The 120945-nt window shown below is 41.4% G+C and overlaps 2 protein-coding genes across 6 annotated transcripts; one reads left to right on the forward strand and one right to left on the reverse strand.

Annotated features, from left to right (window-relative positions):
- The first annotated feature begins 11404 nt into the window (after positions 1–11404).
- akt3a (v-akt murine thymoma viral oncogene homolog 3a) lies at positions 11405–69779 on the forward strand. 4 transcript variants are annotated; one of them, XR_005447199.1, is made up of 15 exons: positions 11620–11887; positions 16512–16946; positions 40147–40272; positions 44847–44958; positions 50010–50154; positions 50980–51111; positions 51354–51419; positions 52328–52396; positions 54501–54623; positions 55381–55509; positions 60853–61067; positions 62646–62733; positions 63720–63822; positions 64843–66358; positions 66955–69779. XR_005447199.1 is itself a non-coding variant. In XM_038737012.1 (15 exons), exons 5-15 carry the CDS (start codon positions 44858–44860, stop codon positions 64926–64928), a joined length of 1257 nt encoding a protein of 418 aa, XP_038592940.1. In that variant the 5' UTR covers positions 11620–11887; positions 16512–16946; positions 18329–18440; positions 40147–40272; positions 44847–44857; the 3' UTR covers positions 64929–69779. The 4 variants fall into 4 exon arrangements, 3 of the variants coding, with proteins under 3 accessions (XP_038592939.1, XP_038592940.1, XP_038592938.1); XM_038737012.1 differs by adding an exon at positions 18329–18440 and having other exon boundaries at positions 64843–69779; XM_038737011.1 differs by lacking the exon at positions 11620–11887 and adding an exon at positions 11405–11544 and having other exon boundaries at positions 64843–69779.
- A 109-nt stretch (positions 69780–69888) lies between these two features.
- On the reverse strand, positions 69889–115569 carry sdccag8 (SHH signaling and ciliogenesis regulator sdccag8). 2 transcript variants are annotated; one of them, XM_038737009.1, is made up of 18 exons: positions 115393–115569; positions 112866–113027; positions 112627–112712; positions 112401–112505; positions 112190–112315; positions 111915–112010; positions 111418–111482; positions 111063–111263; positions 110620–110758; positions 110299–110451; positions 109969–110103; positions 108551–108667; positions 107794–107936; positions 92790–92917; positions 88191–88299; positions 85799–85930; positions 70505–70631; positions 69889–70079 (listed from the first exon to the last, which is right to left on the reverse strand). In XM_038737009.1, exons 1-18 carry the CDS (start codon positions 115457–115459, stop codon positions 70041–70043), a joined length of 2130 nt encoding a protein of 709 aa, XP_038592937.1. In that variant the 5' UTR covers positions 115460–115569; the 3' UTR covers positions 69889–70040. The 2 variants fall into 2 exon arrangements, with proteins under 2 accessions (XP_038592937.1, XP_038592936.1); XM_038737008.1 differs by having other exon boundaries at positions 112401–112514; positions 115393–115568.
- Positions 115570–120945: the final 5376 nt, after the last annotated feature.

Below are 120945 nucleotides of genomic sequence, written 5' to 3' on the forward strand. Positions count from 1 at the left end.
TATTTATGCTTCAGTGATATCCTAAAATCAGTTTAATCTTATTTGGAAAACACTTTTTGTCAACAAACTCCATCATCAAAACAGATTTGCCTTCTAAATCATTTCACAGGGGTTAAATGTTTATTACTGAAAGGCATCAGATGTCACTGATATGACTGAGCTGGTTTAAAATGGCACATGTTTATTATAAAAGAAAAGAAAAAACATGTAACTAAGTAGCTGTGAATTGATTGCAGCTTCCCCATGTTAGTCTGCAAAACAACCTTCTATCAAACACGCCATACGACACGTTTGGGAAATGCAAATTGCTGAGAGAAAAACGTGACTGAGAGACATCTCCTCCCATGACACATGTCTTTGTCACATCTGTTTCTGTCTTCCTGCACACAGAAGTTACACAGCAGTTTGTTCTGAGAAGGAGAAGACGACTCCTCCTGTGCCTCCCCAAGGAGTGAGTTGCCTCGGGAAAATCACATTTACACATAAAGTGTTAATGTGTCTCTGTGAGCAAGTGTGTGTCCATGTGTGTGTGTGTGTGTGTGTGTGTGTGTGTGAAGACAAGAGAAATGGAGACAGAGAGCGAGTGTCTTACAAAGGAAGTAAAGGAGATGCAGACCAGAAATAGGAAGTGGCAGGATTGGAAACTGAGGGCCCTCAGGGGCCATCAGAGGGTTTGGAAGTGGGTGGATGTGGGAGGGGGGTTACTGCTGCTCTATCCTCTGGCTGTACTCAAACTGTGTGTGTTTATGCTGTTGATCTCACCCAGTTGTTGGAAAGCCAAACACAGTCTGTGCACCCAGATGTTGACAGATGTGCTGTGTACAACCTAACTTCCTCTGAAACTCACACACAGAGCGAAACACATGCACAAACCGCAACACATATCCTTCCTGTACCCCCTCTCCAGAGACAATCTTGCTGGCTTGCATGAGATGTTCAACAAATACTACAATAATTCCTGAAAACCCACCTCAGCCCCAGTGGTGTGCTGCTGCGCTCTTGAGAGGCTTGCTGTCCACTGTGCCGTTCCAGATGTTAAATAAAGATGATAAATAACTAAAGTACACAGAACTGGCCTCATCCAGATGTGTTTACTTCACTCAGAGAAAGACGGAGAGATAGAAAGACAGACAGACTAACAGCTGGAGGCCTTAGTACAAGTATAATTAATGCAGCTCTCTCTAGTGGCCTGGAGTGGTTCTTGCACACATGGTAGGAGACTGGGATGTTTTGGAGTGGTGGGGCATGTAGTTGTCATCTGTCACAGGTTAAGCTGGTACGGATGTTTTAGGGTTTCAGCTGTTGTTTTTGATCCTGTTCTGTCCTATCTAATCCCATCTTGCCCTGTCCTATTCTACCCTATTTGCCTTATCCTATTTTTCCTATCCTGTCCTGTCCTGTCCTATCCTACCATATTTGTCCTATCCTATTCCAGTTCTGTCCCTATTTGTCATAACTTGTCATATCCCATATAACCTACCTTGTCCTGCCCTGTCCTATCCTACCCTATTTTTCCTATCCCATCTTATTTTGCCCTGTCCTATCCTACCCTATTTGTCACATTCTGTCCTGTCACATCTGGCCATGCCCTATCCTACCCCATCCTATCCTATCCTAGACTAATATTCTTCTATATAGACAATGTCCTATATAATGACTTCTCTGTTCTAACTAATGTTGGAAAATGAAAACACGACGTATCAAACAGCACATGCCTTAAAAAAGACCAAAACAATGCAATGAAAAGAAGCAATCATAATAGTTTATATCACATACACAAATACTATAAACACATTTTTTTAAACTTTTATACTTTTAAATTTGCCTTTAGTTATTATAGACAGTAGTTAAATGCTTAAATCCCTTGCAAACTTCAAATCTTAAGTATCCCTCTATAACATTAACTATTTCTGATTAAATATTCAGCAATCAAAGTTTGATTTTAATATTGCTAAATACTGATTTAAACATTTATTCCCACTGAGGCCTGCCTACTTTAAACCAGTCAGACAATAAACTGAAAATACAGACTGAATGGCTGTCAGCAAAGGGATATTTTATTTTCCACAACATATGAAATAAATATATTGTGAATGTAGCTTATAAGGAGCATCTAAAAAATCAGGTGTTTTCTCTCTCAGACGGATCTTGAGAAGGTCATACAAGCTTGATCATCTCGGTTCGATTATTGTGATTCCTTGTATGTTAGGCTGCTTGGCTTTTAACAAATACTAGAAGTCAAGGTCAAATCACTCCTGTTTTAGCTTCTTCACTGGTTACCGGTCAGTTTTAGAATTGATTTTCAGATTTTACTGATTACGTAAAGCACTTCACGGTTTTGCTCCCAGTATTGCTAATTTGCTGTACCCCTGTGAGAGAGATAATCTGTTTATTATCATTATTATATTATTGTTGGAAAAGTGCTACATAAATAAAGGTTATTATCATTATTAATAATCAATTTTTAAGCATATGTGTTCAGCCATATGTCAAGGTCACACATCAGCAATGGCAGCCCTCCTCTGGAACAAAAACAGATCAAAGTTGTCTCCCGCTCTCTCTGTCATCCTCCCACTGCTTCACTGACTCCACCACTGAGCAGAATCTACACTGATGGCACCCAGTGCTCTTTCAGCATGCAGCTGGAAGAGCAGTGAGAGAGGAAGTGTGTGTGAGTGCTTGAGACAGAAAATTCACATGCATGTTCATGTCACGCAGTCCAGAACCTGTTTGCGTCACTGAAAAAAGGATGGGATCTACTGCCTCATGTAGGTAACATCTGTCTTTAAGACCCACATACTCAATATTCACTCAAATCTCTCTCTCTCTCATAGCTGACAGTAATGCATGGCTGATCATACAACACAATATAACACAGTTTGTTCATGCTCCCTGTAAACAAATTTAACCTCAGCCTACAAACTGCTGTCTCATCTTCAGCCACTGCGAAGAACTCATGACGTTAGGAAACGCCAGAACAAACCTGAAGAGTAAGTCATGAGCCTTTGCTTGGTGGCTCAGCTCTGTCTTTATCACCATGGTGCAAAATGACTCCTACATTACTGCAGCAGCTGCCACTAAGCAGCGGTCAATCACATAATTGCTTTTACCCTCACTCATAAATAATCTAGCTGTCACATGCCATCACAGATATTGGAAAATACAACTTGCCGATGCAGACGTTGCACATGAACATCTGCTCAGGCCATCCTTGTGAGTCAGAAATCATTTTGATATACATGTTTCCAAGCTGAGATGTTTAACTGAACTGTGACCTCTTTATCATTAACATGTTAGCAGAAGCAGTTTATTACTGACTGGATGGATTTTGTTTGCAAAGGATTAACACTGTTTTATCTCCATGTTTCAGAGTCTGAAGTAATTGGATTCAGTGGTTTCATAATTATGAAGTGAAAACTATAATAGGAGTTTTAGCGAGCAAAAAGGTATAAGACCAAAATGTATAAAGCTAAACCAGGATGGAATGAACATGTTGAAGAGCTTCATGCTGAGGCTAGAAGGGCTTTCAAAGCTTGGGGTTTGACGGTCCCCTATTTGAATATAAGAAACAGACAAATGCAAACTTTAAATATGCCCTATGTTTCATTAAGAGGAATAAAAATATAATGAGCTCTGACTCACTTGCTAGGAAACCGAAAAGCAATAGTCCAAATGAATTCTGGAAAGAAATCAATAGAATGAATAACTGTAAAACATGTTTACCAATGGATGTTGATGGTGTTAGCAGTCCAGAGGAAATTACTCAGTTGTGGCAGAAACATTATTATGAGCTGTTCAACTGTGTTAAAAGTAACTCCTTTGCAGTGGACAATATTGATAATGAGGAAGATGTGACTGTATCCCCACAAGAAGTTTATGATGCAATTATGTTGCTAAAAGATAATAAGGCATGTGGTATAAATAAGATTTCTGCCGAACATTTAAAATTTGCAAGTAGAAAAGTCTGTCCTCTGCTTGCCATTTGTTTTACTGGGTTTCTAGTTCATGCTATTTTACCTGATTCAATTTTATCTGTTATGTTAGTGCCAATTATTAAAGACAAAGCTGGCAAAATAAACAGAATGGATAATTACCGGCCTATAGCTCTGGCAAGCACTTTATCCAAGGTCTTGGAGAGGACCTTACTAAATAAGCTGGAACAGCTTGTCCTGACCTTTGACAACCAGTTTGGTTTTAAACCTAAACACGGCACAGATATGTGTATTTTTGCCTTGAAGGAAATTTTAGATTTGTATAACAAGCACAATTCCACAATTTTTATGTGTTTTATTGATGCCTCTAAAGCCTTTGATCGCGTTAATCATGAAAAACAATTTTTAAAGTTACAAAATAGAGGAGTTCCCAAATCTTTAGTGAGAATTCTGGCTTTTTGGTATGCTCATCAATCAATGTATGTGAAATGGGGAAATTCTATGTCAGCCCCATTCAGTGTATGCAATGGAGTTAGACAGGGAAGTATTTTGTCTCCCTTTCTTTTTAATGTCTACATGGATGATTTATCAAAGCTATTAAACAGCTGTGGAACAGGTTGTATGGTTGGTAACACGATCATCAACCACTTGATGTACGCAGACAATTTGGTGATTCTTTGTCCTTACAGTGCTGGTCTTCAACAGTTACTGAGGGATTGCTCTCAACATGGCTCAGACTTTGACATTAAGTATAATGCAAAGAAGAGTAATATTATGATTGTTAGGAGTAGAGAGGACAGGAAACTGACATTCCCTCACTTTTCTCTGTCTGGTACTGTCCTTAGAGTCTGTGATGAGGCTAAATATTTGGGACATTTTCTGACGACCAGTCTGATGATAGGGACATTTACAGACAGCGTCGTATGATGTATGCACAGGCTAATATGTTGATTCGCAAATTTAGTATGTGCTCAGTATCTGTTAAGACTACCCTTTTTAGAGCATATTGTACCCCTATGTATACTGCCCATTTGTGGAGGTGCTACAGAAAGAGCAGTATGCAGAAGCTCAATGTAGCATATAATGATGGTTTGAGGCTGATGCTTAAGGTGCCACGATGGAGCAGTGCAAGCCAAATGTTCGTCAGTGTTGGTGTGCCCACCTGCTCTGCTGTGCTGCGCAATCTCACGTACAGATGTATGTGTAGATTATCAGACTCTGCAAACAGTATCATTTTAGCACTGACCAACCCAGCACTAAGTTCAGTTAGGTTATTTTCCAGAATGTGGAATCATTGGCATTTTAGCCTATATGTAAATAGGCCTAGGTAATATTGTGGACTATGTGTTTTTAATATTGTGGATTGTATGTTTTTTTCCTTTGTCTTATTGTATGTCTTTTGGACTGGGTGTGTGTCCTTAATAATAATAAAAAGCTTGTAAAAATAGGCAGGGTAAGATGCTGCATGAATGAAATGCAATGCAGTAACAGATTTATGAAAATAAATACCAGACAGTGATTCAATCTAACAGCGGAAAATCTTTTACAGTTGTTTTTACAGTTTTACACCAAAACATCTGACGGAAAAGAAAGATTAAATTTGCCATCGGAAGATGAAAAGCACATGGATGACAAGCGATGTTGATGTGACAATTTCAGACTGAGCTTACAAAGAAGTCCATCCATCCATCCATCCATCGTCAACCGCTTATCCTGCGTACAGGGTCGAGGGGGGCTGGAGCTGTTTAAAAGTACTTACATTGGTCTATTGTCACTGTCTTTTGGCAATATAAATTCTTGTTTATGGTTGTGAACATCGATTGTAGATTACAGATTATCACTTTAATGAAGAGGTTACTGCCGCATTATTGCTCCTCTTGTAAAGTTAATCAAAATCTGTTCCCACTCCTCTGGCCTGAAGCGCTTAATTTTTGGCCAGAGCAGCTGCACACTGCAGAGCAACCTGAGAAACCAGACTGCTCTAACCTGGGGTGGGAGGCATGTGTGTAAAGTGGGGCTGGGAATAGAGAACAATACGAGTGTGTGTTTTAGACATGGGTGATGGAGGGTTGGGGGGCAGGGTGTTTATATGTGTATGTGAATATGTGAACATATGTATGGATACAAGCACATAAACAGGCTATTAAACAAACACACATAGGCACATACGCACCACACAAAAATCCTAACACACAAACTAATCACGTCAAAGTCTAAATTACAGAAGTTATAGTTACGGAACTAACTCATTTTCAGGCTTCCCTACAGCACACACACTCAGGGTGCTGAAGTGCATTGGTATTGGTTTCTGTTCTGAGCTATCATCATCACATAATAGGGAAGGACACAATAATAGAATTACTTTGTAATCGAGTACAAAGCCCTGCAATGACTGAGACCCTTTCGAAGCTACTGTTGAAGAGAGGTGCGTCAGAGAGGTGTAGATTAAATACAATTGAAATCTGTGAAGGTGTGGTTTGTGGAGTTGCACTAGGCGTTCCTTTTATTACGTCCACCAGCTATTTTACCGCATTATAAACTAGGTCGTCATCTAAAAAGTGAGTAATAGATGCATGTAATTTTTAATTATTTTCAGGACAATGTTACACTGTAACATAAAATAGGTGACGGCATTATTAAACTCTTATTTTTTTTTTTGATGATGTTTCGAACAATGAAATGATGCCACAGATGAGTTTATAGGCTGGAGGCTGCTTTAAAGATATATAAATTTTATCTGGTCATCTGTTACTGCGCAGACTACATTTTACACCTGAGTGCAAAATAGGTGACCCAGAACAGAGCAGAGCCATGCTGGACCATACTGGCTCCCAAGCTGTCCTGCTGTACAGCACACCTTCAACACCGTGGCTGCAGCTGCTCTGTCCTGTCTCGTGTGTGTGCATATGCGTATGTGCGTGTGTGCCTGTTCTTGTGTGTATGTATCCCCTGCACAGGGTCTGTCTGACCGCAGCTGTCCCTACCTCTATGCAGGTCTCGGGGGCAAGGCTGACCTCTCTCTCCTGAAGCCACTTCAAAGAGACCAGGGATGGGCTGAAGAGGTACAGGGTGCCGGGCAGGCCAGCACGGCTGCTGCTTCCCTGGGCTTTGGGAGCTGGGGAGTTGGGACTGGAGTTTAGGTAGGGGGGATGGAGGGGTGGAGCGGCGTTGGGTGTGTTGCAGGAGGGAGTCACAAACATTGGGAGGGGGTTATGTGTGGCAGGAGGGCAGAGACAGGAGGAATGGGAATGGGGGTAGAGATGTTGTTATAGTCGAAAGCTGGAAGTTTAGATTCGTGTGTGTGTTTGCTGTTTAACCTGGACAGACCTTCTGTACTCTGGTGTCACGTCAGAGTGTCAGGGGTGTCTGTGCATGTGTGTGTGATTCACTCGGATGCGCACCATCTCACCCACAGGGAGTCAGGGCTCCAGCTTAGTGAGAACCAATGGCAGAGTGGTCTGGATGGTCCCGATGGAAAAGACGCATTATGTCGAAATCATGTAGTCTAGTTTAAAAGCCTTGAATTAATAATTAATAATAAATGTATTTCTGAAGTTTATAATTTCCAAAAAACGAGATGGGGATGAAACGAGATTGTCAGAAGAGCAAGTTCAATTCCATTGTAATTTTTAAAGCTCTGTTTTGTGGTGTTGTCTTTGGATTGCCATTAATTTGGTACAGATATTCGTCCACTTCAGGGTCAATTCCAATAACTTAACTTTTCATCTAGTGCCATCAAAAGGACAAATTTTCCAACATTTTTCTTTATACCTGTGAAACATATGACATTCCCATCGGCCTCAGGTGTACTTTGTTGATTGTTGATTAGCAAATGTTAGCTTGCCAACACACTAAACTAAGATGGTGAATATTATACCCTGTAATTATGTTAGCACTGTCATTGTAAGCTTGTTAGCATTGTGATGGAGAAGGTGTTGGGGTTACATTACTGTTTACCTTGCTGGGCACAACCTCACATAGACGCTTTGTCTGTTTTGTCCACCCGCTGGATGTACACTCACATCCTTAGTATTACTTAATATACAATATTCTTACATGTACTCTACCACACATTTCACATCACCTATGATGTACTGTTTAGAACTTTTCTCTCTCGCTCACTCTCTTACGAACACATGTACCATTTATACACACACATGAAAACATGCCTGAAGTTCACAAACATACATCATGTGGTGCACTTGTGTGTGAAATCACGGACTGACGAGCAAAACATACCAAGAGGATCCCACCTTAAAATGTTGTTCTTTTACAGCTGATCTGACTGACTGGACAGACTCACTCTTCCACTGCAAAGATATATGCATAATGATGCCTCCAGGGAATCCAGAAAATACACTAGTGCACTGATTATAAGGTCACTGTTTATCAAAGTTCCTTTGAAATAGAGGTCATGTAGAGAATAACATATCTGTGTCAATACACTGAAATGAAACTAAAGTATTTATATGTTGGTTCATACAGCACACATCCTATGAAATATGTGTGTTCATATGCTGTATTAAGTCCTAGTTGCATTTTATTCTCTCTGTCATTTTGAACTTTTACTGCCATGTGATAGTATTACAATATTACAGTCCATGCTCTTCAAATCTACATTTAGCTTTTTAAAAATGATTTGAAAGATGCTTTTAAAAAACCTTACTTACTAAAACCTACTTAAAACATTATCACTTTTTAGTCAGTGGCTGCATTTCCCCACAGAATATTATTAATATGTTGGTCAGTGTTGGTCTGTCTGTTTTTTAGGACTGGATGGATTGCCATGAAATGTTGTACAGACGTTGGTCAGACATGGTGCCAAGATGATCGATCCTAATTATTTTTGTGATCCTCTGACTTCTCCTCCAGTCGTTCAGAGTTTTCACTAATCCTGTGAAATATTGGAATATAGGCTACATGATGGATTTCGTACACAAGTTCATGTTTCACAGACAACATATCCTAATGATTCTGATTATTGTCTGCTTTTTCCACTAGCTCTTCCATGAGGTTGTGGTTTTAACTGAAATGCCTAAACAACTGTTGGATCGGATTGTCATGAAATGTGGTGCAGCGATTCGTCCTCCTCAGAATTAAATGTAAAAACTTAATTTTATATCTAGTGCCATCATCAGAACAAAATACAAATTTGTCAAATACTTTTACCTGCAGAACTAATGACATCCACCTCAGCTGTACTGTGTTTAGTGCTATTCAGCAAATGTTAGCATGCTAACATGGAAAACTAAGATTTCTACATTAAGTTATCTTAAGTGCATATGCTTCAAACCATAATAATATAAACCTTATGTTGGTAATTTCTCCTGTCATGTTTTGAGAGTGCAGTTGAAGTTGATGACTGACTCTAAGTTGTTTGTTGTTGTTGTGTGTGTGTGTGTGTGTGTGTGTGTGTGTGTCACATGGACACGTCTGGCCACAGCAATGGCAACAGAAGGGCTCCCCTGTGTTGCATTATTTCTTTTCAAGCTGTCTCTTTACCCCCACCTCCATGACCCCCACCTCCATTGCCTCCCCTGCACACACACACACACACACACACACACACACACAAACACACACCACACACACCTTCCCTGGCTGCTGGTTTCCTCCCAAACTCCCCCTCTGCACACAGGGCTGTGAGCAAAAGGCCAGCTGATGGCAATATGTGTATGTGTGTTAAGAGAGGCCAGAACAGTACACACATATATTATCTCACATGCTAGCTCCACCTGTGTCTGCACTCTGTACCCAGCCATAGTCCCATACCTATATGCTCTGCCACTGCTGCCCAGCTCCACACGACACACCATCTGGGGAGACAGAGAGGAGAAAAGAGAGAACAGATGAGGGAGGGTGTCGTGCCAGAATGTCAACAAATTAGGATTCTAATTTTAAATTTACTCTGATGCATCATCCTCAAAGTACTATATAAAATTGCAGCTGACCCCGCTGGCTTGAAACAACCTGCACAAGAATTCTAAAAATGCATTGTATCAACAATCAAAGCCTTAAATGTCAACTGACCATTTTGGTTTACACTTGACTGATCAGCTGTTGAGTAGAGACTGTTACACAGTTCAGTTTCTATACTGCTTCACACACAGGTAAAATATAAAAATTTGTAAAAGCTTATTGTAAAGAGTGCTGCATCACATCCAATTAACTAATTAATTATCTAATTAAAAATAATTTATTCCAATTTTAGCATATGAAATACATGTTTTTTTGGCTACAAATCAGACTAAAAGTAAGTTTACTAGTCATGGTGTGTTCAGTAGGGGAGAGTGGGGTGAGTTGAGCCAGTTTTTACTTGAGGTGTCATTAAAGTGAGGACATGACAGTAAGGTCTTCATCTAAAATATGTACTTATAATTTAGGATGTGGTGCATCCCTGGGAATAATCAATTTGGATCTAAAATAAACTGTTTTCACAATATGGCTTTCCAAAAAAAAGTGGACTCTTGGCTCAAATTGCCCATATACAGTCTATGAAATTGCCCCATATGAGGGGTAAGTTGAGCCAAGGGAGAGGATAAGTGGAGCCACATTGGGGTTGGTGACTTCAATGGCATTTTATCATGCAAACTCAAACACCAGGTCCCAACATTCAGTTGCATTTAGATAGTGACACATTGCAACTATGTCTCTTAGTTGATTCATATCAATGTATCGCTTTAAAGCCATCCTGTTTATCCTTATGTCTTGTGCCACCTGATGAATGGACTTCACATTTTTGTACCTCTCCCACTACTCTGTCCAAATCCACAAGAGGAGTTGTGAAGCCTGCCTGTGTTGCATTTATAGAAGTATGACATGATGGTTTCTGGTCTAAAATGCATAATGTCACATTATTTCGGTGATGCATAAAAATGCAATGTAAAATTACAGTAAAATAGCTGGCTCAACACTGACTCATCCAGGTCTTTTGGCTCAAATTATCCCATCCCTGCCATTTTAACAAAATTCTGTCATCCAGCAGTTTAAGGGTAACGTCATGCTAACAGCATAGCCTCATATTGTAACTTCCTAAAGCACTAACACATGCGTACGATTTTCTCAAACCTGTCTGTAATTGTTCAGACACAAGAATCAGGAATCCTTGAACATAAAAAAAAAATCACTTTGAACGGCAAAAAGCTGTTTGATCCTAAATGTGCCAACTCTTACTTAGGGTGTGGAGATTAAAAGACGTTGGCATTTATCGGACCACAAATAGCTGAAGATATTGGCAATTGTCTTTTTTAAAGATGAATCATAGACTCAGGACTACAATGGAAAAAAGCCATTTGGCTTTATTGTGTTTCTTATTCCATCACCGCCGTCCACAAACCTCCACTGAATGACCCATCACTGTTTTAGTGTAACTACAGGAACAGACCACAGACTGTACAAAAGAACCAGACCCAGTTAAGGCCTCTTCTCGTTTGATAAACAGTGGGTCTTAGCACCATGCTTAGCACCGGCTGAGTCTCGCGATGGTTGGCTTATTAGCCGGCAGAGACACACGGGATGTTGGAAAGGGATGATGAGAGAGCTCCACAGTGGAGGAGAACTAGACGCCGAGCTGAAACCGTTAAAACCTAAAACGGGAGAACGAGGCGAAACGGTAGGATGTGTGTGTGTGAGTGTACGCACGCCTGTGCGCGAGAGCAGGGGGTTACCGTTTCTCTGGGTGACGTCACGAGCTTTCCTGAAAGTCAAAACAACCGTTGGCTGCGGTAACCGTCGTGGCTTGTGGGAAATCCGTTAGATACGTTATGTTTGCTGTAAACGATTATTTCTTCCCCGACTCGTCACGTTGACAGCGACCGTTGATTAGCGGTTTAGCTTGGCTTGCAGTCCAGCATAGCTTTACGACTTACTCACTCAGAAGAAGGGAGGAAAGAAAATAACCAGGGCGGTTTATGAACAGCAGGTGCACGGGAATACCAGAACACCTGCCGCTACAGGTAATACTGTTAGTTACTAGCCAATGAGCATGACTGCTAAACCTGCTAAAGCTAGCTAAATAATGTGTGTTTATGTTGTGATAACGTTAGCAAAGTGGGGGCGGTCCCGTGTTTGTCGGGAATGATGCTTACAGCTGACGACTTGTGTTGAGAAGTAGCATAATCTGCGTCCCTGTCTCGAACATGCATAACGTCGTTCACCGGAAAAAGTAGTGTTTTAGTAGTGTTTTTTTTAGGTTTAACATGCATGCCTTTTTCTGCTGTGCTGCATGCAACATGCGTCAGTTTCACAGACGTTTTGCACCGTGACGTAGATGATGCAGTGCTGTGTGTCCTCATTCGTGGTCTTCACAGGAGCAATGTTTCAGCCTGACAAACAACATTACATTACAACATCACTAAAATTATGTCCTTAATGTTCGAGGCAACTGAATATCATGTTAATTTTCATAGCTGCAGTAGGGAGTGACATGCAAACTAGGCCTGGCTTAAATGGTATGATTTAAGAGGGTATCTCACATAACATTCATGGCAGAGAATGATATATTTGATTGTACTAATGGGGATCGTGTTTATGGTGCTGCTGCTGCATCAATGTCAAGACTCCGGGACAGCTGGTTGTTGCACTTCAGTACCCTATTTTTTTGGAGCCTGACTAAAATATGTCCATACCACTAGAATACAATATAGAGCAGAGCTTTTCAGTGTGGTAGCAGGGCCTCCCAGGGGGGCACAAAACTGTTTTAGGGGAGGCTCAGTGAATGGAAGTGAAAAAAGGAGATCACATAGACCAGCCGAAATGTGTGTGATTTGGTTAAAGAGATAGTTCAGAGATATAGTAGTTTTTGGGGAAGTTTACTGTCTTTCCCAGAATCAGACACTAATAAATGTCTTAGGACAGGCTATCTTGGCTCATAGAGTGTCTATGGGATCAAATAACATGATAATGATCCCGTAGGTGTCCAGGAATTGAATAAAACTAAGCAAGGGGGGTTTGGGGCTGTCTTTTTCCAAGCTTTATCTGACTTTGATAACCCCTAGGAAAGTACCCCTGGGAGTATTGAAAACTGTTTACTGTTAACAGCATTGAATGTGTGGTTTTGTAATGTTGTTTACATGTTTGATCAGATTATTACCTTATCCCATTTGTAAAATGAAAAAGGTTTGTAGAAAAAAAAGTTTATATTTTTTTAAAGTAAGGTATCCAAGAAAAGTAGCAAATGTTTTTCAGTGAAAGTACTTGACTTTTTATAATCTAGGTTGACTAACTGATTCATTGACCAACCATTTCACCTCTACTCTTACACCTTGTCTTGTTGACAGACTGGTAGTGAAAGCAACATGTGAACAGCACAGTTCCTGTTTTCCATCAGCAACTGTACTACTGCGTGGTCACCTGCATTTTGGCAGTGCTGACAGCCCAGTACGCAATCACTGAATTTAGGTGCATAAAAAGGAAAAGAATGGACTTGAATGCTAACATGGTTGAAACACATACTGTGTTTTAACACTTGAGGTCCTGCCAAAGGCTGTCTTGAACTTCAGGAAGACGATTGTGGACTCACTGCTGCTGATGTCAGTCAGGGTTTGTATGAGGCCACAGTTTAGGGTGAGGAGGGGTGAAGTGAGGTGTGATTAGGTGTGCTGTTCTGACAGGAGGCCGGCAGGAACACAGACGTATCTGCAAATGTGTCCTGCTCTTGTACATGATATGTATTAAAGAGCCACACCAATAATTTTGCATGATTTAGCTCATTCTATAAAGTGTGAAACTTTATAATGCATACCATAGGTTTATAGATTGATTCTCAACCTGCTAGGTTTCAGTTCATGATGGTAGTACTATATAAAATCTGCATGCAAAGACTTGATACAGGAAATGCAACACAGTGAATACTTCTGCTCTCTTTACTGTATGTCAAAGTTATATAATATGCACTAATGCAGTTCCAGGCAGTGTATTGTTTTGAAGCAGTAATGTTTTGAATGCAAGAGTCTGTGGGCATGGAGGATATCAATCAAAACATTCAGCAATCTTACCTTTGAGAATGGTTGAGAAAGGTGTGGTCCTTTTTTAAGATAAGGTTTTGCTCCTCTTTACTACTGTAACATTAGCTGAGACCAAAAAAGTTGAGCAGTGTAACAAAAGCTTGTGTTAAATGTAAATATAGCAAAGTTCTGGTCATGTTTAATGGGTGTCAGAGCTGTGTTTGGATTGTATTAGTTTTTCCAGTTGCAATCCTTTATTGCCTTGCAGTGTTGCTTGACACATTCAGACTGATTAATGGTGGAGTAGCTGACTGTCTGGTTTTTGCCTGCAGTTTCTATCTCTCTGTCTCTGTCTGTTTCTCTGTCTGTCTCAATTTCTGTCTCCATTTCCTGTCACCCCCCACCCCCCACCCCCCATATCGTCTTTTCCTTGTCATGTTTTTGTCCTCGTTGTTGCCCCTGGAATGAAATATCATGAAATAAATCTTGTCTGGCGGGTGCTTCCCCTGGCATGATTGGTTCATCATTGCACTAGGTATCCACAAGCACCCTGGTGAAAGGGGGCTGCCACGGTCTGGACATTCAGCTCCTCTCGTCTCCTCTCGTCTCCTTTCGCCATGCTTGTCCAGATTAAAGTTAAAGCTAACCGAAGCTTAATTGAATTACACTGTAGTCCTAAAGCTTAATCCAGAATTGTGCAGTGCCTATAAAAAGGTTTGATCACCTTGGATGTTACAACTAGGGCTTTTTAAAAATTATTTTCTAATTCAGTTTTGTTATCAATACAGAAACAATACTTTTTTTTTTTTAACCTTATACCTTAGTTTATGAAATATAAATGTGGTTTCTACAAGCCTAAGATCTCAATTATTAGTTGTGGTCCAACCACAAGCTGTAGCTGTATAAGAAATCTTACCTAAATGTAATAGTTTGAAACTGGTAACATGATAAGCAATATTATGAGTCTGATCAGACGTTTGGAGGCAGGTTTCGATAGTTTAGCAGACATTTCAGAGACATTGTGGTCAGATTACCCAGCCCTTATAATTACATTCTCTGTAATTCAGTGTGGTAAAATAACTGGGTGCAACTAACAGTTATTTTCATTTAATATTGATTTATTTTTGTCATTAATCATTTGGTCTAAAAATGAGCCTATTTCAAATTATCTAAATCTTAGATAAACAGCAAATACTCTTTTTAAGTTTTTTTTTTATTTTTTATTAATGACGTAAAGCTAAGGTACAGCTAGCAGAGAGTGAGAAGATATTCATAGAATTTGACATAAAGATGTGTATTGAATTAGAATAGCATACAGCAGCTTTAAACAACTAATTGTTGATGATTAATTTCATATTCAGGCGTTGCTGCCCGAGGTAGTTGTATGGTTAAAAAGACTACAGCACAGTAGAAACACCATCAGTGGTCTTTGTTCCATTTGGTGTTAATTCTAATATAGTTGTAGTCTTTAACTTCACTGAAATCCAATATTTTCCACTGACTATTTGTTGGCAGTTCTGACTTATTCAACTTGATGAACATCTCCTCAATTTGGGCTTACTAAAACCTTTGTACTGTCTACCTATTTCTTATTAGTCATTAGTAATAAAGACAATTGTTTTGGCAACTAAGTGAAGGTGAAACTTTAATTTGAGGAAACTAAAAAAGGGGAAACTAATTGAAAGCCTTAACTGAGCATTGTAGCAGCCCTCCAGACCAAGAAGTACTAACTTGGGTTTGTTCGTCTGGTCTCAGATTGGTCACTATTCTGCTGCCTCAACATAAAAAAAACTCTGTGTCACCTTCTGGGGTGTGTGCATTAGTGCGTCTGTGGGTTTGTTCCAGCCTTGGTTATGACGCTGCGGTCCCTCCAAGTGTCGGCAGCAGTGCAGACACTAGCTGAGCTGAATACTGATTTGAAGCTAGGTGGCTATGACTGCTAGCCTAGCCGCCGTAGTGCTGATCTCCATTCAAGCTGAACAGGGCAGTGTTGTTACGCGTTGTGTAATACAGTGTAGTAGGGAGCATTTGAGGTGAACGCGGCAGCTATGCAGAGAGAGAGAGGGGAGGGAGAGCGGGAGTGAGACGACAGAGAGGCGCAGAGATTTGGGCAGAGAGAAAGAGAGTGTGAGAGCATCCCTAACTGCCGTTGTAGCTATTTATAGCCAAATCCTACTCCATAGTCCTGAGATGCTCTTCCACCTCCTACATATAGACAGACAATTCAGTCTACAAACACACATGTTGGAAAAAATACTTTGACATGCAGAAATTCAGCGAGAAAGGTAGACTGTCTTTTGCACACAGCACATCCTGCTCACCAGAACAAAAAGGATCTCTGAATGAATGAGAGGTATAGCTCAGGGATATTTGTTTGGCAATCAAGGTCAGTTCAGTTGCTTCATCAAGAGCTCTGCAATAATTCTTCCTGTTTATCAGTGAGAGTGTTAGCGACAGAAAGAGGAACTGGGTGGAGGGAGATTGGAGGGAGCGTTTCTCCTCACAATAACTAGTTGTTTGTCTTGTCAGATTGTATGAAAGGGATTTGGAGGGGAAGAAGGGAGAGAGGGAGCAGCAGAGGAGGAGAAAAATAAATCTTTTTATTTCTTTTTTTTCTCCTTTCACTTCCTTCCAGGCTGAGTCACTGCTGGTGAGGAGGAAGGTCTGGAGAGGGAACGAGAGAGGAAAAGGAGGAGGTGGAGGAGGAGGGGGAGAAGAAGACGAAGAAGGGAGGGAGGCAGGGAGATAAGCCACAACAGGAAGCAAAACGACACACACGCTTACACACACACACACACGGTGTTTGTGTGTGTGTGCGTCTGAGAGGGAGACTGCGCGAACGAGAGGGTGAACGGGAAAGGAAGGGAGGGAGAGTGACGCGGAGGCTGGGAGAGCCGGCCCCCCCCTCTCCTCCTCCTCTCCTCCTCTCCCTCTCTTTCTCTCCTCTCCTCCTCTCCTCCCCTCCTCCCGCTCTCTCTCTGTGGAGCAGGCGTGTAGCGGCATCAGACTCGGCGTGAAGGAACCATGAGCGATGTCACCATCGTTAGAGAGGGATGGCTCCAGAAACGGGGTAAGTAAATCCAGTACCTCTCTTCTTCTACTACTCCCCTCCTCACTACCCCCTATTTTCTCTCCTCTTCTTCTCTGCCTCTTGTCTAGACTGAGGGCCTGGCCGTGCCTGTCCACATGTGCCAGTGGGAAGATATGAGTGTGTGTGTGTGTGTGTGTGATCACATGGATGTCTGATCTAGTGTGCGAATGTATATGCGTGTTTCCCCCGCAGGAATGTGTCTCTTTATTTTAAGCTTGGCTAGCAGTTTGTTTGCTAAGCCTCTATGAGCTTCAGTCAGGTTGTGTCCTAAAACAAGTGTGTGTATGGGTATGTGCATGTATTTGTATGCATAAGTGTGTGTGTGTGTGTGTGTGTGTGTGCGTAGTTAATAACATCTACCAGGCCCATAGTTACACTGCTGGTGCGTAGTGTGTCTACTAGTCTGTGAAATCAAGTTAGTCCTGCCTCTCTGAGATATTATTTAACGTAGCTGTGTCTTAACTTCTTGTGAATTGTGAATGGTGTCACAGAGTCAGATGACCCTAGGTTGGCAGGGGTGGAGTCGAGTGGGTCACTGACAACACATACTAATTGCAACAAACTGAATGATAAACAGATTGTAAAAGTTGAAGAGCATGTAGCAATGATGGTACTTCCCTGTTTTTCAGACATTCACGGAACTTATGTTCAGTAAGTGGTTGCTGCAACAGGTGAAAAGTCATTTTTAGCAGGGCCAAACTGAACCAGAAACAGTCCAAAAGTGATATACAGTGGCTATGTGATGACAACAGCATACTGTAAGGCACTTTAGGGCTTTGTATTATTTTTTTAACATACTGAACATTGCCCCCAAAACCAGGATTTTATGTGTGTGTTTTAGGAAGTCAGCCTCAGGGATTGAACAAGGGGGATTTCCAGACTTTTAGGCCAATGAGTATCATCCCCCTGACTATGTGATGGTGTCTAGGAATGTGTAACACAAACTGTTGAACAGGAAGTGACATGGATACATAACAGACAGCAGGCTTCTGGGTAATGTAGGCTATTGCTATGGCACAGCAGGAGAACATGTTGGACAACAGAGTGCTCCTTACTACATGGAGTGCATGCACTCTCTCACTGTGTCACAGACACATACACAAATACAGTACACGCTGAAGTCGAGGAGAGGATCTTTTTCTATGTGTGCCAGCACGCCAGTGTGATCCTCAGACAGTCGTCTGTGCATATTAAGAGGAACACATCGCCCCCAGTCACGACGCAGCGCTACCAGTGTTCGTCAGTGTGTGAGGGAGATAGAGATAGAGGTTGTAGGGGGGGTGTTTGTTTGTGTCAGGAATATGAATGTTTGTCTGCATCATATGCTAAATCATTGTCTGTTTGTGTGTGTGTGTGGAGAGGATCAGGGTCGGGGTGCTGACTCACTGTCCAGGTCGTGATACAGCAAAGACTGCAGTCTTAGTCATTTGAAAGCTTTTTACTGAAGCGAAACAGCGAGAGAGATCGAGAAAGGTAGTGAAACCTCTATACACACACACACACACACACACACATACAACCTTTTGTGTTAATAAGATTGCAGTTAGTTGTGTTTTGACTGTCTGGAAGGCCCTGTACTTCTAGTCTTCTACCAAATAATGCACATTGTTTGTTTTGAATTGAGCGACATGAAGCTGGTTACACAAAAAGAAAAACTAGAAGAGTGAATGAGTGGAAGATGATAAAGAAAGACTGGTGAAATAGATGGAAGACAGCAGTGAAAAAGAGTGTACGAAAGAGAGATGTTCATGTGCCTCTTCGATGTGTCTAAGCTTCTATTTTAATCAACCACTTGTATTAACTTAAATGAGTGTCAGAGGAGTACCTAAATAACTGAGTTATTGTGTATTGTTTGCCTTTTAAACCACTTCTTTCATTTCAGTGATGGTGCAATATATTATCCCCATACTTGTTTGTGTGTGCAGGTACGTGCTTGTTCGAACAGGTTGTGTTTTTGGCAATCTCGTAATTAATCCTTTTACAACAGATGCCAATATGGTGCTATTTTGTTGCCAAAAAAGAAGTAATTTAATAATAATTAGATAATTAGGATTATAGGAAATTCAGATTTTTCCAGTTCTACTAGTCAGGCAAATATCTTGGTCATCATTTTGTAGACAACTCAGTCCACGGCAGAGATTTATATTGACTTTGTCGTTAATTTTGAAAATTTAAATACAGATGGAAAACATAGAAACAAAAACCTTAAAAACCTTTAAAAAAAAAAAACACGTCTAACTAAGAGCCTGCTTGAATAGCAGAGTCTTCAGTTGCTTTTTAAAAGAATCAACAGAATTCACACAACGTAGAAAGGAAGGCAAAGCGTTCCACAGCCTAGGTGCCACTGCTTGGAATGAACGATCCCCTCTGGTTATAAAATGAGTGTAGGGAGCCACCAATAACCTCTGACCTGATGACCTCAAACTACGGGGTTGGAGTATGAAGCTGTATCAACTCAGAGATGTAGGGAGGAACTTGACCGTGCAGGGATCTAAAAGTAAGAACCAGGATTTTAAACTGAATTCTATACTGGGCTGGTAACCAGTGAAGTGCTGCTAAAACAGGTGTGATGTGTGCTCTTTTGTTAATGTGAGTTAAAAGCCTTTCAGCAGAGTTCTGAACAGCCTGGAGATGGTAAAGCTCCTTCTTGCTCAAACAAGTAAAAAGACTGTTACAGTGATCTAAACGAGAGGAAATAAAAAGCATAAATGATCCTCTCCAGCTCACCCTTTGACACCAGTGTTCTTAATTTGGATATATTCCTTAGACTTTAGAGTGGTACTCTAAGGACATTGCTGAATCAAAAACAACACCTAAGCTCCTGAGGCTCGGCTGGACAGATGAGCCTAAGTCAACAATATTCTGTTTAATCCGAGGGATTCTACTTTCAGGGGCGATAATCAGTGTTTCTGTTTTCTCTGTGTTCAGAAACAGGAAGTTGTCACATAACCATTGTTTAATACTGGTCAAGCAGTTAGTTAAAGAAGACAATTTATGGAACTCAGTTTCCTTGAACGAGCAGTACAGTTGAATATTATCCACATACAGATGGTAAGATATGTCACTGAACGGACTAATTATCTGTCCCAGAGGAAATGTATACAAAAGGAACAGGATGGGTCCCAAGACAGAACCCTGAGGTACCCCACAAGGCAGTCCTGCAGTTTTAGACATGATCTGATTTACATAAACACTAAAGCTTCTACAAGAAAGGTAAGATGAAAACCATTTTAAAACTGATCCAGACATCCCAACCAGATCATGGAGTCTATTTATCATAATATTATGATACAGTATCAAAAGCAGATGAAAGGTCCAAGAGAACCAAAACTGTGTATTCCTTCCTTAATGTTATAAAATGAAATGAATGACTGAGGGAAAAAAAGTGTTCATTCATAGATATTGGTGATGACTCCTTGCTCATGCACAATCATGGGGATGCTCGCCTCCCTGCATGTTTTATGAAGGGACTGTGTGTATCTTTGAGTATCTAGTTTTTGTTTGACAAGCCACTAAACATTAGAATACTTGGTCAAACATGACTGATATGTATAGCACAATGCCACACACTAGCACACTGACTCTGATCAACTTACACATCAGTCAGTAGATGCTGATTCCTGTTAGTGGTGTAAGCATGTCCAACAGCACCAGCTTCAAGAATATGTAAGACTATTAATAGGGAACGTTTATACAGAATGGAAAGAAGAAAGGAAGGAAGGAATGAAGGCTTTTCTTCACCTAGCTTTAGGGTGTTTCCCTTACCCTCTAACCTTAACCGCTAACCCCCTAATCCTTCATTTCTTTATTCCTTCCATCATTTTGTCAATGAATCAGTCCAACTTAAAATACAAAGCAAAAATAGAGTAGTAAAATGCATGTATGTATCAAAAAATCTCTACCTGTTGTATATGAACAGTTTGCTCATCACTACCAGCTAATCATTATCTTGTAACACATGCAGAGACAAACCTCAGGAACATCACGTCTGCAAAGTACAGTACAGTATGTCCTCAGATGACCAAGACTTTCACTTGCTCACTACCATGGCAATGATTTCCTTCCTCCTTTCATTAAATCAGAGTGGAGAGTGCTTTCGGCTGCATCACTTATTTATCTTTGGAAATAATTAACAGTAGATAAATAACAGAATCTGTCACAGTGTGTGATAAGGCAAAAAACTTGCAAGTAAACCTAAATAACCAATGTTTGCAAAGATGTTCTGTTCTTAATGGTAAAGACAGACAGGTGTGTAGCCTTGGAAGGACATTGAGTTGGGATGAAAATCAGATGTCATGACTAAAGTTACAAGGCTGTTTTATTGCACCCTAAACATTTGAATCTGAATTGAACTCCACTGAATTTCCACTCAGGCCAGGAGTTTACCTTCTGTCAGACCATGAGAGGCCACAGAGGTCACAGTCAGCCCCTGTAGTCGAGGATACTGTTACCTCCACGAGCATCAGCCCACACAGCAGTCAGCACAAACAGATGGCCAAGAGGGAGGAGAAACTGAAGAGTGAGAGAGACAAGGAGAACCCAACCGTCTTTTCTTTGACATTTTCTGTCCCCAAGAAGCAAAGCTACTAATCAGATGAGATGTGGCTTTGTCAAAAGTGTAGTGAGTCTTGTCATAGACTTGTTTTAGAAATAATCTAAGATCAGTGATTCTTTGTCTCCCTGGAGGGTTTAAGCACATGTAAGATAAATACCATCAAGTCAAGAGAATGTTGTACATACTCTTCCTTTTACAGTTGGGTTTTAAATTAATTACAACTGTCATGCAACTTAAAAACTGTGAAAATGCAACTTAAAAACTGTAAGCTATTTAGAAAAGAAAAATATTACCAAGCTTATGTGAAGTCACAAGGCTTTGATGATGGTCCTTAAATTCTGCAATTGCACTTATTGACATAGTAAGTGCAATTATTTCTTTCTTGAACATCAGAGAAATTACAATAAAGTCTTCTATGATCATTATTTTAATTTTAATCCAGCAGTTTTAGCCCTTTAGCTCATGGGGCTATAATCAAATGTGAGTCTGCTATGCCCATACCCTGTAACATTCTAGTAATTTCACTAGATAAACATATTTTATCAAACACAGTGATCTAATAATTTTAATCAGCATGCCAGTAATATTTTTCTTTTTCTGGCTATTCAATAGTTTTGGAGGCTGCAGTGGAAATTTATATTGATTTATTTGGTTGCATTATAGGTAAAAATTCAGAGGGCTTATGGAGGTTATGGAAACATTCATACTGACATGATTTTATATTGGACATTAAATTACATTGCTGCATCCCACACATTGAATGAAATATTTGTTCTGCATGTTCTTGCTGTGTATCTTTAGGTCTGTTCCTCTCTTGCTCACCATATCTTAATAAAACGCATCTATAAAATGCAGAATTATGATCACAGTATAAGCCCCTTCACCGTGGAGACAGTCAGGAAACAGCTCTATTAGATATTCACTGTTTCCCTTTATGAAAATCCATTTCTGTTTCCCGAGCTTTCACATAATGCATCTTTACATGATCGTATGATAGACATCAAGCTGAAATGTGAAGCTACACTCTTCTCTGTATCTCTAGAACTTAATCACTTTGCGAACTGTATGTGCTGTACTATGTACATTAGGCTGCTGTGGGGTTCGTTGGGTGCAGTGCAGTGAGGCAACCATCTTGGCTCACTGAGTTCAGTGAGTTCAATGTTGCTGGAGGCTGGCTGGCTGGCTGGCTGGATCAGGTGGCAGTGCCAGATCTCTGATATCAATCACCAGCCGCCGCCGCCGCTGCTGCTGCTGCTGCCGCCGCTGTCTGCTGTGTCGCCCTTCTCCTCTTCTCCTTCTCTTCTGTCTTCCCTCTGCTGTAGAGCCTGTCAACACAACTCACCCCCTTTATTGCAATTCACACTCTCTTTCTCAGTCTATCCACGTATCTCCTTCCATCTCCCTGTATTCCTCTTTCTATTCCCTCTGTTTCTCAAATGTATGCATACACAGGGCAGTAGCAGACAGGCAGACAGTGCAGGCTTTGTTATGAATGGCATCCTCTTGCACATCCGGAGGAAGTGTACGCTCCAGTGTGGCTTTACAAACTGTCTCCATTGTCCTAAGAATGACTCACTCTACACTGCAGAGAATGGCAGTCAGCCAGACAGTCAGACAGACCAACAGCACAGCGCAAACAGACAGACTAGTCTGCAGAGCTTACAGACAAACAGCACAGGAAAGACAGGCAGAGAGACAGATAGTTTGTGACAGATACAGCCAGCATAGAACAGAGGCGGACAACTTGCCAATACAGAAGAGACCTGCAACTTGTGGGGACAGACACCGACTGAAGGACAGATGGGGAACCTACACACACAGGCAGCAGAGAGTGTGTCACCTTTGCATTCAGTCGGAATATGATATTTTTGTTTTGCAAAGTTATTGTGTAGAACATTGAGAGAATAAACCTTGAAATTAAATTCAACTCCAAGTTGAAGCTGCACCAGGCAAGAATGTTGTATTAAAAATCCACTTGTCATATCTGACACAATCAGTAATTTAGGCTACAACAGAGAAGAATGTCCTCTTCAGGTGTTGTGTAGTTAGTGGTAGCAAATCTGGTCCATGCACTGGAGGATGTGATGAACACAACTTAAGAGGACAAAACCACAATATCAAACTGCATTATAACGGTGTTGTTGCATATGGTTGTCAAGTTACACATTGCCAATACAGGAGCTGCTTGCTGTTTTGAATGTTCTAACTTTAAACTCACAGTTAAGCTCAGAAACATACAATACAATGTGCAATGTTTTAACTAAATTGTCCAAAGCTGTATAACTCGGCAAAGGCAGTCAGTCAATAAGATGAGTTGTATGTGAAAAAAAGCATCCTTGTAAAGGCCATCAAATAGAGAGATGGATTAATGGATGGGTGAGTGAATGAAATAATGTAGAGTGAGGCAGTCTAGGGTAAATGAATGAATGGTTCAATGAATGGAGTGCTGATCACTGCAGAGGAAGAACTTGGATAGAGGAAGAGAGACAGGGTGAAGGGAGGAGAGGTTGAGTAATGGGATTAGTTTGTAGCTCAGGATCATTGAAATGCTCACCTCAAACGTTTGATCTCAATGGAAGCATGCATTCACACTATACACATTACTAGATTATTATTATCATTGCTATTATTAAATTACATCCATTATCACCCCACGGTACAAAGCAAAATGTCAAAATCTTACATTTTAAAATTCAGTTTCAAATATTTTAAGTCATTGAAACATTCATCACACCTGTTTACTTGATTAGTAATAATTTTGGTGCCAAGGAGAGTCAGGACCTAACTGTCATCTACTGGCATGACAGCATAGTCAAATGTTGTTTGTTGAAGGGCCTCTATGAATTGCTGTGACTCGTGGCTTTTTTGCCAACTTCAATTTCCTCATCAACTAGTTTCTTTCCACCGCTGTTCCAAAGGCAACTATTAGATATTTCTTTTGTGTTTCATGGCGGTCCATTGGCTGCAGCAGCTCTGTCCTTGCCTGCAATTTGAGTTTAAGCTGAAACCAGATTCTATGTTTAAATGTGCTAACAGAGAGATTAGACCAGAGAGGTGGTATGTAGTCTAACATCTTGAGGAATTGTGGGCTGGTTGGAGTAGGCTTCTGGCTGATTAGAGGAGGCAGGTTAGAGTGGGGGTTGGTTTGGCTGATTGAGGCCAACAGATTAGTGCCTAGTGGCTAACGGCTAGTGTAAGTGTTGGCTGGCAGGAGAAAGACCCCAGAGTGTGACCATTTGATCTCATATTGCCACTTAATTTTTGTCTTTGGCCATCCAAGTCTATAAAATATTGATCTATAACTTTTAGTATTGAAAAATAATTTTCAAATGCAACAAAAGAATACAGTGTGTTTCTGAGAAATGCTGTACTATAGTATCAATTATAAAATGTACACTAATGTGGCTCCTTATTAAATAATAAACCAACACAGTCTGATCGTATGTTTCAGAAATTCCTTTCAGTTGCCAGATGGTTGCTTCCCAATGTTGACAGAATGATTGAGCCATTGCAGTAAGTGTTTGTAATTGACGTGATAATCATCCTGCATAAGATTTACTGTATGTGTGCTGAAAATGTGATTTTTAGTTTAGCTCAGGCTCAGTTTGCATAACGTTTTGACACAGATTTATGTGGTGATGCTGTTACTCTGTGGTACATCCTGTGATACTGATTGTTTGTTAAACTTGTTTAGCTCTCATTTACCTGAGCGGATGATTGTACAGCCGGTTACAGTGTTTTTGTCCTTCTCTTTTTTTTTTTTTGGTTTCTAATAGGGGCAATCACACCACCTATAATGGTGAACAGTGGTCTACATCTGGTTGCCAAGGGCAACTGGACAACCATTGTTGCTCTGAAACATCAGTCACATCCTTGATGCGTTTTATCCTCTCCACTCAGCTACTGTAGCACACAACTCTGTGTTTGTTCATTTGCATCCCTTCCAGAGAGCAGCCTCTGCTGGAGAAGCTTACGTGGAGACCATGAAAGCAGCATTTGTTTTTACTGCAGGCACTTACCAAAGTCTAATGGCTACCAGTTTAATTTTCTACACATTCCTATCTTAGTCCAATTGATACAGGCTACGTTGTAGGGCTGGGTGATATGGACCAAAAAGTCATATCCCGGTACTATTAGGCTGATTAGGCTGACTACGCCGAGTCCGGCGGCCGCAGTTGCTTTTCCCCGACTGCAAGTTGGAACCACACTATTGCCTGGTCTCACGGTATTTTTCTTTGCAAATTCCACGAGATCAGTCATTGATCTCAGCTCACAGTAAGCTGTTGCAGGTAGAATGTGTCCTACTTGAAGGCACCGTTTTTATACCCCGCCCCTGCAGTCACCTCAACGCATGTTGAGTTGACGATGTAGCCTATCAAAACAAATTCAACGTGGTAACTAACAAATGACATCTGACTGATGTGTTCACTGTCGCTTGTCTAACCTGGTCCACGCTTCTAAAATATTGCGATAATGTCGCGATTTGTAACATAATAACTCTGTGTTGCTCTGAAAAATGCTACAATGTGGCGCCAAACCTAGGCGGACTGCCGAGGTAAAGTATATGTGTGGGAAACACTGACTTAAAAAGGTGGTATTATGCTTTTTGGCTTTTTCCCTCTCCTTTATTGAGTTATATATCTTTTTTGTGCCTGTAACAGGTTTGCAAAGTGAAAAAGCCCAAAGTCCAGTCCAAAGGGAGTTCCCATCTCCCACAGAAAGCACTTCTCTGAACTGCTTGAAAACAGCTCGTCTGTAGTCCAGCCCTTCGCTTCCTTTACTTGTGACATCACAATGAAAACGCGTATTAAAGCTTGCCAAGCAGCTAGCGGGGGTCAGGCACGCCCTCAAACCAAGCTAGTCTGAGCGGAGGCCCTTTGGCTCAACTCGTACCTGCTTCCAGGTACTTTTTTTTTGTATCACCTCACCTCCATCGAGGTTCCAAGCGAGCTGAGGGAAACTAAAATGTAACGTGAAAACACAACAGACTGCTGATTGGTAAGAGAGAATATTCACTATTCACTGCATCATCATTGCTGCACCAGACAGAGGCCAGCAACAGAAAGTTTTATATTTTACAGTTTTTGTATGGAATTTCAGCACTAAATCCACTTCTGAGAAGTTTTGAGGTGAGAAATCAGCTGTGTAGATTTCGAATATTGACAGTTTTACGAGAAGTGATGGCGGAAAAAAAATGTGCTTGAATAATGTCGGAGTTGAGGAGCTCCGCAAGTGGCTGCGGGGGAAGCCTGTGCCAACCCGCGTGAGGAGCGTGTGAGGCCGGCCAGCCGCCCGCTCACAGAGTCCTCTGCTCCCGCCGTCACACAGACCGCTGCAGCAACAACAGCAGAGGAAAACACAGCTGGAAGCTTTTCAAACCGCTTATCTGTCTTTACATTCTGAGGAATGTTGAAACATTTTAACCGTAGACTGTATATATTTTATAAGCTGTGTGGATCGCTGGTGTGTGTGTCGCATTGAACATTATGTCGCGGCAGTTGTGTGTGGCGTCGCTATGGCGACAAGCTATGTACTATCTCTGGGTACTATCTGCAATGGAAAACGGAGCAGGGCCGAGTAGAGTCGAGTCTACGCTATGGTAGCATTTTTCGGCAAGGCAGCAGAGATCGTCAGAACACCGGCAACAGTTCAGCGTAGTCCTAATGGTAAGATGTGGAACAATGACCAATGACCTTACCTGGGAACTGCGCATGTGCAACTCCCAACAAAGATTTTGTAAGTAAATAAGATGCATCACTCTGTAGCTCAGGAGCGGAGCGTACAACACATAGGGTGAAAAGAGGAACTGCAGCAATGTGCAGTATGAGAAAAATATGGTATTTTTAGAAAATTAAACCATGTAAACCTGTTCTGGTACAACCCCTAAATAAGATTTTGAACCTGAAAATGAGCATAATACCACCTCTTTAACCATTGTTTTTCTTTTTACAAGCCAGGTTTTCAGCATTGGTGCCCGGCACTGTGTCTCCCTCCATGTTGTTGAGAGTTTGTGAGAAGACAGCTGTGTCTAGACGCAGAGGGAGGGGCGGGGCTGCACGGTGAGGGAGAGAGAGGAGCAAACGCTGGCAGGACTTTACGGAAACATAATAATTAACTCAACATAAAACTATATTGGTATAAATGGTAGTGTCAAATTTTGTATCTCTTTCGAAATTATATCGGTATACCTCCCAGCCCTACTACGCCGTCGATTTGACGCAGAAGTATAAATCACACTTAAGTCGTTGGTTGCATTTTGCAACCCTTACCACTAAATGCCACTAAATGTTACACACTGAACCTTTAAATCAGTACAACAGACAGTTTTCCCTCACTAAAATATTAGGGCCTTTATACTTGTTTTATGCAGCAGTGTCACAAGTTACTGCTAATTTTGAGGCCTACAGATTGATAAACTTAGTTGAAAGCATATTAACTAACAGGTTAATATGTCAGCTAAGTGGTAGGTGTAGCTGTTAGTAATTGAGTGTATTACAGATGGCACTGATCCAGCACCCGGATTGTTTGTTTTCTTTGACAACCTGTTAAAACATTTGGTGATTGTGGTCACATGTAAACAAACACTACTATAGGCTGGCTTTAGTGGGTTTGGTTTGAGTTTGCTCCTGTTATGCCTGACTTAATAGTTGAGCTGCATGCTGATGTCACAGTGGTCAGCTTAAAGGGACAGTCAGTCTATTTATATCTTCCCACCTGTAATCTGTCTCTGACAGGATTATCTAAGGCACTAGCTTCAGCCTGCTGTGAGACAAAGACCTGAGCCATGAATAAATACATGCATTCACAAAGATGTTCAGTGTGTACAGTGCATGCAAGACACACAAGTGTATAAAATCATATTAATTTCAAATCATTCGACAGATGGTTAATCGTGTGGTTAAAGTATTCTTTATGGTAAGATCGTGACAAACACTTGATGCCAAACAGTGGATCACTTCACATATCTGAGGTGGAACATTCAAAACAATTATGATAAAATGTTTTAAAAAAAAATATGATTAGTTAGACTCTTTTTTTTCAGTCCCATTTCCTCAACAAAATAAACATCTTAATAGAAAAATTAAGCGCTATTCTAGAAATGGATATAAATTAAGCACAATTCTAATGAATTAAATCAAACATTTATTGACGATATATTGAATATTTGTTATATTGTTATTGAGGAAAATCATATTGCGATAATTATCATTATTGTTTTATTGTCCAGCCCTAATATTAAGTCATTCTAGGAAAGGAAGACAAATATATGCCTTATGTCTGTTTTAACCAACCAGAAAATGTGACACTATGTCACCATGTTACATGTGTGTAACATTTGTGTGTACATGTGTCTTTTGCGTGTGTGCGTGTTTCACAGAGTCTCAGTTAGTTAGCCTGCTTTAAAAACAGAGCAGAAGAAAAGACCAAACAGTGACAGAATTTTTCATCCTCCCTCCGCTTCCTCCGTCTCTGGTTGCCAATCTCCAGTCATTAATTAGCTGTCCGTGACAAAATTCCCCATTCCCAATCTGACACTAGTGTAGAGCATCGGACGGCAGTGGTAATCATGTCAGTGAGGCTTGGCTCACTGTTCTGAGGGGGCTAAATGTCCCCCATATGGTCCACTGGCTGGGGCCCGCACCTCACCAAGCTCTCATTAAACTAGCGCTTAATATACCAAGGTAAAGAGGGACACACACACACACACACACACACACACTAATGCATACACTCAGCTGTAAGAAACAAATCAAGACATCTGACAGGGGATTGGGCACAAAGGGACAGGAGGACAAGGAGGTAGCGTTTGTTTGTGTGTGCATGTGGTGTGTGTGTGTCTGTGTTTTGTGAGACTGATGCTGTACAATTGTTGACTTGCCATCTGTCATCAAGAAAAGACTTCTATCTGTGTGTGTGTGTGTGTGTGTGTGTGTGTATACATACAGAGGAAAGATGAGACGGAAAAGAAAGAAAGAAACAGTGAGTGAGGTGCAGATGTCTCGCAGCATAGAGGCTGGAACATGAGGTTCAATGGCAGACTGCTGTATGAGAGGAGTTGAAGGGGGAGAACAGAGAAGAAAAGAGGACGAACATCTGCCATATTCAGATATTGCTCGGTGGTTTGAGTGTTTCTACACAATATCTTGAGTTTGAATAGACCTGGGAAACAGGCTGCTCATTAAGTACCTTGCAGGGCTAGGCAGGGCACCAATATTATTGTGGGTTTTACGTACACTATATTCCTCAGTATGTTTTACCAATAATGCAGAAGCTGAGATTTTCTGTCATCTTAAGATTGATATTTTTAAAATTAAGATTTTATCCTGTAGTAAAGGAGACGTGTAATTACCATCTGTCAAAGCAGATGCATTTTTTACCTGGCCTGGTTACGTTACATATAGTTGTAATAAGCACCTAAGTGTCTTTAAGCAAGACGCAGACTCTATAATGCCTTCAGTGGATCTGGTCAATAGCTGACCTCTTGTCTGAATTTTCCCATCAGAGAAAGAATTATATTCTGAATTTTGTCTGGCTGTTAAGTTAAATTTTTCAGCTCCTGTTGGAGAATTTTATTGATTCAGTATTCATTCTGTGCTTGGTTGTGATTTGCAACTAGCAGATTTAAATGATGCAGAACAACAATACAGAACACAAGAATAATACAGTTAAATGAAAATATAATGATTATTTTCAAATGGTATTTGATTGTTTTAATGTGAATTTGTTTTTGTCTTTGTCATGCGTTTCTTTTTAATTGTTTCAGAGCATGAAGTGCCTGACACTGGCGAGCTGAGGTGGACACGTCAAAAACAGCCTCTTAGACAGACCGACGTTACAACATGACAAACACCAGCTCTCAGGGGAGGAGAGATAAGTGTTTGTCTGAGATGGACTGACATACAGAGCTGTCTGTCGCCTCAGAGTGTGACAGACAGGCACACAACAGTCACTAATTGCAATCGCACTGTGATTTTGTTACACCAAACTCTACAGTAGTTCATGAAGTTACACTGCCTGATCACAAGCAAACAGCATCTTGTAAACAAAAGTCACATGGGCTTACAAGTAGCTCTTTTATTGGACAGTAAACTGTCTGTATGAGACATCAGGGATTTTAGTAGCAGATGAACCAAAACTAATATGATTCCAGTCTCTGTGACTTGGGCATGTCAGTTACGCACAATGAAGCATGACTGATTGTAAGGGAATCGGTTGAGGCTGTGTTTTGCCCTTGCTACATTTTGTAATGTTGTGCTTTACAAGCATGATTAACTGCAGCCTATCACAGGTCTCCTTATATTCATAAAACTGCAATTCATCCAGATATAACCACGTGTTGTACCTCTGTTTCCTCCCCAAACAAACTCACAAAATCACTTGAAGGCATCTCGCTGTGGTTACTTGTTGGCATCACTCTCACCTGTCCACACAAAGAAAAGTTTAAGAGTAAGTGATCCAGAGTTTGGGTTAGGATAAGGCTCTAAACATGCCCATTGTGTATGCATGCACCCTGATGGACAGATGGGCATACACTTGAGCAGGTGGAGAGATATACAGGTAGCCAGGCAGGACAGAGGGGAGAGCAGAGAGCAGCAGTTAGTGAGGTGGAGAGCACTTACTGTCGGCCTTCAGTGCAACACATGAATGGATCCTTTAGAATGATGCACGGCTGGGCTGGTGTGTGTGTGTGTGGGGGGGTGTGTGTGGGTGTGGGTGTGGGTGTGGGGGGGGGGGGGGGGGGGGGGGGGGGTGCACTTGACAGTAGTTAGGGTATAGTACTTGATTGTTTACTCTTGCCTGCTGGGCTGGGCTATTGTGCTCTAGTGTGTGTGTGCATGTGCTGACAGACTATACTGAGTGTGTGAGCGTGTGCTTGTGTATAAGTTTACAGCCAGACAGGGGAGACATACAGAACAATGCGTCTCTGCTGCTCTAGGAGAGGGGGCGGGGGGAGGGCTTCAAAGACCAGGGGGGTCTTATGTTGTACACACACACACACACAACCACATGTATGCACACGTTACACCAGCTGCCGCCCACAGCTCCAGCCCGGCATTTCTGAATTAATAATACAGAGCCAACCACTCTGGAATAATAGTAACTCACACACACGCACACACACATACATGCACAAAGCTTTGCACCTGTTCACCACTGCTCAACTGGACAGGCTTGGGCTGGTTAAGATCCCCCACCCCTCCAACACACACACATACACACTCCTTGTTGCCTGTCTGTTGTAGGCAACAGTTAGACAGCTGTGTCTGTCTCCTGAACCTCCCCCTTCTTGTTCTGATCGACAGCTATTCTCATTGACTGATTGGTCCAGCTGCCTTACTCTATTCCTCTGATTGGATGGTTTTATATCCAGTGAGGCAAAGGAACAGAATAAGAATTTGAATATGAATGTGAGATGTAAATGGGGAATCAAAGAAACCCAATGCTGTGTGCGATTATGAATGCACAATATGAATATAAGAATTACTGAATGGGAAAAAAAGAGGTTAATGACTGGTCAGGTTCCTTTTTTTAGCATCATTATTGGGACAGTCATGTGAGTATGTAAACGGCACCTTTCTCCACAAACTGAAAATAGGTGAAAGTTATTTTGTTTAAATTGTTTTACTTAAAAGGACTGTAAAGGTGAAGTAGATGTCCTTGGTTAGACGTAATGACACCTACGTCCTACTGTATTGTAGTGATGATCTGTCTGATTTTATGTAATTTCAAGAAATTTGTATACATTTATTAGATATTTCTGTCATTCTGTAAATTGTTCTGTGTGAGAGCAACTTAAAACCAGTGCAAAATCCTTGTATCTGTACATATATTGGCCAATAAAGCTGATTCTGATTAGAAAAGAATATACCGTGTTTTGGAAATAAACTCAAACTCATTTAATGTGAGCTTCAATGATGTAAAATAAATGAAGAAATCATTAATGTCAACACACAATGCTGTCCAAAGGAGAGAACAGAGAGAGGCAATATACCAGCAATCAGTGCAATTTGATTAGCCTGCTCATTGGCTGTGTGTGCCTTTCCTAATCACATTGGATCCACTGCATTCTGAACACAAGCAGCATAGCATTCCTAATGTTACTGGGTGTTTGAATGCAGGGGCCTTTTCTGCTCGATTGTATTTTTACCTTCTTGACATGCTAGTAGACATCCAAACAGATCGGTCTTTGTCTTTTCAATGGCATGCATGTTACGCCTTGGTAGTGCGTGTCTCTGTGCATGTGTGGGTGGATGGATGTGTGTGGATGTAGGGAAAATAGACTATCTAACTGAGCCATGTTTAATATTTGTGGTAGCGTTTACTATGATCTAGACATAAACCTGTGTTTGCCCTGTCTGGTTAATAATAATGACATCATATATGCCTCCTGCTGTATGGCTACAGTATGTGCTTAATTCTTTACACTGACATCTATGTGTACGTGTTTGTAAGAGATTGAGTCTGATAGCTAGTCTCACTCCTTTTTCCTTTTCTTAGCATAAAGGACAGGACTTTGACTTCCTTTGTTTCCTGTCTTTGTCATATTTCATATGTTTTTAGCTTTAATTTTCGTGCGGTTGAAGCTGTTATTGACAAACAAACTATGAATTAAGATTATGCAAATCACTCAGTATGGCAAGTCTGTATCATTGTTTTGGTGGGTGGATGAGAAGGAATCGGCTGCAGTTATCTTGGCCAAACCATAAACAGAAGCCACCACTCTCTAATGTGTGAGGAGAAGAGATCTTACCGGACTGGAGGCTGACCCGTCCTTATGTACTGGACAGGAGGTCATACTGGTCCCAGGTGTGTCTCCTGCCAGTAATGGTCTTGCTTCAAAGGACAGGCCTCTGCAAACAGAACAACCAGCAAGCAGGGCAGAGGGGTCATCACAAAATCCTTTGAATTACATCATTAAGGTGGAAAACTCCTAAACTATTTTATTCTTTGGTGTTGCGTGTCTGTTTTTTTTTTTTTTTTAATAAGAAGAGGTCAGACAGGGCCTGAATCTGCAAGAATATTGCAGATGTGAAAGATGTGTTTTGCTGTCTGGCATTTCCATGTTTCAGTGACTTGTAAAGTCACTAGAGCAGCCTTAAATTGTACATTTTGACCTCACTTCCCAGAGTTTAACAGTACCATTTCATATAGAAATTCAGAAATTTGTGGTATAATCCCTAGTTAAATAGGTATTGAGCTTATCTCTGACAAATTTATATCTCTCTGTAATACTTGATGTGATTAGGGGGACCTACCAGCTGATCCAAGAATTGGTTCTGATGTTCTTCTCTTCAGTGTGACTCTATGTACGTAAGGTCCACCTCCAGTACTTTCTAGTGTGTTTGTTAGACATATTAATCAAGTCTTCGTGTAATTAGCCATCTCTCCCTTTACTTGGTAATGTCACACAAACTTTGTTTGTGATTGTGACATTACCCTGGACTTTGACCTTGAATTTAATATGTTGAAAATAAAGTGTTGATTATATTTTAATTTGAAACTAATCAAAAATGAAGACATAGTTATTGTCTTTGTTGTGATAATATAAAGCATGTAAAGAGACAGATGAAGTAGTTGCAGTAATTAATTAAGACCGTAAGCTTGGAGTCGCTGTAGCTAAGTGACATTCAACCACCCACTGTGTAAATGTGTGTGCATCTACACAAATGTGTGAGTGTGGGGGGAGGTTAGAGAAGGGTGGGGGTGGGGGTTAGCTGGGTAGCCATAGCCTCCTGTCTGGCACAGGTGGTGTTGAGCAGTAGCCCTCCAGCTAAGATGCTAATATGCTAACGCCACACTAATCCTAGGGTGCTAAAGGAAGCAACGGATCCTTCCTCCTTCCCAACAACACACATGAACAAACACTCGTATATAAACACACACATGCAGATTTATGATGACTGAAATATATATATATAGATATATATATAGATATAGATATAGATATAGATATAGATGAGATGAGAGGCCTGTGGCTGCTGTGTATCTGCCAGTCACTCTCCAGCTCTGTGTCAGCATCACAGCGGTGGCCGCCATGCTCCAGGGAGCCACCACCATCTTCTGGATTACAGTGGTACTGCAGGACAAGAGAAAAACAGAAAGAGGAACATGGAAATATAAAACTAAAAGGGGTTTTAGTGCTGATTTAGTTATAATTTAATAGTCAAGTCATTTTTTCATGTAATATGTTGCCAGTGTTAGGTGCATGATTGTTTTTTATATGTGCATCCTTCTGCGCCTGCTGGAGGAGAAGATGGGCACCAGGGCTGTGTGTGTTTGTGTGTGTGTGTGTGTGTGTGTGTGTGCGCGCGCACACATCCAGGCTCTGGCTGTGTGCAGCTGGCTGGGTGAAATCTCCTAGTGGCCCCCAAGGGATGGCCACACTCTCATGGGTTTCCACTCAATCTGGTCGCCTTGTGGCTGCCCTGCCCTGTCCCAACTCTCTGTCACTGTCACAGCCTTAACCGCATACACCGAGACCTCTCTCTCTCTCTCTCTTTCTCTCATCATTCACTCCAGCATACTCTTCATCTCTACACTGCTCTAGCCTTTTTGTAGTCTCATTCCACAGACTAAGCCACCCAGCTGCAGCCCCAGCTTCAAACTGAATTTAATTATTTGATTCTTTAAATCCCACCCCCCCCCCCTTCCTCATTCTAGTCTGACTTCTATGATCATATTGCACAAATTCCTTCAGAAAGTTTACAGGTAGCTCACAGCACCACTTTTATCAGTGATGGTAGTATTTAAAGAGCACACACGCTAACACCAGTCCAGTCCCGATGTGGTAATGAGACTAATGCACTGTAAGTGGATTGGCTTTGAAGAGCTTGGATTCGCCTTAAGATGTCTGAGCAGACTGGAGTTAGAACTGCTGGGGTCGGGGTCACGCACACAGCCGTATCCTCATAAACACAAATGCACAATGAAGTAGACTCTACAGAAAGTCTTAAACATTTAAAAACTTAACAACTTCATTTATTTCCTCTCAACACAGTTTTGCACCAGTAAGAGTGCCATGCAGCTCTGGAACATGCGTTCTTGCTTGCTTCTAGTGCTCATGGACAGACTCTGAGACAGATGTCCTCTTCAAGCGTCTTACCGCACCATTCTCTACTTTCTTAAACCCCAGTGCCCTCTCTGCTGCTCACACTGACCTCCACCTTTCCCTCACTTCCTTTACCCCTGATGTTTAGCTAATCTCTCTCTCTCCCTCCTTCTCCTCCCTATGTATTACTGCTTTTACTCAAGTAAGCTAAGAAGTCTTTTATCTTTTCTTTTGGTTAGTCAACTTATCATGTGAACAACCAGCCAGCTACTCAGTCACTAAGTCAGTAAACTTGTTATTTATTCTGTCCCATTTCAGCCAAATGCTCTGTGTTACTGCTCTGAGCACTGAATGTGTGTGTATGGCTGTATGAGAGAGAGAGAGAAAGAGAGTGTGTGTGTTGTTATGTGGCCAGACAACACATTCCTCTCCCTGCCGGTGAGCTGCTGTGTATGTGCTGGAACGTGGCAGAACCTCCCCTCCACCCTCTCCATCCGCCTCCCCCTACCTCTATACACCACCACCCGCTACCCCTCCAGCTCCCAGAGTGCCAGTCACACAGCCCCGTCTCAGCGCCATCTGCATATCAGCTCCAGCCTCGGCCAAAGCATTAAATTAAATCCCTGTTTGGGTTGATTAACAAATGGCTGGTGAGCTCACATAGTTATGGAGTTATTTATTTAATTGTCATCAAGGTTTTTCCTGCTTTTTCGTCTGCCTCGGTCTCTGATTAAACGTGGCATTCGGCAAAGCAGAAGAGCAGAGGTGTGTTGGTGTTCTGAAGGAGTGAGTACGAGACAGACGAGAGATGGAGACTTAAAAGTTTGTGCAAGTTTGTGTGTCTCATTACTGTTTTGCTGGCAGAATTTCAGCCTTATCATTTGTACCTGTCTCCTATTTTCTCCATCTCTCTCATTCTCTCCCCTTTCCCCCTCTGTCCCGAAATGAATAGTTAATCAGCCCGCTAATTGAGTGACAGTTAGTCAGTGCGTTGTTGTAATTGTCCAATCAGAAAGCTTGGAACGGACACAGTCACAGCTGATTCATCTCTGTCTCTTACTGCTAAATCCACAAGCTGCAACTGGAGGATGTGCCAACAAGATTTATTTCTTCTGGAAATTCCAAAATAACTTTTTTTAAAAGTCCAGTTTTTGATTCTTAGTTTGTGGCTTATGAAAACAAAAGGTCTAGAGGGGTAGAAATTTGAAAATCTGAATTTCTATTCTCTATTTTAGACCTTTTTGAATTAGCCACAAAGTTGTTTAACACTTTTCAAACAATACAAGAAAAAGTAACATTTCAGAAAGTATATATCCAATTAAGACATCAAATTAGATGGAAGAGAGTCCATATTTTCTCTGTTTTGAACACATTTAGCCCAGAATTTAAATACACTTCAAAATGGTTTTCTTATCCTCCTAAATATCCTCTGTTCCTTAGATCTTCCAGATCACCCACGTTGTCCTGTATTACTGATATCCTGTTGTTCTAACAAGAAACAAGAGACTCCTGTTGTCTTAAGCACTGTATATTGTAGTATTTACTAATTGGCCTTAAGGGAAAAGTAAAGTTGTGCAGAAAACTAAATGAAACTGAAGTGAGGAGTCCGAGAGAGATGGTGTGGGAAGGAGACCGGCTGTTCTGTTTTCTCCAGCAGTCCAAACTAGAGACATGTGGCTCCCCAGACAAGCTGTCCAGAGTGGGAGAGCTCGCTGGACTCATTACAGGCAGGGCCAAGACGGGATAGCTTGACAGAACACCATTGGATCATTCGGAGAATTGGAACGGTCGAAACTGAATTGTGTTAGTTTGTGTGTGCGTGTGTGTGTGTGTGTGTGTGTGTGTGCGCATGCCTGTGTTTGTTTGGAACTGCATGTGTGGACAACTGTCCATCTCCTCTCTCCGTCTGTGCCACCCCTGGCTGCCCCCTCCCCCGCCCCACAGTGGACGTGTACACACACACACACATACACGCCGTGGAGGACCCGGCCAGAAGGATTGCTTAAATGTTTTCAGTTGTACTGGACAGCTGAGCGATGAAGTGGCCAGTCACAGGCTTCCATTGGTTGGACACTTCATCTAGAAACTGACTCAGAGAAATGACTGGCCTTGGACCAGCAAACCAGTCATCACTGCCAGTTTATAATAGTTTTATCAGTTTAACTTTCTGTTTATCCTCATCCATTTTGCCAGTCAATACATCTCTTTTCTCCGATCCACTTTTAAAGTCAAGTTGAGTTTCTCTAATCCAGATGATCCATTTTTTCCCCCCACATCATTAGTTTGTGTCATGTTGTATGTTATATGTTTCTTCTGATCTGAACCAACAGCAAAATAACACATATAACAGATAATAACACAATAACAGAAACACCTGTACAATATTTTAAATTGAAATCAAGTTTGACAACACTGCAAAACTACAGCCTCAAATATTTCCATAAAGTTGAATCATGTCCTCTTTGAAAAAATGTAAATGTTAGAATCCTCAGTTTATTTTGCAGGGCAATTTTATTGGCTTGCATTAGATTATATAACTCACTTACATTAATTTACAAAGTACTAATGAAAGTATTTTTCTGGTAGAATTTAAGCTCATTAGGCTTGCTAACATTCATCCTCTCTCCAGGGAAGCAAAAGCCCGCAATGCACATCAAAAGGCTGAACTGATTACATGAAACCCTGATCCCTAGTTTAATATACCGATTTGGTCAGCATTGATGAGATATTCTCTTTCTGCTCACTTACAACCTCCCCCATCCCTCCTCCCAACCCCTCCCTTTCAGCCCCTCTCACAGCACTCTGTTTATCAGTAGCAAGTGATCCAAAGAAGATGCTTTGTTTCTGAGGAACAGGAGAAGGAAATGGGAGAGGTGGGGAGTGTGGGTGGATTTGTGAAAAAGAGAAAAATAGAGACTGGGAGAGGAGAGAGTGAGGTGTGATTTGGTAATCCTGATGACGCACTGGCACCAAACAGCATTTTCTTATCTGTGTCTCTCTGTCCATGTGTGGCGGTTCAACCCCCACCTACCACACACACACACACACACACACACACACACACACACACAGAGCCACCACCACCACCAGCAGCACTCAGAGGTACCGGCAGGCCCTGCAGTCGCATGGTCCCTTCGGCGGAGCAGGTGTTTTTCTGCGACGTGTTAACGAGCAAGGCCTGCTGTCATTTCCGCTTTAAATGGATGTCACAAATAGAACACATGCACACGCTGCCTATTCTCCTCTCCTAGCGAATTAGCCTGAGAAAGGTGATCAGAGTTGTTACCCAGCTTAGTGTGTGTGTGTGTGTGTGTGTGTGTCGGCTAGTATGTCTTCCCAAGGTGTGTGTGTGTGTGTGTGTGTGTCAAGGAATGGCTGGTTAATTAAAAGAAGTAGAGAACATTTGTGTCCTTCTGTGGTTTTTATTTCTGTTGTTTTGAAAGGAGAAAGTGAAATGTTTACACAGCTCCCGGCTTTGGAAAGTGTTGAGATTGTCAGTTTCTTTCATCAGGAGCTGTGAGCTGTGTGTCTCGGTATTACTTGCAGCCGTGCACTCTGCACGTCCGTGCATGTGCACGCACAGTTTCATCCCTGTTTTTTTACTCATTGTACTCGTCCAACTATGCGTGAATCCACACACGTGTGTACTTTAATCCATGTGTGTATCCATGCTGTTTCCAGTAAGTGTTATCCGCCTCTGTGGTGTGGAAATGTTTGACACACAATCCTGCAGCGGGTCATCTGATAAAGCTGTGGTGCCACCTTAGTGCCAGTCTGTGCCAGCCAGTTGGGTAATACTCTGCCACAAGCTGCTCAGCAGATGTTGTTATTTGTTGCAGCAGTCTACGAAAAGTTATTCTCTATGTGTAATCTGATCTCATGTCATGCCATGTCATCTCCTCTTATCTCTCATCCCTCTTCTCTTCTGCCTCCTTTGCTAGTGACCAGTGGTTTGTGTGTGTGTGTGTGTGTGTGTGTGTGTGTGTGTGTGTGTGTGTGTGTGTGTGTGTGTGTGTGTGTGTGTGTGTGTGTGTGTGTGTGTGTGTGTGTGTGTGTGTGTGTGTGTGTGTGTGTGTGTGTGTGTGTGTACGCGCAAGCGTTTGGTAGAGGGGTCATCACCTCGACACCTGCCCATGTATCAGCCAGATGATGTTTCTGGCATCGGTAGTTTGGTTGTTGTGCTGGTAAACATGTTTTTGTCATTTTTTACATGATAATCCGGTCTGAATCTGGCAAGCACTGTGGGAGTCACAGAGATACTGTATGTGTGCGTGTGTCTATGTAAATACTACATGATATCCTTTGGACAGATGAGTCAAGCGTACTGGCTCTTATCTGCCTAGGGATAAAATCTGTATTTAAAATGATCACCATCATCATTATTGCTATTAGTAATTTCCATATATCATCACAATCATCATAAAACCCCTGAGTGCACTATTAGCTTCAGCATCATCACCACTGTAGCCCTCATGATCTGAATTTAGTTGTGTTCGCTCTAAGTGTCTGATTGAACATATTTGACTGTTCCTCTCTGCCTCTGTATCCATCTTTTTGTTTTTTGTTTTTTTCAGGCGAATACATAAAGAACTGGCGGCCACGTTACTTCCTGTTGAAGACAGACGGCTCTTTCATTGGCTACAAAGAGAAACCTCAGGATGCCGACCTGCCCTACCCCCTAAATAACTTCTCTGTAGCAAGTACGTTATTTACCATATATCAAAATAACCTCTGGGCTTTGTGCTTTAGATCCTACTGCACCTGCACCTTTACATTATGTGTACACAGAACCACGACATTGAGTGAGAGTCCACCCATCCCATGCTTACAGATTCCCATCTGACGGATGCCGCTTTTAAATTCCTGATGCTGTAGTTTGGAGCATCATTTTGTTTTTTTCTGTCTAGTTGTAAATTAGTTATGTCAACTCAGATTTGACTGCCTTTGCTGTAAAAACACAGCTTTTTAGTCCTAATGGTTATACAGAGAGAGTAGTGTGTCCAGGTATCTGCATCTTTTTTGTATGTACTGCGCCCATGTACCCCGCATACTTCTTTTTAGACTCATAATTAACAATAATGATAATACTGTGACACCTGCTGTAATTAATCCCCGCAGGGAAAATTTCAGTTTAGAGCAGAACCTGTATAGGTGGTACAGAGTCAGTGTCTTGCTCTTGGATACTGAACCCATATCTTCCAGTTGAAGGACCTATGATCCTATATTCTGTAATTTATTATATTTTTTTATGTTTCTTAAATGTCAATGCAAATCACCTCTGTCATGTAAAATGCCACGAGATGTTGCTGAAATGTTCTTGTGGTTTCATCACACAGAGCCACAGTGAAATGGTACAACAGTTATTGCATCAGTTTCACTCATGGCATGTCAAGCATCTTGTCAGTCATCAGTCTTCACAGCGTTGGTATGCTTTACAGAATTCACTGTGGACTCTAATTAACCATTTATCAGTAATATAATCTGTCTGCACCTGGTTAACAAGCTACACAGCGTCGTTGACATGTGTAATTAACCAGCTAATGAGTTAACAAGATTAATTTCAGTCTCATTACCACGATCACAGCTCATTGTTCGTACAATAAATGCAGATTGGCAGTAAAACTTTGTGTCTATCAAGCCATTTTAGCTTTGGAATAAATACAGTGGTCAGCCCAAAATCCATAATTTGACAGAAGACAGAACTGAATGTTGAAATGTTTTTGACATTTAGGTATTACTTTTACTTTTCAAGACACAAAACATTTTCACTTTCATATTATTGTATATGACTAGCTAAATAAAACACACGTCACTGTAGAATTGTCAGCTATTCACAGTAGGACTGATTCCTAAATCAATGTTTTTGAAGAAGTTTAGGTTTTGATTTCAATTCTATCCAGACTCTGCTGCTCTACTGTAGCTAATACATTAGTGATTATTACACTCAAGAAATACACAGTGCACTGATTCAGACCAGATATCTCAGTAATAATGTTGGTTCTTGAAGACACAAACATGGACTTGTTCAGTTGAACACCAAATACAGTAATACTGTCTCTTCTGGCATCGGGTAAACATATCAATCAGATAACGACTTTCTTTAACAAATTTCTTTTAATAAAAACAGTGTTAGAAAGTGCATTACAGTAGATAAAATCAAATGAGACTCGAACCGAAAACCAAGCAAACAAACACATGCACCAACTATGTAAATCCACATGCAAATGTTAACATCTGTCCAAAAGAGAAAGGCACAGCAAGAAAACATTTAAATAAACAAGATTAGTTAAGGCAAATATTATCAATGACAGACTTGGTATAATGTATTCTTGTCACTTAGTATTACAAAAGTTAGAAGCCTAACAAATACATTCAGTTGTAGACCAGAGGAATTACTATAATCAAGATGAAATGAGGTAAAGGCATAGATGGCCTTTTTTGAGTTGCTTAAATTTGGCAAAGTACATTTGATTTTCTGGGAAAACAAAATACACAACCAAAATTGGTCGATCGGCATCCACGATTGTGCTCGATAAAACAGATGAAACACTTCATGTATATACAGCATAATCATATGTCTCTTAATAAATAAATGGATGCATGTTGTGTAGTTGTTTGCTATTATATATACAATTTCATGTTCATACCTAGCTGTCTACTCTGTGTAATCTGATAGATTCTAAGATGGTGTTTCACCTCGTGACATGAGGCCTAATGCAGATGTCAGTGTCACTGTATTTACTTGCATGTATTCATAGTTAATACTGTAATACTACACAGGACCTTAGAATTGGGCATGCCATCAATCATTCTTATTAAATCAAACGTATAATCAAAATGAACAGATTTAGTAAATTAAATCTTGTCAGGTATTGTAGTTGAATGGCTTTGGAAGAGCACTATGTGAACTATCTGCAGAGCAGTGTAGTGAGGACTGGTGATGGAGGGGACGATAGGAGTGTCCAGGAGAATAGGTGCAGGATGAGGGCAAAAACAGAAACAAAATGATGATAAATGGTAGAATCCAAGCTTGATACTTCAGAGAAAACGATAAAGAATGGTACACTGAGGGACGGAGGAGGGGAAAGAAAGATAGGAGTCCGGAAGGGAGGACAAGAATCAGTGTGAGCGATGGGAGTCGATCGGAGGGGGCAGGAGGAAGAGAAAATTGGAGATGTGGGGAGGAGAAAGGAAGAAGAGAGAACACAGAGATGGAAGGATGATTAGGGTGGAGAGCAATGGATGAGAGATACATAGAGAGAGAGAGAGATGGAGGGATTGGAGAGTGTGGCTTTTGTGGGTGAAATATGGGGGAGAGGAAGGGAGGATGAGGGAGGAGAGAAGCATCGTCAGCACTGAACAGACAGGGAGGAGGAGACGAAGACACGATTGGAGAATGAGGAAAAAGAGGAGAGGAAAAGAGTTTGTGAGGAGGACAAGCCAGGCCATACATCCGGCCCCGGTTGCTTGGCACAGCACTGGCACTGCCACATCTGTTGCCCAAAGCTGGGAGGCCAGGTGGTTTGTGTATGTGTGTGTGTGTGTATGTGTGTGTATGTGTTTGTTTATTTGTGTGTGCTCGCCTCTGTGTGTGTTTATGCGTGTGTGTGAACAACAGAAGTGGTCAGATGGAACAGAGATGGTACAGGCCTGTTCCCTGCAGAGGGACTCATACATACAAGCCTGTCGCTCACACACACACACACACACACACACACACACACACACACACACTGATGCTTGGACTCACATACACCCACTAAACCGCTACACAGATTTCACAATTGCCTGCTGTGGCAAACAACCCAATTTCAGCTAACATTCAAACTTCAATATCACTTGTGTGTGTGTGTGTGTGCGTGTGTTTGTTTGTCCATGGGTGGGTGTGAGTGTTTTTTGGCATCAACCCGTAGCATGACCTTGTTGTCTGGCAGCACAGCAGGCCATGTTCACGAGTCAGGTAGTAACTCGCGTGTGTGTGTGAATTTACATTGAAACTCTGCCGCATGTACAACCTGAGTGGTGTTGTCATTAACCTTCCTGTCTATATTTAGGCTGAACCATGACGTGCTGTGCTGTGCCACACTTAAACAGAAAGTAATTGGAAGATGGGATAGCCAAGGATGGGAGGAGAGAGGATAGAAGAGAAGAGAAGAGAGATGAGGGCAGGAGAGAATGACAGGAGACAAGGAGAACAGAGGGGAGGAGGAAACAGCAGAGGGAAATGGAGGGTGATGTATGTAGAACAAAGGACAAGTGGGGGAGATGAGAGGTCAGAGGATGGATCATTATGCTCTTTTACATCAACTCTTGTCCCCAATAACCACAGAGACTGCTGAGGGACAATGAAGATGCATTCTTTCTCACAGCGATCTCACAGCCCCATCTGGCCATGTGTGTGTATGTTTCTGCGTTTGAGTACTGTATTATGCGTTTGTGTAATAATGGCCTACTGTATTGCCCATTTTCACAGAAATGTGTCTCTTCGGGTATTCGCCACATGCATATGTGCTGCAACACATAATATCCCTTGGCACATGAAAGCACCTTTATTTGAATTATTGGTGGCTGAAGTTGTTGCTTATTTTTAAACTAACAAATTAAAAACCAAGATGCATATTTTCTTGATTGTTCATTTAATAGCAGCTTGATATTCAACATGAGCTAACAGTGAGCCAGCATGTACAATACCAGGACCCTCAAACTAAAACGGCTACATTTTATTGTTTACACCTGTACTTTTCCTACATGTCAAAAAAGGGAGAGTTACCTGGTTTTGCTTATATTCTTTTATACCAAAGTTAATTGTTGCTTAATGCAAGACAAGGCGGTTTTATTTACATAGCACATAGTATTATAAGTAAATTCAACAAGCCTTACATTTAAATACATACAGCATGTGGTGAAGAATATGATAAATAAAATACAAGAAAATACAACAATAACTAAACAAAATAGGAGAGAAAACCCCCCAATAAAACCTAGGCCAAGAAAAGCATTGATGGACCCCTCATATACACATGTGCACTGCTCACAGGCCTGAAAAAACAGTAATGTTGACATTTAACATGAACACATTTGTGATTTGATATCACCTTATCAGTGCAGGGCCAAACTGCATGTAACTAAAAGCACCCTCACCAGATCAGAATCTAATTCTAGGTATAGTTAGAAGCTCCTATTATTTCCGAGCTCCTTCATTCCTCTTTGTGAAATATTGCTGTTGTATATTGTCCTGAAAAGGCAGGACTGAACCTCTGGCTGCCTGTTTCAGAATGTCAGCTGATGAAGACGGAGAGGCCGAAGCCAAACACCTTCATCATACGCTGCCTCCAGTGGACCACCGTCATTGAGAGGACCTTCCACGTGGACTCGCCTGATGAGAGGTTAGTTCCCCAAAGACTCTCAGTTCTTAGAGCATCCTCCAGTTGTTGTTGGTCAGTGATCAACGAGAATGTCAAGGACTGTGTCTTCTTGAATCTGGCTAGTAAGAGCTCTAATCATATATATCAAGTTGAGTCTGGCTTAAATCAAATTTAGATGCTACTGAATGTTTTCAGAAGAGCTTTCTTTAAAGCCACAAGTGAAAAATAAACTTTTTATGTACAGATAGCATATTACACCTAAAATGCGTTTTGACAAAACAAGTGATTGAATGCATTCTGCCTGTAATAACAAAGCCTGTCTGACAATTCAGATCATTAGCACTTGTTTTGTATACTCGTTTAATCACACACGACAATATGCCTACTAAATCCCTGACTTTGTGCAAGTGAAGTTTTGAAGGCAAGGCATGGTCACACAAAATATTGATTTAATTCTCTTGTGTTTACTCACTTTTTAATTGTATTAATTGATAAATATAATCTATTAATGTCTATTTTTGAAAGCATTTTGACTTTACAGCATTTTATCCACACCTGTCTAAAACCTTTACACAGTACTGTATATACAGTATATCATGTGGGTAAAAGTATCATCAAGGGCAGTATGTGTGAGGATGTTTGTACTGTAGAGAGTTGAGTTTTTGGTGTGTGTGTATGTGTGCGTCTGAGGGGAAGAGAGAGGGTGAGAGAGACAGAGTGGAAAGGAGACCTTTCAAGTAGCGTTGGCATAAATTCTCCAGCTGCTCAGTTCCTTTCTGAGGAGCTGAGGTGTTTATCTCCAGAAAATGAACAGCTTTGCCCAGAAGACCACAGATGCTTCTGTGCATCCTTTGAGTTTGTGTGTTTTTATGTGTGTGTGAAAGTGTTGCCGCTGTCTGTCCAACTTTGTCTGTGTTATATGTTGCTTATAATAGTTTTGTGTCTCAATGATCAAATTAACATTTCAGAGTTAACATAAAACTAACTTTTTTTATTGAGTATTATAGAAAGTCAAGTGTGTTCAATATGCAAGTTTATAAGCGGACAACTGTAAGCTCCAGATGTGCCAATGTTTCGCTGTAGAAGTGTGTGCATCATTGAAGTTAAAGTGAGTTGGAAAGGTGTGAGTGTGCACCGCAACTGGGTGTCTGTGCTTCTGTGTGTGTTTTACTGTATGTGTTGTACTGTACCAGTGCTGGCAGAGCTCCAGCTACCACAGCCCCAGCCGTGAGCAGAGAGGGTGGCACGTGTTGGCATGGTGCCCGACTGTAGGCAGGCCCATTATCTCTCATTAGCAAAAAAAAAAAAAAAAATCTCATTATACAAAAAAACACTCTAACCAAGAGAGAGAGCATTTATCTGCTGCCTGACCTTGAGAGAGTTCCCATTGCTTTTCATGTAGCTACATGCGCACACACACACATCATGGGTCTTGCAAATTGAGTGCTCCATTGTTGTAGATGGAGTGTAACTTGAGTTTGCCCTTGTTTTGGAGCGTGGAGGGTACGCTCAGAAGTCTTTGCGCTATAAAGGGATTCAGATCTTAAAAACACACACAGACACTGCTCTGTTTAGGTTCAGATGGGTGTTCTTCCATATCCCTCAAGGAAACATATGGGCATCTAACTCAAAACAAAATAAAAGACACAGGGGTGATCGTTTGGGAGTCAAACAGGTTTCATTATTATGATCTCCTCTTGGTTTACACTGGGAAAGTGTATTTGAAAATGCTCACTCGTAAATCCTGACTTGCTTTTCCAGAGTCCTGAGGATTTCTGAAAATTTGAATATCATCTTTGGTTCACCTCAGTTCGAGCTCTGTAGTGTTTTCTGCTAACATGTAACCCCTGCAAGTAGCACAGGATTAACACTGTTTGAGTGAAGATTAGTGGGGAAAAAATCAAAAGAGAATTCTTACTGAACCTAGTTCAGTCCTGAGGAAACAGGATTTTCAGAATTTTCCCATGTTTTCCATGCTTAAAATCAGAAATAAAAGGGAACCTCTTTATATGAAATTTCAGGACATATAAAGCCTTAGAAATAACTTGTTTTGGTCTTACTTTCTCTTCTCGTTTCCCAGAGAAGAGGGGAAGCTTGGCCCTGTGTATAAACCACTATATTCATCATCGTTAAATACAGTTAATGTGTCTGCACATCCTGATGCATGGCTGGCCTTCTGCTACAGATGACGATCTCACACACACACACACACACACACACACACACACACACACACACACACACACACACACACACACACACACAATAAAACTCACAGTCTTTCTCTCAACAGATGTTGAACAACACCGCTAATGGAAAGTCAATGGGGAGGAACAATGTTAGCAAACAACAATGCATTGTTCCCTCTAATGCATGGCTGTACATTTGTGCACACCTACTCACTCACTCACTCACACATTCATTCACTCACTCACTCACTCACACACAAACACACAAACACACAAACACACACACACACACACACACACACATGCACAGACTGGGAGGCATTAGTTCTGCTCTGTGATCATTGCTCATTTGGTTGATTCTCTAGTTGACCATGTTTCCTCTCTGTTGAACAAATAGGTGTTTATGTTAATTGAAAACACTTTAGCGCCTTTAAAAACCTGGTTAAGTTAGTGAACTAGCCAATCTATTGGAGAATATAATCAGTATTATATTTTACACCTGTGTAATGTATTGTTACCTGGTTTCAATTATGTATAACTGTATGTATGTATTATGCTGTTTGATTAGTTTGGCATTTTGAGTTGGGCAAACGCTAGACAGGGCACAGGGACAAGAACAACAACCACAAGAACAGGAACGTTATCAGGAACAGGAACAATATCATGTTATATATATGTTATATATATATCATGTTGTGTCAAGTCCGCAAAGCACTACAATCATTGGATGCACGTAAACCACAAGGACCTGACTTAATTGATCCGTATTTTCTAAAAATTGCAGCTGATTTAATAGCAAAACCTTTGACTGATATTTTTAACTTAAGTTTGACCACTGTGCAAATTCCCAAAATCTGGAAATCAGCTTTTGTCACACCATTATTCAAAGGTGGTGATCCAAAAATTGTTAATAACTACAGGCCAATTTCAAAACTTTGTATCTTATCAAAAATTTTGGAATCTTTAATAAATGAACAGTTGAAAGAATTTTTGTATTCCAACAACATTTTATGCAAATTCCAGCCAGGCTTTAGGAAAGGTCATAGTACCATAACAGCAACATTGAAGGTGATCAACGATATCTCAACAGCAACATTGTGCAGTGCTTTTCATTGATTTGTCAAAAGCCTTTGACTCTGTAAACCACAGTTTACTCAAAGAGAGACTGATCAATATTGGATTATCTAAAAAGGCAGTTGGATGGATCTGTAATTATCTTACTGACAGGTCCCAATGTGTTAAATCAGATAATAATTGTTCTAATATTCTTTCCTTAACTAAAGGAGTGCCCCAAGGCTCTGTTTTGGGGCCACTTTTATTTACTATCTATGTGAACAATGTTGGCCAGGATCTTGTGGACACCAATTACCATTTTTATGCTGATGATATGGTTATCTATAGCCTTGCAAAAACTCTTGGTGCCTGTGTCTCTACATTACAAAACGCTTTTAACAAAGTTCAGAATATGTTTCTACAACTGGATCTTACTTTAAATGCAAATAAGAGCAAGTTGATGTTATTCTCAAAAGCAAAGAGCAATCTGCACATAAGTCCTCCAATTGTCACTCTTCAAGGGGCAGAAATCGAAAGAGTTAAATCTTTTAAATATCTAGGTATTTTAATTGATGACAGTCTTAGTTTTAAAGGACATGTTGAACATTTGGTTAGGAAACTGAGACTGAAAATTGGCTTTTATTTTAGAAATAGGCTATGTTTTTCTTTCAATGCAAAAAAGAAACTTGTAGCTGCAACATTTACACCCATTCTGGATTATGGTGACCTCATTTATATGAATGCCCCGACCCAAGTATTGAAACTATTGGACTCTGTTTACCATGCCGCATTGAGGTTTATCACAAACTGTAAGCCTCGCACACACCACTGTGAACTTTATACACGTGTGGGCTGGCCAGCACTGGAAAATTGTAGACTCAGTCATTGGTATATGTTTATTTATAAGGGTATTCTGCGTCTGCTCCCCTCATATCTGTGTGAATATATTCAACCAAAAGGGGCTGGACTGTATTCTTTACGCTCACAATATTCACTGCTACTGTCTGTACCAAGTGTCCGCACAGAAGCTGGTAAGGTGGCATTTCACTTTTCTGCCCCCACAACATGGAACAATTTACAAATATTCTGGAAATTAAAGGAACTGGTTTCAATAGGCCAATTTAAACTCTTGCTGAAAGGTTTGGAAATGAAATCTATGGTTTGTAAATGTTTTTAAATAGTCTTTCTGTTATGAAATTGTCTGAAATGTACTGAATTGTTGTGATCTGTGCCGCTGTCTTGGCCAGGACTCCCTTGAAAAAGAGATTAGTAATCTCAATGGGATTTTCCTGGTTAAATAAAGGTTTAATAATAATAATAAATATAATATGATAGCCCTTTGACATCTTTTCTTCTAACCTTTGAATGAATTTTTTTCTTGATTTAATAATTCTATCAATAATATGTCAGGAAAATGTGTAAAATGCTTGTTATGCTTTCCCTGAGCCCAAGGCGACGTATCCAGATTGCTTGCTTTATTTGGTAACCACTCCAACCACCAACAATATTCAGGTTATTATCATATATGACCAAAAAATAATCAAATGCTAACAACCAGCAAGTGTTATTTCTACTTTTGCTTGAAAAATTACTAGAACGGTTAATCTATTATCAAAATGATTGATTCATTTTCTGTCAAACTACTAACCGTTGCAGCTCTAAACATGACCTTCCAAATATGGAAAAACACTGGATTTTATGAAACAGAAATAAAGAATCAGTCAGTCATTTTCGTCCAATTTAACTGTAATGTGTGTCAGTGAAGCAGTGGAGTAAGTATTGGTATTGGTGCTTCCTTAAACTTTGTCTTGTTGGATGTTGTAAACTCAGAGATGAGTGGACGGAGGCCATCCAGATGGTGGCTGACAAGCTGCAGAGACAAGAGGAAGAAAGGATCCAGTGCAGCCCCACCTCCAACATCGACAACATGGTCGAGGAGGAGATGGACATCTCCACCACACACCACAAACGCAAGGTAACAGACGACAACAGACGTGCACGCAGACTTATGAACACATTCTCTACCTCACACACTCAAAATACAGAAATGACTCCAGTTGTACTATTGCTGCTCATTGCCATACAATGGGTTACTAACTTTGACTGCTTGCAATTTTAAAAATGGTCCTCTTACTCACAGGTTTGTGTCAACAACAAGCGAGTAAATTGGTTTTCCCAAATGAAAAGTGCTCCAGCAAGTAAAAGCAGTCATGTAAAATAACTTTTGTAAATGTAGTTAAAGTAAAGGCTACATTTGATATATCAAGCAATTACACAGTATAAAGTACCACTAGAGGCTCCTGCAGGCTCCACTGTTTATTGTACCACACACTATAAAGCTTTTGCAGTATGTAGTTTTGGCATACTGGCCAGGCTGATATACTGTAGTGTAGTAGTACTTTTAACTTTTTTGGTACTGACAGAAATATGTCTGTATCACTCAGTAAATACAGAAGGTTGGCATCAGATGTTTCATAGATTAGTAATCTTGTTGACTTGGTCAGAAAATTCCTGATAGGAATCAAAGTTTTGCAAATTTTCATTCTTGGCTGCTTGTGTTTTGATGATATTTAACAATTGAGAAGATTCTTTTGTTAAATGGAAAAAGAGTGTTTTGTAGAAAATCATGATTAAAATTCCTCAAAGCAAGGTATCATACTCAGATATTATATTGGCAGTAGTATTAAATATTTCAAACGACATACGCTGCTAGTCGGGGTAAAGCCATAACATATAAACTTTTCAACGTGAAGCTTAGACGAATAGCTGACATTGGTTCTTCTGTGTTTCCCTCCCCAAGACAATGAGTGACTTTGACTACCTTAAGCTGCTGGGAAAGGGAACCTTTGGTAAAGTGATTCTTGTCCGAGAAAAGGCCAGTGGGAAATACTACGCCATGAAAATCCTTAAAAAAGAAGTCATCATAGCCAAGGTTAGTCTAGCAGAGACTGTTCATCTCTTGATCAATCTTTTTATCTTTTACTGTATACTGTATATAAATGGACCACATAACAGAAGTATATGGCACTAAAGCCTAATTTTCTGACTGCTTTTAATTTTGAGTACAGTGTCGGGTGTCAGTATGTGATGTTTGTAATGCATTTCATGAAGTGCTCTTCAACTGCCTCTTTATTTAGCTGTTTGATTGAAACAGTTTTTGCCGTATGTGTGCAGGATGAAGTGGCTCACACACTCACAGAGAGCAGAGTACTGAAAAACACCAGACACCCCTTTCTCACTGTAAGTACCTCATATACACAAAATGGTTTAAATTCAGATACACAAACGCAGACGGCGTAATGATCCTATACATGCCTGAGTCTCTCGAGGCTAATTATGAGTTAGACACCAAATTGTTGTACATTAATGGCCGCATCTGTTAGCTTTACCCTCTGTCTTTGATTTACACATAGACACATTAGCCACTGCTCATTTCTATCACACTCCCTGGAAACACACACACACACACACACACACACACACTTTATATATGAATTTTCACACACACGCTGTCATGAGAGCAATTACAGTTCACATCTGAGTTTACCCCTGTCACACCTGCAGCCACAAAGAGACTCCGACCAACTGTTCTTTTGTTCAGCAGCCTTCTCCCTCAAAAAAGAAAAAGAGACACACACCTACCTGCTTTGAATAAGCAAAACAGACATGAATCTATGAATAATCACATTTTTTTGCTCCTGCTGTTTTAGCTAGAATGGGACCAGACTTCTCGCTGCGTACAAAAACGTTCACTCAATCATTTCAGTGTGCTCTGTATAGGGAGCGCGTGTAGAAGTCAATTACATAATGTATTATTTGGCAAAATCACATAAAATTTGATGCTATTCAAGTCATCGCTCTAATTTAAAGAAAAAAGCTGTTTAGTCAGTAAATGCATCATGGTAGTTTGACTTAGAGTAACAGTAATTTGTACACTACTCTTTCCATTGCAGTGTGGGATCATTTGAGTCCACTGTACTGTAAGATTTAATACAGCTGACTATATGAGGGAAAACCTCGTGACAGATAAACATTGGACTGTATAATGGATATAACAGTGGATTAAACTGTATAGTAAATGGAGTTGTTTGTGAAACACACATGTGAATCAATTCAGTTATATAAATTGTGTTTATGTGTCATTTCAGTCATTGAAGTATTCATTCCAGACTAAAGACCGCCTCTGTTTTGTCATGGAGTATGTGAATGGAGGAGAGGTAAGACACACACACACACACACACACACACACACACACACAGTTTCATGATTGTTGTGTTGTATGTGGTTACCCATCTTTGTGTTACTGTTTTATACAGCCAGTTAAACCACAACCTCACCACACTAACTGACAGCGATTAGGCACTCCACCTATTCTACTGTGCGCTCAAAGTTGTGTTGAACTCAGATGACGTGAGTTCAACATAACTCACGCCATCTGAGAGCATTTCTTTTTGTCTTCATTTTGATGAGTAAATATTAAACTTCATAAAAAATTATTTATCAGGGTTGTTGCAAGCATTTTAAATACTATTGTATCACTATCCATTTCTACATATGCCAGTGTTAAATCAAACTAAAATAGCCTTTATTCCAAGTTTAAATGAGTTGCTATAGATGTTGTTATTAAAGATGATCTCCTAAACATTTGTCTGGGTTTATAAACGTCTCTCACAGATAAATCCACAATTTTTACATTGGGCAATATGGTGTAAATTGGAGGTATGTGAGTCTGCGACCGCAATGCAGCAAAAGAATGAGATGAATAAGATGTGCAAAGACTCAAGAAGTGGCAAAAGTTTGAGTGTTCGATTGCTTTCTAACAGTTAATTTACTAACCAACTGGCCCCTCGCTTGCCTTCTCATCTCTCTTTCCTGTTCCATCCGTCTCCTGCTTGTGTCTATTTATGAACACACCTATGGGGCAGATATAGCCAGAATGACAGTCGGAGACGAAAATGAGTTTGGATTCCCCCACTTCTCCACTTCTCACATTTTTAATCGGGCCGTTTTTTGCAATCTTGGTTCATTCCCTCAGTGTAACTGTCACCTGCTACCCTCCCTCTTAGTTAGGCAGTTCAGCCAGCGCCAGGCCTGAGCAAACACACACACACACAGACAACACCAGCAAACACACTCATACTTAGACAAACACACACACAGACATTTTTTACCTCAACGGACAAATTGTGACCAAACAGGCACACACATGCACACATGCACACACACACAACCCATTACAAACCTGCCACAGTCACAGCTGCCAGTACACTGATGAAGGCCCACCTGTCGTGTGCCCCCCCACCCGCCACACCACCACACACACACACACACACACACACACACACACACACACACACACACTAGACACGGACACACACACACACTAGACACGGACACCATTTTAGCAAGGTGGTCTGTGAGCATCACTCTAGCGGCCATATGCAAACCTCCCTGAACAATTAATGGGGAGATGCGTGCCCCTTGGCCTCATGGGTAATTTGTTCGACTTGACTGGTGCTCCGCAGCAGGCTGGTGTCATTTTGGTGCCACATGTGCAGCTGTGTGACAGTGATAACTTGACAACTGACAGCTAGGGAGAGAGATGAAGAGAATGTGAGGTAAGCAATAAAAAAGCAAGATGGAGGAGAAACGGGAGGTCAAACCACCCGGGGGGGAAAAAACAAGTTGTATAGTCTTGTACGTAAGAAGTAAGAGCTTCTTGCCAATAACTGAGAGGGACGGATATGAGAATGGAGTAAATGAAGACGGAGGCTCAGGGGGCAAGGCCAGTTAGGCCACTAATGAGTGCTGCACTGGAGGCTGTTGGGATGTGGGTTGGTGGGGGCGCGCCGTTGGCGGCGGCGGCTACGGCGGTCGGCCTATCTTTAACTAGACTGGTGTATTGATTAAACCCTTGATTTGGCCCCCGTCGCCAAACTCCATGCCAGCACCGTGCCAACCTAGCCCAGAGGGTAACGTGGAAGAGGTATGTGAGTGAGTGTGTGCATGTGTGGTGGTGGTGGTGGGGATGCTAGATGAGGCGCCAGCTGCCGAGCGCCTCCACCCACCCTCCTCCGAGATGTCCCCCGCTCCCCACCCAACCCCTCTCCACGCGCACCCCTCACACACACACCACCCCGCTCACCCTCCCCTCCGCTATCTATCATCTCAATATGGTGCGGGCAGCCAGTTTGTGTTGTGCTAATTTCCTCCAATAAATCAGTAATTATTGCTGTGCCGTCCCTGCTGTCTCTCCCCCCTCTCTCTCTCCCCCGCCCTCTCCCTCTCACCCTCTCTCTTCCTCCCTCCTTCTCCCGCAGCTGTTTTTCCATTTGTCCAGAGAGCGGGTGTTCTCAGAGGAGCGCACGCGCTTCTATGGCGCCGAGATCGTCTCGGCTCTCGACTACTTGCATTCAGCCAAGATTGTGTACCGGGACCTCAAGGTAAACAGAAACTGAGAGGGGATGCTGGTTGAGGCGGGGCAGGGATGAGAGTGATCAGATATTTGAGGGGAAACTTTTAGCCCCCGCACCTCTTGTGTTCCACAGTTTTTATTTCTTTTTTTCATCCAGGAGGAGAAGAGTGGCTCAGAATGTGTGGTAATTAAAGAGAGGGACAGGGACAAGTTCACATAGACATAAAGCAGTAAAGAAGCATAGGAGGCGGAGGATGGGGGGAGGTGGAGGATGGGGGGGAGGCGGAGGAGGGGGGGGGGAGGGAGGGAGGGGGTGCTGATGCCACAGAGGTAGAGAGGTAGATGGCTCTGTCTGAGCGTCTGCCTGGCAGCCTTGGCCTCAGCCCTGCTCACAGCAGCCAAGAAAGCAGAAAGGAGAAAAAGCAGACAGAGTGAGAAAAACACTTCAGCCATTAAAATTAAAAGGTTGAGTGGCTTCACTAGACGCCTGAAGTTTATTTCCCTTCTCTGCTTAGAGTTTGTGTGTCTGAGTGTGTGTGTGTATAATACAACATGGGGTAATACAACATGGTTTTCCTTACTTGTCTGACTTCACCGTACAGAAAAAAGTAACAGTCAAATATTTATTAACCTTTTGACAAAAAAAATTTCTTGAGATGAATTCAGGCCAGTTCCTTCTTCTAAGAAATGCATTGTCAGGATTACAGTTTTATCTACCACTTCCACTGAATCTTTTAGATTCCAATGGTGAACATTGCATTGTGGGAATTTTGTTTCCCTTCTAGTTGGAAAACCTGATGCTAGATAAAGATGGCCATATCAAGATCACTGATTTTGGCCTCTGCAAGGAGGGAATCACAGACGCTGCTACTATGAAGACCTTCTGCGGCACGCCAGAGTACCTCGCACCTGAGGTAACTTATCTTTTTTCTTACCTGTTTCCTTTTTCTCAAGTTTTCTTTTGATTTCACTGTTTATTCTTTTCTGGTTCTCTTACACTCATGCTTTAAACCTCTACACCTTCTTTCTTTTCCTATTCTTTATTATTCTCTAAGATGTTTGTTTCATGCTGAGTTTTTCCACCTTTCCACCTCTTCAGTCTCCGTCTTGCTCTCCCTCTGCATCTGTAAGACTATAAAGTCCTATTATTCAGTAAGTTAAGAGTGCAACAGTAGAATAATCTTAAAATCTTGGGTTTTCTAACTTAACAAACAACGAACATTAAGGAATGAAGTATAACAGCATCTGCTACTTTAGTAGATGCAACACATTTGAGAAGCCTTGACAAACCTAGAAGAAGTAATAAGAACCGGGAAGAAAAGATAAAAAAAAATTCAATTCAATTCAAATCAAAAGGCACATTTCTCAGGATCAGTTCACATTACTGTCACTGACTACCTCAAAATATATTTAGTACAGTATGATAGTTCTATGCATCATGTGCAGGTACAACCATATATTTGTCTGCTTACCAAGGTCAAGATAATTATTCCTCAATCCCAAAACAAAATGATACTCAACTCAAAATCAACATCAAAACTTGAATAGATGTGTTCAGTAATATTCTGCTCTACTTACAGTATATCATAGATGACATAAGAAAACATGATTGCTGAATTTAGTGTGTTCAAACATGTGAGACTATGTATAGTACAGGTATTTAGTTACATTATGAATTACATGAAGTGTCCAATGTTGTCAAATGGTGATAGATTTGATGACCAGACACAACACAATGTGGACTCTTTGTGAACTGATTAAAAAAATTGATATATGATGGAAAATTCATATATGTTAAGTTCTGTAAACTGAGCAGATTTACTGAGGCTTTGTAATACATAAAAGCATCTCTGGAATACACACACACACACACACACGAAAACACACACACACACACACACACACGAAAACACACACACACACACACACACACACACACGAAAACACACACACACACACACACCGTACCCTCAACTCATGAAGTGATGATTCAGATACTATCTCACAAGCCCTTACCCATTTCTTCTTATAGAGAAATTTATGTATGTACATTTCACTTGCAGATTACAGAAGCGAACACTTACCATAATATCAGGATGAACAGTAAATATGCAGCTTATCTGTGTGAATGAGGGTGTTGGTTGAATTGGAAAAGGGCAAAGCACAGTGCTTACACATATAAACACACTCTCGCACACAAACTACATTCTTGTAAAAGTTTTTTTTTTTGTAGCCATCCGCTGTCCAGCCATCAGCGCTGCTTCACTCGAAGGCCAGCAGATCAACTGCAGAGAGTGTTGCAGGACTGTGGGTGGTGGAGACAGAGCGATGTAGATGTGGAGATGAAGGCAGGCGGGGAGAGGCATAGTGTATATCCCACTTGAAAAAGTATGGAGGACAATTTGGCGCAGCATTTTGTGCTTTTTTTTTTTTAGAGTCCCTTCCTTTGCGTGCCAAAAGCTGATTGGAGGCTGTTGGTTATTTTTCACAGGATGTGCGTCTGTGTGCATTAATATGTGTGTGTGTGTGTGTGTGTGTGTGTGTGTGTGTGTGTGTGTGTGCGTGCGTGCGTTTGTGTGCATACGCGCGTGTGTGCTGTGTGTGTGAGTGCAGTAGAAAGTGCGGGCTAAAGCGAGGCAGATGGCGGCAGATGGGCGAGGTTGGAGGAAGGTGCTCGGAAAAAACCTGGAAATCTACACCACCGCCGCCGCCACTCACCCGCCTGCACGCTCTGCTCGCCCGCCCGCGTGTAAAAATAACACAGTTTGCTCGGAGCCAAGTTACAGAGATGCAAAGTAGCCGGGATTAAAAAGAGAAAGGGGGAGGTGGGGGTTGAAGACAGAGGAAGATGAGAAGGGAGAGAAAATATTTCAGGGTTACGGGAGTGAAATTCAGACAGTTCCCATGTTTGCCATCAGTGAAAAGGGCAGATGAGAAGTGAATAAAGAGGGTTTGTGTCTACTGCGTGCCTGAAGGAATCATGCACATATACATACAGGGCTGTAAAGTGAATAATTCTTCAGCTTAACTTGTAAAGCATTGGGTTGAAGTGTTATTGTTTGTTTCAAGGATAGTCAAAACGATTTATGTGAGATTAATGAACAATAAGCAGTGTAAGGTCCTTGTAAAGGGATGGAACAGGATCAGAGAAAACACATGGAGTGTTTTTCTGTTTTCTCAAATTTTTTGTGTTTGACACATTTCCTTGCGGCTATTTGTTTTTTGTGTCTGTTGAAGGGGATGGATTTGGCCTTTTTCCATTTGTTTGCATGTGTTTGTTTTTTATTTTGTTTGTATGTTGTATATGTTGGGCATTATGATTTGTTATTTTTACTGTAACTAGATTTTTCATAAAAATAGCAGCACAGTCAGACATTCGCAGAACATGTATGCAAAATGTCTGATCAGGGTCAACATAAACTGATTTCCAAATGATGACACTTTGGAGATATTAGGTCTCGACACCAACAATATGTGGGTGTGTGTTCACTGTGCTGGGTATATGAGGTGTGTTTGTGTTCCCTGTAGCCTGCTGGGTATCTGGGCTGGTACAGCCACAGGCTGTGTGTGCCCGTCCCGTCCCATCTAGTCCTGTCCAGGCTGCCAAAACCCCCGTCCCGTGAGCAGCATCGAGCAGCCACATGGCTGCCCCAACAGGGACCAGGACAGGACAAGACCTTTTCCCTCGCGGCTGCTTTTATCTCATTTTTCTTCTTCTGTCTTGTCCTATTTATTTGTCCTGCCTTTTTCTAAAATACACACACACACACACACACACACACACACACACACACACACACACACACACACACACACACACACACACTCCCATCCCTCCATGCCTAAGGCTGTGGGGCAGCATTCTGGCTCTGTGTGGATTAATCTGCTCCCTGCCTGCAACCGAGCTGCCACCACTTTCTTTGGTCCCAGGACACACACAAACACACACATACACACCCTCTTACAGTGACATACACATACATATACATGCCCAACTGGACAGCTTGCATTTGTATACATTTCTGTACCTTTTTGTTCTAAGACACACAGTCCTGTAGATCAGCATCGAAAACAGCCTTGTAAACTGCTCTGAATTTCATAAACCACACAGTGTGTGTGTATGTGTAACTCCTCAAGGTGCGGGGACTGAAACAACACCAAACATCTCTTAGTTTGCCTCACTCTCAAAACTTTATGAATATGATGAGGACAGATAAATATTCCATCTGCTGTGTTTGTGTGTGTGTGTGTGTGTGCCTGACAGTCTCCCAGCAGTCTAAGCCAGTGTTATCCCTCCAGCCGTACCAATCAATAGTATATCTGGAGCTGGCGGCGCGCTTCGTTCCCCCAGCTCTTCTTTGCAGCTGCCAACACGGTGACCAGCTTAATTCTCATACAAACACACACACACACACACACACACATATATATAAAACAGCACTCATAACTCTCTTATTCACTTCCACGCACATGTTGACTTGCACACTGAAGCAGCCGCCTGCATCATTAGCAGTTTAGTGTTGAGTGTGTGAGCTCAGTTCAGTTAATGACCAGCTTTCTGTGGCATCGAGCTGCTGTGGAAAGTCGCAGGTAGTTTATTTGGTGTTTTCTCTCAATTGGTCTCAGTGCACCATGATATTTAGCATAATTTACAGTTGGGAAATCATCTGAACCTTCATCCAACACTTATTAGGAGAAGCTGCCAAGTAATAAGGATTCCTGATGTACAATATGAAGATAACATTGGCTACTTATCACTGATTTTTTTTGGGATAATGAGTAAGAGATGTTCACCTTTTGTTAAAGCACTATCATTATATGAAATTTAATTGAAGTAGTATCATACAGATTCATTTTGAAATACCATACTCATGGATATTTATCACTAAAACTGACATTTTAGAAACTCAAACCACTTTCTTCTCATCTTTTGACACACTGAGATATGTGAAACATCGGCGCACGGTATTATCACAGTTTTGTCAGTCTGCAGTTTGGATAAAATCTCTTTTCTAATGAATCCAAGCTATTTATGTATTAATGACATCCATCTTGCTGCTGCTAATGGCAGATATGAGTTCGGTGTACAGTATATTTTTAAATCTAGTTATGACATTTGCTGTGTAGTGTTATCGTGTAATTTATAGTAGTTGTGTCAAAAACACATTTTTGTGTGTGTATGTTTGCTTTCATGTATTTATGTCTGTTAGCGTGTGTCCACCCTGCCTGGACCTTTTATTAACTGTGAGTGAGATGTTATTATTATTGGCGAGATGTACAACATATGCTGTTCTGGCTGCTCTCCAGCGCTGCCTGTCTGTCTGTCAGTCACACACACACACACACACAACACAAGCATGCTTCCACACATGTACACTCATCATGTTAATAAGCTTATTATGTTAATGAGGGCCTCAACAGCACCTGAAATTCTTCTCTTCCTGCATCTGTCTCCTTTCCCCCCCCTCTTCCTCAGGTAAGCGAACAGGCACAAGAGAGGATGAAAGAGAAGGAACGAGCAAGGCAAGATACGATTAGAGGACAGAAGGACAGGATAAGACAGGATAGAGTGGACAGCGCAAGTAGAGAGCAGGCAGGGAATAGGAGTATGAAGGCAGCCGAGACACAAGCCTTTGATACGGGAGTGACTTCTTTCACAGGAGCCCTTTCCCTCTCCACACAAAACACACACAACACAGCAGCTCCAAGTATATACAGTACCTGTGCTAGCCAGCGTGGAGGGTGGACTGGCCCTTACCCATGTTGCGTGCTGTTCCTGCCTTTTCCATCCAGGGACGTTCTTCTCTGTCCCTGCCAGGAGAAGATCAGTGTGCCAGAGAGAGCTGGCAGGGACCAGAGGGGGCATCTGGTGGGCCACGCCAGCACAGTGACTCCCTTACTGTAACAGGGGCCTCTGAAGACCTGCCATCCCATGATGTTTGCCTCTGTATGTGTGTGTGTGTGTGTGTGTGTGAGTGTGTGTGTGTGGACTGGGGGGTGGGGGTTTACCGTCTACACCTCAGCCCTTGTTATCCGTGCAGCTACTTCTGTTCATCTCAAACTTTAACTGTTTTTTAATTTTTCCCTTGAGCAGAATGGCATATTGACTCTCCCTTGCCGTCTTTTCTTGCTCATCTGTCTTTTTGTCGAATACCTTGGGCATTCTGTGTTGTCCAATAAAATAAATGCAGAATAAAAGCAGATGTCCAATAAAACAAATGGTCCCAATTAAAAAAAAGTGTCTCCACTCTCCTCAGGTCCTGGAGGACAACGACTACGGTCGGGCGGTGGACTGGTGGGGTTTGGGTGTGGTGACATACGAGATGATGTGTGGCCGACTGCCGTTCTACAACCAGGACCACGAGAAGCTGTTTGAGCTCATCCTCATGGAGGACATCAAGTTTCCGCGCACTCTGTCGGCCGACGCCAAGTCCCTGCTCTCAGGCCTGCTCATCAAAGACCCCAACAAAAGGTATGTATCGAGGTGTAGTGTCACTAAAGATGAGGGGATGTGAACAGATGTACTTTAGTAAGAAAATGTAAAAAGTAAAATACTTTTTATTGTTTTTAAATCTATGAATGGCTTAGCTCCTTTCTATGTTATTGACATACTCACTGAATACATAACAGACAGATCCCTTAGATCGTCATCTATACATTGAATAAATGCCTAATCAGTCATTATGGCCCTACTCTCTGGAATACTCACATGAATCACATGAACATGAACTTTTAAAAGCAGACTAAAAACTATTTTTTCACAAGCTTTTATTTTAAATTGTGTGGTTAACGGGTAAAACTTTTATTTTAGAATCAACAATCATTATTATTATTCCTGTTTTAATAATAATAATACCGTCTTATATTGTTTTGTCATGTATGACCTTTGCCTATTGTTTTTCTATTTTTCTCTTTTTTATTGTAAACCATCTCTCTGTGTTGTTGGACACAATTTAGTGATTCTGCTAAACTGAATATATCTGCAAACCTGACTGAAGGAAGCACTGTTTGAATAAAACAATTCTTACACACACTGTCTTGCTTACTGCTGGTATGTTTATTTTGTAAGAAAATAATACTCTTCCTTATTTACCTGAATGTGTGTGTTTCTCAAGCTTTTTCTTTCACCAACTGACCTAATTAATGCTTGTGCAGACTACATGACTTTCAGCGGTGGCCGAATGCTGTGCTGTTCAGATTACACAACTTGCCTTCTTGTGACGGGAGTCATTGTGGCGTTCACACTACGTGATTGATAGTAGACAGAGGGTCACACACTACACCGGCTGACAACATCTGTGTCACCCGACGGCTGGTCTCCAAACCACGTTTTGTCAAGAAAACACTAGTGAAATGTGAAACGGGAAATGATGCGAAAGTAGACATGAAACAACTGGTTTTTGTTATTATAAAGATAGCTAAGACAAAGAATATGTGTGAAAGAATGGATTAGCACACACAGGTAGCAGGGATTGTCTGAGCTACAGAGAGAGCTGGAGGTGAGTAAAAAAGTATTTTGCAGAGAAAAAGTATGTGCCTGCTCTGCCAGCTGCCTGCTCACATTGGCTGAATGTGGATGTCGAATGGGCCAACTCTTCCAGATATTTATCATGCTAGATATCTGGCTGCCGTCTGCGATGTGTCAATGATGTGTCGTTCAGTAGTTCACACATTGTGACTGGTGACCGCCGATCAATCACTGATTGATCCCCGATTTACCCCTGATCACAGCCTGACGGTCGCCGAGCTCACTGACCGCTGACCACTCACCGCAAATCGGGCTTAAAATTGCGTAGTGTGAACTAGGCTTTATTGTGGTACTCTGATTGGATCATTTACCCAGCATCTATTTTTATACCAATAATAGTCAGTGTTCGGGACTTGTTTTCACTTTTCTTCAAGTTATTTTGCTGAAGAAAGTAATAAATATCTCTTTGTCACTCCTGGTGACTTTGTGGGTTATTTCAGTTTTAGTTTGTTGGTTCAAATGCTGCTTCTACTGATCTCTGTTTTATTTGATTTTTTAAAACATTCCTAACCCTAACCCTAGGCTCGGTGGAGGACCAGATGATGCTAAAGAAATAATGAGACACAGTTTCTTCTCTGGTGTTGACTGGCAGGATGTCTATGATAAAAAGGTATGGAGCAACATGATGGTAAAACCGAAAGTTTGCTATGTGAACTGTGCTATTGTTTTGTACTGTCTAATAAAGCAGAAAGTAGAATGGCGCAAAATAACTCACCATAAAAATTAAGTTATTTAACTCCCTGCATTTTCTTAAGTTAAAATTCCGTGTATTGTATGATGGATTGTACTGTTACAGCAGTTTGGGGTTAACTCATGTAACACATGTAATCTTGCACATATCGCACATGAACACCCGTGGTGTGTGCATCAGAACAGACAGCAATATAAATCACAGGGCATTATGGAGAGGTGTGACCTTGTATCCTGGAGAACAATCCGTCTGTGCATGTGTTTGCTCATGTAACACCACAGAGTGTAAGTCAGTTCCTATGTGTTGAACATCTTCCCTTTACTTTGGTCTCTTCTCTCCTCTCTGGATTACTCTACCACCTCTCCTGTTCTTGACTCCCTCCTTTACTGTCCTTTCCTCCCTCCTTCCCTTTCTTCTACTCCTCACCTGTTTCCTTCCTTTGTGGTAAAACAACACAAAAGTTCAAATGTAAATGCAGAGACAACACACAAACACATCTGACCTGAAAATGTGTTAGGATGACAGATGGGAAACATGTCACACACACACACACATATATCTCAAATCAGAGTGATACAGAATGATTGCATTTTTTGGTCCTCCTCAAGATATTGGTGTCTATGTTTTGAAGCTGTTCAATGGCTTTTACAGCCATTTACAGGACACTGCAGTGCTATCACATAGTCTGCTAATGTAAGTGTCTCTGAATGAGATAGAAAGCTCACAATTTTAAAATGTTGAGATGATGGAAAGCCACTTTTGTGATGCTGCTGAAACTTGAATAAAAATTGAGGTCAGGAGCAACAGGAAATGCGGATAGAGAGAGAGAGAGAGAGAAAGAGCCGGTGTTACTTTACAATCTAAATATTTCCCTCTTTGTTGTCCTCCTCACATCCCTTCCTCAGCTGGTCCCTCCCTTCAAGCCTCAGGTGACGTCGGAGACAGACACCAGATACTTTGACGAAGAGTTCACAGCCCAGACCATTACAATCACTCCACCAGAGAAATGTAAGTCTCTTCTGTCTGTCACACTTAACTCCCTGCATTTTCTTAAGTTAAAATAAGTTATGGCTTTTTTAACTGCTATGATTTTAATGTTTTTATCTTCTGTGAACAAATAGAGTTTATATTTATTATATACACTAAACAAAATTAATAAAAAACACTTTTATTTTTGCCCACATTTATCATGAGCTGAACTCAAAGATCTAAGACTTTCTCTATGTACACAAAAGGCGTATTTCTCTCATATATTGTTCACAATATAGTGAGCATGTTACTCCTTTGATAATCCATCCATCTCACTTGTGAGATGGATGGATTATCTTGACTTGACAAAGGAGACGTGCTCACTAACAGATTTTTGTCAGATTTGTGAACAATATTTGAGAGAAATAGGCCTTCATCATAATGTTAATAAAATTGTTTGCTGCACATTGAGTAGATTGCATTTGTAAAGCACCTGATAGTAATCAAAATCCGTTTTTTTACTATGGATTACTTTAATGATTGTTGTTTTTTTTAAAACAATTTATGAGTGCTCCCTCTCTTTCCTCAGGCGAGACATTTCCACTTGAATTAACCGACGGAACAAACACTCAAAAGTGGTGTTGTCTGTTTATTCAAGTGTCTCCGTAATAGTCCTCGGGCCACATGCAGCTCTTCACAGGCTTTCTGAAATAAAGACACCGGTTTCAAAATGTGCAGCACTGAATTATACATGAGTGGGACCGATGTGTTTCTCTGCGCTAATGTGAGGTTCCACTTGTTTTGTAGGTCGCACATCAGTTAGTTAGCAGGAGATTGGCACATCAAAGACACACTCGTTAATTGAATCGTGTTCTGTTTAAAGCCACAGCACAATAACATGCCACAGACACAATGCTTTGTAAGGTTTGAGATGATAAAATCAACCTGGCAATTTATACATTTCCTGTTTGATTTTATGTATTTATATGAACTGAAAAGTAAATGTTAACAGTAGTAATCAAGTCATTAATTACCTCTGAATCCACAATTTTTCTTTAGTTGACGAGGACGGGATGGACTGTCTGGACAACGAGAGAAGACCGCACTTCCCTCAGTTCTCTTACTCTGCCAGTGGGCGGGAATGAACTGTCCATCACAGCGACATCATCACAGCTGGTCTCCGAGGTCATCAATGTGGGACAAAAAGACCCACTGCTTTGGCCCAACCCAGACTTGAAGGATTTTGCCCTTGTCCTCCTCGTCCTCTCCTCTTCCTCGCCCTCTCTTTTTCACCTCTTCAGTCTGCTTCTCTCTTTTATTTATATATATTTTTTTGTGAAACCCTTTTCAGAGAGAACTTCCAGGCAAAATTGCTTTCTAATCCTGCACTGCAACCCTAGGTGATCCGAACTGTGATGTGATCAGTTACTATGTAATGTCCCTTTAATGACAGGAGCATCACCGGTGGCCTGCTGTGCTTTGACATGTGTCTGTCCTGCCAAACTCTAAAAAAACAAAACAAAACACACCTCTGATCAAGTTAGACAGCTGATGCATTTTTTTAAGGCAACGTTTTTGTGGCTTCTTATCTGTGAGATGGAGATATAGCATTTTAAGTCATTCAAACCCAAACTGCCGTTACCGGTTGTATCTCAGGCTTTTGCAAACAGACGGATGCTCAGACTTGGAGAGACACTCTGGTCTGAGTTCAAATCCTCACGTAAATAATTCTGGGATTGATTGAGGCTGCCTGGCATTGAGGAAGCAGTTGTCATCAGTGAGCAGAATCCTACACACCTCATGTTGTCAAGCAGGATTTGACTCAGGTTTTGCTCAGTGCAATTCATTCTTGTTGTTGCTGCTATTTCAACTACTACAGGTACTACTACTCCTACCACTACTATACTACTACTGCTACAACTGAAACCCGGTGCTACACTATTAGCTTAATGCTGCAGATCATTATACAGGCGCCAGCAACACATCAGCCACCACGTATCTATGCTTTTACAGTTTCAGAACAGGTGTTGCCATTACACCTAATGTATGTCTATTACATGTCAACTCTGTATATTAAGATGATGATAAGATGTCAAGGTTGTGTGTGCGTGTGTGTGTGTGTGTGAGAGAGAGAGTGTACGAGGTATATCGGTTTGTGTTTAAGAACGCACCTCAAAGCACAGCAGTTCAGAAGGATGAAGCTCCCCAACCATGAGCTTTACTACGTTACCCACAATGCAGTGCAAGGTGGTTGTTATATCCATCACAGCGGAGGTGAAAATGAGAGGAAAACGGTTGGTTTGAATGTACCCCCACCCCAAAGTTTGCTTTTTTATTTATTTCTCAACTACATATCCCTAAATCTCTTCTGTCCCAAAAGGGAAAACAAAACCGAGACGGTACTCTGTGTCGATGACGGAAAGCTTTACTGTGACGTATTGTTGTCACGGCTTTGGGAAACCGTATCTCTCTGTGTTTGTGCAGGAAAGGGAAACTGCAGCAGGAACAGATTCACCACCGAGTGAAATAAGAAGTCCTGGATGGCAGGTTGGGCAATGTGATGAGGAGAGTACAGGTGAAAAGCTCCAAGAAAGATGAAATATTTATAATGTGATCATTTATGACATATTGATGAGTGTGGTGACTGATTTCCTGTAAGATTCTTATGAAGGGTTTAAAAAGGAGGTACGCATCAACTGTTATGGGTTTACACCAATCACAGCAATGGCTATATATATAGTTTTATTTATTGTTCTACTCATCGTTTTATATTTAACTTTTTCTATTGTTATTACATTATTTTAGAGAAAAAAACATTTCTTAGGGCTGGGGGAAGAAAAAAAGGCACCTCAAGAAACAAAAATGGCTGAAGAATGTAGGAGGGAAAGCAGATAGCCTTCCTGCTCCATATAATTGTTTATTTTAATGATGTTTTTATGTTGTTTTGTGACCAAAATGTGACAGCTGAGACACGATGGGACACATTAAAGACAGACGATAACTTACCCTGAACTCAAAGAAACGTTTGGGACCCAGAAATGTATTTATTATTTATTTTGTTATTCACTTCTTCAGCTTTATCCAAATCATTCCACAGGTGTTTTGTGTGAAGGATCATCTCACCTCACTGGATATTGACACAAATGTACCCCTTATTCAATCTTACCACAGGTGTGTGTTGGTAAAAGGCTGAGAGAGAGTGAGAGGGAGAGTCGAGGGAGAAAGAAGAAGTGGAAGTTGAGCAGAAAGGAAACAAGTGCAGCACAGAAGTCTGAATGTAAAGCGGTGAGGATGGAAAAGATTCAAAACTGAATTGTAAGTGCTACTGTTTACTGTAAGTGTGTTGAGATAGAGTCTAGGAGAGAGTAAAAAAAGAAGCATAATGTGAGTTTGTAAGGTCGGTCACTGTTTTCCTGTCAGTGCTTTGACTTTTAGATGAGGGAGATAATTTCCCCCTGCTACCTTTATTTTTTTTGGATGAGTTTGGATGATCAGAGTTGGGTGCCTGACCACTAAACCGCCACCTGCACTCTCCTCTGTCTTTAACGTGTGCTGTCATTTCTCCGGTCTGGACGTTTGTTTGTTTGCGTCATGTCTTCCAGTCTGACCAATTTAAAATCCCCACAGTTTCTCTCGTCTTCAAACGCCAGTAAGCCTTATGGTTTAGCTCAGAATGAGGAAAAAAACAAACAACTTTTGACATTCACACACACACACAAAAAAAAAATCACCAGTTGTGAGGAAATATACTAATCTCTACTGCATCAAAGAAATGTTGCAGACGTCACCTCCAATATCTGGAGGATAGTTTAAAAAGAGAGCACCGGGGGATGTGCTCTCATTAGGCACAGAAAATTGTATTCGAATATATTTATTTTAATGTTTTTATTGTCATCGATGGATAACTTGAATTTCTTTTGTATTTAATTTATTTGATGTCATGTTGTTTTGGAGTTTAGCAGTAGGGGGGTATAGTTGTGTTTCACTCTGCAGTTTAAGTTTTAAGACTTCGTTCTAAAAATAAATGCCTCCTTTTTTTCTTTACAGATATCTCTTATATGACACATTACCTGTTTTTCCGCTGCTCTTAAGTCCATATGCTTTACTCTTGCACATCCATTAAATTGCTATTAGCTAGCAAAGGCGCTTTATGGCAGAAAGTATAAAAGGATGGTGCTGGCCTGCATGCTGTAGTCCTCCTCTGTCCGCACTACCAGTCCCGAGTCAAAGTGGCACTCAGAAGTCTTATGAAAAATACTTCTCTGTGATCGATTGAGCCTGTCTGGCACAGCTGAAGCAGCCGAATCCCACCCAGCTGGCACCCTCGACAGGCTCAAGCAAACGCTCCCAAGTATTTGGAAGGATTTCAGCTTTGATTTGACCCAGGTCTGCGAGTGACTGAGGAGTTCTAGCTGTATGTGCACGCTTACCGCCAAAATCATTAGAAACCAGAGTTCATAAAACACTGCTTTGTAGCTTTGGCCACAGCACTTTCACATCCATCACTTTTGATATGATTCAGAGGAATCTGATTCAGCCCTGCTTTAAAGGAAGATTTATAGCTTTTTTTAAAAACATGTTTTTAAGAAAATGAGGATTTTTAAAGCACATCTCCCCTTCTCGTACGACCGATAGCTTTGATGTTGCTCTGATGTCCAGAGTTGGAAAGACCTGGGCGATTGTGTCCCACATGCCAGAGACGAGTCAGTGCTGCCACTGCAGAGTGAGCTGTGGCTCATGCTCAGTGGACATTTTCAGTAAATTGCTCAGTCCTCATGAACTGAAATGTTCGTTGCAACTAAACTGATGTGACAGAGTACTCCTCTTCTGTTCTGAAAAGTTTTCCCTCCTTGTTCAATATCCCACTGATTCAAGTTCATTTACTGGCAGCAACAATGCCAGAGGCTGATCCTGAGGTCAGAGATCATGAGAACAAAACACGCTTTCCTCCGACTACTGTAAGTGGAGAAGGTGGAGCTTAGTAATCCTCCTTATCAGTGTGGGTTTACCTTTAAGACTAAATCAGTCGTGAGCACGTGTCAGTAATTGAACATTGTCTCGGTTGTTCTCACCAAACAGGTTCTTTAACTGGACGTTGACGTCCTCACAGCTTTACTGGTGCCCTCGACTGGTGTGAATCGACAGTATGTGAGATATCCAACACTGCACTGACAGTGTTCACTCTTAAAGCTGCTGCTGTTTGTACTGTACATCTATCACACACCAGATCTGACTCCAGTAGTATTTGAATAATATGTAAAATCCTTGCAAAGACCTCAGCTGCTCTGTATTGATCTCGCCTGTTGTTAATGAGCGAACAGCGTCAGCCAAAAATCACAAGCCGCACCCAGCCTGGCGTTTAATGCCGATAACAAGTAAATGGCTCCAGTGTTTGGAAGGATTTCTGAAAGTATTTGACCTCATGTCTGTGACAGAATCCCCCCCCCCCTCTTCTCTCTTTGGTACTAGTCTACTATCATCATGATTATTAACATGAACAAGCATGAGATGCATTAATTTATAAACAGCAAACGAAAAACGGCAAACATGTACAAATACTACAAAGTGTAATTGAGTCTTAATTTCACATCCGTGTCCACCTACTGTAGCTTTACAGTTGTGTGAGACATTTTTCTGGACAGCTGCCAGCTGTCCAGCTGCAGCGTGGGCCGTGTTTCCCTGAAGCACTGTAATACTGAAGTCAGCTCTGCTCTACGACACGTCAGTAGAGCAGAGACAATGTCGACTCTGAGACAGTGTCGGGAAACTCGGCAGATCGATCAAACAGCCCTTTTCTGTCCCCCATGCTGTTAGGATGCAGTGCTGCTGGCCAGTGAGGCCGCGAGGATGTGAAAACAACAAATTACCATCAACATGAAGCTGTTTTTTACACTGTACATCCTTAGTATTTTTACACATGATGAAATGTATATGATAGGGATGCACATTATTTTCCTTCTTACAGACAGCTTCAATAAAGCACTATGTCAATCTGCTGCGATGGTGTCGACTTGTTTGCTTTGTGGCTAAAATTTATTATTATTTATCTTCTGAACTCTAAGCCCAGTTAAAATAAAAATTAAAAATGAAACATGAAACTAGAGATATTATTCAGAGTTCAGGCTTTATTTTTTCCCATCAAAAATGTACAACACTATATTTCTTCTTAATAAAAGAAAATGTAGAAAAATGGGATTAAAATGATCATTTAGGGCGCTCCAAAAGCTCATTAGTGCATCCAAACAGGCAGGACAGACTCATGTGGACAAAGTATTGACTCGTCTCGTGTTTGGGGTCTAGAAGGACACACACACACACACACACACACACACACACACACACACACACACACACACACACAATCCAGTAAAGCCTTTCTGATAATATTTCTGAATAAACTGCAGCAGAATATAGACGGCGTGTTTTTCAGCAAATCCAGAACCAGACAGAATCATTAGTCATGAAGAGACAAACGTCTTTTTACTTAATTTATTTTAGCAAACTGACAACTATAACGTGGCACCTGGAAAGAAAAGACACCATCACTAATTCATTTAGTAACAGAAAAATGAGTCACACCGTGTGTACGATAGGAGAGGTGAGGTGTGTGTGTGTGTGTGTGTGTGTGTGTGTGTGTGTGTGTGTGTGTGTGTGTGTGTGTGTGTGTGTGTGTGTGTGTGTGTGTGTGTGTGTGTGTGTGTGTGTGTGTGTGTGTGTGTACCTCCATGTGTAGGTTGTGCATCTCCTCAGTGAGTGTGTTTCTCTCCTGCATCAGCTGGTTCTGTTTGGCCAGCAGCTCACACACCTGCTGGGCGCTGCTTTGACAGTGACGGTCCAACTGCTGCAGTCTGCAAAACACACACACACACACGAGTGTTAGAGCAACGTATCCTTCCTGGTTGATATAAAACCAAATGTTGTAAATATTGGAAGAGAGCAGGATCCACAAAGAGCTTTTAATATCACTGGACTTTGTGTTGATCAAGTAATCAACACTGTTTACTTGACTATAATTAGAGTGCAGACTAGGAGGTGATGCAGAAATCTGATACACTGAATCAATATCAGACAATACTGATCCTGATGAATGGATCACATTAGGGCTCCAACTAACATTTATTTTCATTAGTGATGAATCTGCGGATGGCTTTCTCAATACATGGATTCATTGTTTTGTCTATATCTCTACTGAAAAGCATTTGTGCAGAAATGTGTCACCAGCCTGAGATGGTACAGGATTTTGGCAAAATACTGAACAGCTCACAACGACCGAACAGCTGAGCAGTTTCATACTAATACTATAATACAGTAAACACTAACAGGAAATTATGCAGTGTTTGCTCTGAGGGACTTCAAACTGATCAAAACTTACCAAAACATTTAAAACTCAATACTAAACTAAAATAGTGAGTAAGGTGACTTTTTTTCTATAGGATGTAGAATATTTTGTTTGTAACTTGAACTATGGCACCACTTTATGTTTTGTCAGACTTTAGTACCTCCTCCATTTCATTGCATCGCAGGACAACAGTGTCAACAGATCCATTACTTAAACCTGCAGTGCAGAACTTCTGTCTCCCCCTTCTGACAATGAGAGTAATTACACAACACTGTCAGCTATGACAAATAGGCTGTGGTCGAATAGCTTAGGAAGGTTCCAAACTTAGTGAAATGACCCGGTAACATTACGACGTAAATGTAGAAACAACAGAACACCTGTTTTATGCTTGTGACACGATCTGATGGTGTCTTTTCTTTCCAGGTGCCACGTTATAGTTGTCAGTATGTCAGTATGGAAATCCTTGTATGATTTTCTGAGCTTTGAAACCATAACTATAGATTTCTTCTCTTTCAAATCCATCCAGTTAGGAGGATTGCATTTCTAGTTAACAATATTATAATAACAAAATAATATATATACATAAATGTTATTTTGCTGAGACACCAGATTTAAAAACTGAGTATGAAAAGATGTACCTGGCTTAATCATTTATATGTTAAAGTCCTGTACTCTAGCTTTAATTACAGCAACAATGTAAAAATACTTAATTACAAGTAAAAGTATTAAAAAGTTTACTTAAGTAAAAGTATTATCAGCAAAATGTATTTAAAGTACCAAAAGTACAAGTACTTGGCCCCTGTGACTAATAATGTTATCTACGATTATTTATCAGATTGTTAATATTAATACATCAATGCTAGCTGTCCGTTATGTGTGTGTACTGTGTTTGTACACAGCCCTGGCTCTGTAAATGGGAAACAAAGTGGAGCGGACCGAGCCACACAACACCAGTCCAGCTGTTCCAGCCATGATTTGTGTCAGGTAACATTAAATAACTTGCCCACAGACATTCAGCTTACTTTCTAGTTTGCCCAGAAATGCTGTTGTTGTGATGTTAGCTTTAGTAGCGAGAGAGTTGTGAGTGTCGCTGTCTGGAGCTGGTGTGCTGGCACTGAGACTGTCTCGTGCTAGCTTGGCAGCAGCAACTGTAGCAACAGTTTGCTAACCCACAACTTTGCTAACGTTAGTTACATTACTTGCTGTGTTGTTGTTCGCTCTTTATCATGGTATTTTTCCCGGGATTGGTTTTCTCCAAAATCACATACCCCACCTTTAACTGTTGTAGTTGTAGTAAAGTTTAAATGATTTATATGGTAAGGTAGTTTAGGCTAGTGGTTATCAAATTAATTGTTTTAATTGTTTATTGTAAAATCCTAATTTTAAAAGTAACTAGGGTAAAAAGTACAATATTTTCCTCTGAAATGTAGTCGAGTAGAAGCACAAAATAGCAAAAGTACGAGGCTCGAGGAAGATATCATTCATCATTTCTAAGCAGAAAACATGTTGGCTGTTTTAATATCACTACATTCTACATTATGTGTCTGAACATTGGGTCAATTGATCACATTGCTCAATTTTACATTTCATCACCATATTGTCACACTGTCACAGCCTAGTGAGAAAGTGTGTGTGTGTGCGGCTATGAAGCAAAGTGTTGATCATTACTGGGACGTCCCAATTAGTGTGTCCCCTCTGACACGGCCACTCCTGCAGACAGTGAACTCTTTCAGTGCACACCGGGAGTATTCGCGCATGTGTGTAGGGAGGTGGTGTTTTCCAGCTGGGGTTTGGGGGTGAGGCAGTATGAATAGTGTGTGTGTTGACTGTGTTTGGAGGGGGTGGAGGTGGAATGCCTGGTAAAAGATTTCCCACCAGCAGCCCATTATTTCATCTATTCAGTCAGTCATCCCCTCCTCTAGTGCAGTGGTGAACTCATTCACACAGGCACATACCCACACATGATAATGAGACAAAGGACATTTGCATACTCAACCAGCCATCCATATTTATATTATAGGATTATACAGTAAATCAGTCACAGGAGGTACTTTTACTAATGATACTTTACATGTAAGTGCATTTTACTGATAATAAGTTAAATATTAAATGCAGGACTTTTACTTTTAATGGAGTGCTATCACATTACAGCACAGTGACTGACACCAGTGGTTCCCAAACTGGGGATTGGGACCCTCATTGGGCCACAACAGAAGTCTGAGGAGCAGTGAGAGGATTACTAAAGTTAGGAACAAGTCTTTTCTAAAATCTTTTTCAAATACAGCAGAGTTTTACCTCCTTAGACCTTAAGAGGCAATTAAAATGAAACAGTCTGAGAAGGACACATCAGTCTCTGGTTAAGCTGTGCAGAGCTCTTATGCTGCTTGTGATGAGGAACTGCAAGTTCAAAATTTCACAAACCAAAACGCTTTGAAAACCACTGCACTATGTGTTGACATAAAATATTCTTGAGAGTAAATCATCTTTCACTTTGCGGTTTCAACAAGTTCAGAAGGCGACAGTAAGGCAGGAATGATGCATGTGATAAAGAACAGGAAGGGATGATGAGGAGGAGGAGGATGAAGAGAGTTGTGGCTCGGGGCAGCGAGAGAAAGAGAGTGGTAGCTGGAGGGGGGGAGAGACAGATGCCCCTGCCCTGCTGGTCATGTTGGCAGTAGCAGGGCTGCCTGTGTGTGACAGACGGGGGGAGGCGAACATCCCAACTCTCCTCCACAATCTGCTCCCCCCCCCCCCCACTGTCCTCACTCTGCCCCGCACTCTGTCTCGGTTTCCACCGTGGGGTTTAATCTTTCTCTTGTCTGTTCCCCCCTTGTCAGGAACTCCCCTCCTTCAATAATCAGCAACTTTCTCAGCATCCTTTTACATCACCATCAGTCCTGCCTGCTTACACCCAGCTACAGTCTGCCCTCCTTCAGCCGCCCTCTCTCCTTTCTTGTCTCCTCCAGCCCGACTGGGCTGTTTATCTCAGACCTGGAGGCTCTGTCCAGTCCTGGAGGCCGAGGGCGATGACTCCCCTCCCCGCCTGGTGTTTCTGCAGCCGGCTGCCAAGCTGTCCTGACCAGCCACCCCCTCTCTGCCTCCTCCCACTCTTCTTCCTACGCTCACACACAGCAGGTCACCGCCACGTCAGACAGTAACACACACACACACAGCGAGAGCCCCGCTGTGGTGAGCGAAGACACGAGATACAGACTCAGACGATGTGCCACGCACAATGTGCAGGAGAAATCTGCTACACACAGCCGAGAACCTAAATGTCAGAAACAGAGCCTGTTGTTCTGAAGCTGTAAATGTTTGATGAGGGAAGTGTTGAGAATGTGTCGGCTGAAGGCCTTTAGCTCCACACCACCAAACTAATCTGAGTCATGCTGACAAAATGCCAATCCCTATCCAATCTTAACCTCTGATCTTGGTACGTGTAGATGCACCAAACGCTTCAAAACAATACTCAAAAAAGAGTATTTGAAGTTGAAGTGAACCACAACTTGCCGGCAGATGTCATCCTGATAAGGTTATAAAACAGAATCATACTGTGCATTCATGATCTGATCTTATAATGACTTTAAAGGATCACTTCACCCAAAAAAGTAGCTTTCAAGTAAAATTAGGTATGTAATTTAAGAAATGGACTTAATTTAAAGGGGCACTCCAGTGATTTAATGTGGCACTTCCCTAAAAATGCGAGAGACTGAATGATCAAAATTGCTGCAGCACCAAAGTATCTGGATTTTTAGTCCCTAATATCTGTCAAGATTAAACAAACTACTGTATACTATATTTCCCATAATTCAACCTAATAGTGTCTTTAATAGACTTTCCCTGCCTGGTAAATATCCATATCTTAAAAACTCAACATCCTCAAGTTTCCTCAAGTTCAACCTAGATGACTTTATCAGAGTTATTTTCTCAGACTTGACAAAGCTGCTCCAGAGCCACAGAAAAAAACTGTTTTCACAGGCGGACTATTCCACATGACAAGCAAGTTTGATGTGTAAAATCGATACCTTCAAAAAAAATGTAATTTTGATTTGTGTGCAGCATCTGAGAGCAAACTAGTCTTGAGAAACTGAGGCACTATGCAGCAAAACACAGTTATTTAGGAGAAATGGCACCAACTGTACGAAATGATCTGAAAGTGAGACAAATTTCTGTAGTTTAAGTCCAAACACTGCTGCAAAACGCCAGCAGGTTTTCACACATACAAGTCTGACAGTGAGCGAGCTGAACGAAAAGCCAGTAAATCAGTCGGTCGGGTCGTGGCCTGAGATGTTTAAAGCGGCTGCAGGTTGTAAGCTGAAGGTTTATGTAATGCAGTAAGTAAAGCTTTAACTCTGGCACAAACAGAAACAACCACACACACTCAGTTTGTCTGGCCAGAGAGCCGCCAACCTCTGGCCTTCTTACACAACACACATACACACTCTCGCTAATCCACCCCTTGTCTCACCTTGCCTCACAGAGGGGGTGTGTGTGTGTGTGTGTATGTGTGTGTGTGTGTGTGTGTGTGTGCGTGTGTGTGTGATTAAGGCAGTGGTCCTTCCAGCAGCTAAAGCAGCAAATCCAATAACTGGCCTCTATCGACTGGCACACTCATTAATTAGGGCTTAATACGGCTTAATGCTCGGGCACTGCCCTACACTAACCCACACACACACACACACACACACACACACACACACACTGCAGGCTGGCTCGCCTCTGCCCGCTGCCTGGAACCGGTAAGGAAGGAAGCTTGGATGGATTCATGGATGGACTGATGGCGAGACAGATAAATGGATGTGTAGGTGAAGAGGATCTGCAGTCAGTGAAAAATGAGGGCTGACAGTTTGTGGTGTCGGGTGAGGTGCGGGACGTAGTGGAGGAGGAACGGAGAGACAAAGAGGCTGAAGACTCCAGCCGTCATTTCCCTGCCGCCTGCTGCTGGCCTGGCTGATGGCTGATGGGAGGGTTGTAGGGTGGTGGGGGCTGTGAGGGGAGGTTAGAGAAGGAGAGTCTCCCCGCTGACCTGGTGAAAGGACACCACCTGCTGGATCCCAGAGTTTACTGACACACACGACAACTACACTGAAAAAATTCCTCAATTATCCTCCCAGAAGTACCTGAAACAGCTTCCAGAGCAGTCGTGGTAGTAAGCATGTATTTTGCTCTCCAGCAGACATAATAAAAGCAAGTTTTGCTGGGAGGCAGTTTGCAATAATTTCCCCTGACAGCCCGATAATCAAACTCTGCTCGCAATCTGCACCTCAAACTGCCGCACTCTCTATTGACTGCTGCTACTAAGGAGATTAATTACAACACACACACGCGCAGACACAGATCCCTCTCTGTGGTATACATCAGTCGTAGCCCACAGCTAGTGTCTAAACTCTGTTGTGTGTGTTTGTCTGTGTTTGCATATTTATTTACAGGTGGGAGCATATGTCCTAAAGGCACGGTCCAAAGGGAAAGTGCTAACGTCATGTTAGAGAGACGGTAATAGAAAACGAAGATCTGGAAGCAGCGTTCAGGTCTGTCATTCAACAGCCCCACATGAATGTGTGCATTTTTCTAACTTAACAAATCAGCTAGTGGAGCGTGTCACCTTAAAAGTAAATATTTATTGGACAGTGCATACATTATCAAAATGACATTCTGTGTGTATTTACAAAAATAACCACTCCACACATGGATGACGCTGAGGGACATTAGAACATGGAGATTTTTGTGGGAAAATAAAGAGAAGATCTGAGTGTGACGATGAATGTGGGCCAAGATTAAAGCCAACGTAAGATTAAGGAGCAAATTTCAACTGTTCTCCTGTATCGAGATCTGCAACAAGAGACCCACAGGACAACACACACATACACAAAGTGTAAAAATCAACTTTAACCCTAAAAGGTAATCTCAACACACTCTAATATGCACTGAACTTGTGTGTGTAGCAGGCAGGGGGCCTAGGGGGAGAAAAATGCAGGCAGACGGCCTTGGCTTGCCTGGTTACAACAACACTGCCAGGGGCATGAAGGCTGCAGCTGCCACACACACACACATACACAAAACCATATTTTGCCCAATCCCAGGCACACCATCACCACCCTCACACCCCAGCGCTTTAGCTAAATCTTGGCTAGCACACAACTGCACACAAGAATGTGTGTGTGTGTGTGTGTTGTGCCTGAAGGCCATACCCCTCTCCCCTCCACCAACCTGCCATGCCAGTTGTTGCTCTTGCTAACATGCACATTTGACATGGGAACACGATTGGTGACACTGTGTGTTTTGATCAGGGGTCACATCAACACGTGTTCCCTCAGTTGTTTGATTTTCTTTTCTTGTGCTGTTTTACTGTCATAACTGACCCCCTTCAAACATGTACTCTGCTCTGTACATGTACGGGTAATTTAACATGTTGGCATTATGTTTAAAAAGGTCACTCCAGTAATCTGCCCACTCAGGACAATCCTGTAACTCTCCCTTCGCTGCTGAAGTGTGAAAACAAAAGGAGTCACACCAACAGATACATCACACGACATCAGAATACACAGGGTGTGTGTGTGTATAAATATACAGTGTCTTGTGCTGCTTTTTAAGACACCACGGCAGCGCAATACATTACACATTTCACAAATGATCATTTCGAATGCACAAGATGATTTTTCTAAACTGAAGCTGGGATAGGCAATTTATTTCACAAGCATTTTATGTTGCGTTTGTTGAAATTCTCTTTACATGCCGACAGCAATAAATAAATCGAATGCTCTGACTCTAAAAAAAAAAAAAAAAATCCTGTATCTGTGGCTGTTGCAGAAGTGTAATATACCCGGCTGACCCAACTGCCTGTGTGCGCTCACTCTGCCCGTGCACTCACTGCACATGAAGATGTGTTTTGGGGGAGTGGCTTTGGATCGAGGCCTGAAGGGAGTGGGTGGGATTTTCTCGGTCGGATACTTTTGAAAACAAAGCCATTATTTGCTAGTTCTCCTACGTTGCCTACCCTAGCTTTAAGAAAGAAAAAAAAAAAAGTCTTCCTAAACTTTCAACACGTCATACACGTTAATTGCTTAAATGATAAAAATCCAGCAACACACAGCAGATTATGAATTAAATCTTAAATTTACCATTTAAACCGGAGTAGCTGTGAGCTGTGTGAAGTAGACAGCAGGACGCTACATTCATATCTAATATATGGTTAAATTAATGCACAAATATACTGGCGCTTAGACAAATGTAGAAATCTGTATTCAAAATTCATCATCAGGGAGGCAGCCTGTGTGAGAACTTATTTTCCCTTAAAATCATTATTTTTCTACTCACCGCTGTTCTCGTTTTTTGTGCTGTACACAGTGGTGAGAAGGAACTTTTCCATAACTGAAACCTGTGTGTGAAAACTACAGATGAACAAAGCAATATTATATAGCAATACAGAACTCAAGTTATTACCTATTGGGCACCTCACAGTGAAGCCTCTTAAGTATATTTCTGCATTGTTGTGCCTGTTGTCGACTAACCGGGCTCCACTAAATTCCCAGAGTTTGACTTAAAGTAAAGACCAAGCTTTGGATGTTTATGTCCCTTAAATTTTAAATAATGTACCTGTAAATATTTGCTCTTTCAAGACTCACTTATATTCCTTTGCATTGCTTACCTGACATTTTTGTGCTCGGTTTTAACATTTAATTTTTGTTGCTTTGGTGTTGCCTGTTTGTTGCTAAATGCTTTTATTGTGAAGCACTTTGTAACTTTTGTTTTGAAAACTGCTATACAGCATGAATCAATCTTTACTTATTTACTTACATTTCCATGTCTACTACTGATTAATGTGAGTTAAAGTATTTTATTGTAAGAAATAATTTGTGGGAAAAATCCTTTGATCCTTTTTAGAATATAAATCTTTAAAAGATGTTTTCATTACCACTTTACATTACTGCTACATTTTCCAATGTATTGCTAAGTTATAAATGTTTTAATTGAAAATTCTAATTGAATTAAAATCATCTTGCAGTGATTTGAAATGCTCTTCAGTTAGATAATGCTGTTATAAATGTTGTTGTGAGTACACAGTGATTTTAAAAGTCTGCACTCCATGATTTAAATGATCACTTTAAAAATAAGATCAGCTATGAAGCCAGCAGATCCCTGAATAATAGACAAAATATTTACAAATCTGAAGCACTATGTTATAATTTCCAAGTAAAATTTCAATCTGAAGCATTGTCACATGATTAATTTATTGAGCAGCTATAAGATCTTTTATCGGCTATTTTTTAGTTGTTTCACACCAGAATATAATGCTAAATATATTATAATGTGCAGTGCGAAAAGTTTTAACCTAAGACAAACAACCCTTATTAAAATGTCCAACTGCTATTCTCTCTTTTTTACTATTTATAATTTCTTTTTGCTCAGAAACTGTCTTTTTACCATCACGCTTCACGTAGATCTGTCTTTTCTGCTGTCTAAACAAAGAATAGAAACATTAAAGGTGAGAGGAATAAAGAAATTAAAATTAAGGCGTAAAAGCTTTTAAGGTCGAATACAAAAGATCTAAGTTTGTCTTTGAGCTGACGAAACTTCCAGCGACCTGAGTGGTGGTCGTTTACATAGTGTCACAGGAGAGAGTTATTGAACATCAAGTGACGAGTTCAGTCTGAACTCACACAAGATCAAAAAGCATAAAATAATATGTCCTTGGCAAAGAGTTACATTAAAATAGATTTGCATAATGTTTAAGAGGAATGGGAAAATATTCATAGACTTTTAAAAAACAATGGATGGACGCAGAAGTTGTCTCTGCTTTCATTTCGTCACCGCATTAACAGAGGTTTCAATGCTGCTGCAGGCTCTGTTTGCTGCTGTAAGGCCCACTGACTATTTTTAAGTCCTGTGTTTGCTTTCCCGGCATTGAAGTGTTTCTGCTGTTAACATTTTTCTAAAGAAGGGGCAGGTGTTTCTGTACTAGTTTTCTAGTTGTAGTTTTATGAAGTAGTGTTAGCGAGTGTCACTGACAGGGGCTTGAGATGTGACGCTTTGCACAGTTAACGCTCCAGCTTGCAAGCCTCTGGCTACAGCCCGACATCTGAGCTGCAAATCTGTGCGTCTGTCTGTGTGTGTGTGTGTGTGTGTGTGTGTGTGTGTGATAGAGCTGTAAAGCCACCGTTTGACAATGCTCTTTCAGCAGGCCGCCCTGCGGTCGCTCCCGGCTGCAGAAGCCAGCTGGGCAACGCAGAGACAGAAACGATGAGAAGAGACGGAGAGGAAGATGAAGGAGAAGGGAGGACGACTGATCAGCGCCATCCAGGGGTGAGAAGACGAGCGTGAGAGAGAACCAGACAGAATGAACAGTGAACTAAACTGTTCCTCTCTTTCCTAATACAGTTATGTCCACTTAAATAGTTCAGCAAGTCATTGATATCAAATATATTTAAAAATAACAAATACATTATAACTTTAAATTTCTTACAAATTTAGTTGAACATCTTTTTTTTGACAGAATGTTCAGAAAATGTACAGTAGTAGCTAAAAAACACTTTTTAAATTAAACTTAAAATCATATCGTGCCTGAATCTCTTTTTTCTGCAGGTTCTTTAACACACTGTTTTGTGAAAAATTTAAATCTCATATTTTATATATGTAAGAATAAAAGGAAAAAACATGTATAATTGATGAGTAAAAATGTGTTTTTGAAATGTAAAGAGATGACAGCAGTGATGTTATTAATGATCTGTGCAACATGAACGTGAAGCGTACCGATCTTAAGTGTAAACGCTGAACCTCATTGTCTTTATCCCTGATTTCCCTCTATCGCTCTGTACCTCTCAGATCACACACACACACACACACACGTAGATAAGACAAATGAAAGCTGTCCTGCTTCTTCTGCCCAGCCTCTGCCAACTTAATTTGCAAATGAAAAGTTTTGCGAGGAGCGTCCTTTTGCTTCTGGGGCATGGCAGCACACTGTGTATTTGGGTGGGGGGTGAGGAGTGAAGAGGGTTTGACAGAGGGTATGTGTGTGTGTGTGTGTGTGTGTGTGTGTGTGTGTGTGTGTGTGTGTGGCAGGAGCCCAGATGAAGCAGCCCTCGCCCGGGGCTCGCAGTCCGCCCGCGGTAGCAGCAAGCCTGTTCCTTCTTTCCCGGCCCGCCGCGACCATTTGTTCCATTAACCAATCTCCTGGAGCCTCTGGTACAAACACACACACACACATCCACAGGCATACATACTTCAACAACTGCTTGCACAGCTCATACCACACATGGCCCTCCATCCTTCGCTCTATCCCCCCCTCCCTCCTCTGCGCTCCTCCAGACGCACGCACCATCTTTCTTCGTGGAGGCCATATGGCCCAGTGAAGCCTGTGGATCTACAGGCACATCTGCGTATATGTTGCTGCTCTCCTTAAAGGGCTGCGTGCTCTCATAAACACTCACACACTCATGCAGTACATGCACACACACGGCTGACAAACACACTCTGCTGTCACTATGTGTGGCTAAGCAAACGTTGGTGTTATGGTGTTATGTATGGTCTGTGTGTGTGTGTGCGTGTGTGTGTGTGTGTGACCTCAGTGTGTACATGCCTAGTGATAATTGGTGAAACAGCCTGCGAACAGCTGTGAGGTGAGAAAAGGTTGCGTGGTGTTTGGTACAGAAGGAGGACAAGAAGGAGAGGAGAAGAGAGGAATAAAGTTGGAAAATGAGAGAAGGGCAAAGAGGAAAGTGAAAAGAAATAAGAAGAAGAGGGGGGAGACAGAAACAGAGTGCAGAGGAGAGGACAGCTACAGTCGAGAAACAGTAGATGCAAATCTTAAACATGAACAGAAAAACAGTGGAGAAGTCACAGTTAACATCAATCTGTCAGAAAGAAAATAATTTTTATATTTTTATTTAAAAAAGGATAAATAATTATTGAAATATCTTTTTAAAGTGAAACCTGAAGTTTCACTTCAAAAAAAGTCAGAAAAACACAGCAAGGTGTCACGGACAGTTTATATTACATTTACTCTGACTGTGTCTCGCTCTGGTGTCTCGTTGCATCTCAAAGAGCGGTTGCTGCAAGCCAGATATTTGAGTTATTTGTTTGTTTCTACAAACCGTACATGAGCAGGAAATATTTTTAAGCGCCATAATAACTTTCATAAGAGCTCCAAATATTTATCATCAAGATGTCAAATTTCTTATAATTACTTACCATTCAAATTAATTTGAAAATAAAATAGATACCTGTATTCATCTTTAAATAAATTGTAAAATAACAGACATGCATCCCTTTTTCTCTTTTTGCATCTGTGATTTGGTTGCTTGTGTATGTATGTAGGACATAGCTTTCTCTCAAACATAACCTGCCCGCACTGACAAACATGCCATCATCATTTTAATAAAGTTAACAGAAATTTACGATTTTGTTTTTGTTTTCCTAAAGATAAGCACAAGAAAACTGCATGATAACTAAATAAGTTGTAGATGGTTTGAAGAGCTAAAATAAATTCTATGCTGCCAACATTTCCAGTTGTGCTCACATGTGAAATATACATTTACCTTAATAAACCAAAATGTAATCAATGTTCTTGAATCTGCTCAGTAAAAATCGGTTACAGTAACTGGTTTTGCCTCTCCCCTAACACTGCTTTCCTGCTCCATCTCTCTCCAACCCTCCGTTCTATCCCTTCATTTCCAGGCAAAAAAACAAAAAACGACAACACAGACATAGCGAAATAAATAATTAAGTGGTGAAGCAAAACATTGTGTGCTAAAACCCCTGTGTAGTTTGGCAATCAGCATGCCCATGTAAAAATAAATCAAGCTGATTTTCCAAATGTTTTGTGCGTGGTGCGCTGTTGCCGCTCTTCACAGCACAGATTGCAGGCCGATGGAGAGGCTGTGGGGAGGGGCGGGGCGCTGGATATTGAACCCACTTGCACCAGCTTGTTAACACGTACACCTTAACCCCCGAGCCGCGCGACAGGGCGCCCACTGAGTGCTCGGAGCCTGCAGGGGCCAACTAACATATACCCAATGTATGGATGCAGAGACACACACACACACACACACACACACAGAGGATTACAGGAACATGCATGGTATTCATTACAAGAACCATGTGAGACACTGATGTACTTGCTTATACATGGATATGCACACATGTATACAAACATAACTGCATGCACACACACGCACAAAAAGAGATCTACAAAGTTCAGCCTTGCCTCTACAGCTGAATTTAGACACAGCAAGACATGGCTGCAACAAAGTCCTGATAAATACTGTGGATCTCTTTTATTTGTTTAAGCTAAAACCAATAAGAATATACTGTATTTGTGACATGTTTTCAAGTTTTCTAGTTTTGCCCCCAGAGTACAATCAGTACCAGAAATACATACTGAAACCAAAGACCAGCTGCAATGTGGATCACCGTAAATGTGACTCATACCTCTGTCGCCTCTCTGACTCTCCTGTATCTCTTTACTGTGCCTCCTAACAATAAATCACCTAAAACATAATACATAAAATGCCAAAAAAAATACATGTATTTACTACTTAAAACTAATAAATGTATTCCCAAACATACACACTTTGTACCTTAAAAATGATCTCTGAAAATTAAATGCAAAAATGTGGTCAAGCTGCTTGACAGTAACTCCAAAAGTGACCTCATGTAGAACTGAACTCAAGAGATTTTTTTAAGTATCAGGAGAATTCATCAACCCCAGTAAGTGTCAAAGCAGAAAATAAAACTCTCTAAATGCCAAGAGTGATTATCGTGGTTCAGTTGGGAGAACAGAGAAGTTAGGAGCCAACTTCCCAGCCAATCCACTTTTGGCAGCCAGATTCCTACTCTGCTAAAGCTCCTGAGAACATGCAATAGCAACCCATACACACACACACATAAAAATACCACCATAACATATGCGAGGAAACGTACAGAATATTCAGACTTCACACTCCTTGACAACTTAGATTGTTTTTCTTTCTATGAAACACACAAAAAGAGTAACACACAACCATGAGACAGCTGTGACTTGGTAAACTTTGTTTTTTGGCAGCGTCTGACTGTCGACAGGTTAACACCGGTGGGTGGTAGACAATATGTAGTGTCAGTGATGGAGCAGGAAAAAAAGTCTGTGTGTGTGTGTACACGTTTTCTGTAAGAAGAAGGTGGAGTTTGGGGATGGGGGGGTACTGGGGTACAGATCCTGTAGAGTGGGGCAACAACACCCACACACCCTCGCTCACATTGGCAGAGCCAGGCTGTATGCCAGGCGCCCTGTGGAGACACACACCAACTGGGCTCCACGCTTAGGGAGGAACAGACCCCCGCATCTCTCACACACACACACACACACACACACACACACACACACACACACACACACACACACACACACACGCAGAGATACTGTAGCATAAGCCAAAGATGGACCCACTTTTAGCTTTTATACGTCAGTGTTTCAGAAATCACTCCCTATATGCTACATAGAGCAACAGATTTTTGTTTCAATTAACAATTAGTATAAATTAGTAAAAAGTATAAAGTTATACACTTTTACTATATATTGCCCTTGAGAAAGTCCACAAAGGAACAAAAAATCTGGCACCAATAGCATGTGTGCTACTTTAGGGCTGCAGCCGAAGGTTGTTTTTATTGTCGATTAATCTGTTGATTATTTACTCAACTTATCGATTCATTGTTTGGTTTAAAAAATGTCAGAAAATCATTCGTACTGCTTGTTTTGTCCAAACAGCAGTCCAAATATCAAAGAAGACAAAGAAACAATCAAAATAGTTAGATAAATCTTCTCTTGTTCGACTAATTGATTAATCAACTAATTGTTTCAGCTCTACACTACTTAAAAGCCCTACAATGCAAACTTTGAGTTTGATGGACATTTAAATCACAGTGACATGGGACACGGGCCTGTCACTGATGCAACATGATTCATACAGTTAAGTATCTGATACCTGAATTAGTTGTTGTCAGACAACTAATTTATCAAGTGTGATACATTCAAAGCAATTAATGATTATTCTGATATAAAAGCAATTAAATGACAAATTTCGGATCCTAACCCTAACTTTTTTTGTTTTTGCATTTAAGTGTCAACTGGTTCACACACAAATGCAGTAATACTGTCCTCTGTGGACCACCACACGTGATTCATGGGAGTCTGTCACTAGTCTATTCTTTCCAGTGTCCAAAAACAAAGTTGTGGTTTTTGATCAGAGAACAGTTTGATGTGCATCTTTATTAAGTAGAAAATATTTCCAGTGCACAAGCAGTGCGAGAGTAAACTGCTGACACAAAAATACTGTCAACAAAAAATAAAGCAGTTCTTGTAAGAATTAAACATTAGATGTGCACAAGATGGACTAGTTAGGGACAGACTGTTAAAATTTATTTTTTTTCTTGCTGCCAGATTCCGCAAATGAAAAGTAATTAAAATCCAAAATGCACGTTGGGAACATTTAAGTCCAACAGTGCCGCTGTTATTTTAATAATGTTTCGATATTGATTCATGCATCAAAATACACACCGCGATAGACAACTATAAGATTGATGTGCTAGTTTTTCATTTAGATACGTGCTGCAGTAGTCTGAGGAACTAACGAATCATAGTTTGAAAATCTTTATTTGCTAGTAAACAACACAAACATTGAGTAAAAAGGATGTGTATTTGCGTACCTGTCCTTCATGCGTTGGTGCATGCGGCCATGCTGGACACACTGGTCTTCCATGTCGGCACAGCGAGCTCTCAGACTCTTGACTGTCTCCTCTAGGTGTTGCTTCTCCAGGGCCAGCTGCTCCATCTCACTTCTGCACACACACACACACACACAGCACAGTTATTTCAACTGTTCTGCATTATGTACCTGAACAATGGACCATGTACCACAAAGCAAAGCAAGTAGAATAAAACACTAAATAGCGTTTTTATCAAAAATGGCGACTTTGTAGAAACACTAAGTAAAATGTATTTATTTAACACCTTTCTAGATCAGACGTCACAAAGTGCTTCATAATAAAAGACAAAAGAATGACATGAAATAGAGGCACAATACAAATGATATAAATAAAACAGAGATATAAATAAATAAATAAATAAAGTCTAACCAGGTGGGTCTTTACCTGCTTTTTAAAAGAGTCCATACTTTACAAATCTTAAATCCAAAGATCTGGGGACTAAATATCTGTGGTAATACCTTGTTGTTAACATACAATAAATCTTAAATATGTTAAAATGTTAAATATGCACACAGTTGCCAGTTTATTAGGTACACATACAGTAGCTAAAACTAATACAGTCCTGCAATAAATGCTACCTTCATGAAGGATATAATTGTTTTAGAAAGGTGTAGCTTCAACTGTATGGTCACTTTGGAAGCTGCCGTTTGAACTGTATGGCATTGTATTGACAGGTGTTTCTATTATTTTGTCCATCCCTTTTATACCAGTGAGAGTAGACTAACAGAACAACCATTTGTATAAATGTAAAACAGTTCAACAGCTTTCTAACTTTGAATTCATAAGTGACATCATCTGTTTATAACCAAGATCCCTGGTGTGCAAACTACGTTCAGGAACATTATCACTAGCCACAGAGACAGGTTTAATGCCACTACAGAGGAGGACAGGAATGAGGTTCATTTTTTTGTTTTGCTGTCCCGTCTACGAGGGCGTAAGGTATGATGTCCTCCATTTATGCTGATTTTATTTAGGCTGGATGATTATAAAAAATTGTAGCTGTGTTCAGGAGGAGAACCTTTATTGTAGCCGATTTTATTTAGCAAGCATGGGAGAGAGGGCAGACTATTTTGTTTAAGATCGAGCTGTAAAATAACCTGTAATTTTGTAATGAAATGAAATGTTTAACCACTGCCACTATACATTTGGTGTCTTGTGAGGGATGTGCATTTTGTGTGCATGACACGAATATAAAAGAAAATCAATCAATCTTATTAAAGGACGATGCTGTACAGCAGCCAATGGCAAACCAAATACATTTATTATTGCCTTTTCTTTTTTTTCTTTTTTTTTACAAGTTTGGGAAGATACAGAAGGGTAAGACATGCAACAGAGGTCCCTGGCCGGATATCGCAGTTGTGCACAACATTATGCTGGCCAATCAGTAGGAGTAGGCCTCGTAAGATTCATAGTCAGATTTACTACTGAAAACAATTCATCAAGAGTTTTCTTGTTCATCTTGTTACAACTGTCTCAGTGTAACCTCACTTAGCCTGACTGAGGCCGTCCAGCAGGATTTTAACCGCTACACTGGCCTTGGACTCCAGGAGCTCCAACAGCCCGAGGCACTGAACACACCAACACCGCACTGCTGCTAAAGTACATAATACACACAAACAGCAGATCCAGGGTACGAACCTACATGCCAGTGTGTCAGCATGTATGTGAATTCCAACTGATGAAAAACACATTCAAGGTGGTAGTACTTAGTACTGCACACATTTATGTGTATTTGACAGTGATGTCTATCCATAAGAAAATACACACTGTACTTGTGTATTTGTAATTGTGTGTGTATTGTGTGGATGTATTCTGTGGCTGGTGAGGCCAGTGCAGTCTGGCAGGGCCAGATTGGGGGGCTGTCATGTGACTAATGTGCAGCACAGCTCCAACAGCTGACAGGACACTGGGCCCAGGGTCACTCTTACACACAAACACACACACACAGGCAGCCCAGATGGAGAGCTGCACAGGCCTGCTGTGACTACTGTAGCATCAGGTTAACAAGAAAACAGGTCAGTATGTAGTATGTTGACATGCTCTGTCCAAACAGCCTGGATAGATGATGCTTGATGATTTGATGACATGGATGTCCAACAGATAAACGGAGAAAACAACTGAACGAGTATACAAATAACTGGAAAAGAGAAGCTGTGAATATCTACACAAGTACATATTAACCCACTACATTAAAAACTTGTTCACGGGAAAAATAGATGAATTAATAAGTTAGAGGTGTAAGCCGCAGGAGCGAGTGAAAGAAAATGAAAGCGTAACTGAGTGACTGAATGTTCAAACAAAGAGTATATGTGACGAAAGAGAAAATTTTGACCTGCTTTTTTCTGTCCGCTCTTCCAGTTTGAGTCCCAGCGTGCAGCACTCCTCCTTCAGCTTCCTGATCAGGGAATTCTGGGAGCTCAGCAGACCGTCCAACTCTCCAACTGCAATCGATCATTGGGAAAATTGTCGGTTACTGTGAGGTCAACCACCGTGCTCTTTTGAGTGGCTGTCAGACAACCTGGCTGCACAGAAACGGATGAGGTTCAGGTAATATCTCACTTCTGTTAAACACTTCAGCCCACACGACTACACTGAAGATCAGACGCTATCAAGCTCAAAAGCCTGCCTCGAGGATCTGTGTCACTGGACACCGGCATCACCCACCTCCCCTTCTCTCTAATAATCAAGCCATGTTTATATGCAGTTGCTTCTAGCACATTTAATAGCACAAATGATGTTGAATCACATTTTCTGAAACCATTAATTATCACCAAGTGTTGACTGGTTTCAACATCAATAACTGAGTGGTAGCATTATAGACACAATCCATTACTGTGGAAGTCCAGTTTACACTTCCCCTAACCATTTTAAAAAGCAGGCTACATGTACTATGTATATTATCTATAATATCTATAGTAGTTTATATATACACAATACACATATGTCTGCTCTTTTTAAAATAACAATGGCTGCCGTTTGGATAGAGGGAATGATCCACCTGCTCCGGCATTCTGTTACAGTAAATCATCACCCTGACCCAAACTAAACTGGGGCCAAACACCTAATAAACTAACCCTTTCTAACCGAACACCTAAATATACGATTTTAAGCTTATTTTCCAAGTCTTGAAACTTGTTCTAAAACTGCAGGGCAGCTGTTTTTTTTATACCTGCTTCTTTTCAGTACTGAACAAATCCTCATATTTACTGCCTCAGTAAAACGACATGGATGTGGCAATTATGTTTGACAGTGAGCTGTGTAATGTAGTTTAAATAGACTCACTCTGCTTTAAATAAAAAAAAAACAATGACAAAACAAACTCATACAAGGTTTTAATACTGTACAAAAACAGATAATGACAAAAGGCAACTTCTGAAGGGTGGATGGAGGCCTGACACAGTATCTCCAACTGTCGGCTCCAAAAATAATGACAAAATACTGAATGTCAAAATAGATTAAAATAAAAACAAACAATTTGAGCCCTTATTATGAACAGTCCCACATTCATCATCAAATATGTACTAGACTGACTCTGTCATTAAGACTACACTGTCTGACTGTGATGAAAAAAATATTTAAAATTACATTTATGAATTAAATTTACAGAAAATCAAGTCAGCTAAAACCAGGTCTGTTAAATTGTAAAGCACTACGACAGAAAATATTGGTGACCAACTGTTCTCAAGCATATTAAAGTCAGCAGTACATTATAACGGATAACCCTCAGTTATAATATACTGCAGACAATATTGAAGTGCCAGAAGAGTCAGAGTGGGAATACTAAAACTGTGACCAGGAGCTGACTGATCCTTTTAACTTTATACCTCCTTTATACCCATCTATTAATTTCAGTGTAGCATATAGAATATGTTTAATCTAAATAAAATTGAATATTATTGGTTAATTTTGGTCATGCTTTCATTAAAGTTATAATCTAGGAGACAACAAATATGTCTTCAATTCCATGGTATTGTGGTTCAATGGGGTACCTAATTTAATTTATTAGTGGTGTTCTGTTAACACATACAATACATTTCCAAGTGCAAGCAAAGCAAACAGCCTCACACACCAGAGGCAAACATCTACATTATGGACAGAGTAGAGCAATGAGATCTACTTTAACAAAACGAGATCCATATGTCTCTTTTAATGTTTTACCAAAAATGCTTTTGCTGACATTAACACTAAAACTGTTCAAACAACAGGCGGGGATGTACAGAGCAAAAACAGAAGTACAGAGAATGGAAATATAAAGTGTGTGTGAAGGGGTAAAACGAGATGGAGAAAGGGAAGGGGGGGTGTTGTTTGAAAGCCCCTTCTTTCTCCTTTCCACCCCTTCCTGCCACGTCCTCATCCACTCATGGGGGCCTCTTTCTGAACAATCCAACACTGGGCTTTCATCATTCCTTTGAAATGATCCACGTTCAGCTCTCCAACATATGTCTGCTCTTTTAAAAATAACAATGGCTGCCGTTTGGATAGAGGGAATGATCCACCTGCTCCGGCATTCTGTTACAGTCAACCGAAACCAAAAACACCAAGGACTCGCAGTCTTTGAAAAGTAGCTCAGACTTGTGAAGAAGAGGGATTTTGTTTTTTTGCATGCAGTAGGGGGGGGAAGAAAGACATGGAGAAACAAAAATGAAATAAAATGTGACTACACTTTTATTTCTCTCTACTTCTCTTTTTATGTGCTACATAAATGCTATTAATATATAAAAGTGGAAATTACCATTGGAAGAGGTGCAAAGGCCAATATGAAGTGATGTTTCATTCCTAGCTTGGAATGTAATATTATTCACTTTTTACTGGCTGCACAATGAGTCTCTAAAGTGAGTTACCACTCACCTTTTTTCATTCCACTCTATCCAGTCTGTCCCCAGATCAACCACAGATAATGCATGGAGGGCAGAAATTTGGTTGCTACAGAGCATGAAACTAAACCACACAAACGCACACACGTACACTCAACAAAGTTTGGTCAGTGCTGGAAAAGTTGCATGAAGAATGCTAATTAGCTGAACAGGCTTTGAATGCGTCTGGCCATGCGTAGGCCAAAAAGAACCCTGGGACACAGAAACACAGCAGAACTGGCACTGGAAACAAACAGAGAAAAAAAAATAAGGGAGGGAGGGATGGAGAGAAGAAGCGTGGCAGGGAGGGAGGGACAGAGAGAAACAAATATCTGATATCATCTAGAGGCTGCTCTGTACGCATTTACTCAAAAAAGAAACATGAAAAAAAAAATCAGAAAAAAATGTGGGAGGGAGAGGAGAAGAAGGGAGAGGGGGACGGATGGATGGAAGGACAAACGGATGGACAGAGAGGCGGGATTTGGAGAGCAAGAAAGCTAATTATCCAGCTCGTCTGTTGGGTTACACGGGGAGAGGAAGTGATGCGAGCTACTAAAGGACGTCCACCCCTCCATCCCCTCCCCATCCACAGTTTCCTGCTGTGCTCTGATGTCAGCTCTCTTTAGACAACATGTGTGCTGCCGACATGCGCCAGAAACAAACCCTTTGTTTACCCCCCCCCCAATCCATTCCTCCCTCTATACCCTCCATCTTTGTTCTGCGTACCAGCAGGCTCTCTGGTTGTTGAAGGGAACCACAGGTAAATAAAAAGATAGGAGAAGGGAGGAAGAGAGTGGTTGAGGGTGGGTGGTGTGTGTGAGGCGGGGGGCGATCCAGATGGTGCAACAGATGTGCTAGCAGCAGCAGCTCTGCTGTGCAGACAGATAGGGAACTCTGAGCTGGGTTTCTCTGCTCTGCTCCCATCACCTTCCCTCTGCTCTGCTACTCTCTCTTCTCCTCTTAAGGCTTCTATTCTGCTCTTTTGAGGTCACTTCAGCTCAGTCTTGTTCAGCTCAAATGATTTTTGCTCCTGTCCATCCCCTCCCACTTTGGCCACGCTTTGCTGGTGGGGAGCACGGTGGCGAGTAAGAAGATGGAGGTTCAAGACCCTGTTCCAGCAAAGATCCACCCTGCTGAAGTGTCCTTGAGGAAGAGAATGAAACCATCCCAGATTCCGTAGCTGACCCTGATCAACTCTGCTGCTGTGCTCCTTGCTGTCTTTTCAATTTAAAGCATGTTGAGTTTTTTAGTAATGAAATGTGCTATATAAATCATATTGCCATTACAGTAAACCTACTGTACTACAGTAAGGACTGAGGACTTCTGTAGCCGTGTAGATATGGTCTCGAGTGTGTGCGGCTCTCCACTGAAATCCCTTAAATGCTGCTCCTTTGGAAATTCTGACCCCCAAGTCCACCCGATGTTTCTCCAACATAACTTGTGAATGTACATATATGCTGATATCTATTGTCAGTTGACATTAATTTATTATTTAATGATGCCTTTCATTACTTGATGATAATTGATTATCAGTTGTCAGCAAAACTATGTTTTCTTTTATGTTGTCTCTTCTGTGAATACACATTATTTAGGAAATACAGATGGAAAATTAAGATTAGATGGCGTGCTGCGTAGTAATTAAAATGAGGCACAAAGTTTCTGTTACCACATTGATCATAAATAAGCTATATCCGATATTCTTCTTAAACAAAAAATGTTGGAAAACAATTCTAAACTAAATGTGGCTGCTTTAAGACGATACACATCTGAAACGCTTCCAGTAAACATCTGAACTGTGGTAGATCTGTGAATGAGCTGTGGTGGAACCGAAACACGGTGCAGCTGCATCCAGTGGACTTCCAGGGTGAGGTTCCACAACACAAAACTCTAAATGAAAAGGTACTCCGTTGACAAACAAAATATGGAGGAGAGACGGGTTTTTAAAGAACTTACATCCTAGAGGATACTTAGCAATCTTAAGAAACAGGTCAGATTTATTTTTAACAAGTCAGAGAGGTGGGAAGGAGACAGTGAGCTATGACACTGAAGCACCAATCACTGTTGGTGGAAACACTGACCTCTCTGCTGGTGTTGAGCCTCCGTTTGCTCCAGCTGCACAGCCAGCTCTCTCTCTCTTTCCTGCGCTGAAAGGGTCGCAGTCGCCATTTCCTCCTCGTGAGCCTGATCTGCACTCTCTCTGTCCTGTCTGGGGAAGAGGACCAGGATGTTAAAGGAACATTCAAACCACAATCCTTCTTATAATATGTCTCCACATTTTCTATTAATAATGGCATATCATGTAATTTCATTACATAACTTTGCCAGGCTACCTACAGTACGTGTTAAATTGCATCATCCTTACAGAGACACTAAATGTTAGTCTGTGCTTGAGATAACTTTTTCATGTTCCACCTCTATCAGATGATGACTAATAACATTTCTACATCCTGTAGGCAACAACTTCTGTCTCAAACATCTCACTTATTTTAGCAGGTAAATTTGAGGTGTATTGAGAGTTTTGAGTTTCTTGTGTCAACTGACCATGACAAAAATATGGGCTTGTTTTGCATTTTACATGAACAACTTAATCACTTCGATAAAATGTTAGTCAATGCGTTTAAAGATGATGTTAATCAATTTTGGCAGGATCACGGATTGTGCCTTTAAGTGGCTTCTAATTATACAGACTATTACATTAAAAACTAATTGTTCTCAAAATGAGATGTGCAAACAGAGCAATGTGTCCCAGATCATACTCATTAGTGTCATTTTCCATAGAGTATGAAAAAGAAATGTAGGCCCATCAATTTAAAAACAGTCAGGAGGGGGCTAGATGGGTAAAAGTGTCAGGCCACTGTCAGTTTCAAGACCCCTGAGTGATACTGCAGCTGTCTACAAAACACACACACACACACAAAGAAAAGATTGGTCTGCGCTGTGATATTACATTGTTTAACCTGCTTATCATCTTGTGCATTTCCTGTACAAGTTTTCTAACTTTTCAGCAATACAATATAAAACACTACAGCAACATAAACTGAGTTGATCAATCTAACATGTACTTATAGAAGGCCTACATATATATTACAGTATGACTCCGTGGTACACACCGTTCTGGGCTCGACAGGAGTGCTGAGTAGTATGACACATTTGGTAGCATTCACATCACTTTAATCTCCAATTTCATTCATCTCGATATCAAAATTGTGCAGGTAAGATGCAAACTAAGGTGCTTATCCCTGCGGGCTTTGAACAACGCTGCATTTTACTCCTGTTTGAACCAAACTTTCTAACTCAACTAAGTCCAAACGTAGCCAAACAACAGAGGAACAGACAAAGAAGGAAAGAAAAGAAAAACTACAAAGACAGGAATAAATGAACAAATAAACAGAACTCTTCCTGAAGTCCAAAGGCGCTAATGAAGAGAGAATTCTCCAGTTTAAGTGAAAACTTTTCTCCCCTACAGCGCTTGGCCTGCATCTCTAAAGTGACCGCGTCTGTCTGTTCCTTCGTGTGTGTGTGTGTGTTCTCCTGCTGTCCTGCTGTCTGGGGTGTGAAAGCGGGTGGCGGGTGTGCAGGGGACACAAGGAGACTGTGTGTGTCTGTACACGTACAAGTGTGTGTGTGTGTGTGTGAGTGAGTGAATGAACCCCCGCTGGGCTTGAACAGCAGCCTGAGCCACCAAAGCGCACACCAGGGCTCAGCGGGAGATGGCGGGCAGGCGTTGCCAGCCATTTGGTCCTGCAAGAGGTTCCAGGGGGCCGTGTGTATTTGTGTATGTCTGTTTGTGTGTGTTTGTGTACAAGTGTGTGTGTGTGGGGGGGGGGGGGGGACGACTCACACCAGACCTGTTTACCCACCAATTAGCATCAGACAGACCGCCAGAAAGTTCCAGCAGTCAGCAATAGAGTGGTGGTGAGGAAGAGGAGAGTGATGAAAAGCAAAGAAGATAGAAAAGCAAAAACACAGAGCTACACATTTGGCATCTGTTTTGTCTTGCTGATCAACTGAACCAGCATCTTACTAGTACAACCTAATAAAGTTATACACAACAAAGCAGATCAGATTTTCATTTCTGGGTGGGAGTGGGGCAACTTTGAGGAGGGTTGCTGATTTTCAATAAGTTAGGTCTAAGGGTTCAAATCCTTTTCACAAGCCCCTGAAAGCCTCATCAAGGATCAAATTAAAGCTGGGAAGCCAGACTAAGTTATTTGGTTCTTGCTACTGCGCCATTTTGTATCAATCCAATCAAATTCAACATGTTGACTTGCAAAACGCTGTCACAAAATGGCTGCTGATGAGTACTGTCAAATTAAAGCATAAAAAAGAGAAAGCAAAGGAGAGACGTCAGTGGAGAGCCAAGCCCTGGAGCAAGCGTTCAGGGCGACGGGGAGAGCAGAGGCTGAATATGTTGGGCTGGAGCTGGATAATTCTCCCTGGACAATAATCTGCCTTCCAGCTAATTGGTGAATGGGCTCTGGGTTGCTGCCTGTGGCAGGAACTCCTGTTTGGGCCTAGGAGGCAATAGACTGAATGTTCAGTTAGCAGATAGCTGTGCCTGTTTGTATATGCCTGGCCTGAAGCACTGTAGGACAGCTTGATAAGTATGGTGAGAGCTGCATGGGCCAGCGGCCTAAGGTAGGCTGGAATGGCTCTGGGGCTGTGGCCAGGTACAGTGGCTGCTGGGTATGTGGGAGGTGGCAGAGGCGGTGGCTGGCTGGCTAGCTGGCTGGAGTGGCGAGGAAGAAGAGGGGGCCCAGTCTGCACTGCCTGCCTAAGTGGGCACTATTCAAGCTGTTGCCCATTAGATGTGGGGTGCCAGGGCCTGACCAAGCACGGAGTTTGCAGCACCCCATGGTGCAGCCGGCATCCCACGCCAGAACCACCAAATGCCGCGGTTTATCAGAGAACGAGCACAAATTGGAGTCAGACGGTGGACTTGGAGACATTCGCCAACGCCAGACACCACTGACCGCTGTTTGGACTAAAGTAAAAGACACCATACTCTCTCCCAATAAACACAGTATCACCCAGATACACATAAACTCATAAGTTATACAGCACACACACACACACACACACACACACACACACACACACACACACACACACACACACACACACACACACACACACACACATTGAGGACAAATCTATGTGTACATGTAAATTACACAAAATATATGACTTAATTTTAATTTCAAATAACTAAAGAACATCAACATGACTGATGAAGCTCTCTTCAAACTTCAGTTACTTTTCGGAGGTATTCACTTACCAAAACCAAAGTAAAGAGACAAATATTGAATATAAAAAATATACATAAAATATACATATAAACTAAATACAATTCCTCAAATAAATACATGTTCATTTATATGCTCTGCAATGTTTCTGTCACAAAATAACAGGTGTGAGATTAACATACAGGTGACCAGATTGTGAACACAGCCTATAGCACAAACATGCAAACAAGAACAATGAAGAAGAGTAATTGATGCACGACATTAATGATCCCTGCAAAGAGTTTTTAAAAGATTTTAAATGTTTTAAATGCAACATTTCAAATCAACTACAGACCTGTGTATTAGTTGTCATATCTAAGTCTGCTTGTAACTAACTAACTCTAATTAACAGCATCAACAAAAATAACAAATAATAATCTCTAATATTTTTAACATACCTTTGAAATAAAATTACATTGCATTTAACTATATAACTGTTTTTAATCGACTGCATTTCAATTCAGTTAATTAAACTGAACGCACAAACAGTATTTGTTGAGATTTGATGAAGAAAGGATTTAACTAAAATGAACTCTACTATAAAAAATTACAACTGTCAACTATATGCTCGTATTTCAACTGCTCAAAATGGTGACACTCGTGATGATTCATTTTTGTGGAGGAATTCCAGTGGATCCACAGCTATTTATGATAGACTGCATCAATCAGACGACATTAATATTCAACAGTTTGATATGCAGAACTACAAATGATTTCTTGCTAATGTGTGAGTGTGCTTGTTTATGTGCGTGACTGAGAGACAGTGAGACAGAAGCCCTGTGTAGTAGGCCTACCTAACTGATACTGCCAACAAAGGATGAGTGCACCGCGGAGAAAATAAAGTGACATATTGAACATTTGCTGCGCTGCGTATCACTGCTGCTGCACACGATAAACATTTGAATTGTTTTCTGTAGCAGGCCGCACAGTGTCACATTTTTTTCTCTCGCACACACCTCAATGTGTTTTAGCACATTTTTATTAAACCTTGGGGTGATGCAAGTCAATCGCTCTGCTCCCACATTTTCCTTCTGACACCCCCCCCTCCCCTCATCTCGCTGCTCTACTTTATGAAACAGACACATCAAACACAGAGGCAGCCTGATGCAGTCTCACCGCTTGTTTACTGCGTGTCCAGCCCATCTTTCAATCTATCTGTCCATCTATCCGTCCAGAACGTTTCTCATCTCTGCTCCGATCCTTTCCTCTGCTGTTTCTATCTCTCCTTCCTCTTTTCCCTCCCACCATTTTTTCCTGTAACTAAACTGGCTGTGTCTCTCTCCATCTGCTGGTTCTTCCTTCAGCGGCCCTGCACCTGTTCACACCTCCTCTCCTGTTGGCCACCTCTTCTCTCTACTCCCCCCCCCCCCCTTTATCTCTCTCTCTTTCTCTCTCTCTCCCTCCTTCTCTCTCTCTCTCTCTCTCTCTCTCTCTCTGCTCAGTGCGATGCTGCCAGGCCCGTTCCTGGCTCAGTTAGCCTCTCTGTCATTCAATCCATCTGTCGGCAAGTCAACTTTGTTTACAGCGGGCGGCCCAAGCCTCTTTTCTTCTTCAAGGAGCGCTAAAGCCCCCCCGCTGCCACCAAGGTCAGTGGTGAGCCAATCGTGCTCAAAAAAAAAAAAAAAAAACCTGCAACTGTTAAATCAGCCAACAAATGTAATTTCCCATCCAACACAAACACGTATATGGACAATAAAGTGTCGTTGTCTTTCACTCGCTCAGGCGCGTGAATAAATGCAAACACTGCATGTACAAACAGACAGCTACAAATGCACATACCTCACAGAAAGAAGCACTTGCTGTTGCAGCACACATTCCCTCAGAGAAAAAGCTCTAGATTGAAGTAATTAAGGCTTCTGTCATCATCTATCTGCTCACAAAACAGAGCGAGAGAAGTTTAAAAGTCTTAATTGGCACGGATGACTGATGGTCTTAACACAGGAAGAGCAGACTGGCAGCGCAAGCATCTGTGATTTTTAAAAATAAACACACAGCATACGTACAATATGTTCTCGTTCTGACCCAATCCAGAAACCCAGGACTAAACGTCAGTGTCAAATCTGTGCCCTACAGAAATAGTTGTGGGTAGCATATGTGGAAGGGCTGGCGGTCAAATCAATTTCAGCTGAGAAGGTAAATGGGTGCAAGTTACCTCTCAATAGACATTTGATAAAGGTCTATAATACATGTTATATGAATAACCAAATAATGGTTATAATAATAAAGTGTTTCTGTACATGAGTTACCTTACTCACCAACCTTACTCATTACTCACTTTTGATTTAAGATGCTTAGGAATTGTTTTGTTTTTATTGTTTCTTTTTTTATTGAGCAATTATCTGCTCTTTTAATGCCTCTTTTGACCTCTGTAAGTGTTGTTTTGAACTGTTTTTATTTTCATTGTTTTGTATTTATTGTGCTGCCTCCATCACTCTGTAAAGCACTTTGTAACCCTGGTTTTGAAAGGTGCTATATAAATAAAATTTAACTTGAGCTGACTTGACTAACCTGCATGCAATGGACATCAATGTTTCACCAAAACTACAGAGGAAAAAAAAGCAGAGCAGTGGAAGAGAGGAAGCGTGCAAACTAAAAGTTTGTACCCCATGCAGTGTTTCTCTCCAAGTGTGAGTACAATTCGCCAGTGTTGGAATCCACTTCACACCTGAGACATACCTGATGTCATTCAAATCCCCCCACCTGGTAATAAGCTTGGGGGCAACTGGCAGGAAGGAAGATGTGCCAAAACTCTCTCCTAACACACCCAAGTAACCTTCAGTGAACTCCTCTATTATCTTCTTTCTTCCTCAACTCTTTTCCTCTTTTCTTCCTCTCCTCTCCTCTCGTCTCTACAGGGCCATTAGATCAGATGCCTAGTGAGAGAGAGGCGGCCATTGAGGTTGAAAACAAAGCGAGGCTTTTTAAAACTCAGTGGGGGTGGGACTAGGGCTGGAGATGGAACTGTAGGTGGGCTTGTGCCCATCCGGTGCCCACCTTCATATACACACCATCGCCAGCCTCACTGCTCTTCTCCTCTGCCTCCTCTATGCCATCCACCCACCTCTCTACATTTAAGACTTCCTCTGTATTCTCTCCACAACTTCCATATGTCCTCTTCTCTCTCATTCTCATCTACATCTGATCTTTTTGCCATTGTTACCATTTCCAGCCTCTGTATTATCTTCTCCATCCTTAGTCGCCTGTGTCTTTGCTTATATCTCCTTACTAAAAGACTGCACTGAACAGCATCACCGTCATGGTCGTGTCAATGTGTCTTTCAACCTGGTTCACACAGCGCTGTGTTTGGAACAAGAAGCACATCAATATGCATAAATATAGCTTTGGTATTTTGGGCATTTTCACCATGTGCATGAATAAAAACAAAAAGCTGTAAGTAGCAATGCAGCAACAGACTGTTTGAAGCATATTCATCTCTTTGAAAAAAATATAAAGGCTCTTTATATATTAAAGAATAATTTCATTTCAGTGCATTTTGTGAGAATACATATATGCCAGCCATGAAAAAAAAAAACAAACAAAAAAAACTTTCTCTCTGTTTGCAATTCATTTTTTTTCTTCAAGGTTTCTTTCAGATGCCATACAACCTCAATGTGGCTAATGGAGCAGCTTTGATTGATTTCATTATTTTAACAACTAAGGCAATATCTCACATCCGGAGGCGTTTGCAGGAACACCCTCCTGTCTTCTCCCATTAACTCATCACCACTGTCTTCCTCCAGCCTCATCTAGAACATCTCCACTCAGCTGCTACCTTGAGCCTATCTTATACTCCTGCCTGCTTTCTCTTACTCCTGTCTTTGTGATCATCTCCCGAATACAATGTGCTGATGGAGGCAATGCCCTGCTACCTGCGAGGCAATGCTAGGCACTGCTGTGCCTACAAAGGGCAACAGAGAGAAAGGGATGGACTGAAGGCAATAGAGGGGGGGAGGAACAAAGAACATCTACATGAAGGATGAAAATAAAGAGGATGAAAAGATAAAAGGCTACATCAATCAGGTAAAAGAGAGTAAGAGAGGTAAAAGAGAGAAATGAGGGGAAAGGAAGAGCAGAGAGACATTCTGTCATGTTGGATGAAAGCTGTGCCTACGGGGCAGTGGGCACAGTGTAGAGTCACTGATGGTGCCACCCTCACAGCGGGGGGGGTGTGAAGTCACAAAGCTGACCAGATGACTGACACACACACACACACACACACACACACTGGGGATATACAAGATCCATACACGCTGAACTCACAAACAGTAAAAAGCAGTGCAGTCCTCTAAAATGAAACTGATGCTAAACTGCTCACTGAAACCTGTTAACAAACATCCAGATATTTCTGAACATTCAAGGTATTCAAAAAATCGCCATCAGATATGCATGTGTAGTTTGATGTATGAGAGAGGCAAGGAAAGATGAGGTGAAGAGTGGATGGTGATTCTCTGTCCTCCAGCAGTAGTGTGTGTATGTAGGCCAGTGTCCCAGGGCACACTTGGCTGGGGTGACAACAGTTGTAGCCGACAGATTTGCCTCCATCTTGCCTGAGGTCTCCCAGTCAGCGATCTGTCTATTCAGTCCATTCCCAGCCCCTGCAGGATGGACAGCTTACAGCTATGCCTAATAATCCTGGTACTTAACATGGGTGATTTTCCACTTCTGATTTTCTTCTTCTTTATGATATTTCTAGTGCAAGTAAGTTGATGCAATTCCAGAGTTAGAGTTAGTGAGGTGTGCTTACAGGGGCTCATGGTGTCATTTATCCTCTGGAAGAAACAGAGGGATGATGGATGGATGGATGGAGATAAATAAAACTTCGTCTCCTAGCTGCTATCTACGTTTACTACCTGGCCTGCATGAGAGAACAGCAGAGGAAAAACAACACAAAAGATAAAGAGGAAGAGGTGAGAAACTGCCCATCCATGCACTAGTTTTGGATTTAAACAAATATTTTAACTGATTTAATCATCTAGTGTATAAAATTAATACCAAATGTAATGCTGAAACTCAAACTGAAAGTAAAATGTGACAATCTTGAATTTTGGTCTTTTTTTCAGAGATCATGGACTACTTCATAGAAACTATTGGGAGTTGCATACAATGCTTAGTAATGAAGGTCAATTAAAGAAGCTACACAGCTGCATGAGCTACAAGAGTCACACCACTGCCAACTAGCTTAGATGTAGACCAAGCTTTCAGATGCCTTATGCTTAGTGTATCTGTAGTGATACTAAACACTAAGATGAAAGTGATAGTGGGTGACAAGAATCATGAGCAGAGGGATGGAAAAAAACAAAGCAATGACAGATTTGTTTAGATCAAGGGTTGCAGCACAATAAGTCTGTGGCTTTATTTTGTTGTCCTTCATGGTTATAGCAAGCGCACACACAACAACAGACCTACTTTATGAACACTGACAAATAGACAATATGTTCCCACTTAAGAGGCCACATATTTAAAGGTTAAGTTCTGATGTCATTTCCATTTGTTAGTACAGATTAACAAAATTGCACATTCTGTTTTAACTACTGCCACATCAACTGAATTAGCCTACAATTAAATACGCAGCGAAGGAAAGATGCAGCAGAGAGTGTGACGGTTTTGACAGAAAAACAAAAGGAGAAACTGAAAGAAACATAAAAGACCAAGTAGGTCTCAACAGATTGAGTGAGGGAGACAGCAAGAGTGCAAGAGAGAGAGAGGTGAGAAGGCAGGATGGCAGAGAGGGCACTCCGACAGTGAGGAGAGAAGAACGCGGCAAGGTCTCGTCACTGGGCCAACGGGCCCACCACTGTCAACATCATGGCACTCTGTGGTACACACACACACACACACACACACACACGCACACGCACACGCACACGGCTGGCCAACGGCCCTCCCAGCTGCCCTATCCGTAACTGTCTGATTAGTTGTGCTAAGCAGCCCCTCCCCTGCCAACCATGGTGCCATCTGCTACCCAACAACATGGCTGCCGACCAGACAAGCACACACGCACACACAAACACACACACAAACGCACAAAAACACACAGCAAGCCTCATACCTGGCACTGCCCCGCTGCAGTCACACAGAGACACACACATCAAACGTCACAGACACAGGTGTAGCCCGAAGGTATCAACACTTAACGTTCGCACAAAGGCATGCACACAGACTCCTCTAATTGCATGCTAACAAACAACACACATCACGAAACAAGGATCCTTCATGCATGTTTTCTCACACACACACACACAAAGTCACACACACAGTTGCTGTGGAGGTTGTGTGCATGCATGTGTGTGGTGACAGTGGTTAGGCACTGTTAATGCCAGGTAGAAGGAAAGATGCTGTGCTCAAGTGTGTGTGCGCTCGCTGGCAGCGCTTGAAGGTTCATTATGGCCCCCACCTCTCCTGAGCGACTGCAGCCCGCGTGGCGCCCCGGCCCTTTTATTCAGGGCCGTGATTGGACAAGGGCCTCCCGCCGAGTTGGTTTGCAGCAGTTTTGTCGCGCCCAGATTTCACTCGCTGCTCAAAGCGAGCCTCTGGCGGGACGTGGCATCTGCTGCCTCACCTTCCTCATTTACACTTCTCCGCCCTCACACACACACACGGAGTTCTGTTCGCCGCCTTTCCAGACCTTGCTATCACGATCTGAAACTGGGGGGTGGGGGGGGGGGGGAGTGTAGAGATAGAGAGACATAGATAGAGGTACAGAAAGCGAGCAGCAGCGTGACATGTTTAATAGAGTTTAGGGAACTTTGTGTATGAGTCACAGCGGTTGATCTGGAGCTTTATATCCCTCCACCGCTCAGCATCCATCTTCTGATTTCAGGGTCACAGAAAGGAGAATGTGGCCTCAAAAGACAGAAACACTGTCTGTCTCCACTCCTAGCTCTCTCTACCTGCATGCCTGTCTGTTTCACCTACTGCTTTAACAATATTCATTATTTTACATTATCCCTCATCTTGTAACATTTTCTGTAAGTGTTGTTTTACACTGTATTGGTGGTAGCCCTGACACCTTATCTCTTCTCAATTAACCAGACCTGGCTTCCCTGACCACAGATCCCAAGGCATTCCCAGGACTGGTGGGACATAAAATCTCTCAAATGTTTTCTAGATTTGACCTGGTGTCTCCTCCCAGTTGGACATGATCAAATGCCTATACCGCTTCAACTGGCTTCTTTCATTTTGAAGGAGCATGGTCCTTTGCAACATTAGCTCACCCACCTTTCAGCCTACCTTAAGGGTCTCGGCCAGAAAGATGGCCAAAGAGGGGCCCAAACTCCTTTTCCTGAGTCAACGTTTTGAGGCCAACTGAATGTCCCTCCCCATGGCCTCTTCATACTCCTTCCACACCCAAGGTTTTGCTTCAAAGGCCACAGGCGCTTCAGCTACCCATGTGGCTAGCCAGGCCTAAAAGGCCTTCTTCAGCTCACAGCTTCCTCCACCGCCAGTGTCGACCAGTGAGTTCTGCAGGAACGTTTTTCCTAATGTGTTATTGAAGACTTTGCTGATAGAATCTAGGATGCCAGAATGCCAGACAGGATCACAGTTGACCTTCACTGCAAGTTTTGTCATAACAATATACAAGAGTCCATGATATAAATCAAATGTTAGATTATATGAACAGTTATGTTTGGACATTTCCTGGCCCAGGAATCTATAGTCAGAAGTTCTACATGAGAAAGCGACGGAAAGTAATCTTCTCACTGAAGTATTTTCAGCTCGTCCATCTACAGCTCTAAGCAAGCACCCTCATCAACATGGATGCTTAATTTCATGGAGATAACAAAACTGGTGGAAGATTTGGGGCCTCGCAGACATTTAACTCGTCCAAAGCAGACACACAGGTCTCGACTAACCATGGATAAACTAACGCATGCAAACACACACATCTACCCATTCATGCCTATCTGGCATGTGCTGAAACAGAAGTTATGCTGGGCAGTTTTCACTGTGGCCTTTGGGATCTGTGATCACAACACAGGGAGAGATAAGGCCGGATGGAGACAAGGAAAGAAGAAAAGAAAGAAAGTGAAGAAAGACAGGAGCAAACAAACAAAACAAACTTAGTAAAGCCCTCTGCTGGGCTGGGGCTGGGACTGGAGTGTGTGTGTCTGTATGTGAGGCGATGTGAACAGAGTGGCAGGGATTAGGACAGATCCTGGGCTGTCCAACTCACAGCTGGCTGATGATCCAATCCTGGAGCGCAGAGCAGCGCACCAGCCGCCGTGGGACCCCCGGATGTGTGTATGCATCTGTGTGTGTGTGAGTGGATGTTTGTGTCCGTGTGTACAGGCATGTGGATTCAACTGATGTGCACATTTGCAGGCATGCAGTTGTACAAACAAGTGTGTGTGTGTGTGTGTACGTATGTGTTTATCAGAAAGGAAGGTAGGGCTATCAGAAATCAAACAGAGGGTGTCTGTGCTTCATGTCCCCTGTTTGAAGACGGGCTGTGATCATTTGGGCCATGAGGAGGTGGACTTAATGAAAGAGGGGAGCGAGCAAGTTGCAGAGAGAGAATCAAAGAGCTGCTTTCCAAGGCTGGTCATACAAATGCCTTTCAGCCTTGCTACTGTGAATCTCACACTCTTACACTCTTAACAACACACACACAAACACAGTTACACAAACCAGCCCACAACAGTTACAAAGACTCATGCATGGCTCTGTAGTGAACAACAAGAGAGGGCAAACAGAGGCATGACCAAGACAGAACTACATGTAGTTCTGCATAACCCCCAGAAGGCCCACAGATAGACAGAAAGGGAGAGAAAGGGATAGAGTAGACAGGGGGAGGGGGAGGGAGACAATCGCTTGGGGTTTATTTGTTTAGTTTGGAACAGCATGAGAAAAAGGCAATAGAGAACATGACAAGTGAGGAAAAAATGGAAAAACAATAAAGGAAAATAAAAAACGCAGTGCTGGCCTGAGGACGGACAAAGGCTCTGACCAAATCTCAGCAGGTGTGTATTTGACATGTGGATGTGTGTGTGTGTGTGTGTGTGTGTGTGTGTGTGTGTTTGATGCTCGCTTTCTACACTGCTTTGTTAGAGGACCTCCTTCATCTGCAAGCATCTCAAAAAAAAAACTATCTTTAAAAACACTGATGTTATTTCAACAGACATGGATCAATGGATGGCTGGAAAGGCTTCTAAGAAAACACCAAGTTTGGGGAGACAAGTCTTCTGAACAGCTCAACTGTGAGTGATAAGACATGTGTAATGAGCATGATATCAAAAGTGACACGAACTGTAGCAGCTCTAAGGCTACAAAAGTAATGTGTGTTGCATGTATTTTATGTATCTGAAGGTGTCAGTGTGCTTAAACCAAGGTGCTTGTCAGATGGTCAAACATGGTCTAAATCCCCCTCCACCCACAGCTTTTGTCTGAATTGGGAAGCTGTGTCCAAGAATTTCTGAAGTGCCAATCATACCTGCTTCACACAACAATTGCTGAGAAAATAAGCAAACACTGACTTGGAGGAAAGATCGTCCAAAAGTGTGTGTCGTTGTCCCCATATTTGAAAAATTATTGCTTCTCAACCCTCTCTACAATGTGGATTCCTTACTGTACAATTAGTTTTAAACTTCCACATAATAATGTATTCATTTACATTTTAGCAAACCTCATTAACACAAAGTACTCTTAACTCTTCCTAAATAAAAGCCAGTCATCATTTTTTATGATTATCTTCCTTCCAGCACACAAATGTGAATGTTCAGGATGTTACAGAAATATGATGATAGAGCATAGACGTAAAAAATAATGAAATGTTAGTTTTCCAACATGTGCCCATCTGGTGCTGTAGGTGTACATTTCATTGGTGCTGTTCTGTAGTTTAAGTCATAAAGTATTATAAAATACCATTTTGGTTGAGCAGCGCTGATGGTATATATGTTCTTCACAACATTTAAAAGAAAAGTTTCAGACACCTGGCAAAACATTACACATTTGTATTACTAACTGAAGTTTAAGTCTGTAGGCCTGCAGACTATTTTTGTGATTTTCCAACCTGTGACAAATTTTTGGGCTCTCACACAGACATGCAGGTCTCTATAAGCTGTTCCTGTTCACACCTTTTTTATCCATCACTGTGGGGATTTATAGTTTTTATGATTTGTGTCCTCCAGTTTTCTTGCTTGATGACAACACCACTTTTTAAAAGTTCTAGCTCTAAACATGACATTAAATAATATTTAGCGATACTGAACGTGAACATGCTTCTTATGCAATACTGATCGAAAATAAATATCCATATTAAATCAGTATCAGAAGTGGCTTTCACCGCTAATGTCTAAAATTGAATCTGAATGGTTACATGCTCAGCCAAGTCAACAGCTGTCCAACATCTAGTATGCATCTGTGGACAGATAAAACTATAAACTCTCTCATGCACATACACCCGCACACATGGCAGTAAAATGGTTTAGTCCAGTGGCTCCTCTAGTACAGGTCAAAGTCATCATGTTGGCATATTAATATGCATGTCATTTTCCACAGCTGGCTGAAACACACACACACACACACACACACACACACACACACACACACACACGCCTTGTTTCATCCCTTAAACACACGACAGCCCGCCATGCGGCCAGTGTGTTAGTGCTGGCCAGCTGACAGACAAACACACTTAAACACAGATCAAGCCGGGAGCTGCAGTGGATGCACACACACACACACACACACACACAATCAAGTTGACAGACATATAAACACGAATACACATGCATACACACACAAACACAGATTACACAAACTTGCATCCCGCAGCCTCCAGCACCACAGGGCACCACCGCCACATCTGTGCCCATCTCAGACACATCGGCTGTGGGCAGCGGGGGTGAGAGAGTGCCCTGGGCGGCTGGCATGGGCTGCCATGGCCCTGGCAGTGGCTGGTGTGGAAAGGAACAGCAGCCAGCAGATGACAGGAGGGAGAGAGGGAATGGAAAGGAGAAGGGAGGAATGCATGAGGGCAGGAGAGAAAAAAAAAAATGAGAAAGATGATTATAAAAGAGAAGATGATAGAAGAAAAAATGACTTTTTTTAAGTACAGAGGATGGAAGGAAGGACAGCTGATAGCTAAGAGCAGAAAAGATAGTTAGTGGTTGTATGTATGATAAACAAATAAAAGAATGACACAGGATGTGATACAGGGAACTAGGAAAAAATGGGATAGAAAGATGCAGAAATGGACAGAGAGAGAAAATATAGAGGTAAAAGGGAGGGGAGCCGGTAGTGCCTGTCGTGAGAACGGGTGCAGGGCACTAGCAGGTGGCACTAAGGCCAGGCTGTCCAGTGACCATCAGGCCACACTTTTGTGTGTGTGTGTGTGTGTGTGTGTGTGTGTGTGTGTGTGTGTGTGTGTGTGTGTGTGCACGCGCAAGGGACAGAAGAAAGGCTCACGCGCCATTTTGGCTCTGCTGGAGCTGTTGCTGGGCTGGGCACTGGCCTGGTGGCACAGAGCGGGCAGTGTGTTTGCGCGCGTGTGTGTTGCATTATGTTGTGGCATGCTTAACAGGATTAGAGGTGACCTGGTGAGGTCCAGTTGGTACCGGGGCCATGGCACAGCGGCGTGCATGTGTGTTTATGTGTGTGTGGTTTGTATAATAGGATTAGCTGTTACCTGGTGCGGTACAGTTGGTGTGCTGGTCTGAACTGGACTGGGCTGGGCTGAGCTGAGCTGGGCAGGAGCTGGGCAGAGGGGAGCGCTGTGTGTGTGTGTGTGTGTGTGTGTGTGTGTGTGTGTGTGTGTGTGTGTGAGTGTGGTGGCATGTATAATAGGATTAGGTACTACCTGGTGAGGTGCAGTTGGCGCTGGGCATTTGCCAGCTGTTCTGCTAGGCTCAGGGCTTCGGCCTGCCATTGGCTCCCATCCTTTTGGACCGCCTCCAGGTGCTGCCGACAGCCAACCAGCTCTGAGCTCAGCCTTTCCACTTCCTGTCCCGCAGAGATGGAAGGAGAGAGGGAAGAGGAGGTGAGGAAATCTTTCACAACAACCCACCTTATGCCTTCAGAGAAACAAAACGTTAAAGTCTGATTACAACCTCATGTAAAGGTTGAGTGTAACAAGGACATTATTTGATCATCTAGAATTCAAAATAGTTTGATTTCAAACAGTAAAATAGTATTTTGAAATATCTGGGCAATTCATATTATCAATGAGGTATTCTATTTAACAAGCCGACCGCCATTAAAAGTGTAACCAGGTCTCTCTATTAGCACATTTATTTCTACTAGGCAGTGTGGATAACTGATGCTTGTACAAATGGTTTGGGAAACATTTGGAAGGATGGTACGGTCATCCAGGTTATAGTTTTCAATATTTTGCCTCTCATCCTTCTTCAGAACTGAAGAAGCCTCTTGGAAATAAATATTTCAGGGATTTTGCTTCTAAAACCTCAAAAGAAATTGTTGAGCTTCCTCAAAATATAATGACTACTGACTAAATTATCAGTAAAACTAACTGAACATTGGCTGACTTAAACGCTACTGAACACATCTAATTACGCTAATACATTCAAACTACGCAATGGGTTGGTATGCAGACATACCTGTGCAGCCTTTTCCATCTGTCTGCTGGTTTTGGTGCCGAGCTCTCGGAGCTCTCTCTCTGCCTCCTCTTTCTTCAGTTGGGCCTGACTGAGCTGATATCGCAGATCCACACACACCTTGAAATGACGAGGACGGATTAAAAGCAGCCAGTCCTTTGATGAACAAATATTACTTCCAGATTTATCTTGGAAGGCCCTTCATTTGAATCATCACACCCTGTCATGTAATGAGATTTTCTTTTTCAAGGCTAAAGCTAATTGATCTAAATACAAAATGTTACAATACTGATCCATTTGAGTTGCACTTACTTCTTTCTTTAAAGCATGCATTTAGTGAATAAAGCCATATTCTACACATCACGTCATTCTTTATGTTTAAAATTACTGCACTATGTGCTACTATGACTTTTATCATAATAATGTATCACTAATAATATATATTTATATTAGCAATCAAAAACACTTCATGATGACTTTATGATGTAAAAATGTGACACTAAATAAATGTCTCAATTGCCCTCACCAAGCACATTCAGAGCTCAGGATCAACAGAAACTAGTTTATGTAGGGATTCAGTGTCTTCAAGAGCAGAGTGAATATTTGCTGACACCAAGCGGGAAGCTTCCGGTCTACAATATGAAGCCGATGCGGAAGTCCCTGAAACCTGCATTCTATTGAAAATCCAGCAGGGGGCGACTCTTCTGGTTGCAAAAAGAAGTCCGGCTCCATTAGAAATAATGGGAAAATGACCCTGAATAATTACCTCAGTAAACACTTTCCTGATGAGTTTAAAATAGACCACAAAGCAGAGTATGTTTCAGGGCGGGATTATCTATGATTGACAAGTCGTTACCATGGCGACCTGTCAATCAGGCTAGAGTGACTCGTACCCACGGCACTGTGTAAATTTAACCAGCACCACTGAAAAAGCTTATTAGGAGTTGGCTGTTCACTTTCCGTGGTGAGTACATTTAGTTGTAAGACTGTTGTTCGCTAGATACAGATAGATACAGTCTATAGCTGACACGCAGTGCTTGAACCCAAGTACACACACACACACGTCAATGCTTTGCTACAAATTGCATGTATATATACACCCATAGTTTTACAATACAAAAAAATTTTAACCTGAAGCTAGCATCTTCAAATAAAGGATTTAGCTTACCTTAAACTTATTTATGCAATCATGTTCAATTTGCCCTTCCAACAGCTGAAAATAAATACTTAAATACATAAACCTTTGCTGCCATCCAGTGGATTTACAAAAGCATTACAAGTGGAGAGCAGTTTTCCTGAATCATGTTAATTCAAACTGCTCAGCACAAACCATGAGCAACATATGCATGCACCAGTGTTTAGTAACAATGCATATATGTTGATTTAATTTAATATCTCTATGGACAATGCACACAGTGTACCTTGGTATTGTCTTGCTCCTGATTGGTAAGTTTGCAAAGACCATCTTCCAGCTGATTGATCAGTGAGCTCTTGTCCCTGTGAGCTCTTTCTAGCTGCCCTTCCAACTCAGCAACATGCTGGGACAGGCTGGACACCTGACACACACACACACACACACGTTTTCCATGGGCATTTCATTGATAAAAAGATTGTCAGTGTTCAGTCTTTACAGGAATTTTAAGCACTTAAATAAGAGCTGCCATTATACATTTTTGTTATTTGCTCTATGAAATCACATAGCTGCTTGTTCAACACCATATAAATAGGACATTATAATAAGTGAGATTTACTGTATGTGCCAGTTCCTCTTTCTGTTTACGGGCCTCAGCTCGGCACTCCTCTCTGGCCTCAGCCAGTCTCTCCTGCTGGGCGTGCGCTTCTCGTTCTAGCTGTTCCCTCTGTCGAGCCAGCTCCCGGGACAACTGCTCACACTGCACTTCCACCTACGCATACATACAGATACAAATTTCTGCCAGAGGTAACCAGCCACAGTACGATGAGGAAACACAGTTTTATAGCACAACTTAGGAGTCATCTTTGAGCTGAGTGAAAGAGCTTTACAAATCAAAAAGGCTATTTGAGCCAAAGTTGTGTGTGTATGTTTCTCTGACCCTAGCTTTGTACAGATTTGCTTCTTCTGCCATCTCCACAGCCTGTTTGACCTGGAGACAGGCTGACCACTCCCTCTGCTGCGCCTCCTGCTGACTAGCCCGCACAGCACGCAGAGCCGCTAGTAACTCATCTCGCTCCCTAAAAGACCAGCGTAAAAAAAATATTTAAAAAAATGGGGGAAATTATTTTTGTATCTCTATTTGTATACGTTGTTTTACTTTTTGCTATGAAACTGCAATGATTAATAACACTGGTTATAAAACATGAGCAATCTCTTACAGACACATAATTAAGACATCAGCAAAAAAACGGCCAGGCAAAATAAAGTATTTCAATGCACAATCATAAACTTAAACGTTAATCTAGAGACTATGAAGAGCTGATAGACCGTGGCTAACTTGTGACTGATAAGAATGTTTTGTGTGTGTGTGTTACCACTGACTTTGTGAGCCTGTCAATAGCCTGGACATGCAGATTTATGTGAGTCCCAGCCAATACAGCTTCATGCTGCGCACACTTAAGACACAATCCAGCCACAGGGGGAGCTCCATGAGACCTCAGCACATCTGCAGCCTGCTTCTCCCTGTGTCTCAGACGAACCTTCACCTCCTCACACTCCTTCTGACTGACAGACAGATCCTTCCTAAAGAGAGAATCAAAATTTGAGAAATGCAGAAACAAAGAGAGAAAAGGGGCAAGAAAGGAGAGGTGTCTTGCTCTTTGAAATTCTGACGCAACAAAAAAAAGGCATAGTCATTGCAGACCACACTGGCTTCAGATCTCACGTGTATACTGACCTGAGGGAGATGACCTGAGCCTCCAAGCTTTCAATCTGGGCCTGGTAGATCCCTTTCAATTGTTCCTGATGAACACAAACATTTTCAGAACAGACTATGTATGCACTATTGAAACACCACAAATCATTGGATGGAACTGGAAAAAAGATTTTGCCACAATTTTCCATAAAAACTGTATGTTTGAGCACTAGAAATAAATATATATTCCTATATATATTCCTTTTGGATTTGATGGTTGTTTTTCATCTTAAAATTTTTTTAAAAAAGACTGCAAATTGCAAATCAATGCAGAAAACAAAGTTGGAAATACAATTTTCAGTCACATATATTCTTTTAAAATTACACAATTGTAAAGAATTTTATATTTGCAGGTGTCCCCGGAGATTAAGTCCAAGTTTTCAATGATTTGGAAGAAATTTCATGCCTGCTGCGAACCATGTGGGTTAGAGATGGAGAAGGAAAACTGAACAGCAACCGAACAGATCCATCATCCCTACCAGTTCATTTTTCCATGTGGTGTGTTCTGCTTTCTGCAGCATACTGTGGTCTGTATTGGAGGCTATGTGGCTATTGGCTGACACGCTCTCATTCACCTGAAGAACACATCAGGACAGATGATGAGCCACATTAATTTGTGCAAAGTAACGTAAAGGAAAGAATCACAATTATTTAATTCTTTGTTTGACATTTTATGATGTGTGTGCCTTCATATCTATGGTAAAAATGTAGATACACTTTTTTTTTTTACACAGGATTTTCACACACAGATTACCATGGAGTTTCGGATCGTGTAGTCTTTCAGAGACTCATCCACAGCTTTGGATTTGAGGTCTGACTGCAATTTCTCATTCTCCACCACCACCACTCTGATCCGCTGTTTCATCCCCTGCAGCTCCTCCTGATGTCATGCAGACAGACAAATGAATCAAAAGGTATCCAAATCAGCACAACCGTATAAAAAGGATTATATTACACGCACAAACCTTGCAGAACTTGACCTCAGCTTCCAGGTGTTGGATGTACTCTGACTGGTTGTCAATCATTGGGACCAAATCTTGAAAAGCAGGCAAACTGGACCTTCCCTCCTTCTGTACTCTCTCAGAGAGGAAAGAGAAGTGACACTCAAAAATGAGGCAAACCACAGCAGAATGGCAAGCAATATAGTTTTATGCATTTGAATGTTTAGCCCCGCAAAGCTGCACACTCTACCTTGGATGGAGACTCTTTCTTTGCAGGAGAGAGAGGAGAGGGAATTTCTCTGCACTGCTTCAGTAGAAGACTCTTCAGCTGATTAACTATGATGCCAAAAGACACCGACACCAACAAACACACACACGAGAAGCATTTTATTTTAACTTTGTGTCAACACAATTATGAGCAGGGAAATCTCCAGGTGGTGTACTATAATGTCTTTGTCACAGTTGTCCCACAACTAATCACTGCGTCACCTGCTTCGCTCTGTGTCTTTTGACTCCATGCAGCCTTGTCCTCTTTGGCCACGGCGGTAAAGGGGCTGCCATCGCTGCCTCTGCGCTCCTCCACCTCTTCTCCATCAGGGCTCAGCTGCTCCAGAGTGCTGCTCAGCTGCTGTATGCTCTGGTTGGCCCGCTCTGAAACCAATATCCACACACAGACACCAGTCTCATACAGTATATTATTTACGTGCACCCATGACAGTTTAGTTGGTGTCTCTGAATTTGCAGACCTTCTTTTTAAACTTATGAATTAAAAGAGACGAACACAAGTAGTACAGGAGCAAATATTTGCCCACCACCAAAACAAGAGAAAGAACAATTTGTAAAGTCACTGGGATGTACGATAAGAGACTTTTTTATACACAATTAACCGAACATCAGTGGTGAAAAAAACATAAGTACGTGTACTTATGTACTGCAAAGATTCTTCAAAAATATAATTTTATCTTGTGTCTCTGTGGAGAGGCAGGACCACCAGAATAACTAACCAAAGTAGTATACAAAGTAGTTAAAACTTGTCCCACCTCAAACAGCTACAACAGTAAAATGCTGCTTATGCATTACTGCATCTGTATTAATTTTTTATTTTAGTATGTAGCTAAATTTCTCTGATTATGATGATGTGTAAATGCTTTGAGTGGTCGAAAAGACTAGAAAGGCGCTATACAAGTACGGAGCATTTACATTTTACATTGATTATACTTCTCATCTGTACTTTTACTTAAGTAGGATTTTCGAAGCTTGTAATAGATTATTTTTACATTGGACTATTGGTACTTTTTACTTAAGTAAAGAGTACTTCTTCCATCACTACTGAATACATTTCAACATTTCACATTTAAATTACTCTTATAGTTCATTCTAGTATTGCTGAATGAATCAAAATCTAAACATCTTTGTGTATGAACTCTCAAAACCAGCACAGGTAAACACATTTTTACAAACTGCTGTGCTCTTACGCTGATGTCTTTTTGTGTGTCATCTTATCTGTGTCTGATTAGTGTTTATATGATACATGCTATGTTTTATCTATGCTCCTGTGTTCTCTGTGTTTATGTGCCTAAGTATGTTTTAATGTTTTCTGTATGCCATGTTTTAATTTTTTTGTTCTGCCATCAACCTGCCAGAAACTGCAGATGAAAATGAGCCTGTATGGCTAAATCTGGCTCATTTACACAAATGGACTTAGTCATTATGTTGATTAATGTGCACTGTCCCCTTTATTTTAGTTTTAGTTTTTATTATACCTTTATTTTACCAGGCAAGTTAATTAAGAACAGTTTCTTATTTACAATAACGGCCTAGCAGGGGAAAAGACCTCCTGTTGGAAAGCTTGCTGGGATTAAATAAAATAACATAAACAATAGACAAGAGGACGCAGGACAACAACATAGTCCCAACAACAAACCTTAAAACCAGGCACAAAGACAGAAAGAGACCAGATGAGAAAATATAACATCACATAAAGCAATTACAGTTTTCTGTAAACAAATTGCCTTTAAAGGTGGCAGTGGTGACTAGAGTGGAAAGTTTTATTGCTTTTTGTTGTTGGTTCCAATTGTTGGGTGCAGCGAACTGAAAGGCGGTGCAACCTAATGATGTGTTAGCTAAAGGGATTTGTAGCCAGATGTGACTAGAAGAGCGGGTGCTGTAGGTGACGGAAGAAGGATGAACTACACATCCCAAATACAGAGGGGTTAGGCCTAAGAGAGTGTTGTAAATAAGGATAAACCAGTGGATCTTACGTCGAGTATGAAATGATGTCCAGTTTATGGAGGTGTGTCAATTAAGGTAGAGAAACCCCAATCTGGCCCTGACCTTGGCCTGTAGCTTGGTAATGTGATGAGAGTAAGATAGTGCGCTATCTAGCCAAACTCCCAAGTATTTGTATGTATTACTTGCTCTAATTCCTCACACCCAACTGTGGTAATTATACCAGGGTGGGAGAGACTGTTTTTCATACCAAACCACATTAACTTTGTGGTTTAAACAAACAAACAAACAACCAACCATTTTCTCATTTTCTTTCTAGAGCGCAGTCCCAGTGACAACACCTTATTTTATTTTTTACAGCAGATAGTTTGCCACGTCAGGTGTAATTGTCACTTTCATAGCTTCTACACTTAGAACATAGTCACATTTAATGTTTTAGTAACACGTCCTACTGAAAAGTCTCTGAAAAAAAGTCTATTCTGTGTCAGTTCTCCAGTTTGGGCTAAATATAATTTAAAGTAAAAGGAAAAGCATTCAGCTTTACTATAAGTTCACACCTTGGTATCCTGGCAGTTGTTTTGTAAATCTGTCATTCACTTGAAAGCAATATGACACATTAATGTTTCTATCGGGATGCTTGTTTGGCTGCAGTAGGACGCAAAGAGCAACAGGTGGCAGTGGTACCGTAGTAGCTGTAAAAACAGTTACTGTAACGTTACATTAACTAAATGTTCACATTTTAAAGCCTCTGTGTTAGCAAATGTAGCACGGCCAAAAGTTAACTTACGTCTCAGCTCCTTGTGATAAGCACCCAGCTGCTCTGCTTCCTCGTCGTCTGAGTTTAACGGCTTCATTGATGTATAACCGAATTTATTTCACGATATGTTACTAACTAAACATGCTAGGCTGTGCACAACAACTACAACCACAATGAACATCGCGCACCTCGTAACTGTCACCGCTCCCCAACTGTGTTGCGTTTGTTTTACTACACCAGCGTTCCCCGAGGTCGGTGTTCTCGTTTCTCACAGTGTAATCTATGTGACCGCCCGTCGCAGAATTCAGTCGGTGTGTACCGTACACTCGATAACGAGGCAACCATCTGCTAACGGCTTTCCACTTCCGTAAACTCAGCCAGATGCTGGGAGTTGTAGTTAATGTTTGTAGGCACAATTAGTACTTTCAGCCTGCGACCTTGTGGTGAAAATGAAGTATTGCAACGTAGTACATAAACTGACTATGACAAGAGGTGTTGAAGATTTATCCTTAAAATGAAACGCATACTATGCTCAGTGGTGAAAAGTGTATTCATCCAAGTACTTAAGTACAAATTCGAGGGATTTGTACTTTACTTGAGTATTTCTATTTTATGCAACTTTATATGTCTATTTCACTACATCTCAGAGGCAAAAATTTTACTTTTTACGCCACTACATTTATTTGATACCTTTAGTTACTTTGCGGAATCAAATTATAAGGTAGATTACAAGGTAGTTTATTTATCATTATAGAACACAAGGTTATATCATGAAGAGAAGGTTTGTAGTCCCTTTATGCTACACACACAGAGAACTTAAAAGATAATTAATTTCAATTGTATTAAAATATTGTAACATATAAAATAAAAAAACAATACATACAGTTGTACTTATAAACATATATACACACTTGTATACACCTAGAACATTCTGCAGGGCATTTTTTGAATTTGTGTCTGTGGAGAGTATAAACAGCAGCAACAAGAAGATAAAATGGTTTCATCTTCACATTAAAAAGTCTGACATTTGGGTCCATCTTGACTGTGTTAGTGTGATCGATGGAAACACAGTCTGCCTCCTCTCATCTTGCCGGAGTCTTGCGCCGACAGCTCGTACAGGCCCACCCGCCGAGTGCCTGATGTGGCAGGTCTCCGATTTCCATTGCTTGGCCAACATAAATCCCATTTTGTCTAGACAGGACCTTTACTAGCAGCCTTGAGTCTAAGCTGGGCCAACAAGGCTCCTATCCCAGCTCTCTTTCCTCTCCTCTGATTGATTGAGATGTATTGATCCCTGACAGCTTTAGTTACTTTTCAGAATACAAATTTTCATACAGTTCCTGACCAGTGAAAACCATGTATTTCCAAATTTAGTGATATTGAATGTTTCTGATAAACTGAATGATTAAGTGTTCCTTTATGGGTTGAGAAAATTCTTCTATTCCTTAAGATAAATAAACAATTTAAACTCCCTTGAATTAATTGTAAAACGAATTGTTGAAGCTGAAAACAGCACTGTTTTTCTGAGCTCAGATACATTATTCTCACAGGAAAACGACGCAAACATATGATAATCTAGAATATGATACTTTGCTGTAGATTAAACTACCCAACAGTATATAAAGTAGTTAAAATAATAAATATATTGGCGCAACTTTAAACAGCTACAGTAGTAAAATGCAACATACACAGTATATTAATCCAAAAACATCACGTTTAATAGTACAACACTGACTGGGACATTTTTAGTGTACTATGAGTACTTTTACTTTTTAAATGTAGATATTTTTGGTTTGTGCCTTATTTATCATCATTACAATCAAATGTAATACTACACGAGCACAAGAAGCAAAACATAACGGCTTTGTTATTGAAAGACAAACAAAAAATTAAAATTTTTAAACTTTAAGCTTCTTTAAGAGATGTTTTGATATAAACATGACTCAATGTATGTGAAAGGGCTGGTTATGCTCACAGAGATATAACATCCAGCTCTGCAGCTCTGCAGCCTGCAATTTTTTTGTTATGTCAAAAAAATCTTTTATGTCAGGCTCTCACAAACCCTCTCATCTAATGTTAAACAGCTATTTGGTAGAGCTAAAAGGCCAGTGAATATTGGGCTTACATTCGTTAGGCAGCCACAAAATGCTTTCTGCTCGTGTGGCTGTTAGATGTGCAAATTGTCAAACACTCTTGAGGAACTGACCGAAATAGTAGCACAGAATAAATCTGTGAAAAGTCGGCGTCGACATTAGCTAATTGTAAACTGTATTCAGTGGCAGAGGAAGTACACAGATCTTTTAATTACTTATGTGAAAGTAGTAGAATCACAGTGTAGAAAAATTCTGTTTCAAGTAAAATTATGTATAATATATTATTGTATTATAATTATTGATAGTGTAACGTGTCCGTCACTTTAATTTTACAGCTGATAAAGGTGGAGCTAATTTTAACTACTTTAAAATACTGCAGGGTATATATATATATAAATCCCCCTCTCACCCCTTGCGGGGTGGTATGTGTCATCCTCAAACTCGGGTCCTCTACCAGAGGCCTGGAAGTCTAAGGGTTCTGCGCAGTATCTTAGCTGTTCCTAGGACTGCACTCTTCTGGACAGAGACCTCTGATGTTTTACCTGGAATCTGCTGTAGTCACTCTCCCAGTTTGGGGGTCACAGCCCCCAGTGCTCCGATTACCATTGGCACCACTGTGCTCTTACTTTCCACATCTTTTCTAGCTCCTCTTTCAGCCCTTGGTATTTCTCAAGCTTCTCGCTTTCCTTCTTCTTGATGTTGCTGTCGCTTGGGATTGCCACATCTATCGCTGCAGCCTTCTTCTGCTGTTTGTCGATCAACATGATGTCTTGTTGGTTAGCTATTACCAGTTTGTCAGTCTGGATCTTGAAGTCCTACAGGATCTTAGCTCGGTCATTCTTAACTACCTTAGGAGGTGTCTTCCATTTTGACCTTGGGACTTCCAGCCCATACTCATGGCAGATGTTCCTGTACACTATGCCAGCTACCTGGTTATGGCGTTCCATGTACGCACTTCCTGCCAGCATCTTATACCCTGCTGTTATGTGCTGTACTGTCTCAGGGGCATCCTTGCACAGTCTGCCCCTGGGGTCCTGCCTGGTGTGGTAGACCCCAGCCTCTATTGATCTTGTGCTTAGCGCCTGTTCTTGTGCCGCCATGATTAGTGCTTCTGTGCTGTCCTTTATTCCAGCCTTTTCCAGCCACTGGTAGGATTTCTTGATATCAGCCACTTTTTCTATTTGTCTGTGGTACATGCCGTGCAGCAGCTTGTCCCTCCATGAAGGTTCTTCATCTTCCTTGTCCTCACCCTCGGGTTTCTGCTGCCTGAGGTTTTCACTAAGCCCTTCATCTTTGGGGGCCATCTTCCAAAAACACCATATTTTTCTCATACTGCACATTGCTGCAGCTCCTCTTTTCACCCTATGTGTTGTACGCTCCGCTCTTGAGCTACAGAGTGATGCATCTTACTGGTATAAAATCTTTGTTGGGAGTTGCACATGCGCAGTTCCCAGGTAAGGACTACTAGCCAATCAAAAGCAGAGAAGGGCGGGTCGTAAGAAACAAGGTAGTGTGATCCAAATGAAAGCCGCTCCAGGCTGCAGCCACACAGTCTTGACCGTAACCGAGCAGATGGTATAAGTTACTCTAAGTCCACAACATCATTGTTCCACATCTTACCATAAACCACTACAAAAATAACCATATTTAAACTCAATTTTACATAACAATTGGCCAAACAATTTGAACGTTTGCTCAGTAGCTACACATCAGGTGTAACGTTAGCATTATAGCTATAACTTTATCTGTGTTAGCCAGCGTTTACAACAACTCCGCACTTGAACAGTCTGTGAAGTTCCATTGTTGTGTTTATTTTAAATATAATTCACAACCAATAAAGCGTACTTACAGGTTGTGATTGTGAATTTCCAGGCCCAAACAGAGTCGGAGTTGCATCATCTTTTAGGACTAAACGTTGAACTGTTGCCTTGCCGAAAAATGCTACCATAATGCAAATCGATAGACTCGACTCTACTCGGCCCTGCTCTGTTTTCCATTGCAGATAGTACATAGCAGGTCGTCATAGCGACGCCACACACAACTGCCACGACGTAATGTTCAATGCGACACATTACATTCCTCAGAATGTAAAGACAGATAAGCGGTTTGAAAAGCTTCCAGCTGTGTTTTCCTCTGCTGTTGTTGCTGCAGCGGTCTGTGTGACGGCGGGAGCAGAGGACTCTGTGAGCGGGCGGCTGGCCGGCCTCACACGCTCCTCCCGCGGGTTGGCACTAAATCTTCCTTCCGGTCGAAACTCGTCTTTGAATTTTATTAATTGTGGGAAACCCATGGCAATTGGTAATTGACTATTTAAGGATTTGAACCCCTCGCTATTTGACTGTTACACTAACTTCAAAATGAAGAAGAAATGGCCCTATTACATTTCAGACAAAGGTATGAAATGTTAATGTGAAGGTAAATGCTGTTCTGTCAAGGTTATTATGGGCCAACAGAATGAGCACACATCTTAGTTTATTTAGACTTATTAGACAGTCAATCAAAATCCAAATATCTTAGATTCACAATGCAATCAATCAAAATATTGCCCACACACACCTTTCTATAGATTTGTCTCACTCTTACCCCTGTCTATTCAGATTATTTCCCACACTAGCAGCAGTCAGCCTTGGTAGCAGCTGCAGCACTACAACAGGTCAGTTTTGGCGCCGCTGCCATTTGAAAGTGTAATTCTGCTTTTGTAAATGACAGCTGTATATGTGGCCTCTGCCATGATATCCATACTGACAATACCAAGCTTTTCCAAAAAACTTACACTGTATATTATATTTCTGCTTCTTATAGCTAGCTTGCTAAAGAGTTGTGTTGCTGTGTGACATGTAAAGCATTAATCTGTAGCTGCCTGTAATTCCAATATTACTTAGTGCAGTAGCAGAGGGGCAGGCCTAAAGACAGTGGCAATTCACCCAATTACAAGTCGGTAGCCTACCATCAAAATGATTCTGAAGCGGTCGTTTAAAATTATGTTATTGCATAATGTTGCTTTAAAGAACAGCTTGTTGTTGGGCACAGATGTGCTTTGGCTTGTGTCACTTTCACTTCTCCTACCATGTTATCTTGGGAGTCCAGTGAGTCACCTTTTAGCACTCCCACATGCACACACTTGCAGTTGCACACAAAGATAGGACTGCTGATATGAGGTGAACAACTAGTTGCGGGATTACTCAGAATTACTTTCAAATCCTAAATCTCTAATCTTCCTGCTGACATCAGACAAAGGTCTTTAAATCTAAACTGAAACTCATATTTTTGCTTTAACTTTCATTTAGCAATCATCCTCCCATACTCCAGGCCTTGTAGCTAGTACCGCTTTTTTTTTTCTCTGTGCTGGATCATCAGCCATCCAGGGAACGCCTTCTCTCCTGACTGTCGTTACCTCATCCCGTTACTGATCTGGATCTTCGTCCGCCAAGAGATTCAGCCTTTCTTCATGCCTAGTTTACATGTTATCATGGCTCTCTCTTCTAAGTGT

The sequence above is a fragment of the Micropterus salmoides genome, unplaced genomic scaffold (assembly GCF_014851395.1).
Source record: "Micropterus salmoides isolate LMB-PRFRI ecotype aquatic unplaced genomic scaffold, ASM1485139v1 Ms_hic_scaffold_22, whole genome shotgun sequence".
NCBI lineage: Eukaryota > Metazoa > Chordata > Actinopteri > Centrarchiformes > Centrarchidae > Micropterus > Micropterus salmoides.

Excerpts from the sequence above, each read along its gene's own strand:
- akt3a (XM_038737011.1), top strand. The coding sequence starts at position 16,901 with ATGAGCGATGTCACCATCGTTAGAGAGGGATGGCTCCAGAAACGGG. Across the intron at positions 44,959-50,009 it reads GTGGACTCGCCTGATGAGAG|AGATGAGTGGACGGAGGCCA; the intron begins GTTAGTTCCCCA and ends TTGTAAACTCAG. Across the intron at positions 61,068-62,645 it reads ATCAAAGACCCCAACAAAAG|GCTCGGTGGAGGACCAGATG; the intron begins GTATGTATCGAG and ends CCCTAACCCTAG.
- sdccag8 (XM_038737008.1), bottom strand. The coding sequence starts at position 115,459 with ATGAAGCCGTTAAACTCAGACGACGAGGAAGCAGAGCAGCTGGGTGCT. Across the intron at positions 113,028-115,392 it reads TTATCACAAGGAGCTGAGAC|AGCGGGCCAACCAGAGCATA; the intron begins GTAAGTTAACTT and ends TATTGGTTTCAG. Across the intron at positions 92,918-107,793 it reads CGCCAACTGCACCTCACCAG|ACAGGACAGAGAGAGTGCAG; the intron begins GTAGTACCTAAT and ends CCTCTTCCCCAG.